Genomic DNA, 121,896 nt, shown 5'->3' with positions numbered 1-121,896 from the left:
TGGATTAAATAACACTGGCTTTTCTGGGGTACATGATAGTTTTAAATCAGCACAGGTGGGAAGGGGTCAGGTTCTTAGGAAGGTGATTGGCTGCTCTCCACCTTGATAGATATCTTCAGTAGAAGCCCTATGACTGCTAGATATAAGAAAGAACTTCCTTACAATAAAGTATTCTTACTCTGGTAACCCATTTCAATGTTAAAAATAAAAGAAAGATCTTCCCTGACTGCTGTACTATGTTTTGTTTGAAGAGAGGAGAACTGAATTAGGACTTGGAAGAAAACTCAACCCAAGGTGGGCTAAGCAAAAAGGGAATTGATTGGCTCAGGTGGCTGGAAAGCACAGGGTGCATCTTTATACCTGGCTGGCTCCAGGAGCATCATGTCCCCAGGACTTGAGCTCTGCCTCTGTCTTGTGGGCTGGCATCACTTTCAGGGGAAGTCTTTCTCTCAACAGCCCTGAGAAAAGTCTTACTGGTCTCGTTGGTCCCTCCCTGTAGCCAGGGCGAGCAGTACTGCACTGGCCAGGGCGAGCCACGTGGCGACCTGAAGAATGGCCCTGGAGTCAGGGATGCGGTGAGCTCCATTGCAGCTTGTGGACTGTGAAGAGGGGAATAAGGGTCATTTGCCCAAAGAAAAACTGTGGTCAGGGCTGACTAGTCCCCACAACCCCCTTCAGTTACCATCTAGGAACTCAGGTGTTCTGCTGGGAGAACTGCACCCTGGCCGGGTCAAGCTCAAGGAGTGTTATCGAAGTGGCACAAGGAAACCCAAGGACAGGAAGAAACACACTCTGACTTGGGGTTTCTTAGCTCACATTTGCAAGAGAGGACCTGATGGCTGGGCCCGAATTAGATGCCCACCCCAATGCCAATCAGCTGTGGCAGGGAGGGAGGAGGTGTGGCTAAGGTGTGTCTGTGTGCGTGTGTTATGACCTGGTATAAAAGACTAACTTCACAGGCTTCGTGAGACCTAGCAGCCAACTGCTTTGCAAGAAGCAATTTACTTCTTTCATTTCTCAAATACCTGGAAAAATAGCTGCTAGGAGCTTTGCTATGGGGGAAAACTGCTAATTTGCAGTGCAAACGTGGTGCACCGGAGAGTTTTCCCTGAGATTTCACCTGGTCAGAGAAGGCTCTGCATTTAGGTACCAAAGTCTTCAACGCCCCTGCCAGTTCCAGCTGAGTTTCTTCAATGTTTTCTTGCTACATGTCTCATTTTAAGCTTGCAACAATCCTCTGAAGTTAAAGCTCTGAGAGGTTGGGCTCCTTGCTCAGAGTCCCACAGCCACTAAGTAGTTCTGAGAGCATGCAGGGATTAACCTGAAAGTAGCACCTAGGGGAGCTGTGGAAGGGCGTCAGGGCAGGTGGGGGCAGGTTAAAGACCCTAACAAGATGGGGTGGTGGGGAACATACCAGGGGAGAGAAAGCATCTCAGACAATTTCTTTCAGCTTCACAGCTGAGCTCCTATGCTAACCAGCGCAAGGTTTCTCAAGCCCCGCCTTCCCTCAGGGCCACCTGGTTCCGCTCTGCTTCCCTGAAGTCCTTCCTGGCCTGCGGAACTCTGCCTCGCTGTGCACTGTGAGTGACTCAGCAGCTTTCTCTGCCCGCCCCTCTCTGGGAGTGGGCTGGGACCTGTGTAGGGACAGCCAACTTGGCAAGCCTGAGGCTCCAGTTAGCAAAGAGGTAACTCACTGGCCTGGAGAGGGGCCTAGGCTCTGTTCTCCCCTCCCCTCCCTAGGACCCGGAGGGGCTCTGAGCCCCCAAAAGGCCTAGGGCTGTTGTGTATCAGTTCCCATCTTTCTCACCCCCTTCCCTCCATAGGAACACCACTTCTAACCCGAGTTGCCGCTTTTTCTATTGAATCTGCCGCCTGCTTGCTGGCCCCAGCTGTCGTCTGCTTTAGCGGATGCCACAGCTGCCCGTGACCAGCGCTCTGACTCTGTAGCTCTGCTTCTCCAACACGGCGCTCCAAACGCTGTTAAGGACATTTACTGGCCGAAGGGGAAGGGTGCGCAGAATCTCCACGAGTTCATCAACCCTCGAAGTCTGCGTGGGAAAGGCTCCCGCGGGACTCTCGGTTGGCAGCTTCGGTCACTACCCGCTCGAAGTCTAGCGGGGAGACGAGCGTCATTCACCCCAGGCACATTGTACCGCGGGGAGGCCGGGCCCAGGCTGGACGCGGGTCCCCCGCGGGGCGCTCGACCGGCGGGTGGGAATGGGCGGTGACATTCGCGCTTAGTAAGACCCAGCAGTCGCCATCCTTGTAATATGCAATTTACTTCTTTCACTCCTCAAAGGCCCGGGAAATGGCTGCTAGTAGCTGTACTACAGGGGAAAACAGGGGGAAAACCTGCTAATTTGCAGTGCGAACTCCGTGCCAGGTGGAGCCTTCCCCGCGATTCGCCCCTGGACGGGGAAGGCTCTGAGAATCGGATGCCGCTTACGGGACAGTCAGAGGCGCCCGAAACATTGTGTCCAGATCGCGGAGCCGAGGAGCGGCAGTGGCGGCCGCCGGCCCGGGACTAACCCCGACGTTACACTCCGCGCGGGTCTGTGGGGGGCACGTGGGGGCCACCCCTCCCACCCAGGCGCCGCCTTCCACGTCAATTCCCAGGGGGAGCGTCTCTCCGCAGCCCCGCGCGCCTTTCTTTAGCGCGGGAACCCGGCTCAGCTAACCGGAAGACCCCACCCGGCGGGAAATTTCCAGGAATGACCGGCCCGCTCGTGCGGTCGCTACGCATGTCCCCGAGCACGCACACACCGTGCGCACGTCGGTGCCATCCCTCCCCGTCGTTCCGTGCACGCGTGCACGCAGGCACTCACGCGCGCCCACACACGCGTCCGCCCGGGGCTTGGAGAAACCCGCTGAGGTCAGAGCGCAGCTGGGGGGCCGGACGTAGACCTGGGCTGGGGCCTGGGAGGCGGCCCGGGCGGGACCTGGGGGCGGAGCACGCCGGGCCGGGTGCGCAGGGTAGGGGCGGGTCCGCGCCGCCGCCGTCGGCGCCGCCCCGCCCCGGCCCCGCCGCTCGCTCGGTTCCTCTGCGCCGCAGCCCCCGCCGTAGCCGCCGCCGAGCCCGCCGCCTCCGTCTCTGAGGTAGGCGCCGCGGGGAAGGGCTCGGTCTCCGCCTGCGCCGGGTGCCGCGGGCCTGGGCCCGGGGGAGTTGGGAGGGCGAGATGGGGGAGGAGCGCGCGAAGGCCAAGGGCCTAGCAGGAAGCCCGAGGGAGAGTGCGGAGTGGCCCCTGCGGGCCTGGCGGGTCAGCAGCCGGCCGAGGAGGCCGCGCGGTCGGGGGCCCGGCGGACCCGGGCGGGGTGCTGAGGCCGGGGGTCCGGAGCCGTGGGCGCTGCAGAGCACATGGGGGCGGAAGGGCACGGGCGGTCGCGTGGAGGCCCGGCCGGCCGCGGGTCTAGGTGACCTTCCTTCGCGGTGCCCTCTGGCCCTCGAGCCCGCCAGCGCGGGCCGGGCAGGGGCCTGTCCGCCGCCCACGCGCCCCAGTTCAGGCCCGAGGCCTGCGCGGGCCACGCTGCCGCCCTGGTGATGAGCCGCGTGTGACGCCTGCTGCCCCGCGCCCCTGGCCCGGCCCGACCCGCTCGGCCCACGCCCGAAGAAGCTGGCGTGCGGCGCGGCTCGCGCGTTCCAGCGCCTTTCCTGGCAGAACGGGCGGCCGAGTCGACTTAGGCCGCAGGGACAGGGGCTTGGGCCTGGGCGGGGGCGGGGGGGGGGGTAGGCCTTGGAAGAAGAGGCCGGGAGCGGAGCCGCGTGGTTGCAGTGGCCTTGAGAGGGATTCCTGTCTCGGTCGCTCATTCATTCACCAAACGCGGCGGGGCCAGACTGTGGATTTGAGACCCGCAGCTCAAGTGATTTGCCCAAGGTCACACAACTGGGAAAATACCAGACTTCAGTTTTTTTTTTTGTAAAAAGGGAGCAATTATGTTTCTCCGTCGTGGGGTTCTTGGAAGAATAAAATGAGGTGGTTAGTAACGCGAAGCTTTCAGGACAGGGCCTGGCACTGAAATAGCCTTGGAAAAACCGTGACGCTAGCCCTTGAGGCTTTTTGGGAGGATGCTGCAGAGTGCTTTGCTCCATAGTAGTAGTCTGGAAAGAACTCAGTAAATGTAGCCCCTGTGGTTTTTTTTTTTTTTTTTTGCATGGGCTCCGGGAATCGAACCCGGGTCTCCAGCACAGCAGGTGAGGATTCTGCCACTGAGCCACCGTTGCCCCCCCTTATAACCCCTGTGATTTTAAACATAGTTATTGCTGTATTATTAACGAGCGTGTGTGCCAAGGCACTGATTAAATTTCAGCAAAATTCACAAAAAATCCTGTACCTGTATAGATTGATAAGGTCGGGCCGGGGCAGGAAGCTTGAATGCAGAGGTGGACTCTGTTTAGCCTAGGTCTGTCACATCTGAGGCCCCCATCCTCTTGACCAGCGTCCCCCAGAGGGAATAAGGAAATGGGCGCCTCCTTTGCCAGGGCAGACTGCCCGGAGCCTGCCTTTTTTTCTCTTTGCCTCAGCCCTCCACTGACTGAGCTCCTGCAGGGCATGGTGGGCCCCATGCATCCCTGCCTTCAGGCCTGGGGTGGTAACACCTGGCACACAGTAGGTGCTGGAGAAGAGTCAGGGGATGGGGTGGGTAAATGTACTCTTGCTTTTTATCTAAGAATGACTCACTCCTACAGAGAAATAGTTTAATTATTCCAACATTTCACACATAATAAGTGTTCATTAAGCATTTGTGGAATGATTCAGCGGGCCTGTGTCGTGACTGCAGCCCAGACCATAGTCCCAGCTCCTGGATATTCTCTTTGGGGGGCACATACATTTACTCATTTCCAGGAAATGATCTTGTCTGGTGGAGAGTCACAAATTTTTAGAGAGCTGCAATGATATGTATAGCTCTGGAACATTGAGAGGTAGAAACTATTTCCTAATTTCAAATAATTGCTTTAAACACATTATCTTCATTTTGACTTTTTAAGTCCCGTGGGAAACTTGTTGAAGTGGTGTTTCTGAGCTTGAGGGGAAAGTAATGTGTGAATTAGGATTCTGCCAAAGGCTGGGCTTGCTGCCCCTGATGTCCCTGATGGTGGGGTGGGTCCCTGGCTTCTGCTGGAGTCACCCTGACCCCACTGGGAGAGGGGGCTGAGCTCAGTTGGTTACTTAGTTTTATCCATCTCTGCAGTTCTAGAATGAGTGTATGGTATGTCTGTGTGCGTGTGTGTGCACGCATGCTATTCATAGACACATTTTACAGGTCAGAAAGCCAGGCCCAGGCTTGGAGGGACCATGTGGTGAGGAAATGCCTGTGGGCCTGCTGGATACGAGGCAGGTGTGATAAGGGGCATTTGCTCTCACCTTTACTGTTCCAGAGTACTGTTCAGAGCCAGAGGCTCTGCAGTCCACTCTGCCTTTGATGGCAGTTCCCACGGGTGATGTCTTTGGTGACAGTGGCTAGAAGGGGCATATGTGTCTGCTCAGTGCCTTCCACACTCAGCCCCTCGGGAGGCCCAGAGGGTTTGTGGCCTATGGCTGTGGACTGCCCACAGAGCCTGTGGTCACCCCTAAGGAAGGTGACCAGTGGGATCCTTAGCTGGGTCTGGGCACGTTCCCCCCTTTTAATGTTACTCTCGGGAGGATAGGGGTGAGGGTGAGTGGGAATATGAAGCTTTTACCCAGCACTGGGCTGGAAAGAGACCCGGAGAGCAGCTTAGTCTTATAGTACAGCTCTGACATGAGCCGTACCGTCTAGTACAGGCTAAACCCCATCTTGTGCCTCAGTTTCCCCACTCTAAGAGTGTCCTCATCAACATCGCAGTCATTCTCTTTTGACGGCCTGCTCACAGTCCTCCTGGGGGCGTGGTATGTGTTCTGTGACATTGAATCCTCTGCTCTATAAGCCCCGGGAGTGAGGTACAATTGTTGTCTCCGTTTCATGGATCAAGAGACTTGCACAGAGAGGTGAGGTAATTACTCCAGAGTCACACAGCTTGGCAGGGTGGACTTGGAATTCAAGACCTGTCTGGCTAGCTCCAAAGCTGGTGCTCTCATACTGCAGTTGCACTCTAATGGGCCATTGTGAGGGGCTCATAGATGTGAAATCCTTTTGGAAAGTAGGAATTACTGTTCAGAGGAGAGAAGTTATTCCTTCACGGTGGTTAGGGTGAGTGTGTCCCTGGCTGGGTGTAGGCTAGCAGCAGTGGACAGAGGCCAGTGGGGTCACCCCTATTTGTTGTAAGGAAAGACATGGTGGGAGCGTGTTCGGGGAAGGGTCCTTTTCCTGGGGTGAAGATGGAAGGTATTCTTCCAGGACCTGGCCAGACAGTGTTCAGTTAAACATTTCCTCATCGTGGTCTCGGAGGTCTGGGGACCTGTGGTTTTGGGTGACCTCCTGGCAACCTGCTCAGCCACCATCATTATAATAAGAAATATATAGAATAAAAAACCTGTAATGAAATACTGGCTGTGTTTATCGCATGCTTTCTGTGTTCCAGCCTCATTACTAAGTGCTTTATTTAAAACAGTCTAATTCAGTCCCACAATGATCCTGAGCCAGGTGCACTTTCCCCAATTATAGCTGAAGAAAATTGATGCAGAGAGCTTTGACTTGTCCACATCACACAGCTGGGAAGTAGTGGAGTAGGGTCTGAACTCAGGTCTGTTTGCTTCTTGAGGCTACTTGCTCGAGCACTGTCCATTTTAACCCCCTATCCGGTCAAGCTGGCCATGAGGCTCCGGGGAACTCGAGGCGACTGAGGTCAGGCAGGTGCCCCCCCCCCCCCACACACCTGGGACTCGAAAACACAGGGCTTCTCTCCTTGGTGGGTGGGTGGGCAGGCCGTCTTGCCGTCAGCCGTGTTCCCTTGAGGCTCATGGAAGTCAGAGCTGTAGCGGTCCAGCTCAGAGTGTTTTAAAATAGAAGCACCGCCTGGAAAGCCGACTACCCTGTGAGGCTTCCCTGGTGGGAGGGGGTGGGTGGACAGCTGCGTTGGGAACACAGACCTACCACCCGAGCACAGGTGCCTGGGAGCCTGGGCCAGAGACTGCTCCTTGGGGCTGCCTCTCCTTGGCTTGTTGGTAGTGGGACAGTGTAGGATGGCAGTTTGTGGGGAGGCTCCTGACTACGTTCTGTGGACCCCCACGGATGGGCTGTCAGAGCTGGGCTTGTTTCCACCTGGGGAAGTTGCTTCTCTTGAGCCTTGGTCCCTAGGTTGGGGGTAGGTGCCTTCTTCTCTAATCCCCGGCTGCTTCTGATGCCCCCTTCTTATGGGTTGTGCTGTAGAAGCAGCAGAGCCTAAGGGTTTCTCATAGGGCTCCCTTCCTGAGGGGGATCCTGGGGTTAGCCAGGTTGGTTGGGGTCTTTGCAGGAATCAGGTGCCCACATGGGGGGGGGTCACAGAAGAGAGTTTAATGAAGGGTATAGGGCATCTGACAAGGGGGTGGTCCCGGGTCTGTTAATTTCCCCTGGGCCTGCAGCGGGAGAGCGTGGCTCTGGAGCTTGGGAGGGGGCTCCTGGTAGAACTGGGGCCTTGAGGAAAGTAGTCAGTGCCCACTGAGGCTGAGCAGGGAGAGAGACCGGGAGACAAGTGCCCTGGCCTCACTGTCTCCTGCTGCCCCATCGTCTGCCCGCACCTACCATTAGCCGAACTCTACTATAAATTCATCAATAATAGTCTATAATAATCAGCTCTTGGGATGTGGAGCAGAATGGAGAAAGGAGGAGAGTGCATCTGGAGGGGCAAACAAAGAACATTCATCATAATTATTACCAGCTGCATTTATTGAGAACTCATTGTGGGTCAGATGCTCCTAAGTTTTAACCTACTTAATTCTTGCAACAGCTCCATTAGAGAGGCACTTTACAAACGGGAAAAATGAGACGCAGAGAGCGTAAGTGGTCGGGGCTAGAACCTCTTCTGGGCTCATAGCCATTCCCTTAATGACCGTGCTCTGTTGTCAGGGCATCTAGGTGGTCAGGGTGGCTTCTGGTCTGTGGGTCCCAGCCCTTGCGTCTCCACCCACCAGGGTGTTACCCGTGTTCAGGAAACTTTTTCTTCCAGCTGTTATCTAGCTGAGACTTGGGGACCCACGGCCACCCTGCTGCCTGTGTCAACCATTGCAACAGTCGCTGGCCCCTTCTAATAGAGTGTGGAAAAATGGGCATATGCCTAACTGTTTTCATTGGCCAGGGCTGCTGCAACAAAGTACCACAAAATGTTTTATCTCACAGTTCTGGAGGCTAGAAGTCTGAGATCAAGGTGTCACCAGGGCCATGTTTCCTCTTAAAGGAGTGAATCTGTTCCATGCACCTCCTCTGGCTTTTGGTGTGTGGTTGGTAATCCATGGGGTCTTCCTGGTTTGTGGCAGCATAACTCAATCTCTGCCTCTGTCACGTGGCATCTCTCTCTTTCTGTGTCTCTGGCTGTGTTCAACTTTCCTCTCCTTGTAAGGACAGTGCTCTTACTGGGTTAGGGCTCATCCTAGTCTTGTTTGGCCAGATTTGAAATATTCTATGTACAGGTAAGTTTACATTCACAGTATCGGAGGCTATGGCTTTTTGGGGGACAAAATTTAATCCATAACAGTCAAAATGGAGGTGCTGGTGGGTACTTGGTGTAGGGAGTGAACCCACTCTTTTCAGTGGCGTCTGGGGGTTGTGCGGGAGCCTGTTAAGGCAATGAGAGACTGAGAGGGAAGAAAGCAGATGTATCGCCTCCTCCAGCAGCTTTTTGCACAATAACCCTAGACGATTGTCCTGTACACTAAAGTTAGGGTACCTCTGCCCGCTGGGCCAGGTGGCCAGGCCACAAGTGGTCACCTGGAAGTGTTTTGTGCCTGCCCGGGCGCTGCCTGATGACTCTGCAGCTCACTGTTGTTTGAATCTGTTCTTGGGTCCAGTGTAGACCCCTCCAGAGAGCCCTTCCTCTACTGAATAGTCTGCTAGATTCTGCTTGTTGCAGTGACTCAGATGCAGTGTGGATCAGTTTCAGACACAGTGATGTTTTTTTTCTCCCTGTCTTTACCTTTTGAAAAAATTAGCAATACAGTATACATAAACTAGGTAAACAATGAGGTAGAATAAAAATTGAGAATAATTGTTTTAACTCTATTCCTTCCCTAAACCCCCTTCTCTCTCCAGAAGCAGCTCTGAGGCAGCCACAGGTTACAGACTGACTTGCATTCTTCCACTGCATTTTCATCCATTCACAAATATAAGAATTTATAAAGATTTGTGTAAAAAAGTTTTCTCTAATTACATGGAATTACAAATTTTCTGTGACTTGCTTGTTTCATTTCACTATGTCATAGATAACTTTCTACGGTACTACGTATAAATCTGTCATTCTTTTTTTTAACTTTTGTTTTTATTGTATGATATAACATATATACAAAGCAAAGAAAGAAAAAAGCAATAGTTTTCAAAGCACTCTTCAACAAGTAGCTACAGTACAGATCCCAGAGTTTGGCCTGGGCTAACATAGCATTCTCTGCTTTTTCCTTCTAGCTGCTCCAGAACATTGGAGACTAGAAGGAATAAATATTTTCTTATTATCACAATCGATTTTTTTTTCTTTTTTTGTGAAAAAATAAATATACAAAACAATAAATTTCAAAGCACAACACAATGATTGTAGAACAGATTTTAGAGTTTGGTATGGGTTACAATTCTATAATTTTAGATTTTAACTTCCAGCTAGTCTAACGTACTGGAGACTAAACGAAATCATCAATTTAATGATTCAGCAATCATATTCATTTGTTAAACCCTACCTTTTCTATATAACTCCACCATCACTTTTGGTCTTTCTCCCACTTTTTAGAGGTATTTGGGCTATGGCCATTCTAAGTATTTCTTGTCAGTAATATGGGGTAGGGAGATGAAACTAGCTGATGTTCTGTAGAGGCTGGGCCCTCTAGTGTTCAGGATTTATCTGGTCCAGGCACCCATCTGGTAGCTCATTCTTTTTGATTACTACATGGTACACCTTAGTTTGTAAGTTCCGTAAGTTATTCATTTGTTTCCCTATTGTTGGGCATTTAGGTTGCTTCTGGATTTTGTTGTTACAAGTAACCCTGCGGTGAAGGCCCAGGCATGCATAAATTGGGCACTTGGGTACTGTTGCCAGGTGGGGGGATATTTTCATTTACATTGTTACTAATCGTGGGTCTGAGTGAGCCTCCCAAATGCAAATCTGTCAATCACCCTGAAGAGGTTACCGGAGGCCCTAAGGATAAAGTCCAGATTGTCCTTGGATGACTCAGCCTGTCCGCTCACCTTAGACCTGGGTGGGGACAGGTGGGGAGTGCTAGTCCTGGTCAGTGGGCCACCCCCCACGGTGCTACAGTTCCTTACAGAGGAAATGCCTTCCTGGTATATTGTAATTTGCTTTGTCCCTATTATCAGATTCTAAGTTTTTATTTTTTTTCCTGTTATGAATAACACTTTGTTCATTGCTCATTCACCCATTGAACAGACATTTAGATTGAATGTCTACTATGTGCTGGACTTTGCCATCTTTTATATGTAGCGTTTTCCATATTTTTCATAAATCTATGCATGACAGGCTGTGGGGTGCTCTGAGATCAAGGATGTGAGTTGGGGTGGGTGTGTGTGGGGGGAGCTGCGAGCAGAGCTTCTGCCATCACCACACAGCTGATGAGTCAGGGAGGATGTGTTCCCCCAAGATGGAGGTTATGTAAGCATTTATGCTGCTGGGCGTTACACTATCCCTCATCTTTGAGCTTCCAGTATGGGCTGGATTTCCATTCCTCAGCGGGAGTGGAGCTTGCATAATTTGTTCAAGGTCAGCCAGGGAATAGTTGGGTAGGTAGACTGGCAGGCAGTGGAGGGGACCCAGGGACTCGTGTCTCCCGGGGTGACTTTTCAAAGCCCCTGACGCTGCAGGCAGGTCTGCTCAGCCTGTCCCTGCCCATCCCTTTGCTTCCCTACTCACCCCAGGGAAGGAAGCCCCCAGGCTCTGTCCTGAAGCCATCACCCTGCCAGAGAGGACATTTGGTTCCAGTTTTCCCTTGGAAGTCTTTTGATTTCTGATTGCCTTGCCCGGGTCAGACTGTACCCTGCTCCATGCTCAGCATGGAGACCTGGCTTTGAAGGCACGTGGGGTGGATGTTGCAGAGACAGCTGCACATCTGCAATCGCACAGAAGGCGAGCGAACTGGAGCAGATGTGGATGGAAGAGGGGCCCGGAGGGGTCAGGGCAAAGGTTCAGCCTCCATGTCAGTGCCCAGGAGGGAGTTAAGTTAGAAAACAGGGTGCCAAAGTCTTTTTAACTCCAGTCCTTTTTACTCCAGCTTGAGGAAACACAGATGGAAATAATTTCTACAGTAAAATTGTTTTTGAGCTGGGCTGAAAAGTCTGTAAAAATGGGCACTTTCTGGGCTGTTTGTGGTTAATGAGAAAGCTAAGCTTCTCCAGGAGAGGCAGCACCGTCTCACCCTTGCCTCAGTCCTGCCAGGTGAAGGCAGCAGGAGGCCACAAGCAGGGGCGTTGCTGTGAGAAGGTGCTGTGAGGAGCGGGCTAAAGAACCATAGAAAGCCGAAGTGGAAGCTACAAGCTGAAGCGCCCTGGCTTTGCTCTGAGGTGGGTGTCACCTTGGCTCCAGGAGGGGATCTAACTCCTTCCAGCCAGGGGTTCCTGAGCTGCTGCTTTGTCAGGTGCCGTGTGGGGGAGGATGTGTCCCTGAGGACTCTGGAAGAAGGAAGCAGGGAAGGGAGTGACACAGATGGAAAAGCTGGAATTCAGATTGGCTAAAAGGACAAGTGTTGGCGTCTAGGGATGTGTTGGAGTTAACTGGCAAGTTGACTTGGTGCAACTAGCACCAAATAAAGGAGGTGCTGGGAGCTCCTTGTTGGCCGTGAGCGTCTCCTTCAAGGAAGGGAGTCGGCTGTCCTTCTGAACTCGGCCATCCCAATTCCCTTGTCCTTGGACGGTGCTCTCCTTGGTGGCCATGTACTTTAAGCTGATCTTGGCTGTGGGTGGGGTGTTTTTTTGATAAGTGGCTTTGCTTGTTGGGATATGAGGATTAGTGGTGAAAAAGTGCATTGAGCAACTGTTGTAGTTTCCTAGGAAGCGTAAAGCAAAACCAAAAAATGGTTCAGCTTGGAAAATGGGAATTTATTATCTTACAGTTTTGAGGCTGAGAAAATGTCCGAATCAAGGCATCATTGAGGCAACGTTTTCTTCCTGAGGACGAGCTACGGCGATCCCTGGCTTCTCTGCCTCAAGGCACCTGGTGGCATCTGCTGGTCTTTCCTTTCTCTTCCAGGCTTTGTTGATTTCAATTTCTTGCTTCTGTGGCTTTCTCTCACCCTTTCTGTTCTGCTTATAAAGATCTCAGTAATAGGGTAAAGACCCATCCTGAGTGAGGTGGCATCCACCTTAACTGAAGTGGTTTCACCAGGAGGTCCTACTTAAAATGGTTTTACACCCGTGAAAATGAATTAGATTAAGAATATGTTTTTCAGGGGTACCTACAGCTTCACACAGCAACATTAAATGATCAGTGTTCTGCCTTTTGGCTGAGGGGAGGACCAGTCCAGATGTGAAGGCTGCTTGTGTCTGGGGAGGCAGGTCCTAGAGGCCATTTCTGTGGTGGCAGGGGAGTGTAGCCGGAAAGGCCTGGTGTCCGAGTTACAGGGAGGGGCAGCCCTGCAGAGGTGTGCCGTGTCCACCGCAGAGGTGTGCCGTGTCCACCGCAGAGGTGTGCCCTGTCCACCGCAGAGGTGTGCCGTGTCCACCGCAGAGGTGTGCCCTGTCCACCGCAGAGGTGTGCCGTGTCCACCGCAGAGGTGTGCCCTGTCCACCGCAGAGGTGTGCCGTGTCCACTGCAGAGGTGTGCCCTGTCCACCGCAGAGGTGTGCCCTGTCCACCGCAGAGGTGTGCTCTGTCCACTGCAGAGGTGTGCTCTGTCCACTGGTGCCTTGCCAGTGCTGGCAGGGATAGAGAATGTTCTGGCCCTTTGCTGAGTTCTGCAGGTCTCTCTGGGGCTGCATTGTGAAGCCCCCTGAGCGTCATTGCAGGGTTGCTTTGTGCTGTTTTCTCATGGGAGGGGCCAGGCCCATCTCTGGCTGGGGCACCTGCCATTAGGCGGTGGGTATTTCTCAGAGACCCAGTGGGTAGTTTTCTGGTCTGTCCGCGGGGTGCGTGCCTTCGGGGTTTGTTTGAGGAGGAAGGAACGGGCAGGGAGAGGGGAGTCTCCAGACTTGAAAGAGCCCTTGGAGGCGGGCTAACATGGACCTGCCCCGTGCTCTCTGCGTCCCCACCCTCTGGTGGTGCCCAAGCCGTGTTTGGATGGACAGTAGGCTGAGCCACCGATGGTTCAGCTGTTCACGGGTGAGAAATAGCAGCCACATTAAAAATAGGACAGAGCAAACAGCTCACCGAGCTGCTCTGCCCTGCTCTTACACAAATGTGAGTTGGGACAGAATTAGTATCACATCTGAAAAAAGTGAAATAGAATCTGGACCACAGTCTTACGATTTATAATTGTGAAAGTTTATAATTGCTTCTTTTGTAACAAACTCATGGGTTCCGTGCGCTCCCTGAAATGTCTTTGAAGCTAAGGGCTTGGTCTGGGATGCTGTTTGCAGTCTGAAGCTGCTTCCCTGGGCTACCTTTACAGTGCCTCACACGCTCCCGGAACCTGCCATTCCTGTGTGCATTTTTGCAAGAACATATGTATGTAAACTTCACATGGGGAGAATGCAGATTAAGCTTGGAAATTCAGGTATATTGCATTTAAAAAAATTAATGGAACCAGCTCTTTGTTGATTTGAGTTTTCTGGCTTATCGAGGCCAGTGATTCTGGGGAGGAGAAAGTGTGGGAGATGAAGTTTCTCATGATTCCCGCTTTTGGATGGAGCACACACACTGTGCTGAACTGGATTAGGATATTAATTCTGTGTACACAGCGTGGTTTAATTTCCTGGCTGCTAAAGCAAATGCCATAACATGGGTTGGTTTAAACAATGGGAATATATTGGCTCATGGTTTGGAGGCTAGGGGAAGGCAGTGCTTTCTCCCAGAAGACTGTGAAGTTCTGGGACTGGCTGACAGAGATCCTTGGTTCTTCTAGGTTTCCTTGTCTTCCAGTTTCTGATCGCCCCTCAAGATTCTCGTTCTGTGCACTGCTCTATAATGGCTTTGGTAATAGGACCAAGACCTGCTGATTCAGTTGGGCCACATCTCAACTGAACTCGCCTCATCGGAGGGTCCTATTCGCACTGGGTTCACACTCACAGGGATGGGTTAAGTTTAAGAGTACGTTTTACTGGGGCACAAAGCTCCAAGCCACCACACAGCATGTCAGAGCCTCCCAGGGACAGGGTCTGGTCCTTAGGGCAATTAACCGCCTTCCTTCAACACAGAGATGGTTAATCAGTGTTTGTTGATTGGCTTAGTGATACGCAGCAATCCCAAGTAATACTTTGATGCATAGTTGGTTTTTAAAGCATAGTCACATTGGAACTGAATATTTGTTTGTATTAAACTCTTTTGGGGGTGTGTGACTGCATTTTCCTGCCATGTGAGGAGTTACTTAATTAGTTAAGTTTAACTATATTTTTGTGAGAAATATGACACTCAAAAAATAGGTTCCCTGGGTGGGCCACGGTGGCTCGGCAGGCAGAGTTCTTGCCTGCCATCCTGGAGACTCGGGTTCAATTCCTGATGCCTGCCCATGCAAAAAAAAAAAAAAAAGAAGAAGAGTTCCCTTTAAATCTAAGAATTTTGTGAAAAGTTGGACCTCTTTTGGCATGTAGCAATATTTTTCTGGAGCTATGTACCCCAGAAAAGCATACTCTAAACTTAACCCATAAATATTTGTTGAATGAATAAAATCTGAACTGTGTGGAATATGTGTTGTCATGAAAAGCTCTGATTTCTATTTGATGCATTTCATGTCCTAGCAGCTGACATTTTGGAAGACGATATGCTTTATTGGCAAGAGTCCTGCAATTCAGTAAAGTAGCTAGCTCATGGGAATGTGTCTTTGACAGTTGGTTCATTCGGCAAATATTTACTGACTCCTGCTATGTCCTGGGCCTGCACTTGGTCTTGGGAAGCCAGGGAGAAGAGCTCTGAAGTCAGGCTCATCTGTTGTCAACAAACACTTATTGGGAAGTAATCTGTAACAAAGTCCAAAACTCAAATTTTCTGCCATCTTTGATCACACAGATCAAGGACATTATTTAGAAATGAAAAAATAGCCAAAGTAAATATTTTCACTAGGAAATATCAACAGACTTGAAACGTATAACTTTTGAATTCAACTGAAAATAAAAACTGATATTGCAGACTATTTTGAAATGAGAAAATGAGACCCTGCATCAAAGGCCTTGCCCCAAATCCATTTACCCCTTTTTTAATAACACAATTCTGGGCTGAAAAACTCAGTTTTCCTTGCAGGTCAGTAAGATGGAAGTGGTAATTGTATGGATGGGACATTTGGGAAACCCTTTTTACCTTGCTGTGTTTCCCCCCTGTCCGCAATGTTGACATCTAAGTTGAAGCCCCAGCATCAACAGGACTTTGAGAATGAGTGGGGGTGGGCGTAGGGGTGGGGGTGGGGGGGGAGGGTTAGGGGTGGTGGAGCAGAAATGCAAGTAGTCTGTAACCCTGCTGATTTTGTGGAACTACCAGACCAGCTATCGTGTGCCTACCTCCTATATGTCTTTGTATAAAATTAAAATAAACCTTATTTGTTGTTGCAAAAAAAAAAGGAATAAACCTCAAATTATTAGGAGTCTCAAACTCTGGACACAAAAAGGAACACTAGGCAGCACAGGCTTCTCTTCTCTCCTGGGAGATGAGGCACCTGGCACTGTTAATGCTGGGTGATTTTTATTGGTTGTTAATTATGTCTGATAGTTTGTATCCATGATGAACTAATTACAAATGTGTTTGTTCTGGTGGTTCCTTTTACTGTAGCAGAAGATGGCTGTGCCCCCCACATATGTTGATCTTGGGAAATCTGCCAGGGATGTTTTCACCAAGGGCTATGGTGAGTGTTGCAGGGAGTGGTATTTGAGCCCCTAGACTGGGTTGGCATATTTGGTGGGAGTTTACCCATAACAGTTTGGGAGATCCGTGTCAGTCAACTGCTCCATGACTTCCGTGTCAGGGAAAACAGGTGAGCTTCCTGTGCATAGTAAAGCAGTTTTGGTTGTGCGCCTGCTAAGGGTAGGCTCATGAATTGCTGCAGACAGGTACACATTGTCATACTCTCCTCCCAGTGTGGAGCAGCTGTGTCTGCTGCTGCAGTGAGGTGCTGCTTCTAAATTTAGCCCATCCTTAAGCACATGCCTTGGAGGCTGTGAGTCTGCCAGCTGCCGGGTACCTTCTTCTCAGACCCTGCATGGGGCACAGGGGCGGCTCAGGTGGGGCTTTGCCTGTCCTGTCCGCTGCTGTTCCATGGCACCTGAGCTCCATGGCACCTGAGCTCCATGCCTAGGCAGGCAGCAGCAGGAACCTGATGCCCTCAGCCTGTATGGCCAGCATGTTTTTAAATATAAAATAGACATTTTGAAACAGTTGTAAGGAAGGCAGAGATGGCATTCTTGAATTAGTTAATTAACCTGTTAACAATTGTTTTCTTCTTTCTTTAGGATTTGGCTTAATAAAACTCGATTTGAAAACAAAATCTGAGAACGGATTGGTAAGTTACCCAGCTCACATGGAGCATGGTGATGTAATGTAGAGCCACAGATTACTGCCAGGTGCTGGTGGCAGAGCGAAACAGAGGAAACATTTCTGACTGTGGTAACTTGTGGTTGTCACATTCATTGCATCCTCTGTGGAATGGGTGGTTTAAGGAAGGTGCACCCATTGGTACCCAGTCCAACACCTGATTAATTCAGGAAAATGTGAGCTAGTATCTGTTTGTTTTAGTTTTCTGATGTTTCTTATTTTAAAATTGACCTGTGTTCAATGCCATATAATTATTTAAAAAAAAAGTTTAATGGTCCCTTTTAGATTATAATTGTTGAAAGTAAGACATTTTGGGACTAATTAGTGCGCTTTCTGCTTTAGTTCAGTGCTTTTTACCCTGTGCTAGGCTGGAGGCAGGAACGGAAGGGGAGAGGTGTCTTTCCTTATAGACTAAAGAGTCTCAGGGGAAGAAGGAAGCTGTCTCCTCAGAAGGAATTCCTTACCCCATCTGTACTTTAAATATCTGATATTTAAATTAGAATTAGCTTTTTGCACACACATTCAGGACCTTACCTCTTTTTTTTTTTTTAAGTATTTTTATTAATAATTCTTCACACACGTACAGTCCATACATGGTGTACAATCAGTGGCTACAATATCATCACATAGTTGTGTATTCATCACTGTGATCAGTTTTAGAACATTTGCATCACTCCAGAAAAAGAAATAAAAAGAAAAAACTCATACATCCCATACCCCTTACGCTTCCCTCTTATTGACTACTAGTATTTCAGTCTACTCTGTTTATTTTACCCCTTATCCCCCCTATTATTTATTCATTTTTTATTCCATATTTTTAAATTCATCTGTCCATACCTTGGAGAAAAGGAGCATCAGACACAAGGTTTTCACAATCAGACAGTCACATTGTGAAAGCTATATCATTATGCAATCATCTTCAAGAATCAAGGCTACTGGAACACAGCTCTACAGTTTCAGATACTTTCCTCCAGCTACTCCAATACACAACAAACTAAATAGGGGATATTTATATAATGCATAAGAATAACCTCCAGGATAACCTCTCGACTCTGAAATCTCTCAGTCACTGAAACCTTATTTTGTCTCATTTCTCTCTTCTCCTTTTTGGTCAAGAAGGGGCTTCACCTCTTGCATAAGGGAGAACACAGTCCTTTTAGGGGTAGAGTGATGCAAAGTGTAGTGCTGGCGTGCAGGTTGTAACTTTCTCTCCCCTTTAAAGGAATTTACGAGCTCAGGTTCAGCCAACACTGAGACCACGAAAGTGACGGGCAGTCTGGAAACCAAGTACAGGTGGACTGAATATGGCCTGACATTTACAGAGAAATGGAACACTGACAACACCCTAGGCACCGAGATTACTGTGGAAGATCAGGTAATGGCCACTGCGAAACACACAGTTTTATTAATTCACGTCCACTGGCCTTGTGACGACAGCTATTGACAAATTCCTTTTCTGTTCAGCTCGCACGTGGACTGAAGCTAACCTTTGATTCATCCTTCTCACCTAACACTGGGTAAGAATCTCATCTGTTTTCTTGGCAAGGATGTTCTGTGATGTTGCATGCAGTGGAAGCTCTTTGTTGGGATGCTGGAGTTTGGGGTTGGAACTGACATCACCAAAGAGGCAGCCTCCAAGACCAGGAGATTCAGGGTCTCTGTTTTTTATATGGTCCCTGGACTTGTCTGCATCCGTCCACCAACAGACTACTAGGATGAGCTCTCCTTAATTAATCGTGAATGGGAGTTTACTCAGCAAATGTGCTTTGATCGCCTCCTATCCAGGGGCCTCTAGGGACCCAGCCATAGATGCTTTCCCCCAAGGGGCTTCCTGTCTAAAGGAGGGTGTGGACTGGTGTTCAGCTGTGTTTTATGGGATTCTGCACTGGCTACTGGTGCTCCGCTGGTTTCAGCCACGGAGCTGTGGGGTTTCTGACCCAGTAATGCTCCATCTCATGTGAGCGAGACTGCTGGCACCTCAGTGGTCAGGGCCATAGGTGACATTTAGAAGCAGCAGCTAACTGATCCGTGTTAGCAGCCCCATTTTTTAGGCTTGAAGGGTCCTTCCTCAGCTTCCTGTTTGGGGAAACAGACTGGGGGGACTCAGCTGCAGGATGGTCCCTGAGACTTCACTTTCTGTCCCAAGCCCATCTGGCTGTGAGAAGATTAGGCCCAGTTGCTTTTGCACAGTGGAGGCAACATGGTGTGTTGTTCTGCCTCGGTTCCTGGAAGTTTTTCAAAGTGACTAGAAGGAATCATCATTCTCTCCTAGAATACACTTGTTTTTTCACACTCAGAGTGAGGGTCTCCTATACTTGGGTAAGGTTGTTTTGCATACTGACGATGGGATCAAGATGCTTACTGAATTTCATTATTTGCTATTCCATACTATTTCCTTCCCCCACTTACCTTTTATGTTTTTTAATAAGAGAAATTCTTTAATAACAAATGAAAAGTGACTTTTTCTTTCAGTTGAGAAGTTGAAATATTTACTTCAACTTTCCTACTTCAGTGTTTTTTCTTTTTTTTTAAAACATTTTTTATTGTGAAGAAAACATAAAAAAGTACATATAAAAAAGTGATGAATTTTAGAGTACTTTTTAACAAGTAGTTTTAGAACAGATTTCAAAGTATGGTATGGGTTACAGTTCCACCATTTCGGTTGTTTCCTTCTAGCTACTCTAAGACACTGGAGACTAAAAAGAAATATCAGCATAGTGATTCAGTGGTCATATTCATTTGCTAAATCCTTTCTTCTCTGATACAACTCTTCCTCTTCCTTTGATTCTTCTCCCATTCTTTTTTTTTAATTTGTTAATTTTTTTTAAACATAACAACATACAAACACGAACATTCTTACCATATGATCATTCCATTCTTGGTATATAAACAATAACTCACAATATCTTCACAATAGTTGTATATTCATTGCCATGATTACCTCTCAGAACATTTGCATCAATTCAGAAAATGAAATAAAGAAGAAAAAAAAAATTTGTACACACTGTACCCCTCCCCCTCCCCCTCCCCCTCCCCAATCACCAGCATTTCAATTGCTAAATTTATTTTAACATTTGTTCCCCCTATTATTTATTTATTTTGAATCCATATGTTTTACTCATCTGTTGATAAGGTAGATAAAAGGAGCATTAGACACAAGGTTTTCACAATCACACAGTCACATTGTGAAAGCTATATCATTATACAATCATCTTCAAGAAGCATGGCTACTGGAATACAGCTCTACATTTTCAGGCAGTTCCCTCCAGCCTCTCTATTACACCTTAGCTCAACCTTAAAAAGGTGATATTTATATAATGCATAAGAATAACATCCAGGATAACCTCTCGACTCTGTTTGAAATCTCTCAGCCATTGACACTTTATTTTGTCTCATTTCACTCTTCCCCCTTTTGGTCGAGAAGGTTTTCTCAATGCCTTGCTGCTGAGTCTCAGCTCATCCTAAGATTTCTGTCCTGTTGCCAGGAATGTCCACACCCCTGGGAGTCGTGTTGCATGTAGAGACGGGGAGGGCAGTGAGTTTGCTTGTCGTGTTGGCTGAAAGAGGCGACATCTGGGCAACAAAAGAGGTTCTCTAGGGGTGACTCTTAGGCCTAATTTTAAGTTGGCTTAGCCTATCCTTTGAGGGGTTAAGTTTCATATGAACAAACCCCAAGATTTAGGGCTTGGCCTATTGCTTTGGTTGTCCCCACTGCTTGTAAGAATATCAGGAATTCTCCACTTGGGGATGTTGAGTTTTCCCCCTTTCTCGCCATTCCCCCAAGGGAACTTTGCAAATACTTTTTTATTCACTGCTCAAATCACTCTGGGATTTATCAGGGCATCACTCTGGATAAACCTACAAAATCTCATGCCCTACTCAAGGTTCCATGTACTTATCATGTTCAATTAAGCTGTCCATGTAAGTTATATTAGGAAATATACTTGTCAAAATATAAATTTTGTACCAAATAAGTGTCTTTTGCTTTAGTCTCACACATAAGTTAAAGTTTTCAAATATGAATTACCATCTATTTTCAACACCCTGCACTATTGGCATTCCTTTGCTCTCCCTCATGCAAAACCATTTTTTAGTTTGTACATTAAGTCACTGTCGTTGTACACTCTAGGCATTCCTAGATTATTACCATCTCAGTCTTTATTGTATATCTTTCCTTCTGATTTCCTTTGTGCCCCCAGCCCTCCTCCCTCTATCATTCTCACATTCAGCTTCATTCAGTGTTCTAACATTATTGTATTACAGTTAGGTAGAATTGTGCTACCCATTTCTGAATTTTTACAATCATTCTCCTTGCACAATATGTATCTCTTCACCTCCAATTACCTAATATCTACTTTATTTCTATCTCTTGATGGTCTCTGTTCTTAACTGAAATTCTCCAAGTTCATTCACTAATGTCAGTTCATATCAGTGAGACCATACAGTATCTGTCGTTTTGTTGCTGGGTACTCTCACTCAGCACAATATCCTTAAGGTCCATCCGTGTTGTTACACACTTCATAACTTTATTCTGTCTTACGGCTGCATAATATTCCATCGTATGTATATACCACAGCTTGTTTAGCCACTCCTCTATTGATGGACATTTCTGCTGTTTCCATCTCTTGGCAATTGTGAATAATGCTGCTATAAACATTGGTGTGCAAATGTCCGTTTGTGTCTTTGCCCTCATGTCCTCTGAGTAGATACCTAGCAATGGTTTTGCCGGGTCATATGGCAATTCTATACTTAGCTTCCTGAGGAACCGCCAAACTGCCTTCCACAGTGGTTGTACCATTTCACATTCCCACCAACAGTGGATAAGTGTGCCTTTTTCTCCACATCCTCTCCAGCACTTATCATTTTCTGTTTTATTGATAATGGCCATTCTGGTGGGTGTGAGATGACATCTCATTGTGGTTTTGATTTGCATTTCCCTGATAGCCAGGGAAGTTGAGCATCTTTTCATTTTGGCCATTTTTATTACCTCTTCTGAGAAGTGTCTGTTCTTGTCTTTTGCCCATTTTGTAATTGGGTTGTCTGTCTTTTTGTTGTTGAGTTGAACAATCTCTTTATAAGTTCTGGATACTAGACCTTTACCTGATATATCATTTCCAAATATTGTCCCCCATTGTGTAGGCTGTCTTTTTACTTTCTTGGTGAAGTTCTTTGATGCATAAAAGTGTTTAATTTTGAGGAGTTCCCATTTCTTTCTTTCTTCAGTGCTCTTGCTTTGGGTGTAAGGTCTAGGAACTTGCCTCCTATTGTAAGAGTTATAAGATATTTCCCTACATTTTCTTCTAAAAGTTTTATGGTCTTAGAGCTGATGTTTAGGTCTTTGATCAAATTTTTTTCTTATTATTTTATTTTTTTAAATACCAAAAAACACAAAGCAAATACAAGCATTCCTATTTTGATCATTCCGTTCTACATATATAATCAGTAATTCATAATATCATCACAGAGTTGCATATTTGTCATCGTAATAATTTCTTGGAACATTTGCATCTATTCAGAAAAAGAAATAAAATGAAAACAGAAAAAAATTTATATATACCATACCCCTGCCCCTCTCTTTCATTGATCACTAGCATTTCAAACTAAATTTATTTTAACATGTGTTCCCCCATTATTTATTTTTATTCCATATGTTCTACTCATCTGTTGACAAGGTAGATAAAAGGAGCATCAGACACAAGGTTTTCACAATCACACAGTCACATTGTGAAAGCTGTATCAATTCAGTCATCATCAAGAAACATGGCTACTGGAATACAGCTCTACATTTTCAGGCAGTTCCCTCCAGCCTCTCCATTACATCTTGACTTAATGCGTAAGAATAACCTCCAGGATAACCTCTTGACTGTGTAATCTCTCAGCCATTGATACTTTGTCTCATTTCACTCTTTCCCCTTTTGGTCCAGAGGGTTTTCTCAATCCCTTGATGCTGAGTCTCAACTCATTCTAGGGTTTTTCTCAATCCCTTGATGCTGAATCTCAGCTCATTCTAGGATTTTTGTCCCATGTTGCCAGGAAGGTCTGCATCCCTGGGAGTCATGTCCCACGTAGACAGGGGGAGGGTGGTGAGTTTGCTTGTTGTGTTGGCTGAAGAGAGAGGCCACATCTGAGCAACAAAAGAGACTCTCTTGGGGGTGGCTCTTAGGCCTAATTTTAAGTAGGCTTGACCTATCCTTTGTGGGGTTAAGTTTCATATGAACAAACCCCAAGACTGGGGGCTCAGTCTATAGCTTTGGTTGTCTACACTGCTTGTGAGAATATCAAGAATTCAATTTGGGGAAGTTGAATTTCTCCCCATTCTCACCGTTCCTTGAAGGGGACATTGCAAATACTTTTCCACTCACTGATCAAATCACTCGGGGATTCATCGGGGCGTCACTCTGGACAAACCAACAAAATCTCATGTCCTACCCAAAGTTCCAAGTACTTATGGTGTTCAGTCAAGCTATCTACATAAGTTATATTAGGACACTAGTCTTTGATTGATTTTGAGTTAAGTTTTGTATAGGGTGTGAGGTATGGATCCTTTTTCATTCTTTTGCATATGGATATCCAGTTCTCTAGGTACCATCTATTGAAGAGACTGTTCTGTCCCAGGTGAGTTGCCTTGACTGCCTTATCAAAGATCAGTTGTCCATAGATGAGAGGGTCTATATCTGAACATTCTATTCGATTCTGTTGGTCAGTATGTCTGTCTTTATGCCAGTACCATACTGTTTTGACCACTATAGCTTTGTATATGCCTCTTCTCCCACTCTTTAGGGATATTAGGGCAATGGCCATTCTAACTTCTTCATGTTGAAATGGGGTGTTGGTGTTATGGAGTAGGAGGATCCAAGTGATTGATGCTTTTGGAGAGACTGGTACATCTGGTTTCAGGGCTTATCTGGCATAGGAACTATCTTGAGGCTATAGGTTTCTGAAAAATAAACTTAGTGTCTCTCTCTTTCCTTTTAGTCCTTCACAACAAATGTTCATTGAGGGACAGCCACCGCATGCATGCCTGGGACTGGGTAGAGGGTGACCCCAAGGGACCCAGCAAACAGGGTTCCTGCCCTACAGGGGGATGGTCTGTGTATAACTCAGTTTTGGATGAGCTGAAGACCACTGGCCAGGAGCGGACTTCACTCTTGCTGTTGCCTCTGCTGTAGTTGCTGCCGTCAGGGGCATTGGCACCGTGCTGTGATGGGGAAGTTACCCAGAGACCCTCTGATGGGGCGGGGCTGGAGGATGTGCACACATGCTTGAACCTGCGGCCTGGGGCTTGGCCCGCTGCCCTGAGATGGCAGGATTTGGAATTTTATAGGATTTCCCATTAACTTTGGCTGGTTTGCCCATAAGTTGCCATGCCTGGCAGTAATAAACCTGAAAGGAAAGTTTTTTTTTTTTTAATTAAAAAAAGAATTAACAAAACAATTAGAAATCATTCCAATCTACATGTACAATCAGTAATTCTTAATAACATCACATAGTTGCATATTCATCATTTCTTAGTACATTTGCATCGATTTAGAAAAAGAAATAAAAAGACAACAGAATAAGAATTAAAACAATAATAGAAAGAAAAAAAAACAAAAAAAACAAAAACAAAAAACCTATACCTCACATGCAGCTTCATTCAGTGTTTTAACATAATTGCATTACAATTGGGTAGTATTGTGCTGTCCATTTCTGAGTTTTTATATCCAGTCCCGTTGTACAGTCTGTATCCCTTCAGCTCCAATTATCCCTTCTCTTTTTTTTTTAATTAACGGAAAAAAAGAAATTAACCCAACATTTAGAGATCATACCATTCTACATATGCAATCATTAATTCTTAACATCATCACATAGATGCATGATCATCATTTCTTAGTACATTTGCATTGGTTTAGAAGAACTAGCAACATAACCGAAAAAGATATAGAATGTTAATATAGAGAAAAAAATAAAAGTAATAATAGTAAAATCAAAACAAAACAAAACAAAAACCTATAGCTCAGATGCAGCTTCATTCAGTGTTTTGACATGATTACTTTACAATTAGGTATTATTGTGCTGTCCATTTTTGAGTTTTTGTATCTAGTCCTGTTGCACAGTCTGTATCCCTTCAGCTTCAATTACCCATTGTCTTACCCTGTTTCTAACTCCTGCTGAACTCTGTTACCAATGACATATTTCAAGTTTATTCTCGAATGTCTGTTCACATCAGTGGGACCATACAGAATTTGTCCTTTAGTTTTTGGCTGGATTCACTCAGCATAATATTCTCTAGGTCCATCCATGTTATTACATGGTTCATAAGTTTATCTTGTCTTAAAGCTGCATAATATTCCATTGTATGTATATACCACAGTTTGTTTAGCCACTCTTCTGTTGATGGAGATTTTGGCTGTTTCCATCTCTTTGCAATTGTAAATAACGCTGCTATAAACATTGGTGTGCAAATGTCCGTTTGTGTCTTTGCCCTTAAGTCCTTTGAGTAGATACCCAGCAATGGTATTGCTGGGTCGTATGGCAATTCTATATTCAGCTTTTTGAGGAACCGCCAAACTGCCTTCCACAGTGGTTGCACCCTTTGACATTCCCACCAACAGTGGATAAGTGTGCCTCTTTCTCCGCATCCTCTCCAGCACTTGTCATTTTCTGTTTTGTTGATAATGGCCATTCTGGTGGGTGTGAGATGATATCTCATTGTGGTTTTGATTTGCATTTCTCTAATGGCCAGGGACATTGAGCATCTCTTCATGTGCCTCTTGGCCATCCGTATTTCCTCTTCTGAGAGGTGTCTGTTCAAGTCTTTTTCCCATTTTGTAATTGGGTTGGCTGTCTTTTTGTTGTTGAGATGAACAATCTCTTTATAAATTCTGGATACTAGACCTTTATCTGATATATCATTTCCAAATATTGTCTCCCATTGTGAAGGCTGTCTTTCTACTTTCTTGATGAAGTTCTTTGATGCACAAAAGTGTTTAATTTTGAGGAGTTCCCATTTATTTATTTCCTTCTTCAGTGCTCTTGCTTTAGGTTTAAGGTCCATAAAACCGCCTGCAGTTGTAAGATCCATAAGATATCTCCCAACATTTTCCTCTAACTGTTTTATGGTCTTAGACCTAATGTTTAGATCTTTGATCCATTTTGAGTTAACTTTTGTATAGGGTGTGAGAGATGGGTCTTCTTTCATTCTTTTGCATATGGATATCCAGTTCTCTAGGCACCATTTATTGAAGAGACTGCTCTGTCCCAGGTGAGTTGGCTTGACTGCCTTATCAAAGATCAAATGTCCATAGATGAGAGGGTCTATATCTGAGCACTCTATTCGATTCCATTGGTCGATATATCTATCTTTATGCCAATACCATGCTGTTTTGACCACTGTGGCTTCATAATATGCCTTAAAGTCAGGCAGCGCGAGACCTCCAGCTTCGTTTTTTTTCCTCAAGATGTTTTTAGCAATTCGGGGCACCCTGCCCTTCCAGATAAATTTGCTTATTGGTTTTTCTATTTCTGAAAAATAAGTTGTTGGGATTTTGATTGGTATTGCATTGAATCTGTAAATCAATTTAGGTAGGATTGACATCTTAACTATATTTAGTCTTCCAATCCATGAACACAGTATGCCCTTCCATCTATTTAGGTCTTCTGTGATTTCTTTTAGCAGTTTTTTGTAGTTTTCTTTATATAGGTTTTTTGTCTCTTTAGTTAAATTTATTCCTAGGTATTTTATTCTTTTAGTTGCAATTGTAAATGGGATTCGTTTCTTGATTTCCCCCTCAGCTTGTTCATTACTAGTGTATAGAAATGCTACAGATTTTTGAATGTTGATCTTGTAACCTGCTACTTTGCTGTACTCATTTATTAGCTCTAGTAGTTTTGTTGTGGATTTTTCTGGGTTTTCGACATATAGTATCATATCGTCTGCAAACAGTGATAGTTTTACTTCTTCCTTTCCAATTTTGATGCCTTGTATTTCTTTTTCTTGTCTAATTGCTCTGGCTAGAACCTCCAACACAATGTTGAATAATAGTGGTGATAGTGGACATCCTTGTCTTGTTCCTGATCTTAGGGGGAAAGTTTTCAATTTTTCCCCATTGAGGATGATATTAGCTGTGGGTTTTTCATATATTCCCTCTATCATTTTAAGGAAGTTCCCTTGTATTCCTGTCTTTTGAAGTGTTTTCAACAGGAAAGGATGTTGAATCTTGTCGAATGCCTTCTCTGCATCAATTGAGATGATCATGTGATTTTTCTGCTTTGATTTGTTGATATGGTGTATTACATTAATTGATTTTCTTATGTTGAACCATCCTTGCATACCTGGGATGAATCCTACTTGGTCATGATGTATAATTCTTTTAATGTGTTGTTGGATACGATTTGCTAGAATTTTATTGAGGATTTTTGCATCTGTATTCATTAGAGAGATTGGTCTGTAGTTTTCTTTTTTTGTAATATCTTTGCCTGGTTTTGGTATGAGGGTGATGTTGGCTTCATAGAATGAATTAGGTAGTTTTCCCTCCACTTCGATTTTTTTGAAGAGTTTGAAGAGAATTGGTACTAATTCTTTCTGGAACGTTTGGTAGAATTCACATGTGAAGCCATCTGGTCCTGGACTTTTCTTTTTAGGAAGCTTTTGAATGACTAATTCAATTTCTTTACTTGTGATTGGTTTGTTGAGGTCATCTATGTCTTCTTGAGTCAAAGTTGGTTGTTCATGTCTTTCCAGGAACCCGTCCATTTCCTCTAAATTGTTGTATTTATTAGCGTAAAGTTGTTCATAGTATCCTGTTATTACCTCCTTTATTTCTGTGAGGTCAGTAGTTATGTCTCCTCTTCCATTTCTGATCTTATTTATTTGCATCCTCTCTCTTCTTCTTTTTGTCAATCTTGCTAAGGGCCCATCAATCTTATTGATTTTCTCATAGAACCAACTTCTGGCCTTATTGATTTTCTCTATTGTTTTCATGTTTTCAATTTCATTTATTTGTGCTCTAATCTTTGTTATTTCTTTCCTTTTGCTTGCTTTGGGATTAGTTTGCTGTTCTTTCTCCAGTTCTTCCAATTGAACAGTTAATTCCTGCATTTTTGCCTTTTCTTCTTTTCTGATATAGGCATTTAGGGCAATAAATTTCCCTCTTAGCACTGCCTTTGCTGCGTCCCATAAGTTTTGAAATGTTGTGTTTTCATTTTCATTTGCCTCGAGGTATTTACTAATTTCTCTTGCAATTTCTTCTTTGACCCACTCATTGTTTAAGAGTGTGTTGTTGAGCCTCCAGGTATTTGTGAATTTTCTGGCATTCTGCCTATTATTGATTTCCAACTTCATTCCTTTATGATCCGAGAAAGTGTTGTGTATGATTTCAATCTTTTTAAATTTGTTAAGACTTGCTTTGTGACCCAGCATATGGTCTATCTTTGAGAATGATCCATGAGCACTTGAGAAAAAGGTTTATCCTGCTGTTGTGGGATGTAATGTCCTATAAATGTCTGTTAAGTCTAGCTCATTTATGGTAATATTCAGATTCTCTATTTCTTTATTGATCCTCTGTCTAGATGTTCTGTCCATTGATGAGAGTGGGGAATTGAAGTCTCCAACTATTATGGTATATGTGTCTATTTCCCTTTTCAGTGTTTGCAGTGTATTCCTCACGTATTTTGGGGCATTCTGGTTTGGTGCATAAATATTTATGATTGTTATGTCTTCTTGTTTAATTGTTCCTTTTATTAGTATATAGTGTCCTTCTTTGTCTCTTTTAACTGTTTTACATTTGAAGTCTAACTTGTTGGATATTAGTATAGCCACTCCTGCTATTTTCTGGTTGTTATTTGCATGAAATATCTTTTCCCAACCTTTCACTTTCAACCTATGTTTATCTTTGGGTCTAAGATGTGTTTCCTGTAGACAGCATATAGAAGGATCCTGTTTTTTAATCCATTCTGCCAGTCTATGTCTTTTGATTGGGGAATTCAGTCCATTGACATTTAGTGTTATTACTGTTTGGATAATATTTTCCTCTGCCATTTTGCCTTTTGTATTATATATATATCATATCTGACTTTCCTTCTTTCTACACTCTTCTCCATACCTCTCTCTTCTGTCTTTTTGTATCTGACTCTAGTGCTCCCTTTAGTATTTCTTGCAGAGCTGGTCTCTTGGTCACAAATTCTCTCAGTGACTTTTTGTCTATAAATGTTTTAATTTCTCCCTCATTTTTGAAGGACAATTTTCCTGGATATAGGAGTCTTGGTTGGCAGTTTTTCTCTTTTAGTAATTTAAATATATCATCCCACTGTCTTCTAGCCTCCATGGTTTCTGCTGAGAAATCTACACATAGTCTTATTGGGTTTCCCTTGTATGTGATGGATTGTTTTTCTCTTGCTGCTTTCAAGATCCTCTCTTTCTCTTTGACCTCTGACATTCTAACTAGTAAGTGTCTTGGAGAACGCCTATTTGGGCCTAATCTCTTTCGGGTGCGCTGCACTTCTTGGATCTGTAATTTTAGGTCTTTCATAAGAGTTGGGAAATTTTCAGTGAAAATTTCTTCCATTAGTTTTTCTCCTCCTTTTCCCTTCTCTTCTCCTTCTGGGACACCCACAACACGTATATTTGTGCGGTTCATATTGTCCTTGAGTTCCCTGATACCCTGTTCAAATTTTTCCATTCTTTTCCCGATAGTTTCTGTTTCTGTTTGGAATTCAGATGTTCCATCCTCCAAATCACTAATTCTATCTTCTGTCTCTTTGAATCTATCATTGTAGGTATCCATTGTTTTTTCTATCTTTTCTACTTTGTCCTTCACTTCCATAAGTTCTGTGATTTGTTTTTTCAGTTTTTCTATTTCTTCTTTATGTTCAGCCCATGTCTTCTTCATGTCCTCCCTCAATTTATCGATTTCGTTTTTGAAGAGGTTTTCCATTTCTGTTCGTATATTTAGCATTAGTTGTCTCAGCTCCTGTATCTCATTTGAACTATTGGTTTGTTCCTTTGACTGGGCCATATTTTCAATTATTTGAGCGTGATCCGTTATCTTCTGTTGGCGTCTGCGCATTTAGACAGATTTCCCTGGGTATTGGATCCAAAAGTTTGGAAGATTTTTTTGTGAAATCTCTGGGTTCTGTTTTTCTTATCCTGCCCAGTAGGTGGTGCTCGTGGCACACGTTTGTCTGCGGGTCCCACCAGTAAAAGGTGCTGTGGGACCTTAAACTTTGGAAAACTCTCGCCGTCCTGGGGGTTCGCTAGCTGAAGCGACTTGAGCCGGCCCGGGGTCCGAACGCAGGGAGGGTTGCTGGTCGCCGCAGCCAGGGAAAGAGCCTGTCCGAATTTCCTAGTCGGCCCTGGGCAACAAGCGTGGCGGGAGGGCGCCAGCGGCAGCGGCCCGCCCGAGAGAGTGCACGTTCCCCGGGAGTCACGGGTTTGGAAGGGGCCTCCCGCACCCGTCACCGTTCTCCGGGGCCTGGGGGTTTCTGATCCAATTCTCTCAGTTGGTCTGGGGGCTGTGCGTGGTGTGGGCGCCAGCCGCCTTGGTTTCAGGGGACCACCTCTCCAATTCTCCCAGCCGGCCCGGGAAGGGGGAAGGGAGTAACTCCGGCCGCTTGCCACCCCGCTCGGTAAGGCCCGCGCGTCTCGGCGATCTCACCCGAGCTGCTTCTATCAGCCAGCCAGCCGTTCCAGGATGGGGTACGCTGTCTTTTTTATCTCTGTTGTGGCTTTGGGCGCTTTCTGTATCGTTTCTACTCCCCTAGTAGGTGTCCTGGAGAAGAAACTAAGATCCGCGCGTCTTACTAAGCCGCCATCTTCCAGGAAGTCGAAAGGAAAGTTTTGTTTTAGTTTAACTTTTTATTTTGAAATAATTAAAAGTTGAAGAAATAGCACATAGAGTACCCCTGTGCACAGAGTACCCGGGTTCCCCTGATGTTAACGTCTTGCATGACTATAACATAATGATCAAAACCAGGAAATTAATTTTGAAATAATACTGTTGACGAATCTCTTGTCTCACTGATCCCTTATTTCTGGCTCTTGATGCAGTCCAGGGCCTTTGTTGCGTTTATTTGTCAGGTCGCCTTTGTCTCCTCTTGTCCAGGCCGTGTCCTCCGTCTCTTTATCTTTCATGATTGTAACTCTTTTGACGAGTAGCAGCCAATTATTTTGTGGAATGTCCTTCCATTCTCTGATGTTTCCTCACGACTGGATTCAGGTCATGGGTTTTGGCAGCCACAGAAGTGGTGCTGCCTGCCTCTTGGTACAGGGTTTCGGGCAGTGTGTGCCAGCCTGCCTCGCTGGTCACTGGGTGAGCTGCCGCAGTTGGGCTTCTCCACTGTGAAGCTACTGCTTTTCTGTTTTAAGTAATAAGTATCTTGTGGGGAGACACTTTGAGACTTGGCAAATATTTCATTTCTCATCGTACTTTGGGTCACAAGTACTGGCGTGTGTTGATGGTTCTTTCCTGCAACAGGAACCATCAGTGCATGATAAAGGGTGAGTTTTCTATTCGCATCATTTCTTCTGCATTTATTAATTGGGATCCTATGTATGGAAGATCTGTCCCTTCTCTATTTATTTAATAGATTATTAGTATCAGTATGGGATCAAAGATATTTTATTCTATGAGCTATACTCCTACTCTCATTATTTATTTTATTGCTCAGATTGTCCCAGAGATGGTTATTAGGAGCTTCTCCACTTGGCATCCTATGTGCTTTTTTTTTTTTTTTTTACATGGGCAGGAGGCACCTGGAATCGAACCTGGGTCCTCGGGCATGACAGGCAAGCACTGTTACCTGCTGAGCCACCGTGGCCCGCCCCCTATGTGCTTTTGACAAGCCCCAACACCTCCCCCCATCATCTTTTGAGAATTTTCTTATTTGTGGTTTCAGAAGCTATACTAGGCCCATCTTGTACTTCCCTTCCCCTGTCCTGGTAGTGGCCATTTGTCCAAAGAGTCCTGGTTCCTTTCACTGGAGGATGTTTAGAAACCACAATTGTGGGCACTAGGAGTGCTCTTTGCTACGGGGCGTTTGAGGAGAGTTTTGATGAGTGTTGAGGGAGATGGGCAGTGGAAGCTGACTCACCAAGGCGGCCGAGGGGAATGGCCTGGGAACGTGTGTTGGCTCCTGGAATGAGCTGGATATAGGCCACATTGGACAAGGCTGCAGTGCTTGTCCAGGACCAGCCCCCATGCTGAGTGTCTCACCACACGTAAAGCCAGCTTGTTAACCACAAATCAGAGGCTTGCCTCTCTCAAGTGCTTGTCAGATCAGCACTGCTCTTTAAGTGGCTTTTAAAAACCCCCAATAATATCTAAAAGAGGAAAGGCTCCAAATACACATTGTACTGCATTACGAAAAGCAGAAACCTGGGGAGAAACCTGCATCCGTGCCCCGGCACTGCCCCATGCTCCTGGGTACCCGGCCAGGATCCAGTGAGACAGTGCTGGAGGCACTGTAAATGATCAGACCTATTGCCAAAATGCGCAGAAGCAACTTGAACAAAATTGAGGCCCCAAGGTGCAAGTTTTATTGTCACTTGGAAAGGGCATTGACTTCATCTTCAACTGTGACCTCTGAAAGCCTAATCTCACTGAGTACTTGGAAAGTTGAGCCTTTACCTTTTTATGGTGAAAATTTCAAACATACGAAAGTATGTAGAACCCACATCATGTTGCCGTCACCTACTTTAGTAGTTATCAATGAATGGCTAATCTTGTTCTGTTTATGCATTTATACTCCCCCTTTCCCCTCTCCTGAATTATTTTGAAGTAAATAGTAGATATTTAATTTATAAATATTTTAATATGTATGTATCTTTAAATGAGATTCCTTTTTAAAGAAGGTATAGCTATAAAACCATTATCACATTGAAAAAAATTATTCTCTAATAATGAGTGTCAAATGTTCAGCCTCTTCAGAACTCCATGTTTGTGTCATGATTTTTTTACAAAATCAAAAATTACAGAAATTGTGGGTTTTACAGAACAGTGATGTGACATATTTGTTACAGTTGGTGAAAGTACATTTTCATAGTTGTACTGTTAACTAGTGTCCATGATTTAACTTATGGTTCACTGTGTTGTATAGTTCCATGGTTGAAAAAAAAAATTGTTCTAGGAAGATACACAACCTAAAATTTCCCTCTGAAGCACATTCAAACATATAATTCAACAATGTTAGTACTGCTGACAGTGGTGTGCTACCATCTATTACCAAAACTTTGCCGTCATCTCAAATAAAAACTCTAGATTTTTCTATTTTTTTGCATGGGCAGGCGGCATGGCAGGTGAGAACTTCCCTGCAGAGCCACCGTGGCCCACCCAGAACTATACATTGTAAGCCTTAACTCCCTATTCCTTCCCCCCACCTGGCCTCTGGTAAACTATATTCTAGATTCTGACTCTATGAACTTGTTTATTCTAATTAGTTCATGTCAGGGAGATCATGCAATTTTTGTCCTTTTGTGTCTGACTTATTTCACTTGGTATTATGTCCTTAATGTTCATCTGTGTTGTTGCATGTAACAGAACTTCGTTCTTCCCTTGTGCTGGATCATATTCCATTGCTTGTGTTTGCATTTTGTTTATCCATTCATTGGTTAAACTTTTTGTTTATCCATTCATTGGTCACAACTTTTCACAGTTGTGAATAATGCTGCTGTGAACATCGGTGTGAAAATATGCGTCCCGGTCCCTACTTTAAGTGAGTTCTTTTGGATATTTACCTAGAAGTGGGATTGTTGAGTCATGTGGTATTTCTATACTTAACTTTCTGAGGAAATGTCAAACCATCTTCCACAGTGTCTGCACCATTTTACCTTCCTCCCAGCAGTGAATGAGTGTTCCTGATGCTCGGCATCTTCTCCAACAGTTGTGATTTTCCATTTTTTAAATCGTAGTCATTATAGTGACTGTGAAATGGTATCTCATTGTGCTTTAGATATGCATTTCCCTGATGCCTATCTTTTCATGTGCTTTTTTGTGGGTTTTGAATGTTGTCTTAGAGAAATGTCTATTCAAGTGTTTTGCCCATTTTTAAGTTGGGTTGTTTGTCTTTTTGCTGTTGAGTTGAAGAATGTCTTTATATATTCTGGATATTAAACCCTTATTCGATATGGTTTCCAATATATTCTCCCATTTTGTGTTCAGATTGTTGTTTTATTTTCATGATAAAGTCCTTTGAGGCATAAAAGTTTTTTTATTTTGATCAGGTCCTATTTATCTTCTATTTCTGTTGTTGTTTGTGCTTTGGGTTTAATGTCTACAGAAACAAAGTAGTAATGATGCTTCCTTACATTTACTTCCAGGAGTTTCCAGCTCTTGTACTTAGGTCTTTGCTCCATTTTGAGTTGCTTTCTTATGTGGTACGAGGTAGGAGTCCACCTTTATTCTTTTGCAAGTAGAGATCCAGTTTTCCCAGCACCATGTATTGAAGAGACTATTCATTCCCAATTGAGTTGTCTTTGTCCCCTTGTCAGAAATCAGTTGGCTGTAAATATATATGAAGGTGGATCTCTGAGCTCTCGATTCATTTCTGTTGGGGTACATGTGTGCGCTTGGGCCAGTACCAATGTGCTTTGATTACTGTGACCTTGTAATAAGTTTTAAGATCAGAAAGTGTGAGTCCTCTACCTTCACTCCTCTTCCAGATGGCTTTGGCTACTTGGGCCCCTACCATTCCACATAATGTGATGATTGCCTTTTCCATTCCTGCAAAGAAGGTTGTTGGAATTTTGATTGGGATTATGTTAAATATATAAATTTTTTTGGGTAGAATTGACATCTTACCAATATTTATACTCCTGGTCCTTGAACACAGAATGTGCTTCTAATTTATTTTGGTCTTCTTTGGTTTTTCTTAGCAATATTTTCTACCTTTTTGTATACAATCTTTTACACCCTTGGCTAGATATCCTAGATGTTTGGTTCTTTTTTTTTTTTTTTTAATTTATTCATTTATTAATTAAAAAAATTAAGAACAAACAAAAACATTAGCATATCATTCCATTCTACATATATAATCAGTAATTCTCAATATCATCACATAGTTGCATATTCATCATTTCTTAGAACATTTGCATCAATTCAGAAAAGAAATAAAAAGACCACAGAAAAAGAAAGAAAACAATAACAGAGAAAAAAAAAAACGATTATACATACCATGATGTTTGGTTCTTTTAGTTGCTATTGTAAATGGTTTTTTTTTCTTGATTTCTTCTTCTGATTGTTTGTTACAAGTGTGTAGACACACTGCTGATTTTGGGGAGTTGATCTTGTACCCTGGTACTTTGCTGTTCTTATTTATTAGCTCTAGGAACTTTGTTGTGGATTTTTCATGATTTTCTGTGTATAGGATCATGTCATCTGCAAATAGTGACGGTTTTTACTTCTTCTTTTACATAGGATCCTGCCATCTGCAAATAGTGACAGTTTTTACTTCTTCTTTTACATAGGATCCTGTCATCTGCAAATAATGACAGTTTTTACTTCTTCCTTTCCAGTTTGCTGTCATTTATTTATTTTTCTTGCCTAATTGCTCTGGCTAGAACTTCCAGTACAATGTTGAATAACAGTGGTGACAGTGGGTATCATTATCTTATTCCTGGTCTTATAAGGAAACCTTTCAGCTTTCACCATTAAGTATGATATTAGCTGTGGGTTTTTCATATATACCTTTTATTTATTGAGGAGGTTTACTTTTATTTCTGTTTTTCTAATTTTTTTTTCAAGAAAGGTGCTTGATTTTGTCAAATTGAGATGATCATATGTTTTTGTTTTTTTTAATTCCCTTCATTTAGTTAATTGATTTTCTTGTGTTGAACTGCCCTTGCATACCTGGGATAAATCCCATTTGATCATGGTGTATAATTCTTTTAATGTGCTGTTGAATTTGGTTTGCTGGTACTTTGTTGAGGATTTTTGCATCTATATTCAGTAGAGATAGTGTTTTCTAATTTTCTTTTCTTGTAGTATCTTCATCTGAGGGTAATTTTGGCCTAGGAGGGTGAATTTGGGAGTGTTCCTTACTCTTTAATTTTTTGGATGAGGTTGAGCATGATTGGTGTCAATTCTTGGGATGTTTGGTAAGATTCCCCTGTGAAGCCATCTGGTCCTGAGCTTTTCTTTTGGTGGGAAGTTTTTGATGACTGATTCAATCTTTTACTTGTGATTGGTTTGTCAAGATCTTCTATTTCTTCTTGAGTCGGTGTAGATATTTGTGTGTTTCTAGGAATTTTTCCATTTCATCTGGGTTATCTAATTTGTTGGGTACATATTATTATATGATATATATATATATTACTGTTCATAATATTCTCTAATAATCCTTTTTACTTCAGTAGGCTTGATAGTAATGCCCCCCTTTTCATTTCTTATTTAGTAGTTTGTGTCCTAAAGGTTTGTCAATTTGGTGATCTTTTTGAAGAACCAACTTTTTAAAAAAAATTTTCTCTATTGCTTTCTTTTTCTTTATTTCATTTATTTCCACTCGATTCTTTGTTATTTCCCTCTTTCTGCTCACTCTGCATTTAGTGTGCTCTTCTTTTTCTGTTTCTTCAGTTTTGAGGTTAAGTTTCTGATTTAAAATTTTTCTTCTTTTTATTGTAAGCATTTAGAGCTTTAATAACAGCACTGCATTTGTTGCTTCCCGTAAGTTTTGGTATGTTGTTTTTCATTTTCATTTGTTTCAGGATATTACTTAATTTCCCTTGTGATTTCCTCTTTAACCCATTGGTTGTTCAAAAGTATGCTGTTCAATTTCCACATATTTGTGAGATGAATATATTTCTCCTTCTGTTATTAATTTCTAGCTTTAGAGAAGATACATTGAATGATTTCAGTATTCTTTGAGTTTATTGAGTGAGACTTGTGACCTAAGATAAAGTTTATCCTGGAGAGTAAACCATGTACACTTGAGAAGTATGTATATTCTGTGTGAGGTGTTTTACTTCTGTTTGTGTCTGTTAGGTCTACTTGTTTGAGAGTATTGTTCAGGGTTGTATTTATTTATTGATCTTCTGTCTAGATGTTCTTCCTATTGTTAAGACTGATCTTTTAAGGTTTGCTTCTGTTAGTGTAGAACTGTCAATTTCTCCCTTCGAATCTGTCAGTATTTATTGCATATATCTTGGGGCTCTGATGTTAGGTGCATATATATTTATAATTGTTATGTCATCGTGTTGAATTGACTCCCTTATCAGTATATAATGACTGTCTTTGTCTCTCAAAACTGTTTTTCGCTTAAAGTCTATCTGATATTAGTATACCTACTCCAGTTCTCTTTTGGTTACTACTTGCAGGATACATTTTTTTTCCCACCCTTTCACTTTCAGTGTACTTGGGTTTTTTAATTTAGTCTCTTGTAGACACTATAGTTAGGTCATGCTTTTTCTCCATTCTGCAAGTCTTTGGAGAGTTTAATCCATTTACAATTAAGTCCATTTGCAATTAATCCTACTGATAATGTAGGATTTTCTTGCCATTTTGTTAATCTTGTAACTTTTCTGACCCTTGATTCTTGTGAGGCCTACTTTCATATTTAAAAAAATTTTTAAATGGCACCATATTGTGTCCCTTCTCATTTCTATCTTTATGTTTTTCATGTATTTTTCTTGTAGTTACCGTGGGGTAAAAATTAAAAATCCTAAATATATAACAATCATATTTGATTTGATTCCAACTTGATTTCAGTTGCATACATATATACACTATTCCTTCACTCCTGCATCTCCCCATTTGTTTTTTATACTTGTTATAAATTATATCTTGGTACATTGTATGTCCAAAAGTATATATGTATCATTACTTTAAATGCATTTTGTGTTAGCCCTGTAGGAAGTAGGAATTGAAGTTACATACCAAAAGATACAATGCAATGAAACTGGCATGTCTTAATCTCTCCCTCATTTTGAAAACAGGTCTCAGTGGATATAAAATTCTTGGTTGGCAATTGTTTTCTTTCAGCACTGTAAGTATTTTAACCCACTGCTTTCTTGCCCCCATGGTTTCTAAGGAGAAGTCAACCTATAAACTAATTGAGAATCCCTTGTACATGACGTGTTTTTCTCTTGCAAATTTCAGAACCCTCCTTATCCTTTTCCACTATTTCTTTAAATATTCCTTTTGCCCCTTTCTTTCTTCTTCTGGAATTCCCATAATGTATATATTGATATGCTTGTTGGCACCCCAGAGGTCTCTTAAGCTTTTTGCTTTTTATAATTCTTTATTCTTCCTGTTTATCAGCCTGATTCATTTGAATTGTCTTGCTTTCGAGTTTACTGATACTTTCTTCTGCCATCTCCAGTCTGCTATTGAAACCCTCCTGGGAATTTTTTATTTCATTTATTGGGTTTTCAACTCTAGTAGTTCTCTTTGATTCCTTTATAAAATTTCTGTCTCTTTATTGAGAGTCTCCTATTGTTCATTCAGTTTCATGATATCTTTTATTTCTCTCTCTGTGTTTTCCTTCATTTCCTTGAATATGTTGAAGAAAAGCTCTTTGGTAGTCCACAGTCTTCCCTGCATTGATGTTTTCTGAATTTTTATCCTCTTCCTTAGGATGGGCTGCCATTTTGTGTGTGTTCTGTAATCTTTTGTTGCATGCTATACTTTTTTTTTCCCCCACATGGGCAGGCACTGGGAATCAAACCCAGGTCTCCAGCTTGACAGGCGAGAACTCTGCCATTGTGCCACCATTGTACCACCCATATTGTACTTTTTAATATTTTAAAATGTTAGCTCGGAGATTTATTCTCTGAAATGTCTGTTTTTTGAGCTTGTAAAATGACAGAGCTAGTGCTATGACAGAGATTTTCTTGAGCCCGTCTATTAGAATTCCTCACTCAAGGCAATTTCAAAGTCCAGTGTCCCCCATTTCTTTTCTGGGCCTTTGTCTTCTCTTGGTTGTGTGCTTGCTAGTGTCTTAGGAGTTCCCCTGTTTACAGTGGTTTGAATGACCCCTCTAATTCCCGGGAGACAAACCTTCTCCCTGGTATTGCACTGTTGGACTGAAAGCAGGTAAGCCTTTGCCCCAGGCTATGTGCCTCAGTTGTTTCTTTAACACTGCTTTCCTTGTTGCAAGCTGCTTTTCCTGGAAGGCAAATTTTGGGAAGGGAGCACAACAGAGGGGAATTTCCCAATCCAGAACAAGGCCAGGGACCCACAGAGGGAGCACTGGCTGGCTCAAACTGCTGTGGAGTGGGGATGAGGGACAGTCCAGAAAGGACACCGAATCTTCTTCCACAGCTCCCCAAAGCTGTATTTCCTTCACTTGAAATGCAGAACTTCACTATCCGCTGCAGCTTCGAGTAAGTTGTACAATCTTCAAGTCTCCTCGCCACCTTTGTCAAGGGCAGGCTGGTACAATAGCCACCCTCAGAGTCGACCCCCACTGATCTGAATCAAAAGCTGAGACCAGCAGTCAGCCTGTGTCCTCCCTGGCTCGTGGGAAACTGGACTTTTTGTTCCTTTCTATCACCAGCAAGCTGTGCCAGTAGCTGGTCCCCACTGCTGCCACAGTGGGGGATTGGCACTGGTAACTGCTGGTGGTGAGAGAAGAGTTAACTAGTATTTAATGTAATTTACCAGCCTCTTCCTCCCTCTCTTTCCTGGATGCTGTGCCATGTTCTACTGGAATCCACAGTTTTTAAATAGTTGATTCATACAGTTTTTGCCTATTTAATGGATGATCAGGTGGAGGCATTCATTTCTGGAGCTTCCTGTTCTGCCATCATCCCACAGTCTCTCCTTCCTCTTGCAATTTACTTGTTGAAGAAACTGTATCTTTTGTCGTGCAGAGACAGATTTGCTGATTGCATCTCTGTGGTGTCATTTAACTTGTTCCTCTGTCCCCTGTATTTCCTGTGAATTGGTAAGTCAAGAAACTGCATTACATTTAGGTCCTATTAGGGCCGGGTGTGCTAAAACACCTTATAGATGGTGCTGTATATTCCACTGGAATGCATGTACAGGCCTAGCTGTCTGTTGTTATGATGTCACTGCCATTCATGATACATTAATTCATTAGGCATTGCAAAATGGTGATAATTCCAATTTTATCATTATTTCTCCATTTATGAGCTGGAACTTTTCTTTGTCAACCATTTGTTAACCTCAAGGTATGATTAGTATGGGAGAGATGGACAAATGTTTGGTTCCTTCTTTTATGGACTATTTTCAAAGTAATTGTTCTCTAGTCCCTAAAGATGACAAGTGTGTGTGTTTGTGTTTTTAGTGTTATGAAATTATGGATTTAAAAACATTTGAAATGTTTCCATTCTTTGCCAGTATCTTTCATTGATGCTTGCATTGCCCACCTTTGAAGTTGCTGGGAATCGTTTCAGATTAGTCGGTAGGCTTTGACAGCTTTGACAGGTCATTTCAGACTCATCTTGTTCATTTCCTGCCTCGGATCTGTAATCAGCTATTTCTTTAAGGAGCACTGGTTCCTTCTAGGTGGGAATGGTATTTAAAGCCCACAAGCTGGGTGCTGGGCTTAGGCTTGACTGGGCTGTCTGGTCCTTGGGCCTCTGAGCAGATCTGGTTCCTCTTGGGGACTTTTGCTGAGAATGCAGGTTGCTGTCACGCTTGTGGCTGAATGACAGGCACAATCAGGTGAAAATGATCCAGATTGTATTAGCTAGATGTGATCTTGTTCTTCAGTGTTTACTGTTTATGTTTCACGGGGTGATACTATCTTTGTGGGTGATACGAGTCACCCATCCTCCTGAGCATGCTCATCGTGCGTGGCGGGCAAGGGAGGCGCTGAACTGGTCATATTATCAAGTCTGGGATCAGAGGCTGAGGCCTCTTGTTGGGTCAGTAGGTGTTCCCGGCCTCCTGACTACAAAGCAGTAGGGCACAGTTCTTTGGAATATGGCATACTCTCTGGGATCTCATGAATTCCTAGTTAAAAGCCATCTCACTATTGTATTCACTTGTGTTCTAGTTTGTTAGCTGCTGGAATGCAATATACCAGAAATGGAATGGCTTTTAAAAAGGGGGAATTTAATGAGTTGTTGGTTTATAGTTCTAAGGCTGAGAAAATGTCCCAATTAAAACAAGTCTAAAAAAATGTCCAATCAAAGGCATCCAGGGAAAGATACCTTGGTTCAAGAAGGCCGATGAAGTTCAGGGTTTCTCTCTCAAGTGAGATGGCACATGGTGAACACAGTCACAGTTTCTGTCTCAGCTGGAAGGGCACATGGTGAACACGGCTAGTTTTCTCTGCTAGTTTTCTCTCCTGGCTTCTGGTTTCATGAAGCTCCCCGGGAGGCGTTTTCCTTCTTCCTCTCCAAAGGTTGCTGGCTCATGGACTCTCTGCATCTCATGGCTACATCATTCTGCTCTCTCTGAATCTCTCTCACCAAAATGTTTCCTCTTTTATAGGACTTCAGAAACTAATCAGGACCCACTCAAATGGATGGAGACATGTCGTCACCTAATCCAGCTTAACAACCACTCTTGACTAAATCACATCAACCAGGGAGATGATCTCATTACAGTTTCAAATATACAGTATTGAATAGGGATTATTCTACCTTTATGAAATGGGATTTATATTAAAACATGACTTTTCTTAGGGGACATGCTTCCTTTCCAACCAGCACAACTTGGAAGACATCTAGTTTTTGTTTCTTTATTTAGGAGATGAGATACAAAGTAAGAAGATGATCATTTCCTTAAAAGCTGCTGTTTACCTTGCTGCCTTCATGGCAGATCCATCTTTTCCCAGATTTGGAAAACAACAAAGATGCATCTCTTTTGTAATTTTATAATTACCCAATAAATGTCTGCTCTACTCTATTATAGGCTGCCTCTTTAAGCATAGGGAGAATATGATAAAGAAATAAACCAGAAATCTTAGCACTTATTTTTCCAGTTTTTCTTGCCTGTGTTCTCACTTTATTATTGTGGCATATCTGCAAGTTGGATTCCATTTGAAGAGAGGTTGTGCCTTGCCCATTGTGGACATGGGAGCTATTTATGGGAGAGCAGGGGCCCCTGACTTTGTCCCCTCCTGGTGTATTTAAACTGTTATTAAAAAAAAAAAAGCGTGTCTTGACATGAGTGTGCCAAGGTGTGTTGGTTTCTGGTTTTAATATGATTTCTTTTTTCTCAGGAAAAAAAATGCTAAAATCAAGACTGGGTACAAGCGGGAGCACATCAACCTGGGCTGCGACGTGGATTTTGACATCGCTGGGCCCTCAATCCGGGGCGCGCTGGTGCTGGGTTACGAGGGCTGGCTGGCTGGCTACCAGATGAATTTTGAGACTGCAAAGTCACGAGTGACACAGAGCAATTTTGCAGTTGGCTACAAGACTGATGAATTCCAGCTTCACACTAATGTGTAAGTGTATGTGTGGATGTGAGTGTGTATGTTAGAGGAATTGCCTTTCATTTTATTTTACTAATTTATCAATTTTTAATAACTGTGAAATGAGTTTGTTGGTGTCAGATGAGCCCAATGGCCTGTTTGTATTTTTCTGTTTCCCATTTATCCATCTCTTAAAGTGTCCTGCTTAGGTTCTTTCTAGTCTGTGAGCAGTAAGTATTGCCATTGATACATGCAGGATGACCTACCTATTCAATGTAGCAAAGGTGTGGTGTCAGCCTAGAGCAGAGTCCTTTCCTTACAGCTTTCTGGCCACTGGGGAGCCTTTCTATTTTAGTTAACAAAATGCCTGAGGATAGCTTGCTGGACTTAATGAACTGCAGGCATTATAGATAAATTAGGAGATGATAATCTCAGCTAAAAACAAAGTGGCTGTTCTACGTGGTGGAACATTTAAAAGTTTATTCACTACTTGAGAACAGGATAAACAGAAGAGAAAAATTTACAGGTTAGGTTTTGAGGGAGCCTCTTGTTACTGAATTTGAGAGGCAGAGTAATGATTTAGGTTAAAGGGTAACAAAATTTCATTCATAGAAATCCCAGAGATATGAGGAATTAGCCTGTGATACAAATGGGCTGTAACTTGACCAAGTTTATTTCTTTCCACTAGAGGTCACTAAAGGAAAGACTTTTAGAATTTAAGACAAATGGTATTCGTCTCTACATTAAAGCATTTCCATTGAAATTTTTTTTGAGGGATTTTTCTAATTAGTTTACAATTTTGAGTCTTTTGAAACTAAACAGTCACAGGAAAATCTGTAGAGATGGGTTAGCTCCTGCGGAGTGGAAAGGTGTGACTACAAAGGGATAGCGTGGGGGAGGTTTTGGGGTGATGGGACTGTTCTGTACCCTGATTGTGGGAGTGGGTCCATGAATCCATAATGGGTTAAAAAGTCATGAGAAACATGGACCAAAAAGGTCAGTTTTGCTATATGTTAATTAAAAAAATATATAACATTCAAAAATAGCCATAGGGGAAACATAACAAGCATAGAAGTGCTTCTTTAGTTTGGAAGTTTGACTGAAGGGGAAGTTCTTCCTCGGGTTTGGAGTTGGAAATTGGCATCAGCTCTGGAAGCAGTGACTTCTGGCGGTTCCCCCCACATACCCAGTGAGTAAAGTGAACCTGGTTTATCTTCAGAAGCAGTGTGGGGGCAGCTGCTGCGGCTAATCTGGGTTTGTCCTCGTTCTTGCAGAGAGGCCCAGACATGCAGCGTTCGCTCTTGTGCTTCATATTTGAACAACACATTCCCCCGTCTATAGTTTTGAGAGCTCTGTACAGGAAGGCAGTATTCCCGACTTCAGAATATGTTGCAAAATCTGACATTTCTTTTTTTTTTTTTGTGGGGTGCCTGGGCTGGGAACTGAACCTGAGTCTCCTGCATGGCAGGAGAGAATTATACCACTGAACTAACCATGCACTGACCTTTCTTTTCTTTTCTTTTTTTTGGCATGGGCAGACACCTGGAATTGAACCCAGGTCTCTGGCATGGCAGGTGAGAGCTCTGCCTGCTGAGCCACCGTGGCCCACCCTCTGACCTTTCTTTTCTTTTTTTTAGTTTTAAAAATTTTTATTGATATACATTATATATTCACATACCATGTAATTGACCTTTCTTTTTAAACACATTTAAGTCCAAGAAAACTTACCCATTTGAGTGCTGTCATTCTGAAGTCACTCAACATCTGAGAATCTTTTATTTTTGACCAGCTGCCTTTGTTCCGGCTTGGGCTTGCTGAAGAAGACAGATTCCCTGCTTTCTCTCTGGTACCATCTGTGAATCAGGCAGTGCCTGAGCTCTGCCTCTGCTTTCTGGACACAAAATGTCTGGCAGAATTTCAGGGGAAAACTTAAGAATTTAGAATGTGTTTGATGAGCATCTGCTTCAGGAAAGTACATATTGGTGAAGAGCAGAGGTTGCAATGAAAGAGTAACAATTTATTCTTAGCTGAGTTTTAAGTCCTTTGCTGGATTCCAAAACACATGGGCTCTGTTTTACTGTTTCCAATACCATTCCATTGGAAATGTCCAAAATCATGAGGCAGAACTTTGACATTGTTATTTTTTTTAGCTTTTTAATTGTATAGTATAACATATATACAAAGCAATAGTTTTCAAAGCACTCTTCAACAAGTAGTTACAGGACAGATGCCAGAGTTTGTCATGGGCTACCATACAATCCTCTCAGATTTTTCCTTCTAGCTGCTCCAGAATATAGGAGGCTAGAAGGAATGAATATTTTTTTATTACCATGATTGACATTTTTCTTCTTGTTTGTGAAAAACAATATATGTATAAAAAAGCAATGTTTTTCAAAGCACAGCACCACAATTAGTTGCAGAACATATTTCAGAGCGACGTTGATATTTTATGTTATTCTAGGCAAGCTTGAAGGCCAGCTTTTGCAGGGAAGATGGTTATTTGATTCTTCTTCTTTTTTAATTGCAGCATTAAAATTTTTATTCTTAAATATTTATCAAAGGAGTCCACACCTTTGATAAAATCAAAATTTATGAAAGAGCTTATGAAAAGCAGTGGTTCCAGGGATGCACAGGTAGTTCAGTGATGGGATTCTGGCCTGCCGTGCGGGAGACCTGGGCTTGATTCCTAGCCCATGCACTTTCCCAAAACACAGACAAACAAACAAAAACCAACCAATCAACTAAACAAACACAAAATTCAACAAATGGTGCTGTAATAACGGGATACTCACATGGAAAAACAAGGAAATGTGACCTCACCATACAGCATACAAAAAAAAAAAAAAAGAAGAAAGAAAAACAATCGTTCCATGTCTCAACACCTTCATCCCAGCTCCCTTGTGGCAGCCACTTTAATCAATTCTGTTTTCAGTGGTTCCCTCCATGGAGGATTGCTTCCAATCCTGCACCGATATGTGCAGGTATATAAATAACAATTGCAGAACAAGTAATGACAGACAGCGCTTCATCTATGTAGACCCCAGGCTGGGAGAGGAGAAAAAAGTATAGATTTTATCTCTGATCTCTTTTTATACATTTTTGGGTACGGTAGGGACCACACAAGCCTGTATAGGTTGTGTTTTGCAGGCTCAGGTGTGTGGGGCAGACCTCCAAATTGCACAAGTTTGACCATGGCCCCAAAAGAGAAGAGGAGGATTTGGATACCTGGAGGGGGAGGGGGTCCTTCCAGTGGCCTGAGTCAATGTGGTGTATTTGGGAGAAAGAAAGGAGTTGGGACAGCTGGGGTCTCATTCCACTTCTGAAAGAGTAATGTAATAAGAAACTTCATTTGCACATCCTCCTGGGACCGTGTGTTGGAGGATGGACGAACAGCACACACAGGTGGACTGAATTGTAGGTGAAGTTTTTTGCAGTTGCCCTTTTCCAAGGCGCTGCAGCTGGTGGTGCTGAGAGCTGTGACCTGCCTTCGCGGACCCCAGCCCAGCCTTTCTCTCTGTGTGCTTTTTCCTTTTGCTTCCTTCCCACGACTACTTTTATAAATGATAAAATCATTTATAAAATAATTTAATATGATAAAATCATTTATAAAATAATTTAATAAAGTCATTTATAAAAAAGTGATAACATTCCCAGCAGAAAAAAAAATCACTCATAATTCTCGTGTCCTACGTATTGCTTGTTTTTAAGGCTATTTTGGAAGCAAAGGTCAAGTTCTATGAGGCTTGAATAGTTGATAGGGCTGCCAGCGATGGTTGAAATAGGTTTCCTCTTCCACTGAACCATCCCAGCTTTGGTGTCTGTTCCATTCTCCTCAGGCTTTCTGTAATTTGGTTCCTCTTCTGTGAAATTTGGTGCATTTCTGGCCTTCTTAATACCAGTAATTTTTCAGTCCATTTCCCTGACCCACCTCCTGGGTGCATTGCATCTGTGCTGTGCTTGTTGCAGGAATGACGGGACAGAGTTTGGTGGCTCCATTTACCAGAAGGTGAACAAGAAGTTGGAGACTGCTGTCAATCTAGCCTGGACGGCAGGGAACAGTAACACTCGTTTTGGAATAGCAGCCAAGTATCAGATCGACCCTGATGCATGCTTCTCGGTGGGTACCTGTGGAATCCTGCAGCTCCTATGGGCCCTGCGTGATCCTTAGCTTGGAATCCTTCAAGATTCTTAGAGTTCTGGGCTTTGGTGTAGAGATTTTCTCCCTGTGAAAAGAGCTCAGAATGAGTGAAAACTACCTTGACTATGTATGCCAGGCACTGTGCAGAGCATTATATGTGGGCTATTGTATTTAATCCTCATAGCAACACATTTGAAGTAGGTGTGCTATTTTTTTCCCCTTAAATCATTCCTGTTTTTACAGATGAGAAAATGGGAGCCTAGAGAGGTTGAGTAACTTGTCCAAGGGCACACAGCCAGTAAGTGCTAGAGCCTGGATTTGATCCTGGATTTGATCCAGACTGACTTGCTATTGAATCTTCTCCTTTAAACAGTAACTACAATTCTGCAAATTGTAAAAGGGTGTACCCTCAAACCTCAGGTTTTAAATGTTTGTTTTCCCTCTTCTTTTTCATTCACTGGCCCAGCTCCTTTATTGCATATTAGGCAGTTGGGCCGTGGCGTTTGCGGTTGGCATCTTGCCTTGTAGATTCTGTAGCACTGCTCATGAGACTTTGGGCTGCTGCTCAGTTTTGCAATAAATTCTGTTGCGCTCAAGTCTTTTGTCACAGGACACGGCAGTTTGCACCTCTTTTAGGGTGGAATGAGGAAATCTTATATTGCAGAATGATTTCATGGCTGGTTTGTATAATTTACAGACAGCCCATTTCACCTCTCCTGAGCTGGGAACTGACTTTGGTTCCCTTAATGTTATGCACTTAAAACAAGGGAAAGGGAGCCTCTTTTTTTGGATGTCATGAGTAAAAAGGGCTGCTAGCTGCTGGGAAACTTCCCTTAGCCCTTTTCTCTTTCTTATTGTGGGAATGGGAGCGGGTGGGAGGGATGTCAGGTCAGAAAACACCATTTGAGCAGGAAAACGTGCACTTTGATAGCCCCAGCTTCTCCCAGGACTTGGTATTCTCATGGCCTGAGCTGGTTCTCAACCTGGCCCCTCCTAATTTCACCAGAAAGGGGCAGGGAGAAGCCAGATTTTCCTTGACCCAGGCAGAGGAACAGTTGGCTCAACTGCTTCATTGAACTTAATCAACATTAAGTGATTATCTGGCTGGGTCACCCTTTTGTTCTAATATAGTAGATTCTCATTATATGTGGTGGTTATGGTCAATTAAGTCACCATGAACATCGAATTATTGAATATTGAAACATTTTTTCCAGGGAAAATTTGGTGCTAGGCTCCTGTGAGCCTCTGGCCAAGAAATTTTCATTATCTAAAACTATATATATATATATATATAGTTGATTGACTAAATTGAACTCAGGGTCAAAAGCACTATCACTTATGCCTGAACAAAGCTTTTCTAACCACATGTATTTTCTCTGTAAGACCTTCCCTGTGCTAAAGAATGCCAGATGACACTTCTGCATTATGCTTGGGGCCCATTTGAAGCAGTGGAATCATCAGCCCAAACAGCATAAATGGCAAAAATGTGGCACTAAATATATTGTCATAAGGATACTTGTTTTCAGTACAAGAGCTGAAACAAAAAGGCAGAACATCACCTTGTTCCACCTCATCTGGGAAGGCGCACAACGGACAACTTAAATTTTTTGCGACTCTCGGCATGTCCATCAATGACCGTGAAAGCGCCATGAATGTGGGTTTTGGGGTTAGAAATAAATTTTAAGAAGTAACAAGTTTGCAAACCCTGAATGCTGTGAATAAGAGGATTGACTGTATGTGTTTTAAATTCAGGTTGGTCAGTGCTGACCCTTCATGTCAGTTTGATTTTTGTTTCTCTTATTCATGAAGAGGAAACAGTAACCATGCTCTACCTAAAAAACTTCGGTATCCACGCTGACATTTACTATGTTTTCTTTCATCCCAGCAAGTAGATCTTGAAGGAAATGTTCATACAAGGAAGCTTTCTTGAACGTTATTTCCCTAAATGAAAGTGTCCCCCTGCCTTATAACTTATAAATATGGACCTGCTCAGTTTAAAAGGGGTTGGGCATTCATGCCTCCAGGAATCAAATGTAAATAATGACTTCCTCTTAGTTGAAAATTTTGTTGATTTAAAAACATGAACATTTATAAATGGAATGACTCTTTGAGTTTCCCTTCTGAGACCCAGTGCTCAAATTTGATATAATTCATATTGAATTTAATGAATTCCATAAGCAAGGAGGTACAAAATGATAATTTGATTCTGAGAATCAAGGTTGGCTGCTTACAGAGCTCTTGTTCAATTTGGAGACAAGAAACCTGAAATACTTAACATTTTTTAAGTATTTTAACTCTTTTTGTCTTTTCCCTTACTAGGCTAAAGTAAACAACTCCAGCCTGATAGGTTTAGGATACACTCAGACCCTGAAGCCAGGTATGTGTTCTTTTTTGTGTGAAATCAGTTCTTTGTCTTAAAAAAAATTTGGTGCCAGATTGCTATTTTATGTTATTGTTATAAAACGCTGTGTGGTACATTGTAAATTCATCCATATGAAGTTTTATAATTGGATGTGTATATAGGGCTTGCAGGGTCATTATAAAACATTTGGGAAATATGAGAAGTAGTAAGTAGGAAGAAAAAAAAAAGGTCAAAGCTAACATATATTGCATTTTTGGTTTTTTTATTTTCTTCCATTTTTTTTCCCACTGTGAACAGAGTATTTCCAACAGGTTCTCAGCTAGCCCATAAATCATTCTCGTTGTAAAAAGGCAAAGAAATAGGAAAACCAGTTTAGAGGTTTCTTGTACGTTGTCTGCTGGGGCGATCCATGGTGTTTTAGGGCTCCAGGTGATGGTACCACTTTGGGGGTTATTTTGGTCAGGCTGTCAGAATCAATTACTCCAGGAAAAATATCAGTGAATTGTGTGTCTGTGTGTGAGTGTTAACATGAGTGTAAGATCTCAGGGTCTGATTCAAGGTTGGAGTTTTGTTTCAAGGGGCTGTTGCCAAGAAGCTTGTTGTGTGTGTTATCAGTGGTAGAGAGGGTAATTATAGCAGGAGGAAGATGGAGGAAAAATGGAAATGGGATTCCTTGAAGCGAGTTTGGGCTGCCTCTCTGGTTGATGGAATCATAATTATAGTTGTGTTAGAAGCTCACTCTAAGATACCTATTGGTCAGGCAGTGTTGAATGACAAGGATTGAGGTGCCAGGTGGCAGGGTCCCTGCTGCTCATGCCTGGAAAAGGTTCTTTTGGTGTGGTTTTACCAGTGTGCTTCAGCTTCCCTCCAGGTGTAAACTTTCTTCTCTTTTCTTTCCCCTTCCCCCTCCCTATTTTTTCCCTTGCAGGTATCAAACTGACCCTGTCGGCTCTGCTGGACGGCAGGAACGTCAACGCCGGCGGCCACAAGCTTGGTCTAGGGCTGGAATTTCAGGCGTAAACGAACACTGTACAATCATTTAATTTTAAACTGTTTTGCAGCATAGCTACCTTCAGAATTTAGTGTACCTTTTAATGTTGTATGTCTGGGATGCAAGTATTGCTACGTACCATGCTAGACCTCCAGGGTGAAAGATGGTTCAGCTTTAAAGTGTTACCCTCTCAGAGGTACAGAAGAAACCCGATTCCAAAAAAGGTCCTTTAAGCTGTAGACTTTGGGGGGAACTTAGCAGTCCCTCTAGAGATGTCAGGTTTCTTTTTATCTAGAAATGGCTGCAAGTGGAAGCTATAATGTGTAGGCACTTTGTAAATTCCTGTTGAATAAATGAATGAACTTGTGATTTCCTGAGAATTGAAGCTAGGTTTCCTAAGCCCAGTTGTGAAGAGGCTCATTGCTCAGTGGGGTGTACAAACTCGTCTCCAAGGACTTTTTTAGACAGATCTTCATGACCTGTTTCCACTCCAGTCCATCACCTCTTTTACACCAAAAGTAGTCTGCAGGGCATGGTAGCTGTTTTTTTTTTTTTTTGTGCCATTTTGGGGTGGAGAGGGTGGATGTGATAAAGCCAATAATTCAGGAATTAATTCTCTATCATGTTGTGGTTTTGTGCTCTTGAACCACTACTAAATAGCTTCCAGGAGCTCCAGCTACAAAGCTGGGAAGAGTCTCTGTGACTGTAATCATATGGTGACAACATTTGGAATCTAAATTGGACCTTTGTTGTATTCTCACCACTCTATTTTTTAGCAGTTTAATGGATATATTTTAGAGTCTTCCATTTTGTGTGGAATTAGATCATCCCTTTCAAATGCTGTAATTAACATCACTTAAAATAAAACTTGAATAAAATATTGAAACCTCATCCTTCTGTTGTCTTTATTAACAAATATATAAACAAAGGAAGCATGGCATTTGTTTTGATGTGTTCTTTGATTACTTGCTCTGAATGTGTGTGTATCATATATTACTAGTTTTCTATTGCTGCACCAAATTGACACAATGAATGGCTTAAACAGTATTCATTTGTATCACAATTCTGGAGGGTTAGAAGTCCAGGCATGGCATGACTGGGTTCTCTGCTTAGGTCTTCTCAGTGTTGAAATCAGGGTGTCACTTGGGCTGCATTCGTATCTGGAGCTCAGCATCCTCTTCCAGGTTCAATTCAGTCCTTTTGGTTGTAGGGTTGAAGTCTCCATTTCCTTGCTTGCAGTCCGCTGGGGGTAGTTGCACCTCCTAGAGGCTACCTGCGTTTTTTATTTTTTTGCTTGTGGTCACCTCCATCTCCAAAGGCAGGAAAAGAAAAACTCCTTCATGTTGGTTTTAGGTTTCAAATATCCAGAAAGAGCCCACATTTTTTTCTTTTTATTGTTCGGGTTCTAGATTGAAAGCTGCTGGAATGCAATATACCAGAACTGGAATGGCTTTTAAAAAGTGGAATTTAATAAGTTTCAAGTTTATAGTTCTAAGTCTATAAAAAATGTCCAAACTAAGGCAGCAAGGAAAAGCTAACCCTAATTCAAGGAAGACCTATGGGTCTGGAACTCTCAGCTGGGAAATCACACGGCTGGCATCTGCTGGTCCCTTGCTCCTGGGCTCCATTGCTTGTAGCCTCTGTTCCTGTGGGGGTTCTCACTTTGCTTCTCTGGGGCTGACTTTCATCTCTTGGCTTCCCTTGGCTCTCTCCAGGTTCTGGCTTGCCTAGCATCTCAGGGGAAGGCACATTGCAACTTCTGCTGGGCCCTGCATCTCCAAATGTTTGGGTCTTCTGTGGGCTCTGTGGGCTCTGTGGCTTCTGCTCTCCAAGAGTCTACATCTGCTGTTTCTCCCAGATGTTTCCCCCTTTAAAGAACTCTAGTAAACAAATCAAAACCCACCTTGAATGGGTGGAGTCATATGTCCATGGAAATAATCCACAATTTCCCACCTTAAACAACAGGTCTTACCCCAAAAGATTGGATCAGGATTAAAACAGGGCTTTTCTAAGGTTCGTAATGGTTTCGAACTGGCACAGCCTCCCCTCTCTTCTGGGACCCCTGCAGTGTTTATGCTGATATGCTTGATATTAATCCTACAGGTTCCTCAGGCTCTTTTCTTCATTCTTTTTTCTACACAGATTGAATGATTTCAATTATCTTATTTTCAAGTTCTTTGTATCTTTCTTGTGCCAATTGCAATCTGCTGTTGAACCCCTCTAGGAAATTTTTCATTCATTATGGGCCTTCAACCCTGTTTGGTCCCTTTTTGTAATTTCCATTTGTCTATTGATATTCTCTTTGTATTCATCTGTTGTTCTCCTGATTTCCTTTAGTTCTTTGTCCAGGTTTTCCTTTATCCCTATGAGCATATTTAGGACCATTTTTAAAAAAGTTTGTGTCTGGTATGTCCCAGACATACCAGATGCTTTAACTTGTCCTTCACCCGGGCAATTAATTCCAGGCAATTAATTCCTGTTTCTTTGTATTTTTTTGTGACCTTTTGTTGTATCCTGGACATTTCTGTATTTTAATGTGTTATTATACTGGAACTTAGATTTGGAAGTGTCTGTTCCTTAAACTCATATCCAGGTAGTATTATTACAGAGCTTTCCTTGATTGCCAGGTGCTATCAAAATAAAAAGGAAAAAGGAAAACACTCTTTCAGGGCTTATCCATAGAGTAGTTTAGAGAATAGCTCCAGGCCAAAGCATAGAGTCTCCTTGCTTTCTGCACATGCCTTTTGTCTTGGGCCTGCAAGTGTGGCCCTAGGAATTCCCTCATTTACACAGTTTTGAATGTCTCCTCTTCCTTAGGAAACAGTTTCCTACTGTCCGGGGCACTGCACTGTACCCTACAGGCAGAAATCCTTTGCTTCAGGCAGCATGACTTGACAGCCCCCCATAGCATTCGGTAGGACCGCCAGCTGCATTCTACACGCAGGGCAAGTTGTGGGACTCTGAGTCCCTCAGGCCATCACCAGACAGACTGGGCCAGCCGTGGATGCTCCCAGTATTTTCATGAGGGTTACTCTGCTCCCTCAGGAACTAGGACCAAGGATATGTACTGGGAACTTGGACTGGCTCCTCTCTGAGCCGGTGAGGCTCGGGGGAGGGTTCAGCCAGGGTGCCACACAATCCTACCTCTTTTTCTTGATTCAGAGCTTACCCAGTTGCTATAGTCCTCTAACTTTCTGGAGCTTTGAGAAAGTGGCTTCTGCTAGTTTTTGCTGGTTGTTCAAAGCTTCTGGGGGGTTGGAGAAGCCCTGAAGTGTCTGGCTCTGTCATTTTGAATGGGGCAGGCTTTCCTCTCACTTCTGCCACCCTCAGAAAAAGTCCCTTTTAAGTGCTCCCCTGATTTGATCAGCCCCATTGAAGGTAATCTCCCTTTTCTTAAAGTCAGTAGTCATGTTTTAGAATTAGAGGAGTAATACTTCACATCATGTTCACATTCATACTCTAGGGTCGAGGATTACACAAGGACATGGATAACTGGGGCTCATTTTAGAATTCTGCCATATATTTATATTTTTAACAAGTTGTGGAAATCTTAGACACAAAGTCGATTAGTATAACGAACTCTACATACTCATCAGCCAGCTCAACAAATATGAACATTTTTACCATTCAGTGATAAATGGTTTTTAGCAGAATGCCTTTTTTTTTTGATGTTCAAAAGTGATAATTCAAAACAGGTGTCAGATTTGCTTTTAGCATTTTCTGTAGCTGATCACCTAAAACCTGCCAGTTTTGGTATTTGTCATATGGTCTTCATCAGGTTTATAAGTACCTGCAGCTATTACTAAGTGAACCGTTTGAACTCCATCAGATTTGTCCAGAGATTTTGGCAAATAATGGTGGTTACATCCAGATAGGTGCCAGGTACAGCATTAAAGGTATTCTGAAATGTATTCAGGACCTCTGAATACGAAAAAGTATTCCCCAATTACTTATCAAGTGTCTGCCTGTGTGTGCAGCATGTTGGGATTTCATTGTACTGAAGTCCTCAGTGCCCTGCGTTCATGATATCTCACCAGCTAAAATAATTGAGACCATCTGTGCAGAACAAATGGGCATAGTGGACATAGAATCCGAGAAGAGAGGATTGTAACTGTTTAATACAGAAAAGTTCATTTAAGTCCGAAGCAACCTCCAACAAACAAGCTAGGGTTGAGAGGCGTATTAGTTAACTGAGTGTGGTGGTGTTTCTGTATTCAGGGGAAGGAAAGCTCCAGAGAGACTTCGACTTCATAGGCGGACTTTGTATCCTGGCTAACCTGGAAGTTTGCAATAAGGGCACCATTCAGTCTAGAGGGGCTTGTGGTGGGTTTCGGGAAGTGAGGAGATGAATGACCTCTTAGTTTTCTTAACACAGAGTTTGTGTGTGTCTGAGCTGTCACCAGAGGCAGATAAATGAGGAAAAACCAGTGCCAGGAGTAGAACACAGGCCCTTCTCTCCTCCAGAGAGGTAGTTCAGCTGTGTCTATCTTGAGGCTCACAGCAATCTGGGAATCAGGGAGACCGGAGTGGTGACGCTGTGGACACAATAAATGCCTTGTTTTATGCCCACTGATTTTCCTGCAAATGGATGAAATGGAACATTTATGAATTGAAGCCTATAGACATTTACTAAGGAAACATTCACAGAACATACATTACAGACCAAATCATGGTGCCAGGGCTCTAAGTAAATTTCCTAGAAGTTTCTAAATTTGCATTTTCATATACTGGAGGTTTTGTTTTAAATAAAATTTAAAAAGTGATAGAGGTTGATTGTGGGAAACTTCGAAGCCATTTACAATAGCAACTCCTCACCTCTACCTCTCAGCCTCCTTTCCTTCATAATATCTTACCGTATTATACACTGTATATTTTATACTATAGTGTCCTCCTCAAGAAAATAGACGAGGGTGGGAGGAAGGGCTTGGTTTTATTCACTGCTGTATCTTGACATATGAAGCTAAATTTTTTTTTGAAATAATAAACGATCGTGGGGAAGGATAAAAAAATACATCTGTAATTCCACCATTCGGATTATGGCCAGTTAACATTTGTGTTTTCTTCAGTTTTGGGGAGCGAGAGATCACTCCACCTACCCAGTTGGCTCTTCCTTTTAAAAATGTTTAAAAGCACTCTTACTGGCTGTACAATGTCCCACTCTGTGGTTCCCGAAACGGCCATCCGAAGTTTGCTCCAAGTCCCACTTCTCTTCCTCCCCGATCCCTTTCCTGAGCCCCTCGCCAGGGTGCGACGTCATCACGCTGAGTCGTAGCTGCCTAGGGCTGTGACGTATTACGAAGCGCCTGACGACATGACGTAAGCCTAGCAACGGCGCAGGCTCCTGGCCGAATCCGTTATGGCCGCTTCCACCCTGGGGAGGATGAGAGGGGTCGCGGCAGCGAAGCTGCTGCCGGGGCAGGGTATCCGGGTCCCTGCGGGGCTGGCGCAGCCGCTGGTGCTGGCGCTCCTGCTGGCGTCTGCTGCGCTGTCTAGTGGTAAAGAGGGAGCGGCGGCAGGGCGGGCGCCGGGAGGCGGAGAGGGCCCGGACGCAGGCCGGGAGACTGGCAGGGCCGGGAAAAGGGCGCTTCCGCGTGTCCTGAGCACAGTGCGATGTCTAAGTGGGGCCGAGTCTCTACAGGCCGGAGGAGGGAAAGCAGGCTGTCTGAAGGGCTCTAAAGAGGTGGGGTCTTTAGGGGTCTCAGAAGTGGGGTTGAGAGATGCCGGGAACATGGAGCACAGTGTGTAGATGGGCAGGGAAGGGGGAGTGGCGTTGGTGTCCACAGGAGCCTGAATAAAGGGTTACCACAGCGGGGGCAGTGGTGGTGGGATCTCCAAAGTTCCTAGGAGGGGGAAAGATGGGAGGGTCTATAAAAGGGGTCCAAGGAGTTCAGGGCTGAGAAGATGGCCAGGTCGTGGAAGGTGGTGTCTAGAGAGACTTCCGAGGTTGGGGACTCGAGTCTGGAGGGTCCAGGGGAGGGCGGTGGTTTTCCAGAAGGGAAAATGTCTGTGATCAGGACCGAGGTGGGCTTATGGAGTATTTCAGAGAGCGAAAGTGAAGAAAAAAGAGCTATCTCTTGGTGCATATCTGAAATCTGGGAGGTTCTAAGTGCTTGGCAAAGAGCCAGAATACTGGGGCAATGGACTCCTGAAGGACTTGGAGGAGGAGAGGAGTTTGGGGACAAGGGAAATTCTTTGTAAACATGGTCTCCTCTGTCCTGGCTTAACCAGGACAACTTTGCCTCATTTTTAGGGGTCCCTAGGGTTTGATGAAGGATTTCTTTTCTTGCAAATGTGCCTTTATGAATCAGCATATTAAAGGGCCTGAGACGTAGTGGGGACAAAACCATTAAATAAGAACTTGAGATGATTAAGCAGTATCTTTTTTAGTGGTCTGGTTTTTCTGTCAGGCCAAGACACAGTTCTGAGCTTCATAAATCTTCTTTGGGTCTCTAGATGAAAAACAGCGTAAAGTGAACTGTGTTCCCTATCTGGCTAGCAAGGGCTGTCCAGCATATATTCCTCTACTACGGGGCTGGGGGCACATACTTAGGCTTCTCCAGCAGCTCTGAGGGGAGGACAACTGGGTCATACTCCCAGAAGTGTTTGCAAGTCTGGGAGAAGTCCATTTTCCCAAGGTCCTTTTGTCAGTAGTAAAATGTAATGAGGATTTTCCTGGTAGATGCAAGTATTCCTGTTCTTAAAGTACTTAAGTAGCATAATTGTTTTATTATCTAATCATCCAAGAAAAAAGTGACATTTCAGTGTTTAAAAGATTTTTTTTCTTGCTGGAATGATTAAGAGATATGGTTTATTATTATTTTTGTATACACTATTTAATGCATAACTGTTCCCTACAGAAAATAACTGAGATGAAAAAGTAAATGGTGGAGTAGCTCTGTTTCAGGACAGTATAGCATTTGTAAAACTTGAGGTAATATAAGTGCTTTTTTTTAAGTTTGCCGTATTGTAAATAGAGTGATTTGAAATCACTCTTGTAATAACAAAATGAAAGTCCAGTGCTGAGCTCCAAATCTCACATAAGTGTGAAAATAAGAAAGTTACTACATTAGATTTATTTAAACTTATTCTATATCAGGTTTCTTAAAATTTCAATGTTTGGTTGTATTCTTGGCAGTCTGTAAGAATTTTTAAGTTTTGTGTCTTTGTTTTAATAAAGTCTAAATGAAAAGTTAATATAAACATTGTTTTGGATCACTATATGACCATCTTATGACCAAGCCTTGTCATGTCATTTCAGTGCTTGCTTCTTTGCATTTGTCATTGAATTGCTTTCAAATGATCACCTAAATGTAATGTGCAATGTATTTAATTTTTAAGGCAGTATTTCTGAAACCAGCCTGTAAATGAATTCTTGGGTCCTCTGAATTCTCAAGGTTGAGAAATGCCAGTATGGTTTATTTCAAACATTTTTTTATATGGACCAATGGAAGAGGATAAGTAAATTTAGAAAGTTTTATTTTTAAAGTCAGTTTTAACTAGAGAGGGACTATCACTAGGAAAAGGTGAAAATAGAAGATTTAAAAGTCTAAAGTAATGGGCGGGCAATGGTGACTCAGTGACAGAGTTCTGGCCTGCCATACCAGAGACCCAGGTTGGCTTCCTGGTGCCTGCTCATGTAAAGAAAAAAAAAAAAGTCTTAAAAGTAATACACGTATTTGTTGAAGCCCAACAATTAAATCCATAAAGTTAGAGTTATCACTTTGTTCTGAATATTCTTCTGGATCTACTCTGATTTGGAGGGGAGAGGTGGTCAATTTGCAGTAAATGTTTCAGATGAATTCTGTGTTTGCTTACATTATATTTGTGTATTATTTCCGAATTTTCACTCTTTGAATGACACGTTTTAATTCTGTTCCTCCTTGGTGCTAGTGTTGGAGTTACAGGAATGAACAGCATGACTTTGGAGATATCCTTAGAAAATGAGTGGGGTTTGCTTGGGTGAGAGAGAAGAAGCACAGGAAGGGCTTTTCCAGCAGGGCAGATAGTAGGTGCAGAAATGCAACTTGGGATGCAGTATAGGATTTGAGTGGAAGTTGGGTCAAGAACATATTTGGCTAACTATGGGTCTTCTTAGCTTCTCTGCTATATAAATAAGCTTCTTGAAAACAAGCCTCAAAATCAAGGGCTTGGGAGTTCCTAATGTTTGAGACAGTATCAGGTGTTTCCCCGGTGGTAAAGCTTAGTAGTTCCATATTTTTTCTCCCATCCCTCAAGGGACTTTGCCAATACTTTAAAATGATCTGCTCATCATACTCTGAAATGTTTTCTTGCATTACCTTAAGCTATATAGAATTACAGGCCCTCATTCCCATTCTGGGCTCCATGTGTTTGGGTTGTTTGAATGATTTATCCAGACAGGTTGAGTTAGATTATGTGCTACAGAAAACTTAAGTTTTGACAAAATAAATCTCTCTTCCTTTGTTCTCACTGGGTAGGTGAAGTTCTAAAATAACAGACAATGTCCTCCTTACCCCTGCATTCTGAGTTACCCTTCTCTTGACCCCATCAGCTTTGTTCTTGTCTCTAATTGAAGTCTGATCTCTTTTCAGTTTCTTTAATAGTTGTTGTATGTAGCAATGCTGACTTTGAGTCCTTACAACTCCTACTTTGAGTCTTAGGTGTCACACAGGTACCCAAAGTTCCAGGGCACTACCAGATTATACACAGATTGCACAGCCTCTCAAAATCTAGCTCCGGACTAAATGTGAATGCTACAAGAGCTCACAATCTAGGCCCCGATTTTCTTATAAGTATTTTCTAAAAGACCATACAATATTTGCTCTTTTGTTTCTGGTTTATTTTGCATCACGTATGTCCTGCAGGTTCATTCAACTTGTTGCATGCCTCATGGCTCCAGTCCTTTATGTAGCCGCATATTTGGTATCTCTCTTTTATACTTTAGCCATTCTGGGAGGTATGTGGTGATACTTCATTGTAGTTTTAATTTGCATTTCCCTAAGAGCCAGTGATGTTGAATATCTTTTCTTTCATGTGCTTATTTGCCATCTGTATATATCTATAATGAAATCTCTCTTCATATCTTTTGTTCGTATTTTTGGTAGATTGTTTGCTTTTTCACTGTGGCGTTTCAAGAGTTCTTTATATATTCTAGATTCCAGTTCTTTGTTGGATGTCGGATTTGCAAATATTTTTTCCTAATCTGTAGCTTGTTTTTTCATCCTCTTATGAGGGAGGGTCTTTTGCAGAACAAAAGTTCTTATTTTTGTTGAAACCCAACTTATCAGATTTTCCGTTTATGTATTCTGATTCTGGTGTCAAGTCTAAGAACGCTTTGCCTAGCCCTAGATCCCCAAAATTTTCTCTTACGTTTTTTCTGTAAGTTTTATAATTTTACATTTAAATGTGCTCCAATTTTAGTCTTTTTTTTTTTTTTTTTTACAAAGTGTGAGACTTAAATTGAAGTTCATTTAGCTTATTAATATGGTAGATTACATTGATTATTTGAGTATGTAAACCAGCCTTGCATCTTTGGAACAAACCCCAGTTGATTATGGTATAAAATTATTTTTTGGTGTTAATCTCTATTTGCTAATATTGTAAACATATTTTAAAATTTTTATGTTTTGGTCATATATATCTGTTTTTATCAAATCATTTTTCTGTTTTATATTTTGCTAAGGATTTTTTCATCTATATTCATGGGAGATATAGTGGTCTGTGGTTTTTTGTTATAGTTTGTTTGCATTTGGTATCAGGATGATACCAGTTTTGTAAAATGAATTGTGAATCGTTCCTCCTTCTCTGTTCTCTGGTTTTCTGTATTCAGTCTTTGGTAGAATTTTAAAGTGAAATCTTCTGGACCAGCAATTTTTTTTCTGGAGGTGAGGAATGGGTTTAAAAAATGTGAATTCAATTTCTTAAATAGATATAACGTTTAAATGATACCTTTCATATTGGGTGAGTTGTGGTAGTTTGGTTTTCAAGGGATTGGTCCATTTCATCTAATTTGTCAAATTTATGTGTTTAGATTTGTTTGTAGTATTCCCTTAATCTCTTTGCAGCCTGCAGAATCTGTAGTGATATCCCATTTCATTTCTGATAGTGGTAATTTGTATCTTCTCTCTTCTTCTTTGTCAGTCTTGCTAGAGGTTTGTTGATTTTATTGATCTTTACAAAGAATCAGCTTTTTGTTTTATTAATTTTCTCTGTTTTTCTATTTCTATTTCAGTGATTTATGCTCTTTTTAAATTATTTCTTTCCTTCTATTACCGGACAAAGACCGTGGATTCTTTTGCCTGACACACTCAATAACCAATTCCTGAGACACTGGGATTTCAAAGAGAGAAAGATTTTATTACTAGGCTTGTAGTAGCAGAGCATATGGCCTCGTGGCCCAAAATCTCTCTCTCTGAACTCTAGTAATTCTGATAGTTTTATTAGAGAAAAAAATGGGCAGGGTTTAGGATAGTGAGCACGGTGTCCCCAGATGTAATTAGAGGTGATCTAATTACTGAGCATGCACAGATTGATTACATGCTTAGTCACGGAATGTGTGTGAGAAAATGGCGGAGAGGTATAAGGTGACTTGTAGGTTAATGTCCAAGGTACTGCACCCATCAGGCAGGTCCGATTTGGTTGGATTCAGTCTTGGACATCAAGATAACTGTAGATTTGGGGTGGGTTAGTTCTGTGCTGACCCAGAACCCATCATTAATAACCATTAGAGGCTGTCGTTAGTGATTACAAGATTCTAGAGTTGAAAAATTGGATTTTTACTGGGTACAAATGAAGGTTAGCACAAGGTTTTTACAATAACAGGGGCAGAAGGTAAGCACTGTACAATCATTAACAGAGATCAAAGCTGGATTACAATTTAGAGATTTCAGAAATTTCCCTCTGTCTACTCCAATATACAAGAAAGCAAAAAGGAATTTCTATGTAATGATTCAGTAATCAAAATCATCCCTTAAATCCTGGTTTCTCAGTTACAATGCTGCTTGCTTTGGGTTCATTTTTCCCCTTCTTTTTCTGGATTCTTCAGGTGGGACTTAAGTGATTGATTTGAGACTTTTAAAATATATGTATTTAGTGCTATAAATCTCCCTCTCATCATTGCTTTGTTTGTGTCTCACAGATTTTGACATTTATTTTCTTTTCCATTTGGTTTGATGTAGTTCTTGTAAAAAATTTCCCTTGAGCCCTCCTCTTTGGTGCATGGATTCTGTAAAAGTGTGTTATTCAGTTTCCAAGCCTTTAGAGATTTACCTGTTATCTTTCTGTTACCAATTTCTAGTTTGATTCCTTTGTGGTAATAGAACATTCTGTGTGTATATATATATATTTTTTTCTTCAAGTTTTCTTTATTTTTTTAAATTGACAAACCAAAACATACAAACACAAACATTTTTTTCTTTTTCTTTTTAACAAAAGGAACTTATTTAATACAAACAAAGCATTATATTTATTTGAATAGTATGATGTTAATCAAGCAAGATTTCTGAGAAGGTGAATTTTAAGTTAAATTTCTGAAGAGTTTGTAGATACTGATTAGCACAGAGTACAGAATTGGTAGATACAAATATTCTTAGCATTCCAACATTCCCTGTATGGTGTTCTCTGTATGTATTGATATTTGTTTTATGGCCCAGGATATAGTCTGTGTTGGTGTATGTTCCACAAGCACTGGAAAAGAATATGTATTTTGGTGTTGTTGGGTGGAGTGTGCTGTAGATGTTGATTAGATCTTGTTGGTTGATGGTTTGAGTTTTTCAGTAGACTTGGTAATCTGGTTCTATCAATTGTTGAGAGAAGGGTATTGACAGTTTCCAATTAGAGTAGTGGATTTATCTATTTCTCCTATCAGTTATGCCAATTTTTGCATTGCAGATTTTGCTGTTGTGTTATTTGTTTCATACACATTTAGAATTGCTATGTCTTCTTTATGGATTGACCTTTTTTATATAAAGTCCTTCTCTTCTCGTATTTTATTTGCTCTGAAGTCTACTTTATCTAATGTTAATATAGTGACTTCATTTCTGTTTTCCTTTGACTGATGTTTGCATGATATGTTTTTCCATCCTTTATTTTCAACCTGCCTATATTCTTATATTTGACATGAGTTTCTTGTAGGCAGCATATATTTGTGTCTTCCAATCTCTATTTTAAAATTGATACATAAAGACATTTAATATAATTATTAAATATGTTAGGGCTTAAGTCTGCCATTCTATTTTTTTGTTTTCTGTTTCTTTGTTTTTCATTTTTCTGTTTTCCTTTTCCTTCCTTTCTGTAGATTACTTGAGCATTTTCTTAGTAATCTGTTTGATTCATAGTAGTATTTTTGTTTTTTGTTTTTTCAAAGAGAGGAGGACTTTATTACTTAGGTGCATAGTAGGCAAGCAGATGGCCTGTTGGCCCCAAATCTGTCTCTTGGAGTTTAGGGGTTTCAAGGATTTTAGCAAGGGGAGATGAGGTCATTACAATTTCAAATAGCAAGTTCTAAGCAGAAAAGGAGACAGTGTTAGTTATCATTATCATTTCAGTAGGAGAACATAATCAGATAGGAAGGGAGGCAGAGCTATCATTTCAATACTAAAGGTATAAGCCTAAAAGGAAGGGAGACAAGTTATCTTTCAATAGCAGAGTCTAGCTGATAGGATTTCCAAATGTGAGAGGCTAAAACTGGTTAATGGCTGACTTCAAACTCTTCATTAATATTAGGGCCTTTGCCCTAGAAATTACTCTAAGAAAATGACCAGATAAAGGGAATGACAGCTCTTACAATCATAAAGTCACAAGTTAAGTGCTTTTATAACCATTTCTGATATCTGGGCAGCTGAATTATAGTTTAGGGTTTCAGATATTCGCCTCTGTCTACCGTAATATACCAGAAAGCAAAAAGGAATATCTGTAATGATTAGATAATAAAACCATCCCTTAAATCCTAATTTCTCAGCTACAGTTCCTCCCTTTCATTTGATAATCATCTCTCAATCTTGAGAAGAGTTCTCTGGGTGAGGACTCTTCTAACTGTGTCACGGCTGAAAAGGGACATTGTTATTAAGGGACAGAGGAATAAAATGATGAAACCAGTTGTTTCTCTTGGAGTCCAGTATTTTTGGGTTTCAGAGCTTCTCTGGCATTGGAACAATCTGGAGGTTTTATGTCTCTGAAAAACAAACGTAATAAGTAAAATTTTAGAGTCCAGGATATCTTTCAGGGTTTCCAGGAATACTGTAGGTTGGGGTTTGCCATATTGTGGCAGTTTGCAAAATCTGGCTGAAAGTTGGATAAGAGTGACCTCAAGAATGACCTCTTGACTTAATTTGAAATCTTTTAGCACTTCTTTTCTCCCTTTTGGTCAACTAATCCACAATGCCAGGGCCAGGCTCATCCTTGGGACTTTTGCCTCACAGTGTCAGGGCCAGTTATGTTCCATGATACTAGGGCCAGGCTAACACCTCTGGAAATTATGGCCCATGTAGGGCAGAAGGCCAGAGTTTGGCTTAGAGAGACTGCATTTCAGTAACAGCAGAGATTTTCTGGAGATGACTCTTAGGCACGAATTATGAGTAGGCTCAGTTTGCTATTACACAAATAAGTTTCATAAGGGCAAGCCTCAAGATTGAGACTGTGGCTTATTAAATTAGGAGCCTCTCTTGCTTAAGAAAATGTCAGGAATTCCCCAGGTGGGAAAATTTACTAGTTCTGTTTCCAAGTCCCTTAAGCGACATTGCAAATACTTTTTCATCTTCTACTAAATAAATTACTCTGAAATGCATCATGATATAACATTAACCTGTACATAATATTAAGATTTTATTCTTTATTCTAGGTTCTATATTAAATAAAGCAGAATTAGGTTGTTTAAATTAACTGGCTAGACATACTTGATTAGATAGTGTGCTACAGAAAATTTAAATTTTGGACGAAATAAACATTTTTCCTTTTGTGTCACACAAGAGTCAGAGCTTTAAAATACAGACAGCATTATTATTTTTTAAAACTTGTGTATTGATTTATCTTAGTTTTAACCAGATCAGTTTCATCACATCTTTAATCGGAATTCAATCTTTTTCAGTGTTTTTTTTTTAGCAGTTGCTGTATGGAGTTATGCTGACTTTCAGAGCTGGAGTAGTGTATGAGTCTCAGGTGTTACACAGTTCCAGGGAATGACTAGGTTATACAAAGAGCAAAGCATTTCATAATTTAAAGATAACAGTTAAAGTTTACAATCTGAGTTCTAATTTCTATAAGCATTTTTAAATGAAGCCACTTTCAGAAACGAAGTGTTTTATATTAACAAACCATAGCAGAGTGCCATTCTGCTTCACTTCTACAAGTTCACCAAAGCTGCTAATCAACAGATAAAATGCAATTTATTTATTTGTCTGACCTCTCCTCCAAAGTCCTTCCTTGTTGCAGATGAAGCGCTCCTTTATAGCTGACCATATAAACTTGCAGAGATGTTTTAGAGCAAAGCAGTGCAACTGGCAATTTGGTTGTTTCTGTGATCTGTATCTTTTAAAAAATGGCTAAAACCATAACTGCCGACACCATACCATTGTTTAACATCATTCAGATTAGTATCAGGATATAACATGAATAGTGAGAACACAGTAAAATTTTTAGAAATTTTATACAATTTCTAAATATATGAATAACAGTTTTGCCTATACAAATTTAACCAGCAACAGTATAGGAAATCTTATTTTTGCAGTCACTTAAAAAATTTTTGTTTTATTGTGAAAAATAACATATATACAAAAAAAAAAAAAACCAATATATTTTAAAGCCCACCACAACAGTTAGTTATAGAACAGATTTCAGAGTTTGGTATGGGTTACATTTCCACAATTTTAGGTTTTTCCTTCTGGCTGCTCCAAGATATGGAGACTAAAAGAAATATCATATATATAATGATTCAGGAGTCATACTCATTTGTTAAATCCTATCTTCTCTTTTATAACTTCACCTTCTCCTTTGATCTTTTAATTGTTTATTTTTTATTGACATTTATTGTACATTCGCATACCATGAAATCATCCAAACTATGCAATCAGTGGTTCACAGTATCATCATGTAGCTGTGCATTTATCATCACAATCGACTTTTTTTTCTTTTTTTGTGTGAAAAATAACATATTAAAAAAACAATTAATTTCAAAGCACATCACAATAACTAGTTGTAGAGCAGATTTCAGAGTTTGGTGTGGATTACAATTCCATGATTTTCGGTGTTTATTTCTAGCTGCTTTAAAATACTGGAGACTGAAAGAAATATCAATATGATTCAGCAGTCATACTCATTTGTTAAACCTTACCTTCTCTGTATAACTCTGCCATCACCCTTGATCTAGGAAATCTCTTCTCTCTTTTTTTTTTTTTAATTTTAAGTTTTTTTTAAACATAACATACAAACATGAACATTCTTATCATATGATCATTACATTCTTGTTATATAAACAATAACATCACATATTTGTATATTCATCACCATGATCACCTCTCAGAACATTTACATCAATCCAGAAAAAGAAATAAAAAGAAGAAAGAAAAAAATTTGTGTATACTATATCCCTCCCCCAATCACCAGCATTTCAGTCTAAATTTATTTTTACATTTGTTCCCCTGTTATTTATTTATTTTTAATCAATATGTTTTACTTGTCTATTAGTAAGGTAGATAAAAGGAGCATCAGACACAAGGCCCTCACAATCACACAGTCACATTGTGAAAGCTATGTCATTATACAATCATCTTCAAGAAACATGGCTACTGGAACACAGCTCCAGATTTTCAGGCAGTTCCCTCCAGCCTCTCCAAAATACCTTAATTAAAAAGGTGATATCTAATACTTCTGAACCATTCTTAGCCTCATGCATTTTTCTTCCTTCCTTATCTGTATTTTGGATAAGTAGAGTAACCTCATTGTAAAGAACATTTAAATCATATATTTATATTTGGGTTGAAGGTTACCACTGATCTTTTTTTTATGAAACTTTTTCCATATCTATGTATGGAAAAATGCATAAAAGTAATTATATTTGTTACCATTATTTTTCTTCTCTATTGGTAACATTTTACCTTTACTTTTTTGACATTTAATGAAGTTTTCTAATCTTGTTTCGCTAAGATGGTAATTAATAGGAGCCTGTCTAGATACCCCATCTGGAATTTTGTTACTGTGGTTGTTAATTGTACTTAAGTACTAAATGCCAACTACCAGCTAGTTTCCAGATATCTTTTTTTTTTTTTTTAATATTTTTATTGTAAACAACAAACACACAAACATTCTTGACATGGTTACAATCAGTGGCTCACAACATCATCACATAGTTGCGTGTTCATCACCATATGATCTTTTTTTATAACATTTGCATCTCTCCAGCAAAAGAAAGAAAAAAGAAAAAGCTCATACATGCCATACCTCTTACCCCTCACTCTCATTGACCACCAGTCTTTCAGTCTACTCAATGTATTTTAACCTCTGTTCCCCCTATTATTTGTTTATTTTTTATCCATGTTTTTTAGTCATCTGTCCATACCATAGATAAAAGGAGCATCAGACAAGATTTTCACAATCACATAGTCACATTGCTAAAGGTACAGATATCCTTATTTTTAAAGAAAACTCGTTTCTTTACTTTACCTAATCCAGATATTGGATGTAATAAAAAAACTTTTTTAAGACCATTCCATAGAGTTGTTTTTGTGATCATATGTATTTTATTTTTTGTTTTACAGCTAAATCTGTCATTTAATATGGAAATAAATATTTGCAAAACCTTAAAAAAAAAAAAAAAAGGTGATATCTATATAATGTGTAAGAATAACCTCCAGGATAACCTTTCAGCTCTGGAATCTCAGCCATTGACACTTTATTTTGTCTTGTTTCTCTTTTCCCCCTTTTGGTCGAGAAGGTTTTCTCAATCCCCTGATGCTGAGTCTCAGCTCATTCTAGGATTTCGGTCCCACATTGCCAGGAAGGTCCACACCCCTGGGAAATCTCTTAACCACTGTAATACCTGCCAAAAACCTCCTATGCAATAGGTTGAACTATTTTAGCACCTCACTTTTACAAGGAAAAAGAAGAAATTATTTGTAACAGTTTCCACCTTAACATTGAGGAGACTTGTCTTCTGAAATAAGGCCAAAATAAACATTAACAGGGATATTATTCTGATGTAAAATCTTTGTTTTCTAGACAGAGTAGTTGGATCATTAAGAAAAACTTAAAAAACTTTACGTTAAGAGCAGACTGACAGCCCACCATGTTATTTTATTTTTTAATTAATTAAAAAAAATTAACACAACATTTAGAAATCATTCCATTCTACATATGCAATCAGTAATTCTTAACATCATCACATAGATGCATGATCGTCATTTCTTAGTACATTTGCATCAATTTAGGAAAAGAACTAGCAAACAACAGAAAAAGATATAGAATGTTAATATAGAGAAAAAAATAAAAATAATAGTACAAAAAAAAAGACAAACAAACAGACAGACAAAAAAAAACACCTATAGCTCAGATGCAGCTTCATTCAGTGTTTTAACATGATTACTTTACAATTAGGTATTATTGTGCTGTCCATTTTTGAGTTTTTGTATCTAGTCCTGTTGCACAGTCTGTATCCCTTCAGCTCCAATCACCCATTATCTTACCCTGTTTCTAACTCCTGCTGGACTCTGTTACCAATGACATATTCCAAGTTTATTCTCGAATGTCGGTTCACATCAGTGGGACCATACAGAATTTGTCCTTTAGTTTTTGGCTAGACTCATTCAGCATAATGTTCTCTAGGTCCATCCATGTTATTACATGCTTCATAAGTTTATCCTGTCTTAAAGCTGCATAATATTCCATCGTATGTATATACCACAGTTTGTTTAGCCACTCGTCTGTTGATGGACATTTTGGCTGTTTCCATCTCTTTGCAATTGTAAATAACGCTGCTATAGTCCATTTCATCTAAATTGTTGTATTTATTAGCATAAAGTTGTTCATAGTATCCTGTTATTACCTCCTTTATTTCTGTGAGGTCAGTAGTTATGTCTCCTCTTCTGTTTCTGATCTTATTTATTTGCATCCTCTCTCTTCTTCTTTTTGTCAATCTTGACAAGGGCCCATCGATTTTATTGATTTTCTCATAGAACCAACTTCTGGTCTTATTGATTTTCTCTATTGTTTTCATGTTTTCAATTTAATTTATTTCTGCTCTGATCTTTGTTATTTCTTTCCTTTTGCTTGCTTTGGGATTAGTTTGCTGTTCATTCTCCAGTTCTTCCAAGTGGACAGTTAATTCCTGCATTTTTGCCTTTTCTTCTTTTCTGATATAGGCATTTAGGACAATATATTTCCCTCTTAGCACTGCCTTTGCTGCGTCCCATAAGTTTTGATATGTTGTGTTTTCATTTTCATTTGCCTCGAGGTATTTACTAATTTCTCTTGCAATTTCTTCTTTGACCCACTCGTTGTTTAAGAGTGTGTTGTTGAGCCTCCACGTATTTGTGGATTTTCTGGCACTCTGCCTATTATTGATTTCCAACTTCATTCCTTTATGATCCGAGAAAGTGTTGTGTATGATTTCAATCTTTTTAAATTTGTTAAGACTTGCTTTGTGACCCAGCATATGGTCTATCTTTGAGAATGATCCAAGAGCACTTGAGAAAAAGGTGTATCCTGCTGTTGTGGGATGTAATGTCCTATAAATGTTTGTTAAGTCTAGCTCATTTATAGTAGTATTCAGATTCTCTATTTCTTTTTTTTTTTTTTTTTTTTTTATCAACGGCTGAGAGATTCCAAACAGACTCGAAAGGTTATTCTGGAGGTTATTCTTTTTTTTTTTTTTTTTTTTTATTAATTAAAAAAAGAATTAAGAAAACAATTAGAAATCATTCCAACCTACATGTACAATCAGTAATTCTTAATAACATCACATAGTTGCATATTCATCATTTCTTAGTACATTTGCATCGATTTAGAAAAAGAAATAAAAAGACAACAGAATAAGAATTAAAACAATAATAGAAAAAAAAAAACAAAAAAAACAAAAACAAAAAACCTATACCTCACATGCAGCTTCATTCAGTGTTTTAACATAATTGCATTACAATTGGGTAGTATTGTGCTGTCCATTTCTGAGTTTTTATATCCAGTCCCGTTGTACAGTCTGTATCCCTTCATCTCCAATTATCCCTTCTCTTTTTTTTTTTTTTAATTAACGGAAAAAAAGAAATTAACCCAACATTTAGAGATCATACCATTCTACACATGCAATCATTAATTCTTTTTTTTTTTATTTATTTTTTATTTTTTTTATTTTTTATTTTTTTATTAATTAAAAAAAGAATTAAGAAACAATTAGAAATCATTCCAATCTACATGTACAATCAGCAATTCTTAATAACATCACATAGTTGCATATTCATCATTTCTTAGTACATTTGCATCGATTTAGAAAAAGAAATAAAAAGACAACAGAATAAGAATTAAAACAATAATAGAAAGAAAAAAAACCAAAAAAAACAAAAACAAAAAACCTATACCTCACATGCAGCTTCATTCAGTGTTTTAACATAATTGCATTACAATTGGGTAGTATTGTGCTGTCCATTTCTGAGTTTTTATATCCAGTCCCGTTGTACAGTCTGTATCCCTTCATCTCCAATTATCCCTTCTCTTTTTTTTTTAATTAACGGAAAAAAAGAAATTAACCCAACATTTAGAGATCATACCATTCTACACATGCAATCATTAATTCTTAACATCATCACATAGATGCATGATCATCATTTCTTAGTACATTTGCATTGGTTTAGAAGAACTAGCAACATAACCGAAAAAGATATAGAATGTTAATATAGAGAAAAAAATAAAAGTAATAATAGTAAAATCAAAACAAAACAAAACAAAACAAAACAAAAACCTATAGCTCAGATGCAGCTTCATTCAGTGTTTTAACATGATTACTTTACAATTAGGTATTATTGTGCTGTCCATTTTTGAGTTTTTGTATCTAGTCCTGTTGCACAGTCTGTATCCCTTCAGCTTCAATTACCCATTGTCTTACCCTGTTTCTAACTCCTGCTGAACTCTGTTACCAATGACATATTTCAAGTTTATTCTCGAATGTCCGTTCACATCAGTGGGACCATACAGTATTTGTCCTTTAGTTTTTGGCTGGATTCACTCAGCATAATATTCTCTAGGTCCATCCATGTTATTACATGCTTCATAAGTTTATCTTGTCTTAAAGCTGCATAATATTCCATCGTATGTATATACCACAGTTTGTTTAGCCACTCTTCTGTTGATGGAGATTTTGGCTGTTTCCATCTCTTTGCAATTGTAAATAACGCTGCATAAACATTGGTGTGCAAATGTCCGTTTGTGTCTTTGCCCTTTAAGTCCTTTGAGTAGATACCTAGCAATGGTATTGCTGGGTCGTATGGCAATTCTATATTCAGCTTTTTGAGGAACCGCCAAACTGCCTTCCACAGTGGTTGCACCCTTTGACATTCCCACCAACAGTGGATAAGTGTGCCTCTTTCTCCGCATCCTCTCCAGCACTTGTCATTTTCTGTTTTGTTGATAATGGCCATTCTGGTGGGTGTGAGATGATATCTCATTGTGGTTTTGATTTGCATTTCTCTAATGGCCAGGGACATGGAGCATCTCTTCATGTGCCTCTTGGCCATCCGTATTTCCTCTTCTGAGAGGTGTCTGTTCAAGTCTTTTTCCCATTTTGTAATTGGGTTGGCTGTCTTTTTGTTGTTGAGATGAACAATCTCTTTATAAATTCTGGATACTAGACCTTTATCTGATATATCATTTCCAAATATTGTCTCCCATTGTGAAGGCTGTCTTTCTACTTTCTTGATGAAGTTCTTTGATGCACAAAAGTGTTTAATTTTGAGGAGTTCCCATTATTTATTTCCTTCTTCAGTGCTCTTGCTTTAGGTTTAAGGTCCATAAAACCGCCTCCAGTTGTAAGATCCATAAGATATCTCCCAACATTTTCCTCTAACTGTTTTATGGTCTTAGACCTAATGTTTAGATCTTTGATCCATTTTGAGTTAACTTTTGTATAGGGTGTGAGATACGGGTCTTCTTTCATTCTTTTGCATATGGATATCCAGTTCTCTAGGCACCATTTATTGAAGAGACTGCTCTGTCCCAGGTGAGTTGGCTTGACTGCCTTATCAAAGATCAAATGTCCATAGATGGGAGGGTCTATATCTGAGCACTCTATTCGATTCCATTGGTCGATATATCTATCTTTATGCCAATACCATGCTGTTTTGACCACTGTGGCTTCATAATATGCCTTAAAGTCAGGCAGCGCGAGACCTCCAGCTTCGTTTTTTTTCCTCAAGATGTTTTTAGCAATTCGGGGCACCCTGCCCTTCCAGATAAATTTGCTTATTGGTTTTTCTAATTCTGAAAAATAAGTTGTTGGGATTTTGATTGGTATTGCATTGAATCTGTAAATCAATTTAGGTAGGATTGACATCTTAACTATATTTAGTCTTCCAATCCATGAACACGGTATGCCCTTCCATCTATTTAGGTCTTCTGTGATTTCTTTTAGCAGTTTTTTGTAGTTTTCTTTATATAGGTTTTTTGTCTCTTTAGTTAAATTTATTCCTAGGTATTTTATTCTTTTAGTTGCAATTGTAAATGGGATTCGTTTCTTGATTTCCCCCTCAGCTCGTTCATTACTAGTGTATAGAAATGCTACAGATTTTTGAATGTTGATCTTGTAACCTGCTACTTTGCTGTACTCATTTATTAGCTCTAGTAGTTTTGTTGTGGATTTTTCCGGGTTTTCGACGTATAGTATCATATCGTCTGCAAACAGTGATAGTTTTACTTCTTCCTTTCCACTTTGATGCCTTGTATTTCTTTTTCTTGTCTAATTGCTCTGGCTAGAACCTCCAACACAATGTTGAATAATAGTGGTGATAGTGGACATCCTTGTCTTGTTCCTGATCTTAGGGGGAAAGTTTTCAATTTTTCCCCATTGAGGATGATATTAGCTGTGGGTTTTTCATATATTCCCTCTATCATTTTAAGGAAGTTCCCTTGTATTCCTATCTTTTGAAGTGTTTTCAACAGGAAAGGATGTTGAATCTTGTCGAATGCCTTCTCTGCATCAATTGAGATGATCATGTGATTTTTCTGTTTGATTTGTTGATATGGTGTATTACATTAATTGATTTTCTTATGTTGAACCATCCTTGCATACCTGGGATGAATCCTACTTGGTCCTGATGTATAATTGTTTTAATGTGTTGTTGGATACGATTTGCTAGAATTTTATTGAGGATTTTTGCATCTGTATTCATTAGAGAGATTGGTCTGTAGTTTTCTTTTTTTGTAATATCTTTGCCTGGTTTTGGTATGAGGGTGATGTTGGCTTCATAGAATGAATTAGGTAGTTTTCCCTCCACCTCGATTTTTTTGAAGAGTTTGAAGAGAATTGGTACTAATTCTTTCTGGAACGTTTGGTAGAATTCACATGTGAAGCCATCTGGTCCTGGACTTTTCTTTTTAGGAAGCTTTTGAATGACTAATTCAATTTCTTTACTTGTGATTGGTTTGTTGAGGTCATCAATGTCTTCTTGAGTCAAAGTTGGTTGTTCATGTCTTTCCAGGAACCCGTCCATTTCCTCTAAATTGTTGTATTTATTAGCGTAAAGTTGTTCATAGTATCCTGTTATTTCCTCCTTTATTTCTGTGAGGTCAGTAGTTATGTCTCCTCTTCCATTTCTGATCTTATTTATTTGCATCCTCTCTCTTCTTCTTTTTGTCAATCTTGCTAAGGGCCCATCAATCTTATTGATTTTCTCATAGAACCAACTTCTGGCCTTATTGATTTTCTCTATTGTTTTCATGTTTTCAATTTCATTTATTTGTGCTCTAATCTTTGTTATTTCTTTCCTTTTGCTTGCTTTGGGGTTAGCTTGCTGTTCTTTCTCCAGTTCTTCCAAATGGATAGTTAATTCCTGAATTTTTGCCTTTTCTTCTTTTCTGATATAGGCATTTAGAGCAATAAATTTCCCTCTTAGCACTGCCTTTGCTGCGTCCCATAAGTTTTGATATGTTGTGTTTTCATTTTCATTCGCCTCGAGGTATTTGCTAATTTCTCTTGCAATTTCTTCTTTGACCCAGTCGTTGTTTAGGAGTGTGTTGTTGAGCCTCCACGTATTTGTGAATTTTCTGGCACTCTGCCTATTATTGATTTCCAACATCATTCCTTTATGGTCCGAGAAAGTGTTGTGTAAGATTTCAATCTTTTTAAATTTGTTGAGACTTGCTTTGTGACCCAGCATATGGTCTATATTTGAGAATGATCCATGAGCACTTGAGAAAAAGGTGTATCCTGCTGTTGTGGGATGTAATGTCCTATAAATGTCTATTAAGTCTAGTTCATTTATAGTAATATTCAGATTCTCTATTTCTTTGTTGATCCTCTGTAGATGTTCTGTCCCTGGATGAGAGTGGTGAGTTGAAGTCTCCAACTATTATGGTATATGAGTCTATTTCCCTTTTCAGTGTTTGCAGTATATTCCTCACGTATTTTGGGGCATTCTGATTCGGTGCGTAAATATTTATGATTGTTATGTCTTCTTGTTTAATTGTTCCTTTTATTAGTATATAGTGTCCTTCTTTGTCTCTTTTAACTGTTTTACATTTGAAGTCTAATTTGTTGGATATTAGTATAGCCACTCCTGCTCTTTTCTGGTTGTTATTTGCATGAAATATCTTTTCCCAACCTTTCACTTTCAACCTATGTTTATCTTTGGGTCTAAGATGTGTTTCCTGTAGACAGCATATCGAAGGATCCTGTTTTTTAATCCATTCTGCCAATCTATGTCTTTTGATGGGGAATTCAGTCCATTGACATTTAGTGTTATTACTGTTTGGATAATATTTTCCTCTAACATTTTGCCTTTTGTATTATATATATCATATCTGATTTTCCTTCTTTCTACACTCTTTTCCATATCTCTCTCTTCTGTCTTTTTGTATCTGACTCTAGTGCTCCCTTTAGTATTTCTTGCAGAGCTGGTCTCTTGGTCACAAATTCTTTCAGTGACTTTTTGTCTGAGAATGTTTTAATCTCTCCCTCATTTTTGAAGGATAATTTTGCTGGATATAGGAGTCTTGGTTGGCAGTTTTTCTCTTTTAGTATTTTAAATATATCATCCCACTGTCTTCTAGCTTCCATGGTTTCTGCTGAGAAATCTACACAAAGTCTTATTGGGTTTCCCTTGTATGTAATGGATTGTTTTTCTCTTGCTGCTTTCAAGATCTTCTCTTTCTCTTTGACCTCTGACATTCTAACTAGTAAGTGTCTTGGAGAACGCCTATTTGGGTCTAATCTCTTTGGGGTGCGCTGCACTTCTTGGATCTGTAATTTTAGGTCTTTCATAAGAGTTGGGAAATTTTCAGTGATAATTTCTTCCATTAGTTTTTCTCCTCCTTTTCCCTTCTCTTCTCCTTCTGGGACACCCACAACACGTATATTTGTGCGGTTCATATTGTCCTTGAGTTCCCTGATACCCTGTTCAAATTTTTCCATTCTTTTCCCTATAGTTTCTGTTTCTTTTTGGAATTCAGATGTTCCATCCTCCAAATCACTAATTCTATCTTCTGTCTCTTTAAATCTATCATTGTAGCTATCCATTATTTTTTCTGTTTGCTACTTTATCCTTCACTTCCATAAGTTCTGCGATTTGTTTTTTCAGTTTTTCTATTTCTTCTTTATGTTCAGCCCATGTCCTCTTCATGTCCTCCCTCAATTTATCGATTTCATTTTTGAAGAGGTTTTCCATTTCTGTTCGTATATTCAGCATTAGTTGTCTCAGCTCTTGTGTCTCATTTGAGCTATTGGTTTGTTCCTTTGACTGAGCCATATTCTCAATCTTTTGAGCGTGGACAGTTATCTTCTGCTGCTGGCGTCTGGGCATTTATTCAGATTTCTCTTGGTGTTGGACACAGCAAGGTTGTAATATTTTTCTGTGAAATCTCTGGGTTCTGTTTTTCTTATCCTGCCCAGTAGGTGGCGCTCATGGCACCCGTTTGTCTGCGGGTCCCACCAGTAAAAGGTGCTGTGGGACCTTAAACTTTGGAAAACTCTCGCCGTCCTGGGGGTTCGCTAGCCGAAACGGCTTTAGCCGGCCCGGGGTCCGAACGCAGGGAGGGTTGCTGGTCGCCGCAGGCAGGGAAAGAGCCCGTCCGAATTTCCTAGTCGGCCCTGGGCAACAAGCATGGTGGGAGGGCGCCAGCGGCAGCGGCCCGCCCGAGAGAGTGCACGTTCCCCGGGAGTCACGGGGTCACCGTTCTCCGCGGCCTGGGGGTTTCCGATCCAATTCTCTCAGTTGGTCCGGGGGCTGCGCATGGTGTGGGCGCCAGTCGCCTTGGTTTCAGGGGAACACCTCTCCAATTCTCCCAGCCGGCCCGGGAAGGGGGAAGGGAGTAACTCCGGCCGCTTGCCACCCCGCCCGGTAAGGCCCGCGCGCCTCGGCGATCTCACCCGAGCTGCTTCTCTCAGCCAGCCAGCCGTTCCAGGATGGGGTACGCTGTCTTTTTTATCTCTGTTGTGGCTTTGGGCGCTTTCTGTATCGTTTCTACTCCCCTAGTAGGTGTCCTGGAGAAGAAACTAAGATCCGCGCGTCTTACTAAGCCGCCATCTTCCAGGAAGTCTTCAGATTCTCTATTTCTTTATTGATCCTCTGTGTAGATGTTCTGTCCATTGATGAGAGTGGGGAATTGAAGTCTCCAACTATTATGGTATATGTGTCTATTTCCCTTTTCAGTGTTTGCAGTGTATTCCTTACATATTTTGGGGCATTCTGGTTCGGTGCGTAAATATTTATGATTGTTATGTCTTCTTGTTGAATTGTTCCTTTATTAGTAGATAGTGTCCTTCTTTGTCTCTTTTAACTGTTTTACATTTGAAGTCTAATTTGTTGGATATTAGTATAGCCACTCCTACTCTTTTCTGGTTGTTATTTGCATGAAATATCTTTTCCCAACCTTTCACTTTCAACCTATGTTTATCATTGGGTCTAAGATGTGTTTCCTGTAGACAGCATATAGAAGGATCCTGTTTCTTAATCCATTCTGCCAATCTATGTCTTTTGATTGGGGAATTCAGTCCATTAACATTTAGTGTTAATACTGTTTGGATAATATTTTCCTCTACCATTTTGCCTTTTGTATTATGTATATCATATCTGACTTTCCTTCTTTCTACACTCCTCTCCATACCTCTCTCTTCTGTCTTTTTGTATCTGACTCTAGTGCTCCCTTTAGTATTTCTTGCAGGGCTGGGCTCTTGGTCACAAATTCTCTCAGTGACTTTTTGTCTGAGAATGTTTTAATTTCTCCCCCATTTTTGAAGGACAATTTTGCTGGATATAGGAGTCTTGGTTGGCATTTTTTCTCTTTTAGTAAATTAAATATATCATCCCACTGTCTTCTAGCCTCCATGGTTTCTGCTGAGAAATCTACACATAGTCTTATTGGGTTTCCCTTGTATGTGATGGATTGTTTTTCTCTTGCTGCTTTCAAGATCCTCTCTTTCTCTCTGACCTCTGACATTCTAACTAGTAAGTGTCTTGAAGAACGCCTATTTGGGTCTAATCTCTTGGGGGTGCGCTGCACTTCTTGGATCTGTAATTTTAGGTCTTTCATAAGAGTTGGGAAGTTTTCAGTGATAATTTCTTCCATTAGTTTTTCTCCTCCTTTTCCCTTCTCTTCTCCTTCTGGGACACCCACAACATGTATATTTGTGCGGTTCATATTGTCCTTGAGTTCCCTGATACCCTGTTCAAATTTTTCCATTCTTTTCCTGATAGTTTCTGTTTCTTATTGGAATTCAGATGTTCCATCTTCCAAATCACTAATTCTATCTTCTGTCTCTTTAAATCTATCATTGTAGGTATCCATTGTTTTTTCCATCTTTTCTACTTTATCCTTCACTTCCATAAGTTCTGTGATTTGTTTTTTTCAGTTTTTCTATTACTTCTTTTTGTTCAGCCCATGTCTTCTTCATGTCCTCCCTCAATTTATCGATTTCGTTTTCAAGAGGTTTTCCATTTCTGTTCGTATATTCAGCATTAGTTGTCTCAGCTCTTGTATCTCATTTGAACTATTGGTTTGTTCCTTTGACTGGGCCATATTTTCAATTTTTTGAGCGTGATCCGTTATCTTCTGCTGGCGTCTGGGCATTTAGTCAGATTTCCCTGGGTGCTAGACCCAACAATTTCGAAGATTTTTCTGTGAAATCTCTGGGATCTGTTTTTCTTATCCTGCCCAGTAGGTGGCGCTCGTGGCACACGTTTGTCTGCGGGTCCCACCAGTAAAAGGTGCTGTGGGTCCTTTAACTTTGGAAAACTCTCGCCGTCTGGGAGGTTCGCCAGCCGAAGCGGCTTGGACGAGTGCCAGCCGGCCCAGGGACCGAACGCGGGGAGGGTCGCCGGCCACCGCAGCCCGGGAGAGCGCCCGTCTGAATTTCCTAGTCGGCCCAGGGCGCCAAGCGTGACGGGAGGGTGCCAGCCGCTGCGGCCCGCCTGGGAGAGTGCACCGTTCCCGGGGAGTCACTTGTTTGGAAGGGGCCCCCTCCCCATCACCGTTCTCCGCGGTCTGGGGATTTCCAATCCTATTCTCTCAGTTGGTCCGGGGGGCCTCGCGTGGTCGGGACGCCAGCCCCCGCGGTTTGAGGGGACCGCCTGTCCAATTCTCCCAGCCAGCCCGGGAAGGGGGAAGGGAGGAACTCCAGCCTCTTGCCGCCCCGCCCGGTGAACCCCCGCCCCTCGGCGATCTCACCGGAGCAGGTTCTCTCAGCCAGTCAGCCGTTCCAGGATGGGGTACGCTGTCTTTTTAATCTCTGTCGTGGCTCTGGGAGCTGTTCTGTATCATTTCTACTCCCCTAGTAGCTGTTCTGGAGGAGAGACTAAGATCCGCGCGTCTTACTAAGCCGCCATCTTCTCCGGAAGTCTTAGCATGTTAATTTTGATGTCAAGGAGATGTTATGTAGGCAGTTGCATTTATAAATCTAGAATTCTGGAAGTTTTTGAAAGATCTCTTCTGTTTGATTGATTTCTTTTCAGAGGAGATGGGAAATGATGTCATCAGTTAAGAATGAGGATGAGAGATAAGGTGTTGGATGTTTGAGGATAGAGAATAATGTGAATGATCTGCTGAGGGAATGGGAGGGTAAATGGCCTAGGAAAATACAGTATAATTGCCAGCAGCATTTAAAGTCTTCCTGAATTTTTGGTATTTAATTTAAAATGATATAAAAACAGTGGCGTAGTTATATACCATTTTCTCAGCCATGGTCAGTTGCTTGGTTGCCGTTGGGGAGTAGCCAGAGAGTTGGAGTAGCCAGAGTACTCTTGGAAATGAGTAGGGCAAAGGGAGTGAGGAAGAAGGGTCCATGTAAGAAAGAGATTGAAATGACTGACTATAGAAATTAATCTGGGTAAATAGGGAGGAGACTGCTGTGGGCATGGGCATGGTGGCAGTTAGGGACTGAAGAGGTGGTAGAATTAAAGGATTGTAGGTCTTCATGGATTCAGAGTTCTAAGGAATGAACCAGAAGGGTAGGAGAACATGTCAGTGAATGGAATGCATGAAAATGCTATTATGGAGGGGTCGTGATGATAAATAATGAGCATGGGAGTGAGAGGCTGTGGTAAGGGGAGAGGGCTAGATCCTTAGCCAGGAAGTTTTGAAATCAATTTAGGAGTAATTGTCTTGGAGAGAGTGAGAATAAGCAAGAAGCTAAAATTAAGAAATGGGGGGCATGATCTGGGAGTTGGTGGACAAAGGTTAGAGAGTAGAAGATGACATGAGAATCAAAACTGGAAGGGGTGTGGTTTAAAGAGGGGAATAGGAGAATACTTTGAAAGAGGCAGTAAGAAGATGGATAACTCCCCCTGCTCCAGACTGAGTGGTGCAAGGTGTGGGAGAAGAATCAGTTATTACTTGAAAGTGCTGCAGGAAAAGTATGTCCCTGGGGGAGAGCCAGAATTCATTTATAACAAGCGATAAAAGGATTTTCTGATGATTGACCATAAATTTTAGAGTGTATAATGGAAGAGTTTCTGGACATGGAGAGGACTGGGAGATGGGGACAAAATTGTAATCATCCCCACCTCTACCAAATTGTGTCTTTTAAAGGTACATGAATATTCCAGAAGTTGTGTAGAAAAACAATTTAGAAAAAAAATCAAGCTTACTTGACTCTCAGTTATGTTAATGATTTTGTTTTTAAATATATTATCCACACTTTGTCAGAAAAATAGTACCAAATTAAGGGGGTACATGTAAAAATTCTTTTCAGAAATTCGTGTTAATAGTTTTTTAAATAATGTAGGTTTTGTTTATTTTTGTTTTCTTCCAGTTAAAAATTTCAAAGAGCCAACTATTGCCAATGTTTTAAGGGAGTTTTATTATAAATTATTATTATTTTTGGATCCTCTATTCAATCTAATTGAAACCAGCTATTTCTTTTTTCTAATCAAGATATCAGCTATTACAAACCAGAGTATAATCATATAAACAAAGAATTATCTATTAGATTGTTAATTTATGTGCATGCACACATTTCTTGCTTTAATCTTATACCTGTAAAGTATTTTACTTTAATTTGATAGACTTTAAAATATTTTGAGTATATTTAGATCTCATGTGACTGGTATATTTATTTCTATACATACACACATGGAGAGGCAGATATGTATATCATAGGGAATTTTTTCAGAACTTTCTTTTGGGTACATGGGCCAGGATTCAGACCCGGGTCTTCCTCGAGGCAGGTGCAAATTCTACCACTGAACTACCCATGAATTCATTTGTTTAAAAGTGTAATAGATACCCTTAAAGTTCTCCAACAAGTACTATATTAGATTATAAATTAGACTGTTAACTTTCAACAGGGATTCCTCTGAACTTTTATATACAGAGTTACTTATATAAATAACTTTACCTTTACTTTAGTAAACCATGCTGATTTGATAGAAGCATAAGGAATTAAGAGCTTGTATGTTTTTAGCATCAGATCTTATGCCTAAGTTCCTTCCCCGTTTTTAAAATAGTCTGCTTTACATTTAGCTTTGGTTCCCAATTTAAGGGCATTCTTCCAGGTTTAGTATCACTTAGAAATACTGCTGAGAGCTTGCTTATAGCTTTTCTTGGATATGTTGTTGAAAACCAGAATCCATGTCTTGTTTGTGACCTACTTGAGCCTCTGTTCTGGGTATGGGGTGGAGTTGGGCGAGGATGATTCCTGTCATGCTCTTTCTGAAATGAAAACGTGGATGGGTAAGAGCTGTGTGTGAACTTAGTCATGATGATCTAAAGTGACCTCTCTTCTTTTGGTGGCAGGCTATATAATATAGTAGCTTGTTTTATGTTAAGTCGCTACTATCCGGCAAAGCAATTGTCTGATTAATAATTGACTAGGAGGAAATGTAATTGATCACTGTCTATTGAGACTTACTAACGGTTCTCAAGAGAAGGTAATAGGAATGTAGCAGAGAAAAATGCTTAGCGATCGGCCTGTGAAAATTTTAGGTAAATATGCTTTTAGTTTTGTGGAGATAGAGTTGGAGATTTCAGTTTAATGTTCTTTATTCATTTATTTCAGTTCTGCCACAGACTAATTCACCAACCCACAGTGTACTCAATCGAGATATTTCTACTCCACATATGAAAGGTTTATTACCTGAAGACCAAACCAATCCTCCTGTTTCCCAGATCATTACCACTCTCCCTCCCACACCTAGTACAGAGAAAGGTGGAGGGACATCTTTGGCCCCTCCTCCCTCCCCTACTACTTCTCTGTCTCAAGAGGAAGCTGATGACAATGAAGATCCCAGCATAGAGGAGGAGGATCTCCTCACACTGAAGAGTTCTCCATCCACAGCCAAAGACGCTCTGGACAATGGAGATTACGGAGAACCAGACTATGACTGGACCACCAGCCCCAGGGACGAGGAGTCTGATGAGGCCTTGGAAGAAAACCGGGGCTACGTGGAAATTGAACAGTCAGTGAAATCTATTAAGACTCCGTCCTCAAATATGGAAGAGGAAGATAGCCATTTCTTTTTTCACCTAATTATATTTGCTTTCTGTATCGCTGTTGTTTACATTACATATCACAACAAAAGGAAGGTAAGTTCCAGATTTTTTCAGCTCCTGTAAGTTGTCCTTTATGATCTCAGTCATAATTCTTATTAATACTTTTGGTGATTCAGGGGTTTTTCCTTTTTTAATGAAGTTTAAATTGATGCTAAAATATTGAGATGTTGAATCAGTTTATAAATCTGTAGTGTATTTTAACAAATTACAGATTGTTGACTACATATACTTCTGAAAAAGAAATAGCAAAATTATTTCTTAATGAGCAAAACCAGAAGCCCAGTGCTTTTTTTTCCTGAATATTAAGAAATTTTAATTCAGGGGGAATCCTTTGGCAAAAGATTGTTAATTTAATATTTTGTCTTTTAATTTATTAAGCAGGAACTTAATTATTTTTTAATAACAGAGTTTTCTGGTAATAAAATTATTTCATGTTTCTGTTAAAAAAAGTATAGAAAAAAAATTTAAGCTCCCACCCAGAGCTATTCTGTAACTGTGTATATAATGTAGCATATATGTATGTTGTAAAGTTTTTTTTTTCCCTGCATGGGCAGGCACCGGGAATTGAACCTGGGTCTCTTGCATGGCAGGCGGGAACTCTGCCTGCTGAGCCACTGTGGCCCGCCTTCTCTATGTTGTAAATTTTAAAATGTATTTGATCTCATATAGAGTTTTGTATCTTGCTGTTTACCTAACAAACCATGAGCACTTTCTAGTTCTTTAATATTCTTTAAAAACATGCTTTAATAGCTGCATAATTTTTTCACCTGTTTTTCTATGGGAAATTTAGATTGTTTCCAATCTTTGGTTCAAAAATAATATTATGGTGAATACTTCTATACTGGAATATTCATAATTATACCATGTTTTAAATGATATAAGAATTAGTGTGCTGGGTTATGTGAGGCAAAAGAGGCATAGCTGGGATTGCACGGGGAACTTTTAGCTTTAGGGTACATCTTGGCACTGTGTGGTTCCAGAGCCGAATATTTAAGCTTTTCAAAATACTTAAAAGAAGGTCAGACAAACAATTTCCTTTTCAAAGCTTACTGGTTAGGAAATTTTAGTTCTTGACTTTACTATGTTTACTTTGTGATTCCTGGTAAACCACCTTCCCCTTCATGCCCTGATTTTTGTGCCTGAGAAATGGCAAAACTGGATCAGATAAATTTTGAGGCCTTCCAGCTTTCAGAAACAGTGATTCTAATATCTTGTTTATGGTTTTGAATTAAAAAACAAGCAAGGAAACTAGCCTTTCTGTTAGTTTATTTGTAGTTCACTAGCTTTACAAATATTTGTAGGTAGATGAAATTTTGAATGACAGTGATATTCTCTCCCAGTGTTTGGTGTTGGGCCATCTCTATTATAAGGAACTTGTTGAACAAGAGGGTTCCTGGACTCCATTTCAGTGTACTAACTTAACCTCTGAAGACAGAGCCTAGGAATTTGAGTCCTTAACAAGCAATCCTTGTTGAGAAGCATTATCTAACCTTGTTTGACAGGATGGAAAATAAAGTAGGCCTGTTGTTATTTTACTCTTTGTATTAGGAACCTAGGAGAGAGATAGTTCAATTGTTACAAAAACTTTTACCATATCTTCCATTTTTCTTTTGCATATCTAATTAATTTTGTTTATTCCAGATTTTCCTTTTGGTTCAAAGCAGGAAATGGCGTGATGGTCTTTGTTCCAAAACAGTGGAATATCATCGTCTAGACCAGAATGTTAATGAGGCAATGCCTTCTCTGAAGATTACCAATGATTATATTTTTTAAAGCACTGTGATTTGAGTTTGCTTATTATGTAATTTTATTTGCTTGAATTTTTTATATGATATTGTGCAGATGTTTGCCATAGGCAATTGGTACTAAAATGAGAGGTGGGTCTCTCTTTATTTTGCCTTGGTGCTTTGGAAATTAAATGTCACAAACAAGGAGTATATAATTTTTTATCTACACTTTTAGAGCGGAATTTAATTAGGTGCCCAAAATGTGGAGCTAAGCATTACTTTATATTTACTCTGTTAGTTTTTATTGTTTCAGATTCCTTTATCTTACTTCTTCTAGAAGAATTAGTAATGCTACTTTTAAGAGATCCCAAACTTGTAAAGTTCTAAAATATCTGGTATGGTATCCAAATACTATGTTGCAAGCACATATTTCTTTGTGCCCCCAGACTGTAATGTACAAGGATATGTGTGCTAATGCTTTACTTTTAAGTAACACTTTTTCTTTCAGGAAAATTGCTTTGAATAATTTGGGTAATCTAAATATAATTTAAGGTAATGATATTCCGAATTGATCCCAGTTTTAGGTAACACATTAAATGTGTTTAGAAATTCTGACAATAGAGACTCTGCAATTTGCAGTGGATATAGATAAAATGCTATAGAGATACCATTTTGTTTTGTTTGAATTATTGAATTAAATTTCAAGGTAGAAATTGTGCAAAATATTAAATAAACATATAGTGCTTTTAGTTAGTAAATGATTATAGCCCAGTTTCCTCTAAGTTCTCAAGCAAGAGACAGAGTTTAAAATTATATGAGATTTGTTCACATGGTTTATTATTTTATAGTAATTTTGAATAAATCTTAGAGACCATTATCACTTAAATAATACTGTATCTAGGTCTTTCAAATTAAAATTATATGTGAATGAAGTTGTTTGTATACATAAAGGATATATGTGTACACTGACCATTTTCCCCCTTATTTGTTTTATTTTCTTTGTTTATTTACAGACTAGAAATTATTTCGTTTTAGCTTATCTTTCTATCTTAAAGAATTGATTAATATGTAAATACGTGATTTGAACCATGGTTGACTTAGAAGTGTCACTGTACAAATTTTTAGAGAACATAACCCCTACTATACTTTAAACACATACTCACAAAGCCCAGGGTGAGTTAGTGGGCGTGCGCTTTGTATAGAGATGGAAGAAATAGGGCAGTACAACATTTCTCTCTGGCAGACATTTTATTGTCCTAATAAGGAAGGGAAGCACAATGGAAATACACCTGAACTGTTTTATTGCAGTAACTTTTTTCATATTTGAAATTGTATTATTTAATATTTTGAATAAAATTTAAAAAAATAAATGGCAAAGGATATAAACCCATGCTTTTGTAAGTGTGTTTCATTTTAATGATGGCATGGGGTCTTTGGGCATTTGGGTGGTTACAGAGGGGTAGTGCTTATAATTGTTCCTCTTAGCAATAGAACTCTGCCTCCATGAATTCTACTTAAATTTCTAAATCCTTTTTTAGACCCAGTTTACCGCTAGGTGCTGAAGTTCAGTGAAAAATTTCTAGTATCTCAGTCTCCCTGTTGCCAGTGATAATAGAAGCTCCTCCAACCTGAAAGATCATCCCTCTAGTGGATGTGGGGTTCATTGGCACTTCCAGAAGGCACAGTGTTTACCACCCAGGTTCCAGTGCTACAATCAAGGAGCCTCGACTTTTGGAGTGTCAGATGTAAATTGATTAAAAATGTTGCTGTAGTCCTAACAGAGGCAACTAAGCTGGGCTAGGGACCCAAGATCCACATTTGAGTTTATAGCACTAATGGCTCCTACCTACGTGCAGTTGGCTGCCCCCTTTTCCCAGACTCATTTTTGGATAGATTAAGGTCTCTGCATCAAATTTGGGTACTAATGGCACAATAGATTACCCCTTCGCTCCATTTTTGTATTGTATCTGAAAAGGAATGTGTTAAAAATTGTGAGGCAGACAGAAAGAGACTAGAATTTGTGCACACAGGCATGACTTGACTGGGGTTTCTTGATTTTAGATGTGAACTCATGAGGGTGAGTACAAGCTATTTTGTAGGTGTTCAGGAAGCTTCCCTGTCAGTAGTTTTTCCCCGAGTATAAGCTTCTTGAGAACAGGTGCCTGGGTCTTCCTTACTGATCTCCAACCCCATTCACAGTTCTTGCCCATTTTTTCTATTAGAGTGTCTGTCTTTTTCTTACTGGTTTGTAGGAGTTCTCTATTCTGAATATGAGCCCTTAGTTGGTTATGTATGTGACAAATAACTTCTCTTGCTCTGTGACTTGCCTTCTCATTTTTTTAATGGTGTTTTTTGTTGTTGTTGTGGAAATTATGTCTCTTTTATTGAGGTAAAATTTATGTGCAATAAAATGCATATGTTTTAAGTATTCAGTTGAATCAGTTTTGACAATTGAAGATATTATATTTGTAACCACTAACCCCAAACAACATGTATTTCCATTACCCCAGAGAGTTCCCTAGGGCCCCTTTCCAGGCAATTCTTCCAGAGGTAACCACTCACCATTCCACTGGTAACCATGTAATGATTTGTTTTGCCACAGATTAGTTTTGTCTGCCCTAGAACTTCATATAAATGGAATAGTAAAGTATGTATTCTTTTATGTCTGGTTTCTTTTGGTCAACATAATGTTTTTGCTCCTGTATCTAGAGTCATCCACGTTTGCTGCATTATCAGTAGTTCATTTCTTTGTATTGCTGTGTAGTATTTATTGAATTAATATGCCACAATTTGTTTATCTGTGACATATTAATATTGATGGACATTTGTGTTATTTTCAGTTTTGGCTTATGATAAATAAAGCTGGTATAAACATTCTTGCAAAAGACTTTTTGTGAGACTTTATAATATATATTTTAAAATGAAACTTTTTATTTTGAGATAATTATAGACTCACATGCACTTATAAAGAACGACATAGAGAGATCCTGTGCACCCTTTACTTGGTTTGCCCCGATGGTAGCAGCTTGTAAAACCATAGTCCAATATGACAACCAAGTCAAGATACAGAACATTTTCATCATCAAAGGATTCCTCATGTCACCCTTTTATAGATATACCTACTTCCTTCCCTCACCCTCCTCTTCCTTAATCCCTGGCCCTACTAGGGACTTCTAGTAAAGTGTTGAATAATAGGGGTGACAGTGGCCATCCTTGTCTCATTCCCAATCTTAGGGGGAATCTTCTGTGGTAGTTAGGTTCAGGTGTCAGCTTGGCCAAGTGATGGTGCGTAGTTCTATTGTTGTGGACTTGATTCATTAGCATGTGAAACTCAACTATTGCTGATTACATCTGTAGTCAGCTAAGGGGAGCACCTGTGGCAATGAGTGATGTTTAATTTAATTAGCTGGAGGCTTAAAAAGGAGGTCAGAAGAGAGCCCAATGCAGCACAGCCCAGGCAGCTCAGCATACCTCATCTCAGCACTCACAGCTCAGCCCAGTCTTTTGGAGATGCAGAAAGGACTCACCGGGGAAAGCTATTGGAACCCAGAAGTCAGGAGAGAAGGCCAACAAATGTTGCCGTGTACCTTCCCATGTAACAGAGAACCTTAGATGAAAGTTAGTTGCCTTTCCTCTGAAGAACTATAAATTTTTAACTAAATAAATCCCCTTTTATTAAAAGCTGATCCATCTCTGGTGCATTGCATTCTGGCAGCTTTGGCAGAATAAAACAGTTTGGTACCTGAGAAGTGGGGAGGTGCTGCAGTTTGCAAATTTCAGATATGTTGGAATGATTTTTTGGACGGATAAGGGGAAGGTTTTGGAGGAATTCTGAGAAGCTTGATGGAGAAGGCCTAGAGTGCTTTGAAGAGACTGTTGGTGTAAACGGAACCCTCTCAAGCAAAGCGAGTCTATAAAAATGTCCAAATTAAGGCACCAACAAGAGGTTACCTTCACTCAAGAAAGGCCAATGAAGTTCAGGGTTTCTCTCCCAATTGGAAAGGCACATGGCAAACATGGTGACTTCTGCTAGCTTTCTTTCCAGGTTTCTTGTTTCATGGAGCTACCCCAGGGGCATATTCCTTCTTCATCTCCAAAGGTCTCTGGCTGCATGGGCTCTTGTGGTTCTAGTGGCTCTGAAGCTTTTTCCAAAATGTTTCCTCTTTCAAAGGATCCCAGTAAACTAATCAAGACCCACTTGAAGATGGAAATACTATTGGTCAATGAGAGGGAGATGTGAGGGATATGGTATGTATGAGTTTTTTTATTTTTTCTTTTTTACTACTTTTTCTGGAATGATGCAAATGTTCAAAAAAATGATCATAGCAATGAATACACAGCTATGTGATGATATTGTGAGCCATTGATTGTGTACCATGTATGGAATGTTTGTATGTTTTGTAAATAAAAATATTTTTTAAAAAAGACCTACTTGGAATGGGTGGAGTCATATTTCTTTTTAATCAAAGGTTAATACCTGCAATTGGGTGTGTTACATCTCCGTGGAGATAACCTAATCAGGTTTCCAACCTACGGTACTGGATAGGGATAAAAACAAATAGCTGCCTCTACAAGACAGATCAGGATTAAGACATGGATTTTCTAGGATACATAATTATTTCAAACTGAAACTGATGGTCTCACCAGTGTCCAATATTGCAACCATCCCAGTGTTTGGAGAGAGCAAAGCCACTGTGTAGACACTTGGAGAGTGTGGGACTGCTGCTTTGAAATCCAATGGAATTTGCCTGTAGGTTTTCAGAACTGTTTGGGTCCAGTGACCCCTGTGTTCCTTTTGATTTCTCGCTATGGTAATGACAACATGTATGCTATAACTGTCCCTTCTTTGTGTGTGTGTGTGTGTGTGTGTGTGTGTATTTAATTTTTTATTAATTAAAAAATTACAAGACAAAAAAAATTACAAGAAAGAAATGCAAACATTCTTAACATTTGCTCATTCCGTTCTACATATATAATTAGCAGTTCACAGTATCATCACATAGTTGCATATTCATCATCATCATCATTTCTTGGAACATTTGCATCAATTCAGAAAAAGAAATAAAAAGACAACAAAAAAATAAAATGAAAAAAAAATTATACATACCATACCCTTTAATCCTCCCTTTCATTAATCACTAGCATTTCAAACTAAATTTATTTAACATTTGTTCCCCCTATTATTTATTTTTAGTCCATATGTTCTACTCATCTGTTGATAAGATAGATAAAAGGAGCATCAGACAGAAGGTTTTCACAATCACAGAGTCACATTGTGAAAGCTTTATCATTATACAATCATCATCAAGAAACACAGCTACTGGAACACAGTTCTACATTTTCAGGAAGTTCCCTCCAGCCTCTCCATTATATCTTGGATAACAAGATATCTATATAATGTGTAAGAATAACCTCCAGCATAACCTCTCAACTCTGTTTGGAATCTCTCAGCCATTGACATTTTGTCTCATTTCACTCTTCCCCCTTTTGGTCGAGAAGGTTTTCCAAATCCCTTGATGCCGAGTCTCAGCTCATTCTAGGATTTCTGTCCCACGTTGCCAGGAAGGTCCACACCTCTAGGATTCATGTCCCACATGGGGGGAGGGTGGTAAGTTTGCTTGTTGTGTTGGCTGGAGAGAAAGGCCACATCTGAGCAACAAAAGAGGCTCTCTTGGGGGTGACTCTTAGGCCTAATTTTAAGTAGGCTTGACCTATCCTTTGTGGGGTTAAGTTTCTTATGAACAAACCCCAAGACTAGAGGCTCAGCCTATAGCTTTGGTTGTCCAGACTGCTTGTGAGAATATCAAGAATTCAACTTGGGGAGGTTGAATTTTCCCCCGTTCTCATGATTCCCCGAAGGGGAATTTGCAAATACTTTTCCACTCACTGATCAAATCATTCTGGGATTCATTGGGGCATCACTCTGGACAAACCAACAAAATCTCATGTCCTACCCAAAGTTCCATGTACTTATGATGTTCAACCAACAATCTACACAAGTTATATTAGGAGATGCAGTAGTCAAAATATAAATTTTGTACCAAATAAACATTTTTTGCTTTAGTCTCACACGTAAGTGGAAATTTTGAAGTATTAATTACCATCTATTTTCAGCACCCTGCAGTAATGACATTCCTTTGTTCTTCATGCAAAAACATTTTTTAAATTTGTACATCTAGTCACTATTATTATGCACTCTAGGCATTCCTAGATTACACCATCTCAATCTTTATCGTCTATCTTTCTTTGTGATTTCATTTATGCCCCCAGCCCTCCTCCCTCTATCATTCTCACATTCAGCTTCATTCAGTGTTTTAGCATAATTGTATTATAGTTAGGTAGTACTGTGCTGTTCATTTCTGAGTTTTTATATTCAGTCCTGTTGCACAATCTGTATCCCTTCAGCTCCAATTACCCAATATCTTACCCTATTTCTATCTCCTGATGGTCTCTGTTACCAACGAAAATCCAGATTTATTCACTAATGTTAGTTCGTATCAGTGAGACCATACAGTATTTGTCCTTTTGTTTTTGGCTAATCTCAGCATAATGTCCTTGAGGTCCATCCATGTTGTTATGTACTTCATAACTTTATTCTGTCTTACAGCTGCATAATATTCCATTGTATATATATGCCATAGTTTGTTTAGCTACCCACTATTGATGGATATTTTGGTTGTTTCCATCTCTTGGTAATTGTAAATAATACTGCTATAAACGTTGGTGTGCAAATGTCAGTTTGTGTCCTTGCCCACATGTCCTTTGAGTAGAGACAACATATAGATGGGTCCTGTTTTTTAATCCACTCTGCCAGTCTATGTCTTTTGATTGGGGAGTTTAATCCATTAACATTTAGTGTTATTACTGCACGGGTAGTACTTTCTTCTGCTATTTTGCCATATGGATTTTATATGTCACATCTGATTTTCCTTCTTTTTACCTTTACTCATAATCTTCCTTTCTACACTCTTCTCCACACCTCTCTCTTCTGTCTTTTCATATCTGTCTCTAGTGCTCCCTTTAGTATTTCTTGCAGAGCTGGTCTCTTGGTCACAAATTCTTTCAGTGATTTTTTTTGTCTGAAAATGTTTTAATTTCTCCCTCATTTTTGAAGGACAATTTTGCAGGATATAGAATTCTTGGTTGGCAGTTTTTCTCTTTTAATAATTTAAATATATCATCCCACTGTCTTCTTGCCTCCATGGTTTCTGCTGAGAGATCTACTCATAGTCTTGCTGGGCTTCCCTTGTACGTGATGGATTGTTTTTCTCTTGCTGCTTTCAAGATTCTCCTTTTCTCTTTGACCTTTGACATTCTGATTAGTAAATGTCTTGGAGTATGTCTATTTGGATCTATTCTCTTTGGGGTACGCTGCACTTCTTGGATCTGTAATTTTAAGTCTTTCATAGGAGTTGGGAAATTTTCCGTGATAATTTCCTCCATTAGTTTTTCTCCTCCTTTTCCCTTCTCTTCTCCTTCTGGGACACCCACAACACATATATTCATGCGCTTCATATTGTCCTTCAATTCCCTGAGTCCCTGCTCATATTTTTCCATTTTTACCCCTATAATTTCTTTTTCTTGTCGGATTTCAGATGTCCCATCCTCCAGTTCACTAATCCTATGTTCTGCCTCTCGAAATCTACCATTGTAGGTTTCCGTTGTTTTTTTTTTTATCTCTTCTACCGTGCCTTTCATTTCCATAAGTTCTGTGATTTGTTTTTTCAGACTTTCAATTTCTTCTTTTTGTTCATTCCTTGCCTTCTTTGTATCCTCCCTCAATTCATTGATTTGGTTTTTGATGAGGTTTTCCATGTCTGTTCGTATATTCTGAATTAATTGTTTCAGCTCCTGTATCTCATTTGAACTGTTGGTTTGTTCCTTTGACTGGGCCATATCTTCAATTGTCCTGGTGTGATTTATTATTTTTTGCTGGTGTCTAGGCATTTAATTACCTTAATTAGTTTATTCTGGAGATAGCTTTCACTTCTTTTACCTAGGCTTTTCTTGCTGGATGACTTTGTTGTCTAGTCTGTTCTTCGACATTCAGTTCAGCTTATTCTGGACCTCTAGCTTAGTTTTGTTTAACAGAGGAGAATTTTTCAGTTCTTGTTTTCTTGTTTCTTGCCCTGCTTGTATGGTGCCTTTTCCTCCCACACTTAGGAGGGTCTACTTAGGTATTATAGACCCCGGCTGGATTTTCCCAGACAAAACTGGCCTCCTATCAGTAGGAAAGAGTCACCTGCATCAGTTTTCCCTGAGGGTGAGACCCAGCAGGTTGAAAGACTTTCCTGTGAGGTCTCTGGGCTCTGTTTTTCTTATCCTACCCAGTATGTGGTGCCTGTCTGCCTGCAGGTCCCACCAGCAAAAGATGATGCGGTACCTTTAACTTCGGCAGACTCTCCTTGCTGTGGGCGTGGTGGAGACAGAGGAAAGGTTGTAGGCTGGTTTTAATGGCTTCAAATTACTAAGCTCTGGTGTCTGAATTCCTTGAGGGACGGGTTCCACCTGAGTTGGGCTTCACCCCTCCCCTGGGGAAGGCACAGGCTCTAGACAAGCCCCCAAATGAGCTTGTCTCTGCCTATGCCTGGGGCAGTTGCAGCCTGAGGAGCCTGCCGCTGTATCCAAAGGCAGTCAAGCCTTTGTAGAAACACAGCCACAAAAACCTCTGTTTCCTTTTTTTTTTCTTTTCTTTTTCCGTCAGCCCTGCCCCCTTGGTGCTGGGGCAAAAATGATCACCCTCTACTTTGACCAGGTTCACCTGAGCTGGGGGCCTATTTTTAGTAGAATTTGTTAATTAATTCCACAATTGGTGTTTGGTTGGACTCAGACCCTGCTGCTGTTAAAGTCTCTTTCCTTTCCCCTCTGGGAAGCAGCCTGTGGGGGAGGGGCACTAGCCTCCGCAACTTGGTGAACTCACGGTTCTGGGGGGCTTGCAGCCAGTCCAGCTGGTCCAGACTGGGGTACACTGTGTATTCTGTCACTGATGTGGCCCCAGGAGCTGTTCTGTACTGTTTCTGGTTATTTAGTAGCTGTTCTGGAGGACGAACTAAAATGCGCACATTGTTAAGCCGCCATCTTGGCCTGGAAGTCTCCCTCCTTTGTATATTGACAGCAGATAACTTATTCTGAATTTTACAGGTCCAGAGCCAGAAGAGAATTTTTACTTTAGAATAGATCATGTGTGTAGCTGGCTTTGAGGAGATTTTGTACTATTTTTTTTTTTTAACATGGGCAGGCACTGGGAATCAAACTCTGGTCCTCTGGCATGGCAGGCGAGAACTGTGCCTGCTGAGCCACCATGGCCTGCCCATGTACTATTTTTGAGCTGGGTTTTTTTTTTTTTATTTGCATGGGCTGGCTCCAGGAATCAAAACCAGGTCTCTGGCATGGCAGGTGAGAATTTTGCCACTGAGCCACCATTGTACCACCCGGTATTTATACTGTTACTGAAATGATTTGGGGTTCATGTGATGTTGTGATAAAGTGAATGTGTTAAGTATGATTTAAGGTGATGTGTATAGTTGCCAAGGTGACAAGTGATAGACATGTGGTAGTTAGGTTCAGATATCTACTGGCCAGGTGATGGTGCCTAGTTCTGTTGCTGTGGACTTTAATCATTAGCATGTGAAATTCATATATGACTGATTACATCTGCAGTTGGCTAAGGGAAGTGCCTTCTGCATTGAATGATGTTTAATTTAATTCGCTGGAGGCTTAAAAGAGAGAGGTCAGAGTGCAGGGTGGTTCAGTGGTAGAATGCTCGCCTTCCAAGTGGGAGACCCAGGTTTGATTCCCAGGCCATGCCTCCCCCCCACCCCCCCAAAAAAGAGAGGTCAGAAGAGAGCCCAGTGCAGCACAGCCCAAGCAGCTCAGCATACCTCATCTCAGCACTCGCAGCTAACCCAGACTTTTGGAGATGCAGAAAGGACTCACCCTGTGGAAGACCCTCGGAAACCAGAAGCCAGGAGAGAAGGCCAGCAGATGTCACCGTGTGCCTTTCTGTGTCACAGAGAACCTCAGATGAAAGTTAGTTGCCTTTCTCTGAAGAACTATAAATTTTTAACTACATAAATCCCCTTTTATCAAAAGCTGATCCATCTCTGGTGCATTGCATTCTGGCTGCTTTGGCAGACTAAAAGAATTTTCAATCTCTCACTGTTAAGTATGATGCTGGCTGCCAGTTTTTCATATGCCCTTTATGATATTGAGGAAGTTTCCTTCGATTCCTACTTTTGAAGTGTTTTTATCAGAAAAGAATGCTGAATTTTGTCAAATGCTTTTTCAGCATCAATCAATATGATCGTGTGATTTTTTTCCCTTTTAATTTTTTAATGTGCTGTATTACGTTGATTGATTTTTGTGTTGAACCAGCTTGGTGGACTGCACGTGGTCGTTGTGCTGGTTTGAATCTCTTGTGTACCCTAGAAAAGCCAGGGTCTTTAATCCTCATTCAGTAGTGCTGGATGAGAGCTTTTTGATTGTTTCCATGGAGATGTGACCCACCCAATTGTGGGTGGTAACTTTTGATTAGATGGCTTCCATGGAGATGTGCCTCCACCCATTCAAGGTGAGACTGCTTACTGGAGCCCTTTGAGAGGGAAACATTTTGGAACAAACTTTAGAGCCACAAGCACCCGAGCAGCTTCATGAAACAAGAAGCTTGGAGAGAAAGTTAGCAGATACAGTAGTGTTCGCCATGTGCTTTTCCAGTTGAGAGAAACCCTGAATGTCATCAGCCTTCTTGAACCAAGGTATCTTTCCCTGGATGCTTTAGATTGGATATTTCTGTAGACTTGCTTTAATTTGGTATTTTTCACAGTCTTAGAACTGTAAACTTGCAACTTATTAAATTCCCTTTTGAGATGCTGTTCCATTTCTGGCATATCACATTCTGGCAGCTTTCAAACTAAAACAGTCGTTATGTGTAATTCTTTTTTTTTTTTTAAATTTAGCGTTTTGTTTTATTTTTAATTTAGGAAACATCACAGAGTCATAATACACTTTGCCATTCATAATTACCATAGATGGTTTCTTATTGCAGTTGTTTCAAATATCTTGAAATATTTTTTATAATCACCATTATTTGTAAATTATGATAGTTTCTCCAATATATCCCTTCATGCTTCTAGATCTTACTAAATTCATTAACAGAGCAGCACTTGTATTTCTATACTACAATGAAAACACTTTGATGATTTTATTTCCATATAATTAGTTTTCATTTTAATCTTGTTGCCTGATTTAAAAAATATTTATCTAATACTTGATACATAGGTTTCCTGGAACAATAGCAACAGCAAGAAGTTAAGAATTAAAACCCTTTCTCAACTCTCAATACCCCACTTCAAATATTAACAGTTTGAGTAATTCATGTTTATTAGAAAAATATTCCCTGCTTTTACTGTAGTTCTTTATTAAAATTCTTTATTCAGAAAAACACCTGTATAATGGCCCACCCTTCACAAGACAAATGAAATATATACTAGTTTTCTACTGCTGAGCAACGAATTATCCCATACTTCTTGGCTTAAAACAATGTAAATTTATTATCTTACTGTTCCGTAGGGCTAAAATCAAGGCTGTATTTCTTTCTGGAAGTTCTTGAGGAGAATCTGTTTCCCACTCATGGGCTTGTTGGCAGAATTCAGTTCCTTGTAATAGGTTCTCATTTTCTTATTGGCCCCACGCTGAGAGCCCCTTGCACTTTCCTTGGCTGATGGCCCCTTTCTCCATCTTCAAAGCCACCAGCAGTTGAGTCGTATTTTCATGTTGTATTTCTGACGCAGGTTTCTTCCATTATCTTCTCTTTTTAGGATTCATGCGATTAGGATAATCTCCTCAGCTCAAGGCCTGTAACATAAATCTTATCTGCTAAGTCTCTTTTGCCATGTAAGTTAACATATTTACAGATTCCAGGGATGTGGCTTTGGACATCATGGGAGGAGACATTATTACACACCCTAATAGGAACAGCTTTATCTCAAATCTAGCTGATGTTGTTTTTTTAAAAAATTTTTATTAATAAAACCAATCAACATACAATATGAACATTCTTTTTTTCCTGTCACATAGTTGTATAGTCATCATCATGATCATTTCTTAGAACGTTTGTATCAATTCAGAAAAAGAAATAAACAGAAAACAGAAAAAAAATTCATTCATACGATACGCCTTGCCCCTCCCTTTCATTGATCACTAGCATTTCAATCTAAATTCATTTTCACATCTGTTCCCCTATTATTTATTTATTTATTTATTTATTTATTTTTTCTTTTTTTTATTAATTAAAAAAAGAATTAACAAAACAATTAGAAATCCTTCCAATCTACATGTACAATCAGTAATTCTTAATAACATCACATAGTTGCATATTCATCATTTCTTAGTACATTTGCATCGATTTAGAAAAAGAAATAAAAAGACAACAGAATAAGAATTAAAACAATAATAGAAAGAAAAAACAAAACAAAACAAAAACAAAAAACCTATACCTCACATGCAGCTTCATTCAGTGTTTTAACATAATTGCATTACAATTGGGTAGTATTGTGCTGTCCATTTCTGAGTTTTTATATCCAGTCCCGTTGTACAGTCTGTATCCCTTCAGCTCCAATTATCCCTTCTCTTTTTTTTTTTTTAATTAACGGAAAAAAGAAATTAACCCAACATTTAGAGATCATACCATTCTACATATGCAATCATTAATTCTTAACATCATCACATAGATGCATGATCATCATTTCTTAGTACATATGCATTGGTTTAGAAGAACTAGCAACATAACCGAAAAAGATATAGAATGTTAATATAGAGAAAAAAATAAAAGTAATAATAGTAAAATCAAAACAAAACAAAACAAAACAAAAACCTATAGCTCAGATGCAGCTTCATTCAGTGTTTTAACAAGATTACTTTACAATTAGGTATCATTGTGCTGTCCATTTTTGAGTTTTTGTATCTAGTCCTGTTACACTGACTGTATCCCTTCAACTCCAATTGGCCATTATCTTACCCTGTTTCTACCTTCTGCTGGACTCTGTTATCAAGGACATATTCCAAATTTATTCTCGAATGTCTGTTCACATCAGTGGGACCATACAGTATTTGTCCTTTAGTTTTTGGCTAGACTCACTCAGCATAATGTTCTCTAGGTCCATCCATGTTATTACATGCTTCATAAGTTTATCCTGTCTTAAAGCTGCATAGTATTCCATCGTATGTATATACCACAGTTTGTTTAGCCACTCTTCTGTTGATGGAGATTTCGGCTGTTTCCATCTCTTTGCAATTGTAAATAACGCTGCTATAAACATTGGTGTGCAAATGTCCGTTTGTGTCTTTGCCCTTAAGTCCTTTGAGTAGATACCTAGCAATGGTATTGCTGGGTCGTATGGCAATTCTATATTCAGCTTTTTGAGGAACCGCCAAACTGCCTTCCACAGTGGTTGCACCCTTTGACATTCCCACCAACAGTGGATAAGTGTGCCTCTTTCTCCGCATCCTCTCCAGCACTTGTCATTTTCTGTTTTGTTGATAATGGCCATTCTGGTGGGTGTGAGATGATATCTCATTGTGGTTTTGATTTGCATTTCTCTAATGGCCAGGGACATTGAGCATCTCTTCATGTGCCTTTTGGCCATTTGTATTTCCTCTTCTGATAGGTGTCTGTTCAAGTCTTTTTCCCATTTTGTAATTGGGTTGGCTGTCTTTTTGTTGTTGAGATGAACAATCTCTTTATAAATTCTGGATACTAGACCTTTATCTGATATATCATTTCCAAATATTGTCTCCCATTGTGTAGGCTGTCTTTCTACTTTCTTGATGAAGTTCTTTGATGCACAAAAGTGTTTAATTTTGAGGAGTTCCCATTTATTTATTTCCTTCTTCAGTGCTCTTGCTTTAGGTTTAAGGTCCATAAAACCGCCTCCAGTTGTAAGATCCATAAGATATCTCCCAACATTTTCCTCTAACTGTTTTATGTTCTTAGACCTAATGTTTAGATCTTTGATCCATTTTGAGTTAACTTTTGTATAGGGTGTGAGATTCGGGTCTTCTTTCATTCTTTTGCCTATGGATATCCAGTTCTCTAGGCACCATTTATTGAAGAGACTGTTCTGTCCCAGGTGAGTTGGCTTGACTGCCTTATCAAAGATCAAATGTCCGTAGATGAGAGGGTCTATATCTGAGCACTCTATTCGATTCCATTGGTCGATGTATCTATCTTTATGCCAATACCATGCTGTTTTGACCACTGTGGCTTCATAATATGCCTTAAAGTCAGGCAGTGCGAGACCTCCAGCTTCGTTTTTTTTCCTCAAGATGCTTTTAGCAATTCGGGGCACCCTGCCCTTCCAGATAAATTTGCTTATTGGTTTTTCTATTTCTGAAAAATAAGTTATTGGGATTTTTTTTTTTTTTTTTTTTTTTTTAAAGGAAAGACAGAGAGAAGGAAGGAAGGATAGAAGGAAGGAAGGAAGGAAGAAAGGGAAACATTTTTAAACATTTTCTTGTTTTATTGTATTCTGTTTCTCCGTTTTTGTTACATGGGCTGGGGCCGGGAATCGAACCGAGGTCCTCCGGCATAGCAGGCAAGCACTTTGCCCGCTGAGCCACCGCGGCCCGCCCAGTTATTGGGATTTTGATTGGTATTGCATTGAATCTGTAAATCAATTTAGGTAGGATTGACATCTTAACTATATTTAGTCTTCCAATCCATGAACACGGTATGCCCTTCCATCTATTTAGGTCTTCTGTGATTTCTTTTAGCAGTTTTTTGTAGTTTTCTTTATATAGGTTTTTTGTCTCTTTAGTTAAATTTATTCCTAGGTATTTTATTCTTTTAGTTGTATTTATTTATTTTTAATCTATATATTTTACTCATCTGTCCATAAGGTAGATAAAAAAAGCATCAGACACAAGGTTTTCACAATCACACATATTGCAAAAGCTATATCCTTATACAATCATCTTCAAGAAACATGGCTACTGGAACACAGCTCTACATTTTCAGGCAGTTCCCTCCAGCCTCTCTGTTATGCCTTAACAAAAAAGGTGATGTTATTTAATGCGTAAGAATAGCCTTCAGGATAACCTCAACTCTTGTTTGGAATCTCTCAGCCATTGACACTTTATTTTGTCTCATTTCTCTCTTCTCCCTTTTGGCTAAATTTATTGAGACTTGTTTTGTGACCCAGCATATGGTCTATCCTTGAGAATGATCCATGAGCACTTGAGAAAAAGGTGTATCCTGCTGTTGTGGGGTGTAGTGTTCTATAAATGTCTGCTAAGTCTAGCTCATTTATTGTATTATTCAAATTCTCTGTTTCTTTATTGATCCCCTGTCTAGATGTTCTGTCCATTGATGAGAGTGTGGAATTGAAGTCTCCAACTATTATGGTAGATGCGTTTATTTCTCTTTTCAGTATTTGCCTCATATATTTTGGAGCATTCTGGCTTGGTGTATAAATATTTATAATTGTTATGTCTTCTTGTTGAATTTTTCCTTTTATTAATAATAGTGTCTGTCTTTGTCTCTTTTAACTGTTTTACATTTGAAGTCTAATTTGTTGCGTATTAGTATAGTCACTCCTGCTCTTTTTGGATTGTTATTTGCATGAAATATCTTTTCCCAACCTTTCACTTTCAACCTATGTTTATCCTTGGGTCTAAGATGCGTTTCCCGTAGACAGCATATAGATGGGTCCTGTTTTTTAATCCACTCTACCAGTCTGTCTTTTGATTGGGGAGTTTAATCCATTAACTTTTTTTTTCTGTAAACCTACAATTTCTTTAATAATTTTTTTAAAAAAAGCAAACAAAATAACAAAAACAGCTCAAGCATTTCACATGTAAAAAATTCAGGCTTACATTTATTAAAACAAAATAATACAATTTCTGTTGAAGAAACCATATATACACCAAGGTGAGTATTATAGTTGCCATTGTGGAAACTGAAATTGTGAACAACTTCAAATTGCTCTGTATTTTATTGATTTAAAGAATTTATTTTTTTCAGTCATTTTGTTGGTTAAAAATAAGTTTACTTAATTATAAACTCAAGTCAGTGTGTTTTCTTGCTTTTTTTAAAAGACAAAATACTTAGTATAAATGGCAGGCATTACGTTTGCACCAGCTAAAAAATAACATTTATATTTGTCTTGCACCAATTCGAAAAACATATAAATTCAATGTGTAGTAGGAAAATATGTTTAAAAAAAGCATAAGAAAGTATGCCCTGTAAAAAATATAAATGCACCTTCTACTGAATACATGAATATCGAAAACTAAATAATCTTATTTAAAAGTCGCTTCTATAAAATGCCAAAGTACAACGTATTGCTTGCTTTACTAACGTAATATATAAATAAGAAATATTTCTATCTCAATTAAACAGAAATATCGGTGCTTTCCTTAGCAAAAATGTAGTATATAAATGGAAAGATAGGCATTTGTCCTGCATATGAGTTTTCAAGTTTGAGTCCATTAATTTTTTTTCTACAACTATAAGAACTACACATACAAAAGTAAAAAGATGAGGTAAACATCTTACATTTTTCAGGAAGTACTTGAAACTTAATTTTCAGATATTCCCAGTTCTAGAATGATATTTAAAAAGGTCCTCCAAAAATAGAGTGGTGGTTATGATGACATGTATCTGAACCACATAATGAATAGCAGATTTTTCAGTTCTCTGAGTACAGCCATCATGTTTCTCTGTTATTGCAAAAGAATTGTGACTAAATTTTGCCAACAGTATTGCTCCAGTGTGTTTACATGAGGCATCATGCTACAGTAAAGGCTGCTATGATGCCATTCAAAATCGCCATGCTATAGCCCATGTGGAAAGAATGTTCAGTCAGTCTCTTGAACTCGGCAGGTGAAAGTGGAGTAGGAGGAAACATTCCTGGTTCAAAAGAGTCAAAATAAGTCACTGTCCAAGCAAAGCTGCAACAGGAGAAGCCGGCAGTTAAGAATATTATAAGCAGAGTCCAGAATCCTAATAACCCTGTGTCTATACTGTTCTAGTTTGCTAGCTGCCGGAATGCAATATACCAGAAATGGAATGGCTTTTAACAAGGGGAATTTAATGAGTTGCTAGTTTACAGTTCTAAGGCCGAGAAAATGTCCCAATTAAAACAAGTCTAAAGAAATGTCCAATCAAAGGCATCTAGGGAAAGATACCTTGGTTCAAGAAGGCCGATGAAGTTCAGGGTTTCTCTCTCAAGTGAGAAGGCACATGGCGAACACAGTCAGGGCTTCTCTCTCTCAGCTGGAAGGGCACATGGTGAACACAGCATCATCTGCTAGCTTTCTCTCCTGGCTTCCTATTTCATGAAGCTCCCCGGGAGGTGTCTTCCTTCTTCATCTCCAAAGGTCGCTGGCTGGTGGACTCTCTGCTTTGTAGTGTTGCTCTCTCTGAATATCTCATTCTCCAAAATGTTTCCTCTTTTATAGGACTTCAGAAACTAATCAAGACCCACTCAAATGGTTGGAGACATGTCATCCCCTAATCCAGTTTAACAACCAGTCTTAACTAAATCATATCAACCGGGGAGATGATCTCATCACAGTTTCAAATATACAGTATTGAATAGAGATTATTCTACCTTTAAGAAATGGGATTTATATTAAAACATGGCTTTTCTTAGGGGGCATACTTCCTTTCAAACCAGCACATATACCATCTTCATTCTTCAAATTTCCAGCATGTAACTCTTTTACGATCATCAGGTAGACGATGGCAAGAAGAAAAGCAAGGAGGGCAGCGAACAGCAGCAAACACAGCATAGAGAGGAGCTGGATCGGCCCCCACTGAGCCTCAGCTTAGCCGCTGGCGACCCCCGGAAAGATGCCATTGCGCTTAGCAGGCAGTTAACGGAGACCCATCCGCGCCCTGCGGGAAGAGCGAGCCCTTCCTCGGCTCGGACCACACCCCAACGGATTGCGGGCAACTCGATCGCATCCGTCCTCCTCTTCCACCTCGCCCTCACCCCAACGCTTCCCCTGAGAGAATACGGAATACGTAGGCCCTGGAAAAGTGACTGGGGTCCCAAGGCGACCATGCCCCGAAACCAAGAGGCTCCGGCTCTCCACGAGCGACACGGCAGGAAACCAATCCATTAACTTTTAGTGTTATTACTGTATGGGCAGTATTTTCTTCTACCATTTTGCCTTTTGAATTTTATGTCATATCTAATTTTCCTTCTCTTTACCTTAACTGATAGTCTTCCTTTCTACACTCTTCTCCACGCCTCTCTCTCCTGTCTTTTCATATCTGTCTCAATTGCTCCCTTTAGTATTTCTTGCAGAGCTGGTCTCTTGGTCACAAATTCTCAGTGATTTTTTTGTCTGAAAATGTTTTAATTTCCCCCTCATTTTTTTTTCTTCTTTTTTTTTTTACATGGGCAGGCACCGGGAATCGAACCCTGGTCTTCGGGCATGGCAGGCAAGCATTCTTACCTGCTGAGCTACCATGGCCCGCCCCCCCCCCCCCCCCATTTTTGAAGGACAATTTTGCTGGATATAGAATTCTTGGTTGGCAGTTTTTCTCTTTTAGTAATTTAAATATATTATCCCACTGTCTTCTCGCCTCCATGGTTTCTGCTGAGAAATCTACACATGGTCTTATTGGGTTTCCTTTGTATGTGATGGATTGGTTTTCTCTTACTGCTTTCAAGATTCTCTCTTTCTCTTTGACATCTGATATTCTGATTAGTAAGTGTCTTGGAGTAGTCTATTTGCATCTATTCTGTTTGGGATACGCTGCACTTCTTGGATCTGTAATTTTAAGTCTTTCATAAGAGCTGGGAAATTTTCGGTGATAATTTCCTCCATTAGTTTTTCTCCTCCTTTTCCCTTCTCTTCTCCTTCTGGGACACCACAACATGTATATTTGTGCACTTCATGTTGTCATTCAGTTCCCTGAGTCCCTGCTTATATTTTTCCATTCTTTTCCCTATCTTTTCTTTTGCTTTTCAGATTTAAGATTCCTGACCCCCAGTTCACTAATCCTATCTTCTGCCTCTTGAAATCTGCTATTGTAGGTTTCCATTATTTTTTTTTTTCATCTCGTCTACTGTGCCTTTCTCATGGTTAGGTTCATGTGTCAACTTGGGCAAGTGGTGGTACCTGTTTGTCTGGTTGGGCAAGTGCTGGCCTGTCTGTTGCAATGAGGACATTTCATAGAATTAAATCATGACCATGTCAGCTGCATCCACAGTTGATTACGGGGAGTGTCTTCTGCAATGAGTGATGCTTAATCTGATCACTGGAAGCCTTTTAAGGAGGATTCAGAAGAGACAGGATTTTCCTGTCTTGGCTGGTGAGCCTCTCCTGTGGAGTTCGCCAGACCCTCCATCAGAATCGTCGGCTTCACAGCCTGCCCTGTGGATTTTGGACTCTGCGTTCCCGTGGTTGTGTGAGACACTTTTATAAATTTTATATTTGCGAGTGTTCCCTGTTGATTCTGTTTCTCTAGAGAACCCTAACTAATACAGCCTTTAATTCCCATAAGTTCTGTGATTTGTTTTTTCAGACTTTCAATTTCTTTTTGTTCATTCCTTGCCTCCTTTATATCCTCCCTCAATTCACTGACTTGATTTTTGATGAGGTTTTTTATGTCTGTTCGAACATTCTGAATTAATTGTTTCAACTCCTGTATCTCATTTGAATTGTTGGTTTGTTCCTTTGACTGGACCATATCGGCAATTTTCCTGGTATGAGTCATTACTTTTGCTGGCGACTAGGCATTTAATTATCTTAATTAGTTTATTCTGGAGATTGTTTTCACTTTGTTTACCCAGGATTTTCTTGCTGGATGATTTTGTTGTCTATCTGTTCTTTGACATTCAGTTCAGCTAATTCTGGACCTCCAGCTTAGCTTTTGTTTAACAGATCAGAATTTTTCAGTTCTTGTTTCTTGCCCTGCCTGTATGGTGCCTCCCACCTCCCCTCCCCCCCTGTAGGAGGGATGTGTAATTCTTTTACTGTCTCATTGGATTTGATTTGCTAGTATTTTGCTGAGGATTTTTGCATCTATGTTCACTAGGGAGATTGGTCTTTAGTTTGTCTTTCTTGTAGCATCTTTATCTGGTTTTGGTATTAGAGTGATGTTAGCCTCATAAGATGAGTTAGGTAGGATTCCTTTACCCTCAATTTTTTTGGAAGGGTTTGAGCAGGATTGCTGTTAGTTCTTTTTGGAATGTTTGATAAAATTCCCCTGTGAATTCTCATATGCACTGGGGTAAAAATTCTGATTTAAGTTTTTCTACAAAGAGGGCTGGGAAAGTCGTGCTGCCCAGAAATGTGGGCTTTGTGGTTATCCTTTGAACCTGTTAAAGAAGAGTTTAAGAGCACCTGAAACTGAGTTAGCAGCTGCACCCAAAATCAGTGGGAAGAAAGAGCCCAGTGGTTGTTGGATTGGGGAGTGGATTTTTTTTCATTAATTTATTTTTTTAAATACCAAAAAACACCAAACACAAATGTTCATAATTTTTGATCATTCTGTTCCACATATATAATCAGTAATTCACAATATCATCACATAGTTTCATATTCATCATCATGATCATTTCTTGGAACATTTGCATCTATTCAGAAAAAGAAATAAAAAGAAAACAGAAAAAATTCATACATACCATACCCCCCCACCCCTCCCCCTCACCGATCACCAGCATTTCACTCTAAATTTATTTTAACATTTGTTCCCCCTGTTATTCATCTTTATTCCATATGTTTTACCCATTTGTTGATAAGGTAGATAAAAGGAGCATCAGACATAAGGTTTTCATAATCACATAGTCACATTGTGAAAGCTGTATCATTATACAATCATCTTCAAGAAACATGGCTACTGGAACACAGCTCCACATTTTCAGGCAGTTCCCTCCAGCTTTTCCACTACATCTTGACTAACAAGGTGATATCTATTTAATGTGTAAGAATAACCTCCAGGATAACCTCTCGACTCTGTTTGGAATCTCTCAGCCATTGACACTTTATTTTATCTCATTTCACTCTTCCCCCTGATTGAGGTTTTCTCAATCCCCTGATGCTGAGTCTCAGCTCATTCTAGGGGTTTTCTCAATCCCTTGATGTTGAGTCTCAGCTCATTCCAGGATTTCTGTCCCATGTGGCCAGGAAGGTCCACACCCATGGGAGTCATGTCCCACGTAGACAGGGGGAGGGCAGTGAGCTTGCTTGTTGTGTTGGCTGGATAGAGAGGCCACATTTCAGCAACAAAAGAGGTTCTCTTGGGGGTGACTCTTAGGCATAATTTTAAGTAGGCTTGACCTATCCTTTGTGGGGTTAAGTTTCATATGAACAAACCCCAAGATTGGGGGCTCAGCCTATAGCTTTGATTGTCTGCATTGCTTGTGAGAATATCAAGAATTCATCTTGGGGAAGTTGAATTTCCCCCTTTTACACGATTCCCCGTGGGGAGTGGATTTTTAAAAAGAACATTAAATGGTGTTTGTATGGGTTCAACTTGGTGGAGGGCTCCCAAGGCAAGTTCGAGCCTGGACACAGAACATGACATTCCCTGTCTGGCCACCCACAGAATACACAGTTGACAGTATTGGGGGATATTGTAAGAAACAGCCCTAAACTGAAGCTTCCCACTTTCAGTCAGCAGTTCCTTGGACCCACAGGAGAACACTCAGGACCTGCTCTACTGGGCATCTGTAGATGCTCTATCCTGTGTTTGTCCTGTGTCCTTTGCTCTGGCTGCTGGAAAACTCATAAAGGTCCCAAAATCGGGGACCCACCTCTAGCAATTGTATAGCCTTTGGCATGACCTTATCTGGCTTCATCTTATGTTCCTAAGTTTATCCTCCTTTCTCCGTACTTCCTCATTTGTTTTATTTTATGTTTCAGCATGTTGTATATAAGCAGTACAAACCCTTTTTATGGAAAAAACATAAAAAACAAAAAAAATCCATATTTAATATCTTTTTTCCATCTTCTTCACTTTGCCTGACATTTTACTTGTGAAACTCCTCCAAGAGTTTGAATTTAATTACAGTTTATTTTCATGTCTTCATATTGCATAACATGAACGTAAACAAATTTCTCAAAATTCTACTGTTGGTGGGCATTTGGATTGTTTCCAGTTCTTGGCAATTGTGAACAATTCTATCACCATTACTGCATGTGTCCTGGTACTAATTGACACACAGTCTTTTAGGGCATGTCTGTGAATATACTGCTAGGTCAAAGGGTATGAAAATCTGAAAATTTACTAGGGTAGAGCAAAGCTGTTTTCCAATTTGGTTGTATTAATTTAACACATCCAAGTATAAGAGTTATTCAATAACCTTAAAAAACATGTTATTTCAAAATTTAAAGTTCTGCTTATTTGATGAGTGTGCAGCTCAATGTTTTGTGGCTTCGCTTTGTATATCCTTGATGAATAGTGAGATTTTGGAAACATTTGTGTTTTTCAACAATTTGCATTTCATCATTTCAGTATTTGCTTTATTTTGCTGTTATTTTAAATATGAATGTATTAAGTTTTTTCCATTACTTTTAGGAGATCTTTATACAATCTATATAGAAATCATTTTACAATTGCATATGTGACAAAAGTACTGCCCCTCTTTGTACTAAATCCTCACCCACATAATGTGGACATTTTTGAAAAGTTTTCATTTGAATTAATGTAGTCATATTTATCATACATTTTCTTTATGGTTACTGTTTTTATACCTTGTCAGATAAATTAAGCAGTGAGGAATATGTTATCCTCTGCTGTCTTTGAAATATTGCCTTGATATTTTGCTCTGTAACAAATCTTGAATTCATTTTTATACATGGGGTGTGTTTTATGTCAAGTTTATTGATTTTTTTTCTTGGACATTCTATAGACTCTATACTTTATTGAAAAAATAGCACATTCACCATCTATTATACAATGTCATAATTGTAAAACCAATAGTCACATATCAATGGTTCTGTTTCTGGTCTGTTTATCCTATCTATGTGTCCTTTTCCATCAGTTTTATGTGCAAAAGCCATCTCAGTTACTAGAATTAGAAACTGGATACCAACACTGATCCATTAAGGTATATCTTGGATTTTTTTAAAATCATTGTTCTACATTTGCCCATCAGATCAATGCACTGTCAATTTTCACAAAAAATAAGCAGGTAGCATTTCATGAAATCAATAAACTAAATTAAAAATGTTAGACATGCCCACATGTAAGAGATTCTTCAATTTGGCTGTTTTCTTATTGGCATTAAAGCATTTATTAAAATGTTAAGAGTCACTCTTTTCAAAGTCAGCTTTAATCATGGTTGCCATTTTGGTGGATTATAATGGCAATCATTTCTCTATATCTCTTACAGCTGAGAATAATTTTGTATGTGTTTACATATTTTTATATCTCCTTTTTCAAGTCACTTCCTCAGTTTTACAAGTGATTTTTGGGATTTCTTAATGATTTGTTAGATTAGCATTTTACATATTTTAGTTTTAAGAATTCATTAATATGTATGTTGTGAAAAAAAAATTCTCCTGTGAAACCATCTGGTACTGGGCTTTTCTTTGTGGGGAGATTTTTGATGACTGATTGAATCTCTTTATTTGTAATTGTTTTGTGAGATCATCTATTTCTTCTAAGTCAATTTAAGCAGTTCATGTGTTTCTAGGAATTAGAAGTGGTCTAGCTTGTTGACATTCATAGTATTCTCTTATGATTTTAAAAATTTCTTCAGGATCCATGGTTATGATCCCCTTCTCATTTCTGATTTTGCTTATTTGTGTCCTCTCTGTTTTTTTTCTTTGTCAGCCTAGCTAGGGGTCTGTTTTAGTTTGAAAGCTGTCGGAATGCAGTATACCAGAAATGCAGTGGCTTTTATAAAAGGGAATTTAATAAGTTAGAAGTTTACAGTTCTAAGGAATTGAAAGTGTCCAAATTAAGGCACCAAGAAGAGGTTCTCTTCATTCAAGAAAGGCTGATTGGTCAGGAGCACCTCTGTCAGATGGGTGGTCACGTGGCTGGCGCCTGCTGGTCCCTTGCTCCTGGGCTCCACTGCCCTCAGTTTCTGTTCCTGTGGGGTCTCTCCTTCTCCAGGGCTTGCTTAGCATCTCAGGGTAATGTTTCCTGGGCTCCACTCCAAGCACCTCCAAACATCTGTGTCTCTGTTCTCCACAGGTCTGCATCTGTGCCAGCCCTGCTGCCAAGTCTCTGCGGCTCTGATGCTTCTGTTTTTTCTGACTCTCTCCAAAATGTTTCCTCTTTTAAAGGATTCCAGTAGACTAATCAAGATCCACCTGGAGTGGGTGGAGTCACATCTCCATCTAATCAAAAGATCACACCCACAATTGAGTGTGTCACATCTTTGTGGAGATAATCTAATCAAAAGATGCCACCTATAATATTGAATCAGGATGAAAAGAAATGTCTGCCCCCCACAAGATTGAATCAGGATTAAAACATGGCTTTTCTGGGGTGCATAATACTTTCAAGCCAGCATAGGGTCCATCAATTTTATTGATTTTCTGAAAGAGCAAATCCTTGATTTGATTCTTTCTATTTTTTTTGTTGTTGTTTTCTCCAGTTCATTTATTTGTGCTTTAATCTTGGTTATTTCTCTTTCTTTTATTGTTTCCAGGTTAATTTGCTATTCTTTCTCTAATTTCTCCAGGTGAGCAATTGATTTTTTTTTTTTTTTAACATGGGCAGGCACTGGGAATTGAACCTGGGTCTCCAGCATGGCCAGCAAGAACTCTGCCACTGAGCCACTGTCGCCCTGTTCTTGTGTTTTAATATAGGCATTTAGGGCGGTGAATTTCCCTCTCAGCACTTCCTTTGTGCATCCCATAAGTTCTGATATGTTGTATTCTCATTATCATTCATGTCCAGATATTTACCAATTTCTTTAGTAATTTCTTCTTTGACCCACTGGTTATTTAAGATTGTGTTGTTTAGTCTCAATGTATTTGTGGGAACCCTGGTTCTTTAATTTCCAGTTTCATTCCATTGTGGTCAGAGAAAGTGCTTTGGATAATTTCAATCTTATTAAATTTACAAAGACTTATTTTGCGTCCCAGCATATGTTCTATCCTGGAAAATGCTCCATATGCACTAGAAAAGAATGTATATCCTGGTATTTTGGGGTGTATTGCTCTATATAGGTCTGTTAAATCTAATTCATTTATCATATTGTTTTGGTTTTCTGTTTCCTTGTTAATTCTCTTTCTGGTTATTCCATCTATAGCAGAGAGTGGTATACTGATGTCTCCCACTATTGTTGAAACATCTGTAGCTCCCTTCAATTTTGCCAATGTTTGCCTCATGTACTTTGGAGCTCCTTGACTGGGAGCATACATTAATGATTGTTATTTCCTCTTGATGAATTGTCCCTTTTATTAATATGTAGTGTCCTTTGTCTCTTATGATGTCTTTACATTTAAAGTCTATTTTATCTGATATTAGTATAGCTACTCCTGCTTTTTTTTGTTACAGCTCATGTAGAACATGTTTTTCATTCTTTCACTTTCAATCTATTTGTGTCCTTGGGTCTAAAATGCATCTCTTGGTAGACAGAATATAGATGGATTATATATTTTTAGTTCACTCTACCAATCTGTATCTTTTAATTGAAGAGTTTAGTCTGTTAACGTTAGAAGTTATTTCTGTAAAAGCAGTTCTCGATTCTACCATCTTATCCCGTAATTTTCATTTGTCAGATCTATATATTCTTTTCCCTTTCTCTCTTTTTATCCTTTAAATTAACATTACAGGTGCTCTTCAATTCTTTGCCTTCCTCTAGACCTCCTCTCCTGTCTTTTTTTTTTTCCTGACAGTATTCCCTTTAGTATTTCTTGTAGGGCAGGTCTCTTGTTGACTAGTTCTCTAAGTCTTGTTTGTCTTTGAAGATTTTAATCTCTCCCTCAATTTTGAAGGACAGCTTGGCTGGATAAAGAATTCTTGGCTGGGAACTTTTTTTGTTCAATGTCTTAAATATATCATACCACTGTCTTCTTGTCTCCAGGGTGCATGTTGATTTATCTGAACTTAGTCTTATGTGTTTTCCCTTGTATGTAGTAGACTGCTTTTCTTGTGCTGCTTTCTGCTTCTTTTCAACGTTTGACAGTTTGTTTAGGATGTGTCTTGGAGTAGCTTTATTTGGATGCATTCTACTTGGGGTTTGCTCAGCCTCTTTGATGTGCATTTTTATGTCTTTTATGAGGATTGGGAAATTTTCCCTAATTATAACTTTAATTAACCTTCCCAGCCCTTTTCTCTTCTCCTTGTAGGACACCAATGATTCTTATATTTGTGTGCCTTTTGTTATCCATCATTTCCCTAAGATCCATTTCCATTTTTTCATCTTTCTTGCCATTTGTTCCTTTTTTGTGCTCTAGTTCAATTGTTCTGTCTTCTAGCCCACTTATTCTTCCTTCTGTTCCTTTGAATCTGCTATCGTGCATTTCTGGTATATTTCTAATTTGGTCTACTGTAACATTTATCTCTGTGGGATCTGCTATTTTTCTATTTAATGTTTTGAATTCTTCTGTATGCTCCTTTAGTGTCTTCCTGATATCCTTTATTTCTTTATAAATATCCTTGAGTAGTTGTTCTATATTCTGTGTTTCCTCTGGTGTTTTGATTTGGTCATTTGGCTGGGCCATTTCTGCTTGGTTCTTCATGTTCTTTGTCATTTTCTGTTGTGTTCGGAGCATTTGATTATCTTAATAAGGTTATTTTGCAAGTTGATTGTCTTCACTTGTCTAAAATTTTGTATTTACTTAGTTTTGCATTGAAGGTTCCCTTTTGTGCTTGGTTCCCTGCCAAGCCAAGGCCCAGATCTCATGTAAGGGGTACAATTCTACTTGAAGGTCTATTAAAAGCTAGGTAGGGGTGCATGGGTATTTCAGTAGCAGAGTGCCCACCCGCCCAATACAGGAGACCCAGGTTTGATTCCTGGCCCATTCACAAAATAAAAAATAAAATAAAATAAAAACCACACCCTAGCGGTAGTACGCCCCCAAAGTCAGAAGGAAACGCCCGAAGATATATTGGGAATGAACTCAAACTGGTGCCCAAAGAAGGGAGAGAAAATAAAAAAGTAAAAAATAAGAAATAAATTAAAATATAAATATAGAGGTGCATGGGTGATTCAGTGGCAGAATGCTTGCCTTCCCCATGTCGAACACCAGGGTTCAATTCCTGGACCATGCACTAAAAAAGAAAAGTAAAATATAAGCATATAAAAATATATAAATAAAAATAAGAAGGAAAAAAGTAATACTTCTAATAAAAACTATAGAAAAAATGTATTAAAATAAAAATTCCCCTTCTAGGCAGAAGGGGAGTTTGCCAGACTGTACTTACTGCTTCTTCCCACCAGGTGGCGCTCCTCAGTCACCTCCTCCCCTCAGTTCCTTAGTGACTGCCACTGTCTTGTGGGGGGCTGCTCCTGGCTCGTGGTGGAGGGGCGGGGTTTCTGATTGCAGCACCTGGGAAAGCAGCTGATCTGCACTGTCCAGCACCTGGTGGATCCACCATTCACTGCACCCGACAGGACGACTATTTATGGTGCCCAGCCGGGTGACTGCTACCAGCACCCCGGGCACCTCTTTTTCACTAGGCATGGCTTCTGGGTTCCCCACGGGCACTGCTGGCTACAGAGCCACTCGCAGAGGTTTCCCCAGCCAGCAGCTGGGGCAGGCTGGAGCAGAGGGACGGTCAGTTCCCTCAGATCTGTACTTCCCCACGTGCTGCCATCTACCCCGCGGTGGTCACAGCTGATCAGACCTACCCTGCTCTCCCCACCCAATCTCCCCACCTCTCTCCTCCCTTTGAAATATTGGAGACCCTCTTCCGTCACTCACCCCCCCGGGACTGCAGTCCAGGTAATTATTTTCCCCTGTCCCCTATCGTATCTCACGAAGCAGGGGTGAATCCAATCTATCCTACTCCATTTGGAGGTCTCCTCACTATGGTTTCAATTTACATTTCCTTAATATGGTAAATGATGGTAGAACATCTTTTCATGTGGTTATTTGCCATCTGTAAATCCAATTCAGTGAAATCTCTCTTCATGTCTTTTGCCCAGTTTCTCAGTAGATTGCTTTTTTTATTGTTGAGTTTTGAGAGCCCTTTTTATATTTTATATACTAGTTTTTGTTGAATATTGGGTTTACAAAAATTTTCTTCTAGCCTTGTAGCTTTTACAGAGCAAAAGTTTTAATTTTAATGAAGTCCAATTTATTAATTATTCCTTTATGAATTGTGCTTTTGGTGTCAAGTCTAAAACTCTTTGCCTAGACCTACATGCTGAAGATACTCTCCTTTTTAAAATGTTCTAAGTTTTATATTTTATATCTAAGTCCATGATCCAGTTTTAGTTAATTTTTGTATAAGATGTGAGACTTAGGTTGAGAATCACTCTTTTGCCTGTGGATGTCCAATTGTTCTAGCACCATTTGTCAAAAAGGCTCTCCTTCCTCTAATGAATTGCTTCTGCTCCTTGTTGGAAATCAGTTGAGCATATTTATGTGAGTCTATTTCTGAGTTCTCTATTCTATTCCACTGATAAATGTGTCTATCCCTCCTTAAAACTTTGCATTTTTCTAACTATATAATGCTTGAATTGGGTAAACTGATTCTTCCTACTTTCTTCTTTTTCAAAATTGTTTTAGCGATTCTAGTTCCTTTCCTTTTCCGTATAAATTTTAGAATAATCTTGTCTATATCTATAGAAAATCTTGCTAGGATCTTTATAGCAATTGTGTTAAACTTGTACTATGTTGAGACCTCCAAACCAGAGTATGTCCCTCCATTTATTAAGATTGATTTCTTTCATCCTGTTTGGGTAATTTTCAGCATACAAGTGCTGTACCTCTTTTATTAGATTTACACTAAGTATTTCATTTTATTGAATGATTGTAAATGGTATTATATTTTTATTTTCAGTGTCCATGTGTTCATAAGCTAGTATGTAGAAATACAATCTATTTTGTATGTTTATCTTTTATGCTCAGACTTTGCAGATCTCACCTATTAGTTCTAGGATTTTTTTTGTAGGTTTCTTTAGGGTTTTCTACGTGGTCATTCATGCCCTCTGCAAATAGGGACAGTTTTTTAAAAAAATTTATTTATTAATTAAAAGAAATTTAACAAACAAACTAAAACATTAACATATATAATCAGTAATTCACAATATTATCACTTAATTGCATAGTCATCATTTCTTAGAACATTTGCATCAATTCAGAAAAAGAAATAAAAAGACAACAGAAAAAGAAATAAAATGAAAATAGAAAAAAAAAAAAGATTATAAGTACCATACCCCTTATCCCTCGCTTTCATTAGCATTTCAAACTAAATTTATTTTAACATTTGTTCCCCCTATTATTTATTTTTATTCCATATGTTCTACTCATCTGTTGACAAGGTAGATAAAAGGAGCATCAGACACAAGGTTTTCACAATCACACAGTCACATTGTGAAAAGCTATATCATTATTCAATCATCCTGAAGAAACATGGCTACTGGAACACAGCTCTACATTTTCAGGCAGTTCCCTCCAGCCTCTCCATTACATCTTGACTAACAAGGTGATATCTGCTTAATGCGTAAGAATAACCTCCAGGATAACCTCTTGACTCTGTTTGGAATCTCTCAGCCATTGACACTTTGTCTCATTTCATTCTTCCCCGTTTTGGTCGAGAAGTTTTTCTTAATCAATAGGGACAGTTTTATTGCTTTGCTTCCAATCTGTATGCCTTTTATTTCCCTTCTTGCCTTATTGTGCTGGCTAGAATGTTCAGAGCTATGTTGAACAAGCGCAGTGAGAGTGGTATCTTTCCTTGTTCCCAATTTTAGGGGTAAGGCAGTCTCACCATGAAGTATAATGTTAGCTGTACTTTTTTTTTTTGTAAATGCTACTAATCAAGTTGAGGAGAGTTCTCTATTCCTGTTTCTGTAATAGTTTTTAAAAATTTTTTGGTCAGGAAGGGTGTTAAATTATGCCACGTGGTTTTTCTGCTTCAATTGCTATAATGCGTATTTTTCTTTAGGCTGTTGATATGACAGAGTTTAGTGGTTTTCTGTTTTTATTTTAAACTTTTAAATTTTGAAATACTTTCAAACTTACAGGACAGTTACAAAAATAATACAATTCCATACAGAGAAATCCAGCTGTTTCAGTTTGCTAATGCTGCTGGAATGCGATATACCAGAAATGGATTGGCTTTTGTAAAGGGCATTTATTAAGCTACAGATTTACAGTTCTAAGGCTATGAAAATGTCCAAATTAAGACATCAACAAGAGGATACCTTCACTCAAGAAAGGCCAGTTGTGCCCGGGGTTTCTCTGTCACATGGGAAGGCACATTGTGACATCTGCTGGTTCTTCTCTCCTGGGTTGGTTTTACAATGGCTGTCTCAGCTCCTGTGGGTCCTTCTGCAAGTGCCTGTCATCGCTCTGCTCTTTGTATCGGCTCTCCAAGCATCTGCGCTCCTTCCACAGTGTCTCCTCTTAGAGGACTCCAATTAAGTGGATTAAGATCTACCTTGAACGGGCTGGGTCATGTCTTCATGCAAACAACCTAATCAAAAGGTCTCACGCGATTGGGCGTGTCACATCTCCATGGAAACAATCTAATCACAAGGTCCCACCCATTGGTAGGTCTGCATCCACGAGACTGGATTAGAAGAACATGGCTTGGGTATGTAACAGTTTCAAACCAGCACATCAACTTATCCCTATGTACTTTCGCCCTTGCAATATCCAGATCCACCAATTTTAACATTTTGCCACATTTGCCTTGTCCTTCTATCTATCTGTCTGCCTGTCTACCTACCTACCTACCTATCATCATCTATCCATCCATTCATTTACCCATCCATCCTTCTGTCTGTCTGTCCATCAATCCATTTTCTGAACTTTAGTATAGGTTGCATATATCATGCTCCCTGAACACTTAATACTGCCATGTACATTTCCTAAGAACAAGGACATTCAGTTATGTAACCACCTTAAGTGCAGTTATCAAGTTCAATAATTTAACGTTGACATAAAGCTTACAGTCTATATTCTAATTAAAATAATGTGTCCCACTAATGTCCATTTGAACATTTTCTCCTTCCTTCCCAGATTGTAGCCAAGATAATGTATTGCATTTAATTATCATTCTCGCTTTAGTTCCTTTCTTCCTTCCTTTCCTTCCTTCCCCTCTTCCTCCTTCTCTTTTTCCCTCCCTCCCATTCTGTTTCCCTTGCTCTTTTTTCTTAATTGTGGGAACATATATAAACATATGAGATCCATGATATATATCTCTCATATATATCATGATATATATATATATATATATATATATCATAAACTTTTCCCCTTTCAACCACTTCCAATACCACTTATAGGCTTAATCACATTTAGAATATTGCAGTGCCCTCATCATCTCCCATTACTAAAACTTTCCCATCTCCCAAACAGAAACCCTATAACCCATTATGTATTAATTCTCCATTCCTCTCTGCTTCCTGGCCCTGGGAACTTGTACTTTAATTTCTGTCTTTGTGAGCTCGTGTATACTCTGATGTTTTCTTTTATATTTACCATAGGGCTTTAACATCTTAAATCTATAATACTCTTGTTTGTTTTGATACTAACTTAATTTCAATAGTGTTCACAAGCTATGTTCCTGTACCCCTCCATCCCCCTACTTTATGTAATTCTTGTCCCACATTACGTGTTTATACATTCTTGAGCCCAGAATCACTGACATTGATTTTATGCATTTGCCTTTTAGATCCTGTAGGTAGTAAAAAATGGAGTTACAAACCAAAAATGCAATAGGGTGACATTTATGTTTACCATGTCATTGCCCTCACACGTGCTCTTTATTTCGTCACGCAGCTCCAATCTGTGGTCTGTTGTGGTTTCCTTCTAAACTCAGTATTCTTTTTTTTTTTTTTTTTTTTTTTTTTTTTTTTAAAGGAAAGACAGAGAGAAGGAAGGAAGGATAGAAGGAAGGAAGGAAGGAAGGAAGAAAGGGAAACATCTTTAAACATTTTCTTGTTTTATTGTATTCTGTTTCTCCGTTTTTGTTACATGGGTTGGGGCCGGGAATCGAACCGAGGTCCTCCGGCATAGCAGGCAAGCACTTTGCCCGCTGAGCCACCGCGGCCCGCCCTCAGTATTCTTTTTAACATTTCTAGGGCTGGTCTAGTGGCAAGACACTCCCTCAGCTTTTGTTTATCTGGAAATGTCTTAATATCTCCCTTACTTATTTATTTATTTAACTTTTTAATTGTATAATATAACATATATATATATATATACAAAGCAAAGAAAGAAAAAAGCAATGGTTTTCAAAGCACTCTTCAACAAGCAGTTACAGGATAGGTCCAGAGTTTGTCATGGGCTACCATACCATCATCTCAGATTTTTCCTTCTACCTGCTCCAGAATCTAGGAGGCTAGAAGAAATATATATATATAGCATTGGCAGGCACTGGGAATTGAACCCAGGTCTCTGGCATGGCAGGCGAGAACTCTGCCTGCTGAGCCACCATGGCCCACCTGGAATAAATATTTTTTTATCATCACAATCAACTTTTTTCTTTTTTGTGAAAAATAGCATATATACATACAACAATAAATCTCAAAGCACAGCACACAATTAGTTGTAGAACAGATTTCAAAGTTTGGTGTGTGTTACAGTTCCCCAATTTTAGGTTTTTACTTCTAGCAGCTCTAAGATACTAGAGACTAAAAGAAATATAAATTTAATGATTCAGCAATCATTAATTAATGATTCAGCACTGCCCTCTCCCTTATTTCTGAAAGATAGTTTTGCCACATATAGAATTCTTAGTTGGCTTTTTTTTTTCATTTTCAGTATTTTAAATGTCTATCACTTGCCTTCTTGCCTTCATGGTTTTTGATGAGAAATCAGAATTTAATCTTACTGAAGCTTCCTTGAATGTGACATGTTGTTTTTCTCTTGTGGTTTTCAAAATTCTTTATCTTTGGCATTTGACATTTTGATTAGAATGTTCTGTGGCATGGGTCTATTTGGGTTAATCCTGCTTGGATTCTGTTGAGTGTCTTGGATGTGTATATTCTGTCTTTCATTAAATTTGGGAGGTATTCAGCCCTTGTTTCTTTGAATATTCTCTCTTTGTTTTCTTTCTGGGACTCTCACAGTGTGCATCTTGGTATGTCTGGTGGCATTCCACAGGTTACTTAGACCCTCTTCACCTCTTCCTTCTTTCTTCTTCCTGATCTTCCGTCTGAATGATTCTGTTGTCTTACCTTCCAGTTCTCTGATTCTTCTGTCCGCTTCAATCTACTGTTGAACCTTTCTAGGAAGTTTTTAGTTTGCTATTGTGGTCTTCAGCTCTGTTTGGTTCCTTTTCATAATTTCCATCTCTCTATTGATGTTCTCTTTTTGCTCATTGTATGCTTTGTAATCTTTTGTTGAAATGTGGACATTCCATTATTTTAATATGTTATCACTGAAATTTAGACTCTGAGGTATCTATTCCTTAAGAGTGTATCCAGCTAGTGTTGTGACTTTGAATGCCAGGAGCTAATGAAGAAGAAGGAGGAGGAGGAGAAGGAAGAAAAGGAGAAGGAGAAGGAGGAAGAAAGTTGTTAAAAAAATAAAACAAAACCCCTCTCCCAGTCTTTGCAGATTTGTATGTTTAAGTACTCTCATTTACCCATACAATGAGTTTAGAGAATAGTTGCAGGCCAAACATAGGGACCTGCTTGATCCTTTCTGCATATGTGTCTTATCTTGGGCATTTGTATGTAGCCCTAGGAATTCTCTCATCTATATGGTTCCTATTGTCCCCACTTCCTTAGGAAATAGTTTCCCCAATGGTCCTGGGCATTGCACTCTATGCTTTGCAGCCAGCAATCCCTTGCCCCAGGCATCCACTTGACGGCTCTCCCACAGTGCTCTGGAGGAGAGTTCCTGGAGCCTCCATCTGCATGCAGGGCTCCAATTTCTCCACACATTTGCCAACACTCATTGTTGATCACTGCAATCTTAGTGGGTGTGAAGTGCTATTTCATAGTGGTTTTGGTTTGCATTTCCCTTAAGACTAATGATGTTGAGGATCTTTTAATGTGCTTATGGCCATTTACATATATATTTTTTTAGAAATGTCTATTAATATTCCTTGATCCTTTAAAAATTGTGCTGTCTTTTTATTGCTGAGTTTTAAGAGTCCTTTATATATTTTATATCCAAGTCCCTTCTCAGATATATGATTTGCAAATATATCATCACTTTCTGTGGGTTATCCTTTCACTCTCTTGATAGCATCCTTTGTAATCTTTTGTAATCAAATTCTTTGATACACAAAAATTTTTAGATTTTGATGATGTCCAATTTAACTGTTTTTCTTTTTTGGCTTATGTTTTTCATGGTTTACCTAAGAAACCATGGTCTAATCCAAGGACACAAAAACTTATTCCTGTATTTCCTTTTAAGAATTTTTATTTTTGCTCCTACATTTAGATCTTCAGTGACTTTTAAAATTCAGTTCTTATATTTTTCAGTTCTAGAGTTTCCATTTGGCTTTTAAATATAGCTTCTATTTCATTGCTGATGTTTTTATAATTCATCTTAAGATCATATTTTCCTTTTTTCCCCCTTGTGTATACCTGTAATAGCTCCTTTAATGTCTTTGTCTGCTAAGTTCAATACCTGGGCCTCTTGTGTTCAATTTCCATTAATTGATTTTTTTAAGTAAGTATTGATGATGTTTCTCCTGTTTCTTTGTATGTTTAACTTTGTTTTTGTTTGTCTTTGCTTTTAAAAAATTGAATTCAGGGTATTGTGGATAAATGTTATAGAATCTGAATGCTGTTATCATCTGCTAAAGAATGTTATTTTGTTTTAGCAGGCAGTTCAATTACTGGCTAATTCTCCTGAATTTATGTTGGCTTGTATTTACACAGATCCAAGATCTGTGCATCTCCCACATGTTTTTCAAGCCCCTTTAACTTGGTGGAACTCAAACTTCCAAACCCTGTCTCTCCTGTGGGTCTTTTATCAGGCTTAGTTTTAGCCTTTTAAAGGCTGCATATAGAGTAGATCTTATTCAAGGACATGGTCTTCACTCCTAGGTCACTGCAGTCGAGTGCCAGGAGTGTTATTGTGGTATTAACACATTAATGAGATTTCTTCATTCTGGCAGAGGTATAGTCCCAGCTACTACTTGGCAAGCCTCGAGTGGTCTCTTCCTGCACATCTATAGCCTCTTCTCAGCCACAGATTTGCAAGGAGCCCAACATTGACTTAATGAAGCCCCTATTTGCACAGTTCTCTCCTCTCCAGTGCCCCACCTCCCAGATTCCAGCTACTTGAGTGGCTTCAAACTCTGACCTCTGTCTAGTCAGCTCTGTGTTATGGCCATGCTCAACCTGGACTTAAGCTCTGAAACTTGATTGGGAAATTATTCCCAAGAAGAGAGTGGGGTGATTGAGCAGCTTACCTAGTGAGTTTCCCTTCTCTCAGGGATCCTAGTTTTACCTTGCCTGCTGTCCTAGCCTGAATAGTTGCCTCATATATTTTGTCCAGTTTCATAGTTGTATATGGTGGGAGGGTAGACAGGTACCAGTTACTACATCACAGTCACAGGCAGAATTTCTACCTTTTTGTTTCTTGTTGAAATGAAGAATGTGCTGAGACAGATGCCAAGCAGAGCCAGCCACTTTCCCAGATTCTCTCCCTTTGTCACGTCTATGAGAAATAGGGGGCTCTGCAAGTGTATAGATGTGAAGTCTTATAGCCCCCTGTCCTTAGCGTGCTCCAGGTGAAGGAACTTCTAGTATACAAACAGTGGTGGGCTGTGAACATTCTTTTAGTAGGTCCTGGATGTCACTCACATTATAGTTGCTACCAAGTAAAGAGTGGGCTTATTTCTCATTGAAAACCCAGTTCTGCCTGCTCTTTTGCAGGAAGGAAGTTAGGAGTTTTCTGTTTCCTGGTCGAGGGTGGATAGAATATAACCGTTTCAAAGGTCTATTTGACTTCTCGCAGCTAAAAACCATTCACACATGAACCAAACTCTTGGCCTTGGGCCTGCAGGCAGAAGACCATGTTGTAAACAGTATGCCAGTAGAGGGGCCATGCAAGGGAGATCTTTCAGTTCACCAGGAAAGAGGCATGTCCAAGGCAAACACTGAAACAGAAGTTCCTCTGAGACATGTCACGCCTATAAGAGGATGTGAAGCTTGGCATTGCACCCTGTTCTAGGGACCCCACAGTCACTCATTCATTCAATAGACATTTAATGATTGCCTGCACTGAGTCCGGTCCTGTGTTGGGTTTTGGGGTTACAGGGTGAGGGAGTGCTTCATCAAGGACATGATGCTTGAGTTGGCTCTGAGCATCAAATCTTGGTTCCAAAGAAAAATGAGAAAATTGCAATGAACTCATTTTTCTACATTTCTATTTGAAGCAAAAACACACAAATGAACTGCAGTTTATGGAAAGGGAAACAAGTTTTGTTCTAGAGGCTGAGGCACTGCTTTGAGGGTGGTTTACTCACCCATACATACTTAGAATGGGCCCCCTCAAGAGCCCCCATACCTAGGTATGTTTCCACCACTGAAGATGTGGATGAGCTCTGGTTCTCTTCTCCTTCCCAGAAATAAGGGTCTGAACTGAGGCAGCCAATGTACCTTACGGAATTAGATGTGGCCCTTTGGATTCTATCCCTGGGTTCCTTCTGGGGATGATTCCTCCCTGCTCCCCTCCTGGCATCCTCCACCTGTGGGTGGGTTTCTGGGAGGTAGAAAGGGGATAGTTCTGTTTTAGGTGTGCTGAGCCTTACTTTAGAGCAGGAATATGTTGGCCAAAGTGAACACCTTGAGGTTCTGTGAGTTGATGCTTTGGGTAAGTGAATCCACTGCTGTCAAATAGAGTCTTGACGTTTTTCTTTGAAGATTCAGTTTCTGTTGAAGGGAGTTTTCTGCAGGGCCCCATGGTTCTAAGACTCCAAAAATTTTCTAAGTTCCAAAGATGATTGCTGGGCTTCCTTTTCGTTAGCTTTAAAATACATCCCCGACTTCCTCTTGAAGTCGTGCTCTTAGGAGCCCTCTGGCTTTGGAGTCTGGGGTCATGAAATAAGGTGAGTTGATTTTGTAGACATCAAGGGAATGAGCAGTGTTCAAAAAGGCATGCCCCACAAATGTTACCACGGCAAACCGGAAGGGTCTGTAACGTTACCCAGCACGCTGTTGGCGTTGTAAATAGACAAGTGAAGGGCGAGATTCTTGCCGAGAACATTAATATGTGTACTGAGCATATTGAGCACTCTAAGAGCCGAGATAGCTTCCTGAAGCATGTAGAGGAAAAGGGTCAGCAAAAAAAAAAAAGGAAGCCAAAGAGAAAGGTACCTGGGGTCAACTGAAGCGCCACCCTGCTCCACCCAGAGAATTACATTTTGTGAGAACCAGTGGAAAGGAGCTGAGCTCCTGGAGCCTATTCCCTATGAATTTGTGGTGTAAGAGGTGTAAAAAAGAAAATACTCATGGATTATAAAAAAAGTGGTGCTGGATTTTGTCATATGTCTTCTGCATCAGTTGAGATGATCCTGTGGTTTTTTTTTTTTTTTCCTTCCTTCGTTCTATGAATGCCATGTATTACCTTAATTGATTTTCTTATGTCCGAACACTGTTTCTTATGTTGGAACGCTGTTGCATACATGGGATAAACTTCACTGATCATGGTGTTTAATTCTTTGAATGTGCTATTGGATACAATTTGCTAGTATTTTGTTGAGGATTTTTTGTGTTTATATTTTTAAGGGGTACTGGTTTGTAATTTTCTTTTCTTGTGGTATTTTCATCTGGTTTTGGTATGAGGGTGATGTTGGCCTTGTAACGTGTTAGGGAGCTCTCCTTTCTCTCCTGTTGTTTTAGAAAAGTTCAAGCTGGCTGAGTATTAATTCATTTTGGGTGTTTTGGTAAAATTCACCTGTGAAGTCATCTTGTCCTGGACTTTCCTTTGTTGGGAGGTTTTTGATTACTAATTCCATGTTTTTACTTGTAAGGGTCTTTTGAGATCTTCTATTTCTTCTTGAGTCAGTGTAAGGAGTTTGTGTGTTCCTATGAATTTGTTCCCTTCATCTAGGTAATCTAATTTGTTTGTGTACAGTTAGTCATTCATAGTGTCCTTTTCTAATCCTTTTTACATCAGAGGGATCTTTAGTAATGTCTGTCTTTTCATCTCTGATCTTAACTATTTGTGTCCTCTCTCTCTTTTTGTCAGTCAGTCTAGCTAAAGGTTTGTTGATTTTATAGATCTTTTTAAAGAATCATCTTTTGGTTTCATTGATATTTTTCTTGTTTTGTTATCCTGTTTCAATTATCTCCACTCTAATTTTTTTCATTTCCTTCCTGGTGCTCATTTCGGGTTTAGTTTGCTTATCTTTTTTCTAGATCTCCACTAACTTGTGAGGTTAGGTTTCTTATCTAAGGTCTTTCTTCTTTTTAATTTTAGCCTTTAGAGCTATATGTTTCCCTCTCAGTACTGCCTTTGTTCACCCCATACGTTTTGGTATGTTGTGCTTTCATTTTCATTCACCTCAGAATGTTTCCTATTTCCCTTGTGAGTTCTTTGACCCATTGGTTGTTTAAGAGTATGTTATTTAATTTCCACATATTTGTCATTTCCATTTCTTCCCGTTATTGATTTCTAGCTTCATTCCATTGTGGGCAGATAAAATAGATTTTGTGATATCAATATTTTAAAATTTATTAAGACTTGTTTTTGTGACCTAATGTGTGGTTTATCCTGGAGATTAACACGTGTGCACTAGAGATGATTGTATATTCTGCTGCTACATCTATTGGTTTATAATATTGTTCGGTCTTCTGTTTCCTTTTTGGTCTTCTACCTAGGTGTTCCATGGTGTATAGAAAGTGGTGTATTGAAGTCTCCTACTATTAACGTAGAACTGCTTTTCCCTTCAAATCTTCAATATATATTTTTTTCACATTAAAAAATTTTTTTTTATTAATTAAAAAAATTACAAGAAACACAAACATTCCCAACACATACACTCAGCAATTCACAATATCATCACATAGTTGCATATTCATCATCATGATCATTTCCCAGAACATTAGCATCAATTCAGAAAAAGAAATAAAAAGACAACAGAAAAATATAACAAACAGAAAAAAAAATTTTACATGCCATGGCCCTTACTGATCCCTTTCATTGATGACTAGGATTTCAAACTAAATCTATTTTAACATTTGTTCCCCCTATTATTTATCTTATTCCATATGTTCCTCTCATCTGTTGACAAGGTAGATAAAAGGAGCATCAGATACAAGGTTTTCACAATCACACAGTCACATTGTGAAAGCTATATCATTATACAATCATCCTCAGGAAACATGGCTACTGGAACACAGCTCTACATTTTCAGGGAGTTCCCTCCAGCCTCTCCACTACATCTTGAATAACAAGGTGATATCTACTTAATGCATAAGAATAACCTCCAGGATAACCTCTTGACTCTGTT

At 40.0% G+C, this 121,896-nt stretch overlaps 2 protein-coding genes across 5 annotated transcripts; both read left to right on the top strand.

The window, feature by feature from the left end:
* Positions 1-1,561: 1,561 nt before the first annotated feature.
* Positions 1,562-50,386, top strand: VDAC1 (voltage dependent anion channel 1). Of its 4 annotated transcripts, none has more exons than XM_077138437.1 (9): positions 1,562-1,580; positions 15,952-16,024; positions 16,629-16,678; positions 17,933-18,085; positions 18,175-18,227; positions 41,815-42,042; positions 45,976-46,126; positions 48,467-48,524; positions 49,438-50,386. In XM_077138437.1, the coding sequence occupies exons 2-9, from the start codon at positions 15,958-15,960 to the stop codon at positions 49,527-49,529; spliced, it is 852 nt and encodes a 283-aa protein (XP_076994552.1). In that variant the 5' UTR covers positions 1,562-1,580; positions 15,952-15,957; the 3' UTR covers positions 49,530-50,386. The 4 variants fall into 4 exon arrangements, with proteins under 4 accessions (XP_076994552.1, XP_076994553.1, XP_076994550.1 ...); XM_077138438.1 differs by lacking the exon at positions 1,562-1,580 and adding an exon at positions 1,593-1,685; XM_077138435.1 differs by lacking the exon at positions 1,562-1,580 and adding an exon at positions 3,009-3,096.
* Positions 50,387-54,803: 4,417 nt separating this feature from the next.
* Positions 54,804-83,762, top strand: C20H5orf15 (chromosome 20 C5orf15 homolog). The gene is made up of 3 exons (XM_077138434.1): positions 54,804-54,995; positions 80,156-80,682; positions 82,291-83,762. Exons 1-3 carry the CDS (start codon positions 54,857-54,859, stop codon positions 82,420-82,422), a joined length of 798 nt encoding a protein of 265 aa, XP_076994549.1. The 5' UTR covers positions 54,804-54,856; the 3' UTR covers positions 82,423-83,762.
* The last annotated feature ends 38,134 nt before the right edge of the window (positions 83,763-121,896 follow it).

Source organism: Tamandua tetradactyla, chromosome 20, assembly GCF_023851605.1.
Source record: "Tamandua tetradactyla isolate mTamTet1 chromosome 20, mTamTet1.pri, whole genome shotgun sequence".
NCBI classification, from domain to species: domain Eukaryota; kingdom Metazoa; phylum Chordata; class Mammalia; order Pilosa; family Myrmecophagidae; genus Tamandua; species Tamandua tetradactyla.
Note: the sequence above shows the minus strand (reverse complement) of the source record. Positions and strands in the feature narration are given on the sequence as shown.

Coding starts and splice junctions, on each gene's coding strand:
- VDAC1 (XM_077138437.1), top strand. CDS start 15,958: ATGGCTGTGCCCCCCACATATGTTGATCTTGGGAAATCTGCCAGGGAT. Junction 16,025..16,628: donor TGTTTTCACCAAGGGCTATG/GTGAGTGTTGCA, acceptor TTCTTTCTTTAG/GATTTGGCTTAATAAAACTC. Junction 18,086..18,174: donor AGATTACTGTGGAAGATCAG/GTAATGGCCACT, acceptor TTTTCTGTTCAG/CTCGCACGTGGACTGAAGCT.
- C20H5orf15 (XM_077138434.1), top strand. CDS start 54,857: ATGGCCGCTTCCACCCTGGGGAGGATGAGAGGGGTCGCGGCAGCGAAG. Junction 54,996..80,155: donor GTCTGCTGCGCTGTCTAGTG/GTAAAGAGGGAG, acceptor CATTTATTTCAG/TTCTGCCACAGACTAATTCA. Junction 80,683..82,290: donor CATATCACAACAAAAGGAAG/GTAAGTTCCAGA, acceptor TGTTTATTCCAG/ATTTTCCTTTTGGTTCAAAG.